General features: G+C 40.1%; 2 protein-coding genes and 1 pseudogene across 13 annotated transcripts; 1 reads left to right on the plus strand and 2 right to left on the minus strand.

Annotated features, from left to right (window-relative positions):
* Positions 1–11,427: 11,427 nt before the first annotated feature.
* Positions 11,428–85,640, plus strand: FAM13B (family with sequence similarity 13 member B). Of its 8 annotated transcripts, XM_080675974.1 has the most exons (24): positions 11,458–11,757; positions 28,125–28,291; positions 30,013–30,204; positions 30,837–31,049; positions 37,020–37,197; positions 37,498–37,639; positions 45,416–45,576; positions 46,474–46,515; positions 47,284–47,436; positions 50,967–51,099; positions 57,597–57,661; positions 60,438–60,486; positions 60,894–61,038; positions 64,679–64,744; positions 66,177–66,387; positions 66,977–67,106; positions 67,890–67,971; positions 69,737–69,966; positions 71,448–71,531; positions 71,767–71,862; positions 79,421–79,504; positions 79,600–79,763; positions 81,332–81,433; positions 83,297–85,640. In XM_080675974.1, exons 3-24 carry the CDS (start codon positions 30,048–30,050, stop codon positions 83,418–83,420), a joined length of 2,811 nt encoding a protein of 936 aa, XP_080532100.1. In that variant the 5' UTR covers positions 11,458–11,757; positions 28,125–28,291; positions 30,013–30,047; the 3' UTR covers positions 83,421–85,640. The 8 variants fall into 8 exon arrangements, with proteins under 8 accessions (XP_080532107.1, XP_080532102.1, XP_080532100.1 ...); XM_080675976.1 differs by lacking the exon at positions 64,679–64,744 and having other exon boundaries at positions 11,451–11,757; XM_080675978.1 differs by lacking the exon at positions 47,284–47,436.
* Positions 80,169–81,091, minus strand: LOC308250788 (elongation factor 1-beta-like; annotated as a pseudogene). The gene is made up of 2 exons: positions 80,719–81,091; positions 80,169–80,471 (listed from the first exon to the last, which is right to left on the minus strand). The product of its transcript is annotated as an elongation factor 1-beta-like (transcript).
* Positions 81,991–121,490, minus strand: PKD2L2 (polycystin 2 like 2, transient receptor potential cation channel; the record flags this gene model as incomplete). 4 transcript variants are annotated; one of them, XM_080675982.1, is made up of 15 exons in its annotated part: positions 81,991–82,076; positions 86,941–87,028; positions 87,488–87,600; positions 96,771–96,825; positions 97,403–97,467; positions 100,205–100,306; positions 100,673–100,793; positions 109,512–109,693; positions 109,979–110,149; positions 111,421–111,649; positions 114,684–114,905; positions 116,515–116,771; positions 118,299–118,432; positions 120,736–120,837; positions 121,460–121,490. In XM_080675982.1, 15 exons carry the CDS (start codon positions 121,488–121,490, stop codon positions 82,023–82,025), a joined length of 1,926 nt encoding a protein of 641 aa, XP_080532108.1. In that variant the 3' UTR covers positions 81,991–82,022. The 4 variants fall into 4 exon arrangements, with proteins under 4 accessions (XP_080532108.1, XP_080532110.1, XP_080532109.1 ...); XM_080675984.1 differs by lacking the exon at positions 81,991–82,076 and having other exon boundaries at positions 86,707–87,048; positions 109,979–110,083; XM_080675983.1 differs by lacking the exon at positions 81,991–82,076 and having other exon boundaries at positions 86,707–87,048.
* Positions 121,491–121,896: the final 406 nt, after the last annotated feature.

Below are 121,896 nucleotides of genomic sequence, written 5' to 3' on the forward strand. Positions count from 1 at the left end.
AGGGAGCAGGCCTAAGCCATCAGTCAGACATCCCTTGAAGGCTCCCAGACTGTGAGAAGGCGAAGGCCGGGCTAAGGGGACACCCCCCCCACTGAGTGCACGAATTTCGTGCACCAGGACTCTAGTAGCTCATAAAGTTTAGCTTTAGTAAAGGGAGTAAGATTACAGGGTAAAGAGAGAGTTTTGCTTTTTATTTTTTAGTCTTCTACATTTCTTGAATTTTCCTGATGACTATATATTATTTTTGTACAGCAGGTCCTCAAATAATATCATTTTGTTCAATGTCATTTTATAACGTTGATGAGAAAAAAATGGATTCCCACCGGGGCCAGTGTGTGTGTAGAGCATGCAGGTCTCTCCATGTCTGCATGTTTTTTTTCTCGGTACTCCAATTTCCTTCCACATCCCAAAGATGTGCACATGAAGTGAACTGGCATGTCCACATTGTCCCCATCTGATTGAGTGGGGTCTGTGTGTGAGTTGGCCTGCAATGCAAGGTATCCTGTCCAGGGTGGTTCCCACCTTGCACCCTGATCTGCCGGGACAGGCTCTGACCACTCGTGACCTTAAACTGCAATAGCAGGTTGGAAAATAATGATCCTACTTGTTTTTATTAATCTTTCTTAAATGTATGTATAGCTCACATTTATTTCAGTATTTAATATTAGAAGGGTTTTGGGTCTTTATTTAGAAGTTTGGTGATGTTTTTTGTGACCAGAAATAGCCATAGGAACTTAACTCTTGTTAACGTCAACTAGTCTATGGTAAAATTGGTTTCATTATACATAATTTTTCTTAAAGAACCTATTGATGATGTTATGTGAGGACTTTATATATGTGAAAAAAATTATAAAGGGTGGTGGTATAAATTAGACATCTCTCAACCCCTCTCTGAGTACTTATTTATGGTAGATCCAACATAATAGCTGGGTAGAGCCAAGCACATCTTAGGTCTGAAAGGGCAGGAAAAGCTCCTATGTAAGAAGCAAAACTTCCTCTTCATGGTTTGGGGCTTGGATTGTTGGACCAGTAAACTGGAGTGACCCTTCTGAAGATGGCAGGACTGCCTGAGAACAAGAAAAAGGTATTTCAGTAGCCTTCTGTCTACTCAAAGTGCTCTGTTAAAAAAAAACAAAATGTAAGAAAGGTCCTGAACTTCTTTGGAAGGGTCAAGGTGAACTCAGAGTTGCAGTATCTCAGAATCTTAAGACTCCTGATATCTCTCTGTTTCCTCTGAGGCAGCATGTCTGATTTTATCAGACAGGCCAGATTCCTAATAATGAAATTCCGCTTTAGGTCTCAGGGAACTTTCTTGGATTACAGGTGCCCACCAACTTCTCTGGAGTTTGCACATTCATCTCCTACCACTGTGAATAATATCTGGGTGAGAAAACAGACACAACCTCTTTTTAAGATAGGGATGGACTGAAAAGGGAAATCCTGTTTTCCTGCTCAAGGGTAACTTGCTCCAACTCTAAAAAGAGATTACATGGAGTTAAGAAAAACATTACTCAGAACTTGCTGATTTTTGATTGTATACAGAGGGGAATGGCGCCAACATACTGGCAAAGTCTGCGTGGGGTGCAATGGGTACTACATTTCATCACATTGCTGATATTTTAACATTTAAAATTGGGAACAATATTTATATAAGAATATGTAATGTATATACATAGCTTGAAGGATAATTCTGAAAAACGAATCCATGTATCCTCCACCCAGTTTGAGAAGCAGAATATTATAAAACCTCTGAAGGTCTTTGGTGGGGCTGCCAGCACTGTGGTGGTGCAAGTTGTGCACTGCACAGAGGTCCTTGCCAAGGGGAGGGAGGTCTCCTTGGGTACAAAGACTCTGCCTGCTGCTAGGCTGTGGGCTGTCATTTTCTAATTCATCTGCCCAGAGAATGATCCTTTTTCTAGCTCCCATAGAAGCAACTTAGAAGCTGGTGCAGCCCTGTCTTGCGGTGTCCCATACTTCCACTAGAACTAAAAATTATACTCAATTTTGGATTAATTATTCTCTCATTTTTCTTTAGCACTTTAAGTAATCTACTTCTCTCTTTTTTTCTCCTAGAAATGCATTTCTCATTGTATTAGTTTTTTTTTTTTTAATTGTTCTAACACACTGCTACAAACGTAATGGTTTAAAACAACACAAATTCATATTGGGTGGGGGGAGGTGAAGCTATATGGTAAGTCTCTGTAGCTTCTGCTCATTTTTGCTGTGAACCTAAAACTGTTCTAAATCTAGTTTTTTCTTTTATTTATTGACTAAAGGCCCGGTGCACGAAATTCGTGCACGGGGGCGGGCAGGTGTGTGTTCCTCAGCCCAGCCTGCACCCTCTCCAATCTAGGACCCCTTGAGGGATGTCCAACTGTCCGTTTAGGCCCGATATCGGTGAGATTGGGATTAAACCGGCAGTCGGACATCCCTCTCACAATCCAGGACTGCTGGCTCCCAACTGTTCGCCTGCCTGCCTGCCTGATTGCCCCTAACCGCTTCTGCCTGCCAGCCTGATCACCCCCTAACCACTCCCCTGACAGCCCAAATTGCCCCCAACTGCCCTCCCTTGCCAAGCCCGATTGCCCCTAACTGGCTTCCCCTGCAGGCCTGGTTGCCCCTAACTGCCCTCCCCTGCCAGCCCAGTCACCCCTAACTGCCCTCCCCTGCCAGCCCGGTCACCCCTAACTGCCCTCCCTTGCCAGCCTGGTTGCCCCTAACTGCCCTCCCTTGATGGCCTGGTTGCCCCCAACTTCCCTCCCCTGCAGGCCTGGTCCCCCCCAACTGCCTTCCCCTGCAGGCCTGGTCCCCCCCTCCCAACTTCCCTCCCCTGCAGACCTGGGTCTCCCCCAACTTCCCTCCCCTGTAGGCCTGGGTCCCCCCCAACTGTCCTCCCCTGCAGGCCTGGTCTCCCCCCAACAGTCCTCCCCTGCAGGCCCGGTTGCCCCCAACTGCCCTCCCCTCCCAGCCTGATGGTCCACAACTGCCCTCCCCTGTAGGCCTGGTCCCCCCCAACAGCCCTCCCCTGCAGGCCTGATTGCCCCCAACTGCCCTCCCTTGCAGGCCTGGTCCCTCCCAACTGCTCTCCCCTGCTGGCCTGATCATCCACAACTGCCCTCCCCTGCTGGCCATCTTGTGTCCACATGGGGGTGGCCATCTTTGACCACATGGGGGCGGCCATATTGTGTGTTGGAGTGATGGCCAATTTGCATATTATCTCTTTATTATATAGGATTTGAGAGAGAGTGGAAGGGAGAGAGATTTCAATCTGTTGTTCCACTTATTTATGCATTCATTGGTTGCCTCTTGTATGTGCCCTTATCAAACCTGCAACCTGGTGTATCAGGACAATATTCTAACTGACTGAATTCCCTAACTGGCCTGTCTATTTTTTAAAAAAAGGCTTAAGTACTAGTATTAAGGGAATCTGGGAACTCTGAACACTCTTTGCAACTTTTCTGTAAATCTATAATTACCCCAAAACAACAACAACAACACAAATTTATGATCTCACAGTATAATTTGGGTCTCACTGGGCTAAAATCTGGACTCTAGGGGAAAATCTAGGGGCTTCCAGGGGAGACTCCATTTCCTTGCCCTTTTAGCTTCTGAAGGTTGTTTTTACAGAACTCTCCTCCTTTCACTGGAGTCAAGGGTGGGGCTGAAAGTTACAACCCTCTAATCTTTTGGTCTTTCTGGCATCAGCCCCATCCTGAGGCTATCTAGGGGCCACACCTTAAGTAACTTCAGGTGTGATGGAAAGGGACTTGTTATGAATAACAATATTCTGTGCTAGGATCTGGGACAAAGACAAAATACATATACCTTTAAAAAATATATTTTTAAAAATATATATTTTTATTGATTTTAGAGAGGAAGGGAGAGGGAGAGAGACATAGAAACATCAATGATGAGACAGAATCATTGATCAGTTGCCTCCTGCACGCCCCCTACTGGGGATTGAGCCTGCAACCCCGGCACATGCCCTTGAATGGAATATAACACAGGACCCTTCAGTCCACAGACCAATGCTCTATCCACTGAGCCAAACCAGCTAGGGCCATATTTCTTATTATATCATAATATCACACATACTTGATATTCTGAATCTGAACTAGAATACTTGCAGTCATTGCAGGTATTCTGAAGTTCATTATATCCTTGTGTTTTTGATGATAATTTATTATAAGGTCATATTTCTTGGGACCTTACCTATAGGATTTCCAGAGAGGATTTACTTTGCTTATATAGGGTGCCTGGGGGCACTAAAGTGATCACCTTTATGGTTATGAGCTCAGGGTTTTCTGGGTCACATAGGTAGTGTGAAATTCTGGCTCCCCATAGTATGCTGTGAACTTGTTTAGGAATTTTCAGAAGAGACTTGTTTTCTTCTGTTCCATCCACAGTTAAAGTGAAGATAGTCAGATATCCTTACCCTTTCTTTCTGTAGGTCAGGTTTTTTTCTTGTTCTCCCACTGAGGATATAGCCCTTTGGAGATCTTAGTTTTGGGGGAAGGTGCCAATGTGATATACGGGCAAGATGCCAGAGGCCTGGAGAATAGGGAGGCCTTATTTAACCTAGATAAGGTCATGGGGGCTGCCCAGATAAAGTGACACTTAGGACACTTAAGCTGAATTTAGGCTTGTTGAACAATAAGCAGGAGTTAGCCATGCAACAGGAATAATAACTTGTGTTCATCAGAAGGCAGAAATCATGTCTAGTGTGTTCACTACTGTGTTTCCAGCACTTAACACAGTACGTGGCACATACTAGGTGCTCAATAAAATCTTGTCTGAATAACTAAGAAGTATCAAAGTTTTCCAGGTGGAGAAAAAAATGTTAAGCCAACAAGAAGATACAAATAGCAAAATCTTATTAAATAAGAACAAATTTGGCTAAACCAAGGACCACTTCTTTTTCAACAAGTGTTTTTACAGTACTTGTTTTTGGCAAAACACTTATTTAGGATACAGACAGTGCCACAAGCTAAGAGGGATAATAAGACACATGCATAATAACTATAACACTTCTCACAGTTTGGTTTCTCTTTCAGTATAAAAGCCTAAAATAAGGGTGTGAGCCTTCATGCTTCAGAGCTTCTCTGCTTCAGAACTTGGGACTTGGAAAACACTAAATGCTTCTGCAAATCATCACACCCTTGTCTTTAGTGAAAAAGAGCAGTCAAGTGTAAATGTTTAGCAAAAATATGGTTGTACATAGTTAGATTGCAATCTGCAAATATATGGGCTGTTGGTTTGCCACAGAAGGCATGGGCCCAATGACAGGAGTTTGAGAAGGAGCTTGGCTGGTCCAAAGGTAGGAAGGCCAACCTGGCCAGTGTGGCTCTGTTGGTTGAGCCTTGTCCCCGTGCACCAAAAGGTTGCTGATTGGATTCCCAGTCGGGGCTCATGCCTGGGTTGTGGGCTCAACCCCCATTGAGGGGGTGGAGAGATGAGGGTGTGCAGGAGGCAGCAGATGGGTGTTTTTTCACATTGATGTTTCTCTCTCTTCCTTTCCCTTCCTTGCTCTCTAAAAATCAATAAAAACCTATTTTTTAAAAAAGCCCAAAGCCTCTAAAGAAGAGGTAGGGTATGCAGAATGGCAAGAACAAGACCCTCCTATCTGGATTTCTGGCTAAAGGGGCAGTGGAAGGCCCATGGTTTTGAGAATGTTTCATTGAATCTCTGGGCACTTTTTCTTTCCTTAACATGGATATAGGTTGAGGGAAGAGAAGAAATGGACATCTATTCTTTTTTTTAAACAATAAAAGTTCTGATTGTAGAAAAATTATCTAGTTGACTATAGGATTTAATAAAGAAGTCCAAACAACTTAGTCTTATAGCTGACAATCTCATTGGTTTATATTATTGTCATACACTGAATTTTGAGTTATCAGGCCAAAAATGTAGACTTGGCAAAGATGACAGTTACTGTCAATTGTTCCAGTTCCCCAAACTGGATGGCACCAATGGCTGTGTGAATGAGTACAGAAGCTGAAATCAACATTATGCTAACTATGATTCTATTCCAGAAACATTTCTCTTCCAGAGATATGTATGATGAAGCTTTTTCAGGGCAAATATGATTATGTCTCCTAACACAGTGCCTGGCCCTTAATAGTTGCTCAAGAAATCTGTGTTGAATAAATAAATTGTATAAAGGTTACTTCGGGTTGCTAAGATCAGAACAGTATTTGCCATTATTTTGATGTTGGCATGGGATTTGTACACCCTGGAACAGTTTCTTCTCTTTGCAGCTAGTTTATATATATATAGTTTTTGTTTGTTTATGAAAAACATGCATTCTTGCACACTGGCACAGTGATTCTGGGGAAAGTGACACAGATTTCCATTGCATTCCTCAGAAGAGCCAGCAATACTATTCTCTAATGGTGAGTTACTTCTCTCTGAGAAGACTTAAATTTTGTTAGGATTTTAGTCCTTTTTTTTTTTTTCTCAGAAGAAATTAGTACCTCCAGGAAGTGAGAAGTAATTACTGAGTTTTATTGAATTTGATAGCATTTTACTGCTCAGTGGAAGTCCTTACAACCTCTTTTCCCTGTGGAGGAGTTCCCACACCCATCCCCACAAAAATTGCATATATTTTCCCATCCCTATCTACACTTATGAGTGGGCAGTGTAAATATGCTTCTAATTAAGGAGGAGGTGTGCTTGTATTTGTTGTAATTCATGAGGTTCAGAAGATTTTAAAAGCAGCACCAAGAGTTGAGGGGGGGGGGGGGTTGGGTCTTAGTTTTCATTTAAAAATAAATGGAGCCTTAGCCGGTTTGTCTCAGTGGATGGAATGTTGGCTTGCGGCCGAAACCGGTTTGGCTCAGTGGATAGAGCGTCGGCCTGCGGACTGAAGGGTCTCAGGTTCGATTCCGGTCAAGGGCATGTATCTTGGTTGCGGGCACATCCCCAGTGGGAGGTGTGCAGGAGGCAGCTGATCGATGTTTCTCTCTCATTGATGTTTCTAACTCTCTATCCCTCTCCCTTCCTCTCTGTAAAATATCAATAAAATATATTTAAAAAAAAAAAAAAAAAAAAAAAGAATGTTGGCTTGCGGACCAAAGGATCCCGGGTTCAATTTCCAGTCAAGGGCACGTACCTGGGTTTAGGGTCCATCCCCAGCCCCCGTTGGGGTGCGCGTTCGGGAAGCAACCAATTGATGTGTCTCTCTCACATTAATGTTTCTCTGTCTCTCTCTCTCCCCTCCCTCCCTCTCTCCCTTCCACTCTCTCTAAAAATCAATGGAAAAAAATATTCTCGGGTGAGAATTAAAAAAAAAAAGGAAGGAAAAAAAAAAGATAATAGCAGCCTCCTGAACAAATAGCCTTGGGCAGAGATGAGACCAGTAAGTGAGAGGAAGACACATGAATAATGAAAGTTTCCTTATTGATGGCACAAGAGATTGGCTCAACATCTTACTATATCTCCAATAGCTGAATTCAGTCAAACTAATCTATGGTGAGGAGCTGGGGGAAAGAAGTCCATTTGCATTCTCTGTGTGTGTTTTTTTAAAATATGTATAGTTATTGATTTAGAGAGGAAGAGAGAGGGAGAGAGAGATAGAAACATCAATGATGAGAGAGAATAATTGATCAGCTGCCTCCTGCATGCCCCACAATCTGGGCATGTGCCCAGACCGGGAATTGAACCATGGCCTCCTGGTTCATAGGTTGATGCTCAACCATTGAGCCATGCTGGCCAGGCCATTTGCATTCTCTTTGAATAATAAGGGTATTAGTTGTAAAGTGACTGCAAAGACAGAGCTACTCCCTGACTTCAAGTCTCAATTCCAGACACTGGTGACTCTGGGGAGGCAGGCATACTGAAGTCCTTTCTGGTATCTAGGACATGGTCTGGGGTTGCACCAAATATATATTCCTTCCATGGTGATTTGACTCATGACTTGACTTCTGAGAGGCATTACCCTCTCCTCAGATAAGTTGGGTTAAATGTTGGTTTCCCTGGGCTATAAAAATATCACCTCAAGTAATAATTTTCTTGGCAGTGAGAAATTTACTTTTCTTCATTCTGATATCACCAGTATTTATAATAAATGAGTGGTCTCATTATAAAAAACAAAATAATAATTATCCTGGCAGGCCTCCCCTTCAGAGGAAGTCTTAGAATCATACCAGTCACTTCTCATCCTGGCCAAACACATATCTGAAATGCTCTTTTTTACATTAGTTATATATTAAAATGTAACTTCTACATCTACAGGTAAAGAATTTATAGGAAAAAAGAAGAAGAAGTGATGTACTTTTGAGGTATTCTCATAGTGACTGTCAAGTGTAGAAATTCCATAGTGTGGAAATTGAAGTTACATTTTCAGCAAGATAATTCTTTGTAGGGAAGACTGTCCTGTGCATTATAGAATGTTTAGCAGCTTATTTGACCTCTACCCACAAGATGCTAATAGCCCCTTCTGAGTTTTGATAACCAAAAAGTCTCCAGACATGACAAAAAAAAAAAAAAAAATCATCCCAGTTGAGAACCGGACCAAAATACCCAACAATTTTTCCCCACCTCCCAAAAAATTTCATTAAAGTTAGTTATGAAGTGGACTTCCCCTAGAAATGAGAGGTTTTAGACAAAATCAGGTAGGTAAGTCTAAATTCTTATAGTAAGTTATAAAAGGTCAAGTGAGATTATTGAGTTTTCCTTTTGAGACTTGCCAGTATACTTTGAGAAGAGCCTAAAATGGAATTGTTCAGGTACTTGAGATGTGTCTCTTGCAGTTCGAGGGGCAGAGTGGGCCTGAGTCTACGCCTGCCAGGAAAATATAGAGGACAAGAGAAGGACTGGCAGGTATTTTAGTAGCAGAGGAATACTGTAGCTGAACTGTGATTAGCCTATACTCCCAAATCAGTTTGGATAAGAAGCGCGTGAGTGCTTCATGTGGGCCAGCTGTGGATCAACCATACAGTGCTGCCCTAAACAGCACCATCAGAAATATGTTCTCTGTCCAGAAACTTCATTTCCATCTATTGGAAAATAGTCACACTAATTTAGTTTGGACAAAACACTTTACTGACACTTCCTATAAAAGTTAAGAACTTTCCTGTTTCCCTTTCTTTTCCTCTCTCTCCCTCCCTTTGGGTTTGGTTGCTAAGCTTGAAGAGAGCAAGACAGACCAGGCATGATGCCTCTCCATGCCTGTCCCTAGCTGGATAAGAGGGAAAAGTTTCACTCTTTGTTACTCAATGACCGAAGGACTTTCTATTACTGAATTGGGTGTATGACAGATCTACTTCCCCTGCACAGGTTTAAAGGGATGGCAAAAGATAAAAACATATTCTGTCTTATTTTTAAAAGTTAAAAACAGTATGTTGAACATACTGGTTATCTATTATAAAGTAAGATCTGGAAAAAATGTCTTCCAAAAACATGTTCTTGAGTTTTATAGAGGAAAATGATCATTAAATCAATTCATTTGTTTTTTGAGATCCCATATGTTGAGAGTAGGGCACATAAATGCAAGGGAGTCTTGTTCTCTGGGAAATTACAGTCTTGGGTTTCATACTCAGAATAAAGTACCTATTACAGTCAGTTATGTCAGCAGGAGCCTATGTTGCATAGGCGGGGCAGATTCAGGAGGATTTTTACTCTAACAATTTACTCTCTTATGATTTTTACTAGATTATGATTAAGCTTTAGAAGTAATTATTTTGCTCCTGTTCTTCAAGCATGAAATCACAGGTAAAGCTTCCATTTAAGATGCTTAAAGAGAGATGCAAAGCTGATTGCATAGGCTGCATCCTGATTGGGCTTCTGTGAAACCAGGATCTGTCTGGTCCTCAGTTTGGCAGATTCAGTAACTTACATTTCACTTCACTCAAACTTAATCAGGCTCTGGGAAATTAATTGGGATAAAACAACTCTATAATTCAACCCAGTGAACAGAGCCTGATTATAAACTACGATGTGAATTTATTAATTGAGAAAGACTGTATAGCTAGTATAACTAGAACCAGTCATGTGCCTTGGACAATTGTTTCTCACTGGGTGTGCTGATTTACTCTGAGACCCCTTGAGGGATGGGAAGACTACTTGATGAATGTGAAATCACAGTAGGGGCCTTTATACATTCTTAAAGAATATTCGGAATTTAAGTTTGCTAGAGATAAACCCCAAATAGGCATGAATCTTATTTGCTAAAGTATCCCAAGGGACTAAAACATAGTAAACACTCAGTAAATATTTGTTGATTGTGTGACTGAATCCGAATTAAGTTTTTTAACTGTCCTGATCATGGGTATTGGTCCTGGTTATTAGAATCAGTAACCTTTCTCCTGGACAGAGTGGGAGCTCACAATACATTCTTATTCAGATTCTGCGGTTCTAGACTCTTCATGGACCCCACCCTTCTTTTATGACAGCATCATCTGGGCATGTGACACTTAGGTTACAGTTGGGAGCCACCCTGGCCTCTGTAACACATTTACAGATCATCTCATAGGGTGACTTTTTTTTTTTTTTTTTTTAATCTTGTCTCAAGTTCTATGAGGGTTCTTTTGTTTTACATTTTCCAGGTCACTGACTTCCAGCTGAGGCAGGTAGGGGACAATCGAATCGTGGTGGTTTATATTTTTACAGACACCCAGAATTCTTTGTGTAGGTGTGGATCTACCCACTGCCAGGGAGTCCAAAGGCAGAACACTGCGTTCTACTCAATGGAACATCTAAAGCCCTTAACAGACTAAAGCAAAGCAGATTGGCTGAATATGCAAACCTTTGTGAGCGTGTGGGCGCTGCAATGAGTACAGACTCCCCAGGCTCAGAGAGCTCCCCATTCTTTTTTTCTCATTTCAGGTCTGCCTCTCAAATTCTGGTTTGGTATAGAAAGCTCCCTGCGAACACGTTGCCTATCGACTTTCATATTCTCAGACTCTTGGCATCAGAGGCATCTATGCTCTCTTGTCCTTAGGTGAAGAGGCACGGTGGGAGGCGGGCATGGTCCCCGATCTAACCCCCGTTCTTGGAATAGGAACGTGAGTCACCGCCTCGGTCTGCCCGGCGGTTTTCGGTGAAGGTCTCGGTGCTCCTAACTTGGACAAGGGCACCCAGGTCATTCTGGCCTTTGCAGGGGGGCACGACCCCCCGCCGCAGAAACCAGGCGCGACCTCGGTCTTCCGGACGACCGGTCCTTTATCCTTCCTACAGCCCTCCCCAGACTGAGGGGCCCCAGACACCTCCCTCAGGCCTGCGCCCAGCTTCGCGCACCCTAATCCAGGGCCGAAATTCGGGAGAAGCAACGCGTTTCCAAAGCCCGCAAACCGCAAGCCTGCGGCTGGAGGCTGGGGGTATCCCCGCCCTCGCGGCGCGCTCGCCACCCACCTTCCGCCCCTCCCGCCTCTTCCGCCCCTCCCGCGGGCCGCCCAGCCCCTCCCCGCCCCTCCCACGCACGTCACGTCCGGCCCGGCCCCTGCCAGCCCTCCGCCCTCCGCCCTCCGCTCTCCTCCCGCTTGCCGTTAGGGCGGCTCTGCGCCTCAGCTGCCGCCTCCGTCGCCGCTCCCGCCCCTTCTCCCGCGTCTCCGCCGCCGCCACCGCCGGGGACATCCGGGGGTCGCTTATCGGGCTGGCCCGGTGCCTCAGCCGCCGCTTTAGCCCCTCGACAGCGGCCGTCTTCGGAAGAGGCTCGCCGGCCGCGGACTCGCTCGAGGCCTCAGTTCTCGTCCTCCTCCCGTCCCCGCGGGTCCTGGAGAAGCGGCCGCGGCCGGGGAACGGGGCGTCGCGGTTCCAACGGTAAGCGAACGGGCGGGTACCCTGTCTGCGCATGCGCTGGTCGCCGGTCGCCGCGGCTCTCCCCCCTCTGCCGCCCACCAGCGCTAGTCCCACCCGCGCGGGCTCAAGGGCGGTGCACGTCGGGGTGCTGGAGCTCCCTGGGCAGTACCTGCAGGTGGGGCATTTCGTAGAGAGGGCCCCCTTTCTCCTCGAGGGAAAGCGAAGGAAGCCGTGCCCCTGGCTGTGGGTGTGTATGGGGCAGCCTTCGGTTTTCAGCCGCTGCAGTGCGCGTGAGCGGTGTGCCTTATCTCCTAGCTCCTCCAAAATAGAAGAGGGCACAGCAACCCACATTGTTTGCTGGCTTCCCCTGCGCACCGGCCCTGCGCCGTCTCCCTGCCCACTTCCTTTATGCTGGGCAGTGAAGTTGATGCAGAAAAGAGAGTGTGGTTCATTACAGGCTCAACTGCGCCCCTTTTAAAGATCACGTGAGATGAGTGATTGCTGACTTCCTTAAATCGCTCAGAGAATATAGCCGAAATTAGGCTGTTGGTGCTCTGGGGACTTGTCTAGAATGCACTGTGCACAGGTCAGGCCAGAGGGTACTGCGTTAAGTTTCAGAGGGGACCTGGTTTCCGAGATAAGGTTATAGAAAATTGAATCGGTTGGCACACTTGCCCAATGGGGATTTGTGAACTTTTTTGTTTGTAATCAATTAAAAATAAAAGTTGACTTTTAGAAAGTTGCAGAATTGCATTCGGTTCCCCATTATGCCGTCTAATATTTGAAAAAAGTCTCTATTAAAGTATTGGGCATTTATTTTACTTTCAAGTTCTGATAATGTAAAAATGGCAACCGGAGCCACAGTATTGCTGACTGTGAACCTTAAATAACTGGGATGCACTTAGTTTTAAAAAGGCAGACATTAAAGGATAGTTTTGAATTAAGTGACTTTTTGGGTTAATGTGAGGCTACTTTTGTCGTCAACTTTCCTTTTTGTTATCTTGCTGTACTTGTTGGCCCGGTTTCTCACAGGTCTATGCATTTAGTAAGTACTTGTTGAATGGAATTGAATGAACTGGTCATCATTTGTATATCCATTGGAGCCCCTTCTTACTTCCTTAATCTGTGCTGCTTTTAAAACTGGGACAGAGCCCTGGCTGGGTAGTTGAGTTGGTTAGAGCCAGGTCCTGATACTCCCAAGGTTGCAGTTGGATCTCCTTGCAGGTTGAATCCTGGTCTGGGCACATACAAGAATCGATTAGTGAATGTGTAAGTGGAACAGCAAATTGATGTCTCTCCCTCTGTCTCTCAAATCAACAAATAAAATGAATACCCCCACACCCCCAAAACTGGGTATTTTCTCCAATTTAATTGTGTCACCAATTAGGGATCTGTGACAGTTTCATTCCTTGGAAAGACGTAGGAAGGCATATCACAGTGTCATAAAATTCTTCATTGGGTGAAGTAAATTTTTTTTTATTAGAATGCCATTGTTTTAGGACAGAGAAAATGGCGGAAATGTTTTTCTCCAATAAAATGACTACTTTGATCATTTATGAATAATCTTAGTCTGTATGGCTTCCCTCTTTATTGTACACTAACTTTAATATTGGGGAAATAGTATAAATTGCTATAGCTATACATTTTTGCACTCAAAGTTCACAGTCTAGTGGAGAAGACAGATATACAAATAAGTATAATTAGTATTTTTTTTGTTCAAAGCTTCCTTCCTTTTCCCCAGAGCAGGTTTTATACATCTGTGCAAAAAGAGAAATGTTCTGATTTCAAGGGATTCATTTGGCTAGAACAAGTTGTTCAATTACCCTTAATACCCATTATACAAAAAATGAAGTTCGTTGTCGTTTTGTATTAGTGAGCTATAAGAAATGATAAACTGGTCTTCTTAAGACATTACTCATTGGGCTAAGTGGGCCCTTGGTGTGCATGCTTTCAATGGAGAAGAGGTGAAAGGTTACTAGAATAGAGGAGTCTTGAAGAGTACATTTTTTTTTTTTTAAACATATTTTATTGATATTTTACAGAGAGGAAGGGAGAGGGATAGAGAGCTAGAAACATCGATGAGAGAGAAACATCGATCAGCTGCCTCCTGCACACCCCCCACTGGGGATGTGCCCGCAACCCAGGCACATGCCCTTGACCGGAATCGAACCCGGGACCCCTCGAGTCCGCAGGCCGACGCTCTATCCACTGAGCCAAACCGGTTTTGGCTGAAGAGTACATTTTTAAAAAGTAAGATTATGCACACACATAACTGACAAGAATGTGTTCTCTATTATGCATATAAAATCATGTACTTAAAAAAAAAAAAAAGGGGGATCCATTGCCCTGGCCGGTTTGGCTCAGTGGATAGAGCGTTGGCCTGCGGACTCGAGGGTCCCAGGTTCCATTCCGGTCAAGGGCATGTACCTTGGTTGCGGGCACATCCCCAGTGGGAGGTGTGCAGGAGGCAGCTGATCGATGTCTCTCTCTCATCGATGTTTCTAGCTCTCTATCCCTCTCCCTTCCTCTCTGTAAAATATCAATAAAATATATTTAAAAAAAAAAAAAAAAAGAAAATAATGCTAAATTAGCAGACCAGTGACATTAAGTGGAGAAAGGGAATTTTTTGGGGGCCATCTAGCCATAGAACGTTATAGGTTTGCCCCTTAATCAGGAGACAAGCATTTAAAGTGTCACCTTTCTTTATACTTGCATAAGTAAGATTAAACTTTTTCCTGTTTATTTTATTTTATTTTTTAATGTACTGATATGTGAACCATGTAGAACTCTAGATCTGACAGATATCTCAGGAGGTCATCCTTTGGGGAAATTTCTTTTATCTATTTTTGGAGGCAACTCCAGGTACCACATGGTCTCTTTGGCTTTTTGAATCAGAATTGTGGCTGGCTTCTAAGTAAATGTGAGTAAATACTTTGCCCTGTAATGGTGCTTATATTAATGTTCTGGTTTTATAAGACTTTCATTAGAAAGATTTGCAGTTAGATCCAGTGGCACATTCCAGCATAACCATTTCAAATTTTGAAGTTTAGCCAAGTGATTTGAGGCTCACAATACATGTAAAAGGGGACTAGTGCCTGCTTTGCAGCATTTTTTTTTTTTTACCTGTTTACTTGTCCTTTTAATCTTCATTGTTGAAAGTATTACATAGGCACTCCTTTTTCCCCCATTAAGCTCTTCACACAGCATTATTCTTGGTATGAGAAATAACTTGTAAAATGCTTACAGATATTCTATAAATGATGGTTGCTTTCCCTTCTTGATTTGATTTATCTTTGGTTATTGCTGGAAGTAGGTATGGCAGCTTTTAACGTTGAATAGCCAACATTATTTGCTTCTCACTTATGTCTTTATTCAGCATATATTAAAAAAAATTAAATTATGTGTCAGGCATTGTGTGAGGCCTTCGGTGATACAAATGTGAAATGACATGGTTCCTGTCTTCTATTGTGTGAGGTAATTGCTAAAAAGGTGAGAGGTACATTAGGAGCAAAGAACTGTCTGTCCTAGGAAGTAAGGGAAGGTTTGACAGGAAGTTGGAGTTGAGACTTTTTAAAAAAATTAATTTAGTTTTTAAAATATATTATTGATTTCAGAGAGGAAGGGAGAGGGAGGAGCAATAGGAACATCAGTGTTGTGAGAGAATCAACGATTGGCTGCCTCCTGCACGCCCCACACTGGGGGTGGAACCCACATGTGCCCTTGATCAGAATCGAACCTGGGACCCTTCAGTCCTCAGGCTAAGGCTCTATCCACTGAGCCAAATTGGTGAGGCCTGGAGTTGAGACTTTTGAAGATCAGTGTAAGTTTGTTGAACAAAATGGGGTTGGTCATGGTGTTGAGTTAGGGCTCCAAGCACAGAAAACGGTATGTGCAAAACCTGTGTGAGCTTCAACAAGTTAACTATTTATTGCTGAAAAGTCCAGTCAGGTGGAGGAATAGCAGGAAAGGAGATTTTACTGGTAGATGACATACTTATAGACCATGCAGTGGAGTTTAGAGTTTATCCTGTATGCCAGAGGTTCTTAAAATTTTGTATGTATTACAGTCACCTGAATGCTGCATTAGCTTGTGGCTTTGCATTCTATACAGGGTGGGACAAAAGTAGGTTTATAGTTGCTTGTATAGAGAATAATACAACAGTTAATAAATAATAATCCAAGAATAAACTCTGTTTACTGTATTCACAACTGTAAACTTACTTTGAATAAACCCCTCCCCACTCCCAGATAAAGTTGGAGAACTAGTGCTCTGGGTCACTGGTATCAAAAGTGAGGTACTGGCACTTTGGATAGGCAGATGACCTATTGAGTGTATGTGTGTGTGTGTGTGGGGGGGGGAAGAATTGAAATTTATGTTTCCGTTTATTTTTAATGTAAAATATTTTTGTGTATAATTATGATCTGCGTAATATGCTAGTACAGTGTTCACTATTCTACTTTAGAAATATACATACATATATGAGGACTGTGCTCATAATTTTTTTCCTGATAAAAATATATATTGTCTTGGCCTCTAGGCAGTAGGAAAAGAATTAGGAATTTTGTGCAGGGGAATTCAGATTAGGTTTTAGTATTGAGGAGATTGGTGAGAATAGATTAGGGGACTTGTCACAGGGAATTTTATTTCCCTCTGGCTTTATTACTTTTGTCTTAATTTCAATAACTAGAAATCATGGTTATAGATTATAAAATATTTGTGCCCATGAAACCCTTTTTGAGTTTGTAAAAATTAGGCAATCTATTTACCAATAGATTATCTCTAGGGGCAACCAATTTTTGCCTGAATACTTTGAATAAGAAAGGAATAATAGTAAGCTGTCTCTAAGTGAAATTTTACATTTAGTGAGTTGAAAAATATGTGCTGAATCTAGTACCACAATTTGGCAAGTATAGTCCTACAAAATATGCTTGATTCCATTGTTCATTGTAGTTTCATGGAATCACCATGGGGTATTGTTCCCTCACATAGTATGTTGAGCCCCAGCTGGTTTGGCTCAGTGGATAGAGTGTCCTAGGTTCGATTTCGGTTGGGGGCACATGCCCTGGTTGGGGCTCGATCCCCAGTTGGGGGTGTGCAGGAGGCAGTCAGTCAGTGATTATCTCTCATCATTGATGTTTCCATCTCTCTCACCCTCTTCCTTCCTCTCTGAAATCAATAAAAATATATTAAAAAAAATAGTATGTTGAAGTGAACAAATCCTCAGGCATAGGATTTGCAAGAAATCCTTTATACTTTCTTTTTTTCTTTTTAGGCAAAGGCATTCCTAAACTTTTGAGTGTTAGAGCTCTCTTTAATTTAAAAACTTTTTACTAAGGAATTCTTACTTATACTTTGATAAATTACTTAAGAGCAAAGTCAATATGAGTCTAATAATAATTTAAATGACTTGTGTTTTCCTGATCAAATAGCATCTATGAACACTTGACAGATCAGTTTATGTGCTGTTGAGACATGTGTTCAACTTTTCTGTTTGCTTGGTGTACTGTTAAGGATCTCAGACAAATTAATGCCTTGACAGTTTCTCAGGCCAGGAAGGAACCACCGATTGAGCATATTGGCAACTTTTGAAGTACCATCCTTGTTCAGTTAGAATGAAAGAGGTGCCTTTTCATTTGCTTTGGTGAATTGTTCAGAGGGTACCAATGAAAAGCTGAATGTATGGAGCAGGGATAAATTTATTTTCCTTAAGCTTTGGTTCACTGATTTATAGTTAGACACAGCACTTGTCTACAACCTTAAATCTCTGTTCCCACAGCTTACCATCTTGGAGACCTAGCTCCCTCTTGGCTCTTCTCTCTTTGTATATTAGTGATGAGTTGTGTGTGTTTTTTTTTTTTTGTTTTGTTTTTTGGGGGGGGGTCATCTTTAGCAATTTTGAGGTAGCTCTTTCAAACTTCTCTATGTAAATTGTATTCTATTTTGTCAAAAGCATTTTGGGCAAAAGCGACTTGTTTATTTCTATTGAGTTTGAAGGTAGAACTTTTTCACATGAAAATGATCATCTATCTTGGCAGATACTGTTCTTTTTTTAAAAAAATTTAATGGACATTTAAGTGAATAAATGGCTACATTGAACGAGACCAAACTATCCCATCTTTTTTTAAATATATATTTTATTGATTTTTTTACAGAGAGGAAGGGAGAGGGATAGAGAGTTAGAAACATCCATGAGAGAGAAATATTGATCAGCTGCCTCCTGCACATCCCCTACTGGTGATGTGCCTGCAACCAAGGTACATGCCCTTGACTGGAATCAAATCTGGGACCCTTTAGTCCGCAGGCCGACGACGCTCTATCCACTGAGCCAAATCGGTTAGGGTGGCAGATACTGCTCTTACTATAGGTTGCTTTATGTGTAAAATGATAAACTTTTATTATTATGTTACAGACCTAATCTTATTACTGTTATAGTGTTTTGTTAAATTATTTACTTTGAAAAGACTTTAAACTGATGTCTGTAATTAATGTTTTCAGTTTAATTTTATTCTGTATTTCTTAGGTATGCTGTATAGAAAATTATATTGTAATTTCTGGATATGCTAGATAGCACAGAAAGGGCAAATGGGATTGGTTCTTTTTTTAAAAAAAATATATTTTCGTTGATTTCAGAGAGGAAGAGAGAGATGGAAACATCAATGATGAAAGAGAATTACTGATTGGCTGCCTTCTGCACAAGCCTGCAACCCGGCCATGTGCTTTTGACCGGAATCGAACCTGGGACCCTTCGGGCTGCAGGTCAACACTCTATCCACTGAGCCAAACCAGCTAGGGCCAGGATTGGTTCTTGAAATATGGTTAAAAGAAATCATTTATTTTTCTTTTGAGGTGGAAAAATATTAATTTTTTTTTTAATTTCAGAGAGGAAGGGAAAGGGAGAGAGAGATAGAAACATCAGTGATGAGAGAGAATCATTGATTGGCTGCCTCCTGCACGCCCCACACTGGTGATTGCGCCTGCAACCCAGGCATGTGCCCTGACCAGGAATTGAATTATGACCTCCTGGTTCATAGCGACGTTCAACCACTGAGCCATCTATGCCTGCTGGGCTGTGTGATATTTTTCTCTTTATTTTTTCACCTTTTTGAAGTATAATTTAAATACAATAGCATTGAGCAATTTAAAGTGTTCAGTTCAATAAGCTTTGACAAGTATATTAAGCATTGTAACCACCACTACCATAATCGTGACATAGAACATTTCCATCAGCCCATAAAGTTCTCAATGCTTTTTAGCTTTCTCATTAGTGAAATGGATATAATGGGAGTATCTATTTCCATAGGATTGTTGTAAGGATTAAATGAGTTGATATATATTTAAAACCCTTAAAATAGTTCCTGGAATATTGTAAGAGCTTAATGCTATCTGCTCTTATTTTTAGTATTGATGTTGGTGTTCTACCCTTTTTAAAAAGCCCCTCACTAGTTTTATTAGTTATTTAAAACTTAGATTCTATGCTAATAAGAATGGTGTGTTGCTGTCATACATATAATAAAGAGTTAATATGCAAATTGACCATCACACTCTCACAAAGATGGCTGCCTACAGCCAGGCCAGCACGGGGGTTAGTGAGGGACGACCAACGACTGAACAATCAGGCTGCATGGGGCGACCAGGTCAGCGGGGGGGCTGTGAGGGGTGGCCAAACGACTGAATAGCAGCTGCATGGGGCGACCAGGCCAGTGGGGGGCCGTGAGGGGTGACCAGGCTGGCAGGGGGGTGCAGTTGGGGGTGACCAGGCTGGTGGGGGAGGCAGTAAGAGGTGATCAGGCCAGTGGGGGGGAGCAGTTAGGGGCAACAGGCCAGTGGGGGGTACAATTGGGGTGACCAGGTTGGCAGGGGGGGCAGTTGGGGGCGATTAGGCTGGCAGGGGCGCAGTGAGGGGTGACTAGGCCCACAGGGCGGGGCAGTTGGGGGTGACCAGGCCCGCAGGGGGAGCGGTTAGGGGCAACCAGGCCAGCAGCAGGGGGCAGTTGGGGGCAACCAGGCCAGCAGGGGGCAGGTAATAAGGGGTGACCAGGCCGGCGGGTGGGGGGGCAGTTGGGGGTGACCAGGCAGGCGGGCAGGTGAGCGATTAGGAGCCAGTAGTCCAAGATTGTGAGAGGGATGTCCTACTGCCGGTTTAGGCCCGATCACAGGGATCGGGCCTAAACCGGCAGTTGGACATCCCCTGAGGGGTCCCAGATTGGAGAGGGTACAGGTTGGGCTGAGGGGACCCCCCCCCCACCATGCACAAATTTTGTGCACCGGGCCTCTAGTGTCTATATATAAATGGATCTGAATGGAGTGCAAAACTACCTTGAGCCTTAGCAGAATTCAGGTTGGTATATGAAGGTAGACTTTTCTGAATGTACCCATAATTGGTATTTAATTGTATTACTTTTATCACTCTTGCCTCATGGTAAAGTATGTAATCTAAAATTCAAGATTTTTAAATTCATTGTCAATACCATCATGCCAGACAACTGTCACTTGTATTTAAAATGACTTTGCTGTTTTGATTTATCATAAAATCATCCTTTTGGAAGCCTTTGGTTATTTTATATCTTAAAAATTTTTAAGCCGAAACCGGTTTGGCTCAGTGGATAGAGCGTCGGCCTGCGGACTGAAAGGTCCCGGGTTCGATTCCGGTCAAGGGCATGTACCTTGGTTGCGAGCACATCCCCAGTAGGGGGTGTGCAGGAGGCAGCTGATCGATGCTTCTCTCTCATCGATGTTTCTAGCTATCTATCCCTCTCCCTTCCTCTCTGTGAAATACCAATAAAATATATTAAAAAAAAAAAATTTTAAAAATTGGCCTGGCCAGCCTGGCTCAGTGGTTGGGTGTCAGCCTATGAACCGGGAGGTAATGGTTCCATTCCTGGTCAGGCACATGCCTGGGTTGTGGGCTCGATCCCCAATAGGGGGCGTGCAGGAGGCAGCCAATCAGTGATTCTTTCTTATTATTGATGCTTCTATTGCTCCCTCTCCCTTCCTCTTTGAAATCAATAAAAATGTATTAAAATTAAAAAAATTTTATTAGGGAGAGACAGAGACAATGATTTGTTATTCCACCTATTTATGCATATGTTGTTTGCTGATTGTCCCCTGATCAAGTATGGAACCACAATCCTGGTGTATCAGGACCACTGTATTCTTTGAAAGTTTACACATTGTATCCTCTATGTTAAGCCTTTTATTTAACTGCCTTTTTCATTTTACTGATCCTATCTGTTAAGATATTTCATCAGATTTCTTTGGGACATTTTTCTGTGGTATCTGCAATTTTTTTTTTTTTTTTTTATTCTTTGAGAATTGGAAATTGTAGTTTAGATGTTCCATTAGTTTTCTAGGACTACAATGACAAGTGACTACAAATGTGGTGACTCTAAAATAGAAATTTTTCTCTCATAGATCAGGAGACCAGCCAGAAGTCTAAAGTTAAGGTGTGGGCAGGGCCATTCTCCTTCTGAAGCTCTGGTGCAGACTTCCTTGCCTCTTCCAGCTTCTGGTGGCTCATGACGTTGTTTCTTGTCTTGTGACAGCATAACTTAATTTTCTTTTTTTTAAAAAATAAATCTTTATTGTTCCTATTATTACAGTTGTTCCTTCCCCCCTCCCCCCCATAGCTCCTCTCCACCCGGTTCCCACCCCACCCTCTGCCCTTACACCCCTCTCACCCCCGTCCTCATCCATAGGTTTAGGATTTTTGTCCAGTCTCTTCCCGCACCCCCCACACCCCTGTCCCCCCGAGGATTGTCAGTCCACTCCCTTTCTATGCCCCTGATTCTATTATATTCACCAGTTTATTCTGTTCATCAGATTTTTTATTCACTGGATTTTTAGATTCACTTGTTGATAGATATGCATTTGTTGTTCATAAATTTTTTACCTTTTTCTTCTTCTTCCTCTTCTTAAAGAATACCTTTCAGCATTTCATATAATACTGGTTTGGCCATGTTGAACTCCTTTAGCTTTTTCTTATCTGTGAAGCTCTTTATCTGCCCTTCAATTCTGAATGATAGCTTTGCTGGTTAGAGTAATCTTGGTTGTAGGTTCTTGTTGTTCATCACTTTGAATATTTCTTGCCACTCCCTTCTGGCCTGCATAGTTTCTGTTGAGAAATCAGCTGACAGTTGTATGGGTGCTCCCTTGTAGGTAATTAACTGTTTTTCTCTTGCTGCTTTTAATATTCTCTCTTTGTCTTTTGCCCTTGGCATTTTAATTATGATGTGTCTTGGTGTGGTCCTCTTTGGATTCCTTTTGTTTGGGGTTCTGTGCGCTTCCTGGACTTGTAAGTCTATTTCTTTCACCAGGTGGGGGAAGTTTTCGGTCATTATTTCTTCAAATAGGTTTTCAGTATCTTGCTCTCTCTTCTTCTGGCACTCCCATAATTCTGATGTTGGTCCTCTTGAAGTTGTCACAGAGGCTCCTTACACTATCTTCATATTTTTGGATTCTTTTTTCTTTTTGCTTTTCTGTTTGGGTGTTTTTTGCTTCTTCGTATTTCAAATATTTGACTTGATTCTTGCGATCCTCTAGTCCAGTGGCCGGCAAACTGCGGCTCATGAGCCACATGCGGCTCTTTGGCCCCTTGAGTGTGGCTCTTCCACAAAACACTACGTGCGGGCACACATGTACAGTGCGATTGAAACTTCGTGGCCCACGCACAGAAGTGGGTTTTCGGCTCTCAAAAGAAATTTCAATCGTTGTACTGTTGATATTTGGCTCTGTTGACTAAAGAGTTTGCTGAACACTGCTCTAGTCTGCTGTTGGATCTCTGTATATTTTTCATTATTTCAGTCAGTGTACGCTTAATTTCTAGTTGGTCCTTTTTCATACCCTTGAGGGTCTCACTAAATTTATCGGCGGTTTCTAGAAAATTCTTGAAAAACCTTATAACCGTGGTTTTGAACTCTATATCCAGTCGTTTGCTTTTCTTCATTTCTGTCATTTGTGACCTGTTTCTTTGTCCCTGCATTTTGGCTGCTCTCCTGTGTTGAAAGAGTGGCTTTGTGTGCTAGGTGTCCTATGGGGCCCAGTGGCTCAGCCTCCCCAAGTTACCTGAGGTGGACACTCTTGGTCAGCCGTGGGCAAACTACGGCCCACGGGCCGGATCCGGCTGTTCTATCCGGTTCTCTTGCTCTCCCCTCCGCTCCTTTACTTTGAATTTATATTAGTTCACACAAACACTCCATCCATGCTTTTGTTCCGGCCCTCCGGTCCAGTTTAAGAACCCATTGTGGCCCTCGAGTCAAAAAATTTGCCCACCCCTGCTCTTGGTGCACCCCTTTGTGGGCTGTGTGCACAGTCTTGTTGTAGTTAAGCCTTGATTGTTGTTGGTATCACTGGGGGGAATTGACCTCCAGGCCAATTGGCCGTGAGGATCAGCTGTGTCTACAATGGGAGAACTTCTGTGCTGGAGACACCCTTATGGAGCAAGACTTGCTTCAGTGGGGCTTTGGTGCTCACTGACTCTGCACCTGAGTGTGTCCCTTATGGATATGAGGAGTTGTAATCTGGATGGTCCCACTCTGACCATTGGGTACACTGGCTCTTGGATCTTTAAGGAGGTTCTAATTTAGCTTCTGCCTGAGGCCAGCCAGCAGGAGCTATAGAGAGATCTGCAGGTTCCTCTTCTTTATTTGGGGTTTGGAGGTGCCCAGATGAGGCCCAGCTGTGAAGCAGTGCAGGCTGCTGTGGGGCCTTGGGCCTTCTTTTGGATGTTCTGGGTCTCTCTGACCCAGCTGCAGTTTGTTAGGTAATTTTAGATTGCAAAGGGCCAAGCCATTTGTATGCAAAAGCCTCTGCATACAGCTTGGGTGGGGCGGAGTCTCAGGGAATCCACCGGGTGGAGCAGACATCAATGGCTGATCCTCAGCCCTGCCCTAAGAGGCCCCGGGTCTCAGTGTCCCTCGATAATCGCAGCAAGCACCTCTGAGAGAAAGCTGCCCTCGAGTTCCGCCCGATGCCAGACAGTCCAGTTTCTCCCTGTATAAGTTTGTGTCCCCAGAGTCTCGCCCGGAACTGGAGTTCAGAGTAGTCGGGAGCTTGTGTCTCCCTCCCAATTAAGAAAGACAACCGTGTACTCAGTTGCTAGCCCTTTCCGCGCACGCGCCTCCATACCTCTGCACTTTACTTCTGTACCTCCTCTGAGTCTCAGTGTGCTTTTCTCTTTCCTTCTAGTTGTAGAATTTCCACTCAGCCAGCCTTCCTGTAGTTCTGGATGATGTCCGTTTTGTCTTTTAGTTGTAGTTTTGAAGTGGTTGTGTGAGGCAGCAAGTTCAGGTGTTTACCTATGCCGCCATCTTGGTTTCTCCATAACTTAATTTTCTTCCTCCATCTTCATGTGGCCTTCTTACCCACTCTGTGTGTCTTGTCATTTTATAAGGACACCAGTCATTGGATATAGGATTCACCCCAAAACTAGATGATTTCATTTTTGAGATAATTAATTGTGTATATAAAGTTCCTATTTCCAAATAGTCACATTTGGGGTTCTAGGTAGACATGAGATTTTTGGGGGCACTATTCAACTCACTACAGATGTGGAAGGAATATTTACATGATTTATGTTCTGTAAAGGGGAGTGGAGCAGGACTAAGTAATGTCAAAAACTATTTTGCAGTCTGAAGAAATATTTTGGGCCACTGCAGTCTGAATGCCCTCAATAATGTGCTCTACATAAAAGTCTCAAGTGAATAATCGTTGACTAGTAGGGCTTGCCACTAATGGCACTCATTAAATAACCTTTCAGCAAGCTAGGAATAAGTGACCTTCTAAAATGTATGTAAGATTTTGTGGCCAGTTTGAGTGATAAAAAGTGAGATTCTATGCTACTTTAAATTGTATAGTGATTAAGAACAAGGACTTTAAGAGCCAGAATTTGAATCCAGTTCAAACTGTCTGGGTTCAAATTCTGCCTCTGACCCTTAACATTTGGGATTACTGTGGGTAAATTGGTAAATCTCTCTGCAATGTCTCATTAAGGGTTAAAAGAATAATACCTGATTAATACATGTAAAGTGCATGAACTGTGTGGCACACAGAAACTGCTCATTTAATATTAGCTGCTGCTGTTTTCATCTTCATTGTCAGTGCTCTTCAGGAGAAAAACTCAATAGCTGAAAAATTTCTGCCTTTGTTTTTCTAGTAGTAAGGATCTTTGTACTGATGAATTCATAGATTCCTACCCAGTGTCACCTTAGGAAAGATGCTTTTCAGATTGTTTAGTTAGAGTCTGGGAGTAGTAGAGAACACAGGATGAGATAACTGGTTCCTGATTTCACTAAGGACACTAAATGAGTAGCCATTTTAGTGGTTATATATAATTTGCTTCTGACAGTCTCTTCCAATGAGTCTTCATTTATTGTACATCAAGCAAATCCCCTTTTTCTTTGTGTCATGAGGGTATCAACCTGAATTGTAAGTTCATTAAACATCTTGTCCCTGAAGTTAACTGCTTTAAAGGATTTTAAATATAATTGACCCTCTCTATCTGTGGGTCCCTCATTCACGCATTCAACCCAGATGTGGATGGAAAGTATTTAGGAGAAAAAAAGCTTTTTTGTTGAAGCCATGTACTACTCTATATAGTTAGACCTATCATGGTTGGTACTGAATATGTACAGGCTTTTTTCCTTGTCATTATTCCTTAAACAATCCTATATAATAAAAGGCCAGTGACCACAAGCGTAACGACCAGAACGACCATGCTGCGATCGGGGAACCACGGCGAACTGGGGGGTGGCAGCGAGGTGGGACTGGGGACTGGCAAGTGGGCAGAAGATGGCCCTGATCACAGGCTAGGCCTAGGGACCCTACGTGTGCACGATTTCGTGCGCTGGGCTTCTAGTGTAGTATACTATATACATAGCATTTACATTATATTAGGTATTATATGCTAGAGATGATTTAAAGTATAGGGACGATGTGCATAGGTTTCATGCAAATACTTTATTATTAGCCTATATATTAAAAGCCTAATGTGAAAATTGTTCAACTGGGAGTTTGACTGCTTGCTATGACATGCGCTGACCACCAGGGGGTGGCGTGGAACATGGTGGGCGTCGGCGATGCGGTGCTGGCAGTGGGTGGCAGTGGAGGCGCCGCCGGCCCCGATGGGCCCCGATGAGAGCAGGAGCGCAGCAGGATATGGTGGAGCAGGTGAGTGGGTGGTGCCAGGACAAGGCGGGTGTGAGTGGGGGCCCTATCGCCTCACTGATTGCTCTGCAGACAGTGACCAGTGGCAGGGGTGGGGGGCGGGGCCGCCGCCTGGCTCCCAGGTGCTGAGGGAGCCCGGCAGGGGGCCCAGCCCTGACGGATTGCCCTGCAGAAGGTGACCAGTGGCCGGCAGGCCCTGATTGCTGATTGGAACCGGGTCCCGGGCTGGGACGGGGAACTGTGGTGGGTGGCGGTGACCAACCTCCTGCAGAACTTGGGCGGGGGGGAGGGGTGTCAGAAGGGGCCTGCGACCCCTTGCCGGCTACCTGGGGGCGGGGGTGACAGGGACGGAGGTGCAGTGAAAATGCGGGGTGTTGACTGAGCTCACTCTCACTTCCCCTGCTACCCTCCCCAGAAATGCCAGGGCTCATGCTTCGGGAAGCCCCGCGCTCAGGTGCTGGGTACCCGTGAGGAGCCTGCCCCGCACCTGTGTGGCCTCTTCCAGTTGACCCAGGCCGCAGTCACTGGGACCGCAGGGGCCGGTCGGGCTCCCCATGGGTTCGCGCAGGAACCAGAGTCCGAGGCCAGCTGGGAGAGTGTGCTGCCTGCCGGCTTCCGTGCAGCACCACTGGGAGGCCCAGAGGCCCACGTTGCACCTTGGCCCACGGCATCTGGTAGCGCTCACTGCATCTCTGCATGGGGACTCAGGCGCTATGACTCAGGCAGAGGGGGGCGTGCGGGGTTCAGTGGCCCAGGTGCTGCCTAGGCCCAGAGGTCAGCTGGGACCTGCCCTTGCACGCCAGACACTCACGCTTTGATCGCCAGCCAGGCCTAGGGTCCGCACCTGTGCATGAATTTCGTGTACCGGGCCTCTCGTTTTATATATGGGACTTGAGCATCTTCAGATTTCATATCTGAGGAGGAATAACAAATTCCCTGTAGATATCGAGGGAGAGATGATTATTAACTTTGAAGTTGTTTTCTCAGATGAATAGACTACTTGTTTTAGCAGGCATTTCAGGGTGTTTTGGAAGTAATCATCTACTAAAGATTAGTTGTGAGCCTGGCTGGTGTTGCTCAGTGGTTGAGCGTCGACCTATGAACCATGAAGTCACGGTTTGATCCCCAGTTGGGGCATATGCCCGGGTTTCAGGCTTGATCCCCATTGTGGGGTGTGTAGGAGGAGTCAGCCAGTTTATGATTCTCCTCCATCGATGTTTCTATCTTTCCTTCTCCTTTCCACTCTGAAATAAAAAATATATATATGTATAAAAGATTTGTTGTGGGAATGTGGTTTTCTTTCCCCTCAAAACTGCACTGAATGATAATACTCTTCTGCTTTTCTGCTTACCTGAACCCTGAACGTTTCTTAAGCAGAATGCTTCAATGTAGTTTACTGAGCTTATTAAAAGATTTTATAATAGATTACAAGGATTCACAGGTGATTAAACATTGCCAAACAGGTTTTTCCCTTCTTCCTCTCTCTCTCCAGCCTGTTTTATAGTCTTTTAATATTATTCAAAGAAGAGAATGGAAACTGATTCTCTATGTATTACATGCATGCATTATCTCAGTTAAACTTAACAAGTGTGTAGGTATTATTTTATATAAGGAAACCTAAGCTTAGGGACATGGAAGTTGTTCAGGGTCACATCTACAGAATGGTGGAGTTGATATTTGAGTGCATGCCCTTCTGGTTCTGTTAACAGCTCTTGTCCAACATGTGCTATTACCTCTCCAAATCAGAAAGCTCAGATAACTAGTTCTTGCTAACAAAATGTTTGTTGTATACAAAGAAAATAATAAAGTACGAAAGTGAAGTTCCAAGCTTAAAATTACCTTTCATTCTTTGATCTGAAAATGTTTCCATGTTTTGTTCTGAGTATATATGGATGGAATGGAACTGGGTGGGGTGTCTATGCAAATGTGGGTCCATTGAGGAAAATGAATTATTTGAACAGCATAATCTCTGAAAATGTGTGCTGCCAAAGATTCTCCTGTGCAGTTCCTTTATTTATTTTTAGCAGAAAGGTTCTTACCCTGGTTAGCTATCATACTTTTAAACTTTGTGCAAGATTTTGCCTCTAAATAGGTCACAGATAGATTTTTTTAGGCAGAAGAATGCCTTTCAGTATAGGAACCTTCCTAAACGAACCTCACTGCTTATTAGTCTCTTCTCACAGTTAAAGATGTTGTAGGAAATTAAAAGAATTGTTTTTTTCTTCTAGATTAATTGCTGAAGTACTGATCGAGTTCTGCGTTTCTTCAATGAGGAACTACAGGCTGATCTTCTGCCATAATCTCAAACAGCCATAAATGACAAAAGAATGCTTGCTCAGTGAGGGTAGCTGGTGCAGAATTCGTTTTTTAAACTTAGGTGTTTAAGTACTCAAAGGTAAGTTTTTCAAAATGGTAATTATCCACAGAGATTTTGGAGTTTACCTATTATTACTGCTATTTGATTATTAATTTGAGGTTTTTGTAGTCATTAGCTGGTACCAGATATGTTGAAGAATGGATCTAAAGTGTCTAAAACTATTTAAATTTATGGCATTTTGCTGTCTCTAAGTTAATGTCTACTGTTCTTATATGTTGGATGGATTCATTTCCTAGTCATGTTGTGACACTTTCTTGATTCAGTGGGTACATCTATAGGGTGTCCCTAAAAAAATGTATGTACACACTTCAAATAATTATAAAGGCAGTGTCTATTAAATTACATTTTATTTTCAAAATTAAACTATCACCTGTTAAAGTGTGTATACATTTTGGAGGGACACACTATATAAGGACTTGATTTTGGTAAAAACTTGAGAATATCACTTGGCCGGTATGGCTCAGTGGTTGGGCATCGACCTATGAACCAGGAGGTCAAGGTTCCTGCCCAGATTGCAGGCTCAATCCCCAGTAGGGGGTGTGTAGGAGCAGCCGATCAATGATTCTCTGTCATCACTGATGTTTCTACCTCTCTCTTCTTTCCTCTCTGAAATAAATAAAAATATACATATATTAAAAAAAAATCAGAGTATTGAACAGATTAAATTTTTTGCTTTGTTATCATTCTCTTGTAGTGCAGAAGGAGTTGTTTCTTTGGGGTGATGAAAAAAGCCCAGTTTGTATCATTTTGTTCATTATTAACTTTTGAAAAAGTTTTCTCTTTTTTTTTTCCTTTTTGTTTAACTTATTGGGGTGACACTGGTTAACCAAATTGTACAGGTGTCAGAGGCACAATTCACAACACATCATCTGTACACTGTATTGTGTGTTCACTACCCCAAGTCAAGTCTCCATCCATCACCATTTATCCCCCTTCTTTCTTTTAAAAATACTCCTTTCCCACATATAGTAATATGTTTCTTTTAGAAAATGAACTTTTCTTGGGATTGGTTTTTGATGCTTTAGATATTAGAAACATTTTTTCCCCACTGCCTCTTTACTGATCACAATTACAAAGTTAAAACTAATAACTTAGTTCTTCTGTGCTGTGCAGATTTTTTGAGTAATTATAAAACAGGATTTATAATATTCTCATTGAAGGTTGATGTCTAGAACTGAAAAATTTCCTCTGTTTATAAAGACATTATGGCTGCTCTGTCATGTAGAAATAAGAACTGGTTAATCTTGTTTTTATTAGCCCATTATTTATAAAAGTGATTTTTGTAAAAGAATCACTTGTAAAAGTGATTCTCTTATATTTGGGTGCTAAGAATGGAGGAATTACATGAATTTCATATAACAGAGTCCCGACATGATTGGGTTTGGCTTCTTACCTGTGTCATTAATAAGCTTGGTCAGTAAAGGTCGTCTTTGAGCCAGATTTGCCCTTTAATTATTCTTTAGGACATTAACGTCCTTTGCTAAGTTTAATGATCAACTTTGCCATTGTTTGATAAATATGCAAGTGCTAGTATTTAGACCTAACCCTGCATAGTAGAGAAAATGCTTAGGTGATTATATTGAACTTTATTTGTAGAACATACTAGCGTGGGCCTGATAACTGAAACATATTTAATAGATGAGAACACACTGAGGTGTAAAGCCTTTTTCTTCAATGTATTTAGTCATATTGCCACCTGTTAATCATTATAGTCTTTTTTGTTGTTTTTCATTTGGCAGAAAAGACAGCTTTGATTTCTGGCTGCAAAAAAGATATGAGGAAGAGCTCCTCCCCTTCCTTGAGTAACTGCAACTCCGTTCTTGCTAACAAAATATTTGGAATTCCACTTGATGAGCTGCAGCAGGGAGGACATCCAGACAATGAGGTTCCATTCATAGTCCGCCACGTTGTGGACTATATTGAGGAACATGGTATACATTTCCTTACTTTGAGGGCTAGCCTTTGTTTTAATAAACACAACTTATTCCTTTTTGATCTTGGATTTTTTTTTTTTTTTTAGCATGGAAAGTCCAAAATATGATGAGGAAAAACAATAGAAATTCTTTTTTATATTTTAGTGTTTTATACTCAGAAAAGCCCAATGTAGAGCGTTTTAGTGTGTGGGAAATATTAGGAATATTTTTAATGGATAACAGGGTGGGGGATAGCCCAACTGGTGTGGCTCAGTGGTTGAGCTTTGACCTATGAATCAGGAGATTAGGGCACATGCCTGGGTTGGGAGCTTGATCCCCACTAGGGAGCGTGTAGGATGCAGTCGATCAATGATTCTCTTTCATCATTGATGTTTCTATCTCTCCCTCTCCCTTCCTCTCTGAAGTCAATAAAAATATATTAAGAAAATAGGGGGTGGGATAAAGTAGAATATCCCTCAGGACAGACAGAGTTAGTATGTTTCTAGGTGTATAATTTGAAGGTGTTTAGCTCAGTCAGGGGAGCTAAGAGAATGGCTTTTTAAAAGACTGAATATTTTCAGTTGATTGGAGAATATATGATCAAGTAATTAAAGTTGAAGCTTATTTAATTTTGCCTTGAACTAATGTAGGAGGTCTGGAGCAACAAGGACTTTTTCAAGTCAATGGAAATGCTGAGACAGTGGAGTGGCTTCGGCAGAGATACGACAGTGGAGAAGAAGTGGATTTGGTTAAGGAAGCAGATGTTCCCTCAGCTATTAGTCTTCTTAGGTTTTTCCTTCAAGAACTTCCTGAACCTGTTATCCCTGGCAGTTTGCATATTCACTTGATGCAGCTTTCTCAAGGTAACAAAATTTGATTCTTATCAATCAGTCATTTAACATTAATTTCAAAGTCCTTACCTTTAGAAATCTTGATGTGTAAGCAGTAATTATAGTAGTTCTGAGATTCATTTCTTATGTGCCCATTTGGGGACATAGGCTTTTTGGTCTAGTTAAGAATGGCAACTTATCAGATTCCTGTGGTACATTTACTTTTTATAATTGGTCTAAGATATTGGTTTAAGAGGAGGAAAGGCAGGAGATAAGAACAAGGAGTAAGAGGATAGGGAAAGAAGAAAGAAAAAATATATTTAAGGTGATATGTGTAGCAGAGTGTCCAATAATAGCCAGTGGTGTTGCTTAGTGGTGATGTTATTAAAGGATATTTATTCCTGGTTTGATAGAACTTCCTAGCAAAAATCAGAAGACAACTTTGATTCTAGGTTTAAAATATGCCTGAAAGAAAGAAAATATCAAATTGTACATCAGGCTCCAAGCTAAATAAATAAATTAAAAAAAATTGTGCTTTTTGGGTGAGTTTTTTCGTGGTGACTAAAAGTAGGCCCCAGCTGGAATGGAATAGGGACAAGAAAAGTAAAGGTAGTGATAGGCAGAAAGGTAAAAGAACCAAGAAGTGAGGAAATGCTTGTGTTCCTATAGCCAAGTGGTATTCATGTGTACATAATGAGTGATATGTTTGATTATACAGGAAACTTTATAAAGATGGCCTATAGTATTATATATTTCTTGAATATTTAAATTATTTTTTTTTCTGGCTTTTCTCTTTGTGTAATGGAATCTCTTTATTTCTTTGAATTGGAGCTTCTACAGAAATTCTGTGATGTTAAGAAATTATAGCCCTAGCTGGTTTGGCTCAGTGGATAGAGCGTTGGCCTGTGGACTAAAGGGTCCCGGGTTTGATTCTAGTCAAGGGCATGTACCTTGGTTGCAGGTTTCTCCCTGGCCCGGGCCTTGGTTGGGGTGCGTACAGGAGGCAACCAATTGATGTGTTTCTCTCACATCGATGTTTCTGTCTTTCCCTCTCTTCCACTTGCCCTAAAAATCAATGGAAAAACGTCCTCGGGTGAGGATTAACAAAACAAAAAAAAACAATACAAAAGAAATTATAAATACTAGATGAGTGGATAAAAAAAGCTGTGGTACATTTACACAATGGAATACTATTCTGCTGTAAAAAGGAAGAAAATATTACCCTTTGTGACAGCATGGATGGACCTGGAGAACATTATGCTAAGTGAAATAAGCTAGTCAGAGAAAGACAAATACCATATGATTTCACTCATGTGGAATTCAATGAACAAACTGAATTACCAAGCAAAATAGAGACAGACTCATAGATAGCAGGCAGGTAGCTTGTGTGTGTGGGAGGGATGGGCGGATAGAGGGATTGAGCAAAAAAGAAAAAAAGAGAACTCATGGACACAGACAATAATGTGGTGATTGCAGGGGATGGATAGAGGTGGTAGAGGGCATAGAGGCAATAAAAGGTGATGGAAAAATAAAATTAAAAAAAAAATTACAAATACTTTCTCAATGCAGGACATTTTATAATAAGCTTGTGTGCATCTTAAGCAGTATGTAGTCAGAAAAGGAGGATTTCCTTTTGGGATAGCTCTCCATTTTATTCCTTAAATTTTTAGCACTTAATGAGACTAAATTACTAGATGCCTCTGATTTATGTATAAAGTTCATTACAATTATATTTTATGACCCTCTTACATATGTTTTCTTCTTTACAACTAGATTCTGGGGCTTACTTTGAACTTGCTATATTCAGAAATGGTTAGCTGATTAAATTTTGTTCTTTTATTGTGCCACCTGGATCAAGAAACATGTTTCAAAATGAAGTGTCATTGATAATGTCACCTTTTTTTCAAAGTGCAACTTAATTTTCCCCCCAGCAAATATTTACCTTTAAAATTTTTTTAGTTTCGGAATTGATTTCCTCACGTTTTTGTATGTTTCCCCCCCCATGTTTACATTAAGTTACCTAATGATCATTTTGCATCCATTAAATATGGTGAAACTGATGTGTTAAGAATTTTCTGAGCTCTTCTTATGACCTCAGAGCCATTTTTGCTTTATAGTGATAGGGTTTTATGTTCCCTGTTTTAGCTGAATTGTAGACAAGTCTTCAAAGTTTCAAGAATCAGATAATATTCAGACTTGAGTGAAAATTTATAAAATAATGATTGGAATGAAATTTAATGGCAATACAGTCATTGACTCATTGAGACTATCAGACAGAAGCTGTTTGTCACTAGGATTGTCATTTTTTTTTTTTTAATGTATTGATTTTTTACAGAGAGGATGGAAGAGGGATAGAGAAAAACATCGATCAGCTGCCTCTTGCACACCTCCTACTGGGGATGTGCCCGCAACCAAGTTACGTGCCCTTGACCGGAATCGAACCTGGGACCTTTCAGTCCGCAGGCTGACGCTCTATCCACTGAGCCAAACCAGTCAGGGCGCCAGGGCATTCTTTAAAAAAAAAAATGTGTATATACTTATATATATATATATGTGTGTGTGTGTGTGTGTGTGTGTGTGTGTGTGTGTGTGTGTGTGTGTGGTGTGTGTATATATATATATATGCACACATATATATATAAATTCGTGCATTGGGTGGGGAGGTGTCCCTCAGCTCAGCCTGCACCCTCTCCAATCTGGGACCCCATGAGGGATGTCCGACTGCCCATTTAGGCCCGATCCCAGTAGGATCAGGCCTAAACGGGCAGTCGGACATCCCTCTCACAATCCAGGACTGCTGGCTCCCAACTGCTCACCTGCCTGCCTTCCTGATTGCCCCTAAACACTTCTGCCTGCCAGCCTGATCACCCCCTAACCACTCCCCTGCCAGCCTGATTGATGCCTAACTGCTCCCCTGCCAGCCCGTTTGCCCCTAACTGCCCTCCTCTGCAGGCTTGGTCCCCCTCAACTGCTCTCCGCTGCTGGCCTGGTCACCCCTAACTGCCCTCCCCTGCAGACCTGGTACCCCCCAACTGCTCTCCACTGCCGGCCTGGGTCCCCCCCAGCTGCCTTTCCCTGCAGGCCCAGTCGCTCCCAACTTCCCTCCTCTGCCGGCCTGATCACCCCTAACTGCCCTCCCCTGCAGGTTTGATCACCCCCAACTGCCCTCCCTTGCAGGCCTGGTCCCTCCCAACTGCCCTCCCCTGCTGGCCATCTTGTGGTGGCCATCTTGTGTCCACATGGGGGCAGTCATGTTTGACCATATGGGGGCAGCCATCTTTGACCACATGGGGGCAGCCATCTTGTGTGTTGGAGTGATGGTCAATCTGCATATTACTCTTTTATTAGATAGGATGGGTGTATGTGTGTGTGTGTGTGTGTGTGTGTGTGTGTGTGTGTGTGTATGTATATATGTGTGTGTGTGTGTGTATATATATATATGGCAGCCTCTACTCTAGCGCCCCTTTCTCCCAAGTTATGACAACCATTCTATTGATTTTTGATTTTCACATTTTATCAGCCAAAGGTTTAGACTGTGACGGTTTGTCCAACTACTTATACATTATGTTTTGATAGAAGACACAGTTCCCAGTTTTGTAAATGATGCCTGATAGAATTGCTAATCGAGGGATACTTCTTTGATATATACCAGGGATGGGGAATGTTCAGCTCGTGAAATCATTTGGTCTGGCTCTGCCAAGGCACTAGGAGTGAGTTAATTAAATGTTTGACCAAATATAGCAGGCTAATTTTTCAATTGATAATTTTGTATAGCCCGAGAATGATATTATAAATATTCAAATGGCCCTTGGCCTAAAAAAGGTTCCCCACCCTGATATATGTGTAGGAAGTAGACTCAAAAGGAAATAAATTTAAGCAGGTGTGTAATTAGTGTGTGTGTGTAGGTATAGATATAGATAAAAAAAATGGCCCTAACTGGTTTGGCTCAGTGGATAGAGCGTTGGCCTGCGGACTCAAGGGTCCCAGGTTCGATTCCAGTCAAGGGCATGTACCTTGGTTGCGGGCACATCCCCAGTAGGAGGTGTGCAGGAGGCAGCTGATCGATGTTTCTCTCTCATCGATGTTTCTGACTCTCTATCCCTCTCCCTTCCTCTCTGTAAAAATTCAATAAAAATATATTTAAAAAAATGCTTCTCTGCCTTATTTGAAAACTTTAGAAGAAGCCTGACAGGTATAAATATTGGTGTGTAGTAAAAATATACACAGACAAAGAAGAGCAACATGATTGTTATTTCAGTACTGTGTAAAAACAGTATTGCCTACATTCTTGCCACCCAATCAAATGTTTTAGTAGTTGAGCATCTTTATTCTGTGATTGTGTAATTATTCAGTTTATTTAACTAATATTTATTGAACACCTGCTATATGCTAGGCACTCTGGGAATGCAGCAGTGAACAAAACAGAATAAAAATGTCTGTTATCAGTGATCTAAAATTCTAAAGGTCATGAAGGGAGAGAGAGGAAAATAGATGGTAAACCAAATAAATATATGGGTATGTTAGATGATAAGTGCTACAAAAGTAGAGAGGATATTAGGTAGAATTTGTCAGTGTTGCTATAGCCATCATATTGATAATATTACTTGCATGTATTTTTTGAATTGATAAAGGTGATTTTCTAAATAATCCTTTTCTGCTAAATGCTTAGGTTAAAATTTTCCACCAGGAAGGCATGGTTGTTTAAAAAACATTAATCCAGGGACTGTTCCATCCAATTATAAAATCAAAGTACCTGTGTGTTTGAATGGGGACAGTGATAATATTACAAAATATAGAATTGTTATTGGTTGCATTTTAAATTTTAAGTAAAACTTAGGTGACTATAGCCCTTTCTGATAAACTTCTTAGACATGTGTTATTTTTCACAGATGGTCAATATCATGATCATAACCTATTAAGAGTTTTTCAACCAAGAATTTGAAAATTAATTTTAAGAACCTGAAGAAAAATATTTTTAAAAATTGGGTTTATTTTTACTTACTTTAAAAAATACGTATTTTTATTGATTTCATAGAGTAAGGGAGAGGGAGAGAGAGACAGAAATATTAATGGTGAGAGAGAACCATTGATCAGCTGCTTCTTGCATGCCCCACATCGGGCAACAAGCCCGCAACCCTGGCATGTTTGACATGATAAAAACAGGGCCTATTTCTGTTAGTTCAAAATTCACTTGCATAACGGAAACCAACACCAGCTTAGAGGAGAAAAACACATGGGAAATGGAATTCCTTTTTATTTAGTTCTATTAGTGTTGCCAAAGTTGTTAATTGTTCATTTTGGGATGTCAAGGGAGAAGAAAGTCACTCCTTTGTTTTCCCATTCGTTCAAGTCGAAAAGTATGACATTATTATCAGGTTAGATTGCTTCTCTCTTTTTATAAAATAAAAATATTTTTATTGATTTCAGAAAGAAAAGGAGAGGAAGAGAGAGAGAGATAGATAATCATTGATTGACTGCCTCCTGTGTGCATCGCGCCTGCAATCTGGGCGTGTGCCCTTGACCAAAATTGAACCCGGAACCCTTCATTCCGCAGGCTGACACTCTATCCACTGAGCCAAACCAGCTAGGGTTAAATTGCTTCTCTTTGCTCACTAGTACTTGACTAGTACTCACTAGTACTTGACTGGTATTGGCCAGTGTATTTTGACTTATAGTTGACACTAGTTTGGAAATACAGGTACAGTCATGCAAGAGACAATATGATGAGAATTAAAAAAAAAAAAATTAGAGAATTGGGGCCAGTGAGTAATAGATGAGGAAAACATCCTCCAGCAAATGAGGAGTTGAGTTCCTTCTTCACTCCTCTTTTCCACTTAATTAGTGAAATGCCAACCCTGAGGGCATTTGGCCTCTAGTAGAGGAAGTGAAGAGGTTTTGAATTGTTAAAGAAAAAAGGTGATGTGGGTGGCGCAATGTGAACCTGGCACAATGTTTGAGCTTTGCTTTTGCTTCATTAAAAACACCTGTCATTATGTTTTATAGATTATAATAACGAAGATGAATTTGGAAGAAAGTTGAGGTTCCTCTTGCAACAGCTTCCATCTGTTAATTACAGTTTGTTAAAGTTTCTGTGTAGATTTTTAGCCAACGTAGCATCACATCATGAAGAAATTTGGTCTGCAAACTCTTTGGCTGCTGTCTTTGGTCCAGATGTCTTCCAGTAAGTTTTTTCATCATTTTTGTTTAATTAAAAAAACGCTGAGTTTGTGGAATAGAATCATTGTGCTGTCTCCCAAGGATCCTAGGTTGCTTGATGAACCATTATTTTTTATACTAGATCTGGTTAATCTTCCTAGCATTTTTTGAACAGGGTACAAATTAGGTAGGCTTTACAGATGGGAAAACTGAGGCACAGACTGATGACATTGCTCAAGATTATAAAATGACTCATTGGTTGTCTTCTGACTTTACTTGTGATTGATTTAAGAACTCTCAATTCAATTTGGACTTTTATTCTTAGCATTTACACAGATGTGGAAGATCTGAAAGAGCAAGAAATAATGAGCAGGATAATGGCTGGACTTCTGGAAAATTACTATGAGTTTTTTGAAAATGAAGAGGAAGACTTTTCATCTAATGATTTGAGTTCAATTACAGAACAGGTAAGAATATTTTAAATATTCTACTTGGAGGAAGAATTAAAAGAAAATAATTGCTCTCAAAGGCTTGGTACAAACTTTGGAATTTTTAAATTTTTTTTATTTCATTGATTTTTTTACAGAGAGGAAGGGAGAGGGATAGTGAGTTAGAAATATCGATGAGCTGCATCGATGACCTGCCTCCTACACACTCCTCCCTACTGGGTATGTGCCCGCAACCAAGGTACATGCCCTTGACTGGGACCCTTGAGTCTGCAGGCCGACACTCTATCCACTGAGCCAAACCGGTTAGGGCTGGTGGAATTTTTAAGGACTAAATTGAAAGACATGCTCTTGGTTAGTATATGGAATCATCTACATCCAAGTAATAGCTGAGTGCGTTATTTTTTCTGATCAACTTGTTTTCAATTTGGGTAATATGGGAAAGGCATTGAAACCAGAATATATATGGTAGAGATTTTGTTATGTTTATTTTTTCTTTGTGTTTTTTCTTCTGTTAACTTAAGCTTTGTCTATTTTGTAAGAATAGTGGTTGTGTGTGTGTTTGCAAAGAAACTGCTAGCATAGAGGAATGTAGGCAGAGGGTGAGAAAGATGCAATACAAAGTTCATGCAAATTCTTAAGCAAATAAAGTTTTTCTTGGTTAAAGTAGCAACTCAGTATAGCAGTGCAATCATTGTTATTAATGAGAAACATTAGAGTAAGTTTAGGTTGCAGGTAATTTTTTTACTCTTGTTTGTAGCTTGAACATTAAAATCTGTTTCTCAGGCTACCTTATATTTTGTTGCTACTGCTATGCCTTGGTTGAGATTGTACAAATATCTTTTTCCTTTATGAAATGAGAATATTGATGCTGAGTAATTGTAATTTATTTTATTTTATTTTATTTAAAAAAAAATATATATTTTATTGACTTTTTACAGAGAAGAAGGGAGAGGGATAGAGAGTTAGAAACTTCGATGAGAGAGAAGCATCCGTCAGCTGCCTCCTGCACACCCCCTACTGGGGATGTGCCCACAACCAAGGTACATGCCCTTGACCAGAATGGAACCTGGGACCCTTGAGTCTGCAGGCCGATGCTCTATCCACTGAGCCAAACCGGTTAGGGCTGTAATTTATTTTAAAGTCACATTAATCCAGACTTAGATTTAGGATTTATTATTTAATTCTATGTGGAAATTTTTATTTTTCTCAGAATAGTCCTGGTTTATATCTGCTTCCTGATGTAATTATTAATAGCTTCTCTTTTCACTTTCAAATGTATTCAAGTTTATTTCATTTTATTATTTTTATTTTTATTAATGTATCCAGGATTAGATGATAAATTATATGGTCACACTATTTTTATTTATTAGTAGAGGCCCCGTGCACGAAAATTGTGCACTGAGTGGGGGAGGAGGGTCCAGCGCCCCCCGGGAGCCCTCGGACATGCTTAGCGCTGCTGCAGAGGTGGGAGAGGCTCCTGCCACCACCGCTGCGCTCACCAGCCATGAGCCCAACTTCTGGCTGAGCAGTGCTCCCCCCGCCCCCCTCCCCCTCCCCCCCCCCCCCCCCCCCCCGTGGGAGCGCACTGACCACCAGGGGGCAGCTTCTGCATTGAACGTCTGCCCCCTGATGGTCAGTGCATGTCATAGCGACCAGTCATTCTGCCCTTCAGTTGATTTGCATGTTAGCTTTTTATTATATAGGATCATTCTTTTTTTAAAAAATAATTCCTTATTGTTGAAAGTATTACATATGTCCCCCTGTTTCCCCCATTGACCCCCTCCAGCCAGCCCCTGGCCCCCACCCCAGTTCTTCACCACCCTATTGTCTGTGTCCATGGGTTATGTATCTATGCATACAAGGTCTTTGGTTGATAACCTCCCACCCATGATGGACATTTGGGTTGTTTTATTTGCTCTTAGATTATAAAGCAGCATCTATTTAAAAAAAAAACAAAAAAACACCACAACATTTTTATTGATTTCAGAGAGGAAGGGAGAGGGAGAGAGAAATAGAAATATCAATGATGAGAGAGAATCATTGATCAGCTGCCTCCTGTATATCCCTTACTGGGGATCAAGGCCACAACTCTGGCATTGCCCTTGATTGTAATCGAACCTGGGACCCTTCAATCTGCAGGCTAACACTCTATCCACTGAGCCAAACAAGCTAGGGCAAGCAGCATCTCTTGAAAGGTAGTTTATCATACAGATTTTCATTAAATTTATAGGTCTTGGCTCTGATTATATGAATTAAGAGGTTTGTTTTGTTTTGTTTTTATTTAACTTAAAAAATTTAAAAAAAATTTTTTAAATATATTTTATTGGTTTTTTACAGAGAGGAAGGGAGAGGGATAGAAAGTTAGAAACATCGATGAGAAACATCGATCAGCTGCCTCCTGCACACCCCCTACTTGGGATGTGCCCGCAACCAAGGTACATGCCCTTGACTGGAATCGAACCTGGGACCCTTCAGTCTACAGGCTGACGCTCTATCCACTGAGCCAAACCGGTCAGGGCTAACTTTAAAAAATTTTTATTTTATTGTTAACAGTATTACAGATGTCTCCCATTTTCTTGTGAATTAGGAATTTTATTTTCTGGGTAGCCCAGCTTTTGTTTAAAAGAGTTCCTATACTTTCGTGAACTTTTATGGATAAATTCTTTTAATATTTGGGATTCATATTTTCCTTAGTTTTTCATGTTTTGTTCATATAAGCATTTTTTTTTTTTTAATATATTTTATTGATATTTTACAGAGAGGAAGGGAGAGGGATAGAGAGTTAGAAACATCGATGAGAGAGAAACATCGATCAGCTGCCTCCTGCACACCTCCCACTGGGGATGTGCCCACAACCCAGGTACATGCCCTTGACCGGAATCGAACCCGGGACCCTTCAATCCGCAGGCCGACGCTCTATCCACTGAGCCAAACCGGTTTCGGCAAGCATTTTTTTTTTAAAGAACCAAGACTCTTTAAAAATTTTTTTAAAGAAAATTATTATTTTTTGTTAAAACTCACCCAAGAATGTTTTTTTACATTGATTTTCAGAGAGAGTAAAAGGGAGGTAAGGACGGGGAGAGAGACAGACAGACAGACAGACATATCATTTGGTTGCCCTGACCAAGACAGGGATCAAATCTGCAACCCAGGTAGTGGAACCTGTGACCCTTCAGTGCATGGCCTATGCTCTAACTGTTGAGCAACACCAGCCAAGGTGAATATTTTTATTGAATATTAAAGAGAGAGGAATGGAGAGAGAAACATCGATGTGATGTGATGGCTGGATAGTTCAGTTAATTAGAATATGGTCCCCATATGCCAAGGTTGCAGGTTTGATCCCCAGTTAGGGATATATGAGAATGAACGAATGAATGCATAAATATGTGGAACAAATTGATGTTTCTCCCTCTCCCTCTCCCTTCTCTCTCTCTCTCTCAAATCAATCAATCAGTCAATAAAAAACAGATGATGCCAATTTGACCTAATGTTTATGTTGACTATGAAGTCTTCAGGGTATCCTTGATTATGCTTTATATTATGGTACTAGAGGCCTGGTGCATGAATTGGTGCACAGGTGGGGTCCCTTGGCCTGGCCGGCAATTGAGGCCTATCAGGGGGCCACCCGGGGTGGGGGGTCACGGGAAGTTGGCTGTGGGAGTGCACTGACCACCAGAGAGCAGCTCCTGCGTTGAGCATCTGCCCCCTGGTGGTCAGTGCACGTCATAGCGACTGGTTGATTGGTCATTCTGGTTGTTCAGTCGTAATGGTTGCTTAGGCTTTTATATATATAGACTAGAGGCCCATTGAACGAAATTCGTGCACTCGGAGTCGGGAGGTCCCTCAGCCCAGATTGTGAGACGGCGTAGGCCAGGCCAAGGGACCCCACCGGTGCATGATTGGGGTCGGGGAGGGATGTGGGAGGTTGGCCAGGCAGGGAGGGACCGCGTGAGGGCTCTAAGGCGTGTCTGGCCTGTCTCGCTCAGTCCTGATCTGCTTGACCCCAGCAGCAAGCTAACCTTCCGGTCAGAGTGTCTGCCCCCTGGTGGTCAGTGCACGTCATAACGACTGGTTGACCGGTTGACTGCCCCCTGGTGGTCAGTGCATGTCATAGCGATCAGTTGACTGTTGGTCCCCTGGTGGTCAGTGCACCTCATAGCGAGTGGTTGAGCAGCCTTAGCATATCATTAGCATATTACACTTTGATTGGTTGAATGGCTGACTGGTCGACTGGACACTTAGCATATTAGGCTTTTATTATATAGGGTAGTTCTCTGATATTTCTTTTCTGCAGTTTCCTAATGTATACTCTATCTCACATGTATTGTATTAGTATTTTTGTATTTTTAAAACATTGATTTTAAAAGTTTTAAAATATATTTTTGTTGATTTCAGAGAGGAAGGGAGAGAGGAAAGAGATAGAAACATCAGTGGTGAGAGAGAATAATTAATTGGCTGCCTCCTGTATGCCCCCTACTGGGGATTGAGCCTGCAACCTGGGCATGTGCCCTTGGTCGATATCGAACCCAGGCCCTTTCAGTCCCCAGGCCAACTCTCTATCCACTGAGCCAAACCAGCTAGGGCGATGTTTTTCTTTTTCTTTTTCTTTTTCTTTTTTTTTAGAGAGAGGTGGGTGTGGGGGAGAGAGAGAGAAAGAAGAAAGAAAGAAAGAAAGAAAGAAAGAAAGAAAGAAAGAAAGAGAAAGAGAAACTTTGATATGAGAGCGAAACATGGATCAGCTGCTTCCTGCATGCCCCCTACTGGGATTGAGTTTGTAACCCTGGGCATGTGCCCTTGGTCGATATCGAACCCAGGCCCTTTCAGTCCCCAGGCCAACTCTCTATCCACTGAGCCAAACCAGCTAGGGCGATGTTTTTCTTTTTCTTCTTTTTTTTTTTTTAGAGAGAGGTGGGTGTGGGGGAGAGAGAGAGAGAAAGAGAGAAAGAAGAAAGAAAGAAAGAAAGAAAGAAAGAAAGAAAGAAAGAAAGAGAGAAAGAGAGAAAGAGAGAAAGAGAGAAAGAGAGAAAGAGAGAGAAAGAGAAACTTGGATATGAGAGCGAAACATGGATCAGCTGCCTCCTGCATGCCCCCTACTGGGATTGAGTCTGTAACCCTGGGCATGTGCCCTGACAGGGAATCGAACCAGCTATCTTTGGTGCATGGGATGATGCCCAACCTACTGGGCAACACTGACCAGGGCAGTATTTTTATAAGCTCTAGAAAAAGGTTCATAAAATATCTTGTGCCTTATATTATTTAAAATTGTGGTTAATTAACATCAGGAGATAATGTTGAATTCTGCAGATTTGCCTGTGGCTAGAAAAGAGGATGTTAGCCCCTGGCCAGGTGCCTCAGTTGGTTGGAGCATTGTTCCATACACCAAAATGTTGTGGGTTCGACTCCCAGTCAGGCCACATTCCTAGGTTGCAGGTTCGAATCGCAGTCAGGCCACATTCCTAGGTTGCAGGTTCGATCCCTAGTTGAGGTGTGTATAAGAGGCAACTGATCGATGTTTCTCTCTCACATAGATGTTTCTCTTTCTCTTTAAAATCAATAAACATATCCTTGGGTGAGGATAAAAAAAGAGGTTTTTGGTGTATTGAACAGATTGCTCAATAAACAGAATAGTGATGTAAGTCCTGAGAGACAGTACTATGTGTATATTTAATTATCTGGGTTTATATTGCTAATTACCAGAAAATATTTTCTTACCTATTTTTATTATATTTCTGACTTATATATGGATTGCAAGTAATAGAAGAACTGATTTTTGAAAGTTTGTTTCTTTAAAGCAGATTTGATAATTTCAGTTTGACTTGTGAGGTTGCATTGATAAGGTATTGAGTGGAAGTAAAATCTACCAAAACTCAGAACAATTTGGTTGTATTTTTAAGTTGGTCTAACTTAAATGCTGCTAATTTCTTATCCACATATTTAAAAACTAGAGGCCCGGTGCACAAAATTCGTGATGGGGGGTTGTGTCCCTCAGCCCAGCCTGCACCCTCTCCAATCTGGGACCCCTTGAGGGATGTCCAACTTCCCGTTTAGGCCTGATCCCAGTAGGATCAGGCCTAAACGGGAAGTCTGACATCCCTCTCACAATTCAGGACTGCTGGCTCCCAACTGCTTACCTGCCTGCCTTCCTGATTGCCCCTAACCGCTTCTGCCTGCCAGCCTGATCATCCTCTAACCACTCCCCTGCCAGCCTGATTGATGCCTAACTGCTCCCCTGCCAGCCCGATTGCCGCTAACTGCCCTCCCCTGCCAGTCTGGTCCCCCCCCCAACTGCCCTCCCCTGCCGACCTGGTCACCCCTAACTGCCCTCCCCTGCCAGCCTCATCGCCCCTAACTGCTCTCCCCTGCTGGTCTGGTTCCTTCCCCCCCTCCCCCACAACTGCCCTCCCCTGCAGGCCTGGTTCCCCCTAACTACTCTCCCCTGCAGGCCTGGTCACCCCTAACTGCCCTCCCCTGCAGGCCTGGTCCCCTCCCAACTGCTCTCCCCTGCAGGCCTGGGTCCCCCCCAACTGCCCTTCCCCGCAGGCCCAGGTGCCCCCAACTTCCCTCCTCTGCCGGCCTGGTCACCCCTGATTGCCCTCTCCTGCAGGCCATTTTGTGTCCACATGGGGGCAGCCATCTTGTGTGTTGGAGTGACAGTCAATTTGCATATTACTCTTTTATTAGATAGGATGTGGGCAGACCTGATCCATCCTGGCAGTGCTTCTGTTTTCCTCCAGGTTTTGATATTTGGAAGAAGCAAGTTTGTCTAGTGCTCTCTTCTTTTGGAGTTTCATCCTATTAATGCAACTATTTGGCTGTTAGAATCTTTTTAACGTAGTAGATACTTTTAGTAATAGTATGAGAGAGAGCACTGGATATGATGAATAGGGTGTGTTTCAAAAATGGCCCAGAGTCAGTAGACATGGGGTCCTTAAATGAATGCGAATCCAGTAGAATGGTTTGAAGATATAGGTGATAATTATGTTTCTGTATACATTTGAGAAGGCAGGTAGCATTCTCCACAAGCTGGAGTGTGGAGAGCAGGCATTTCATAAGACCCTAGAGAGGGGAATTACAGCAGTCAAAGAAAGAAGAGATGGGAGTATGGACGAGGGTTTTCCTTAAGTGGAGTTGAAGTAGCTGCATATATATAGGGCAGGTTCAGAATAACTTATGAACAGAATAGACCAGGGGTGGGCAAACTTTTTGACTCGAGGGCCACAATGGGTTCTTGAACTGGACCGGAGGGCCGGAACAAAAGTATGGATGGAGTGTTTGTGTGAACTAATATAAATTCAAAGTAAAGGAGCGGAGGGGAGAGCAAGAGAACCCTCCGCTCTTTCGGCTCCGCGGGGCCGGATAGAACAGCCGAGGGGGCTGGATCCGGCCCGCGGGCCGTAGTTTGCCCACGGCTGGAATAGACTGTTGATAAGCGGAAGGTCAAATTGACAAGGAGAGAATCAGAAGAACTTTTGAAGATAAGTGTGGGGTGAGAGAAAGCATTTTTATTTAAGTTTTTAATGTTTACTCTTACCCAAACTAATATAATCAATCCCTTTTTTAAGTCTCTTTTTATTTATTTCTTTCAGCTCTTTTTTTTTTGTGAACCCCTACCCAAGGATATTTTCCCATTGATTTTTGGCCCTAGGAAATGAAGTAAAAAATGAGTTGTGTTTAAAATTTTCTTAGAATAGTACATCTTAAGTAATGTTAATTAACAGTTTCATGAATTTTTATTTTCTTTTTTATTCTTTTCTAGTTTCATGAAATTTTAATTCTCTGTTTCCTTTTATATAGGTTAATGAACTTTCTGAGGAAGAAGAGGAAGATGAAAAGCTGGAACATATAGAAGAACTTCCAGAAGAGGGAGCAGAAAAATCAAATGACATGCCAGAGGTGGTACAATTAAGGATGACTGAAAACATCCTAGAAGCAAATAGTGTTACAGCATCAACAAGGTAGTATTTCAGTTGAAAGAACTTTAGCTTTTGAGCATTTTATTCTAGATGTAGATTCACTCAACCACTAAATCAAACAAGTAAAACTTAAAGTAATCTTGCTAAGAAAATTTCTGTTACAACATAGATACCTTTCTTTTAAAATGCAACCTCTTATATATATTTCTTTTTAAAAACACAGATTTATTTATTTTTGTTAATCCTCACCTGAGGGTTTTTTTTCCCATTGATTTTTTTTTTTTTTTTTAGAGCGATTGGAAGGGAGAGGGAGAGACAGACCGAGAGAGAGAGAAACATCGATATGAGAAAGACATCCATCGGTTGCCTCCTGCACATGGCCCAACTGGGGCCGGGGATCGAGCCTGCAACCAAGGTATATGCCCTTGACCGGAATCAAACGTAGAACCCTTCAGTCCGAGAGCTGACACTCTAACCACTTATCGAAAAAAGGCTAGGTTTTGCCTTTCCTGATGGTTGCTTGAGAACATCCTCTGAGTAATAGCAAATACTATTACTTCTGGCAAGGTGTATAGGGCCAGTATTGAGACCATCACACTATCCTACATGGGTACTTTTATTGGGCCCGTAGTCAAGTTTTCCTCAAGATTTGGAGTAAGTCAGTGTTTCTCCAAGTGAGTATCAGATGAAGTAGCTGGCACCCCCTCCCCACCCTCATCCCCCCCCACACACAGGAGGGAGGATGTTTTTAAGGGTCTTTTTGTGTGAAAAGGTAATTTCTTTAGAAAATTAGTATCATACTCTGTTAGAGATGAACATAAAACTAACTGCATGCTCTTCTGGTTGTGTCAATGTAGTACAAATGTGGCAGTTTTCAGCATATTTTGAAGTCATTTAGTACTTTAAAGTTTTATAGCTAATTTCTTTCTTTGATTACAGTGCCCATATATCTCCCACCAGCATCTTACCAGCCTCTGCAGAGTAAGTAGTTATACTTATAGAAGACAATTCAAAAGTTAAAAAAAAATTGCTGAATAGTAGAAATGAAAATCATGTATTTATTGTGCTTCCTTTAGAGGAAGGATTGTACATAACACAGTGAAACTAGTTAGTGGTTTATTACTGTAGTAGAAACAAATGAAGAAGGCACTAAGATTGAAAACTGTTAGAGTTTTTTTATTATTTTCTTGAGGAAGTAGACTTTGACCCTAGCCAGGTAAGCTCAGTTGGTTAGAGCATCGTCCGATACGCCAAGGTTGCAGGTTCAATCCCCATTCAGGAAACATATAAGAATCAGCCAATGAGTGCATAAATACGTGGAACAACAAATCAGTGTTTAAAATAAAAAGAAAAGAAAAAAAAAAAGAAATAGACTTCATGTAAAAAATAGGAACAATACCCTTACATTTTCTTTCTTTTATTTAACTGAGCATGGTAAATTATTTTGCTTTATAAACATAGCTTTGAAAAGTCTATTTAAGTGAGGATGAATTATTGGCACTGGTCCTTCCCACCTCAGTAGTAATAGTGACATTATGATTGATTTGTATAATATCTATTTGGGCAAATTTCATTTTAAAATTTGAGCCTATGTTGTGTATTCCTTCTATGTATTTCTTTTTACACTCTTGCTTACTCATTTAAAATTCATAATAATTTGTTTTACTGGTCACATTAACATTTATGTTTATGTGGTGAAATATGTAGTTAGGATGACTGCGTCTCACTAAAATGTGTTCTGTTTTGTAGCATTTTAGACAGAACAATTAGAACAGCTGTGGAACAGCACCTTTTTGATCTGCAGAGCAGCATAGATCATGATCTTAATTTACAACAGCAAAGTCTGGTGTGTAATAATGAAGCAGGAAGTATTAATTGTGATGGGGAAGGATCTAATAACCAGTAAGAAATTTTTAAAAACATTTTACTGCTATTATGAGTTATAAAATTGTTTTGTTATCTTTAAAAAACTTTATTTAAATAATGGGGTCTCATCTTAGAGATTTCTGGAAGTTTGTGTGAAAAGTGACTTTGTATGTACTTGCATGTAAATTATCTATACTAGTCTATACTAGTACATATAAAAGCCTAAGTGACTGTTACAACGGGATGACCGGTTGCTATGACATGCACTGACCACTAGGGAGCAGACGCTTAAAGCAGGAGCTTCCCCTGGCCCGCAGGCCCTGATTGCCAGATGGGGCCTGCTGGGCAACTTCCCAGTCCCTCCCCCAGGCCGGCAGGCCCTGATTGCCCGATCGGGGCTGGGCCCCAGGCTGGGACAGGGAACTGGGGGTGGGTGGCAGTGACCAACCTCCTGCAGTGCCTGTGCAGGGGGCTGCGACCTCTCACCAGCTACCTGGGGGTGGGGTGACGGGGACGGAGGTATGGTGAGAATGCGGGGTATCTGTCGAGCTTGCTCTCACTCCACCTGCTACCCTCCCCTGGATGCCATGCCTTGCGCACTGGGGAAGCCTCTGTGCTCAGGTGCCGGGCGCCCGTGAGGAGCCCGCCCTGCACCCGTGTGGCCTCTTCTGGGTGAGCCAGGCCGCAGCTGCCTCCCCGTGGGTTCGCACAGTAGCCGGTCTGCGAGGCCAGGTGGGAGAGAGCGCACTGCCCTCCCAGTTTCTGTGCAGTGCCACTGGGCGGCCCAGAGGCCCACACTGCACTTTGGCCCGTGGCATCCGGCCACGCTCACCGCATCTCCATGTGGGGACTTGGGCGCTGTGACTCAGGAGGAGGGAGTTGCGTGGGTGCCCAGGTGCTGCCCAGGGCCCAGAGGTCAGCTGGGACCTGCCCCTCCACGCCAGATGCTCGCGCTTTGATCGCCAGCCAGGCCTGGGGACTGCACCTGTGCACAAATTTTGTGCACCGGCCCTCTAGTATTATATATACATATGTACATAGAAAATCTCTGAAATTGTTTATTAAGTCCAACACAGCCAGGTTTTCCTCCCAGAACATCAGATAAAGTAGTTAGCTTACCTTTACAGACTATGTTACATGAAAAATACTTTTAAAAAGTTAGACCTCTGTGCAATAGGTTCACACCAGGAGAAACAAGCAGAGATCTAGACAGATAGGTCAGAGACAGGAGATTGATATCACTCCTGGTGCATGTGATCATGGAATGGCATGGTGAGCAGCATCATCTCTTCCTGTTTAAATTGTTATCCCCTGCCACTAGCCTCCTTTCTCCCTACATGGTTGTGTGTTTTTTTCCTTGTTTTTTTTTTTTAAATTATATTTTATTGATTTTTACAGAGAGGAAGGGGGAGGGATAGAGAGTTAGAAACATTGATGAGAAACATCGATCAGCTGCCTCCTGCACACCCCCTACTGGGGATGTGCCCGCAACCAAGGTACATGCCCTTGACCGGAATCGAACCCGGGACCCTTCAGTCCACAGGCCGACGCTCTATCCACTGAGCCAAACCGGTTAGGGTTCTTTTTTTTTTCTTAAGAGTAGCCATTAATAGTTGAATTTATGTAAGTTTAAAGTACCTCTATGTACTGTGTTATGTGATGTAACTCTATTCTTTAATATGACTTGTTACCTTTAAATGAATGAAAGCCTCATTTCCTTTTACCTCAGTCTTGCACTTCAGGATATATAGGTGCCTTTCTCTGAGACCATGTGCAATGATTTCATAGTTTTTATTTATCATTTTTATTTTATTTTGGGGACAGATGAGAAAGATGTACCCAAAATTGGAGGATTCATAGAAAGGCAAAGAAAAACAGATTATTGGGTAAAGATTTTTTTTTTAAGGAATATATTTTTAAAAGGCCAAATATGTCTAGAACAGCTATTAAATATGATATAAAACTGGAATAGCTATTAAATATGAAATGAAACAAAAAATTGATGGACATGAAAACCAGTGGTTGGAATATGCTTATTTTAGGAATACCATATTGTATAACTGCAGGTGTGTCATGTAGCTTGCATGGACGGCATCACCAGCCTGTGCAGCTCTAAGCAATGGCCCTGGTTTGTCTCCTTTCAGGGCATGATTAGAACTGATAGAACTGCCCTAGCCATTTGGGTTCAGTGGATAGAGCGTTGGCCTGCAGACTGAAGGGTCCTGGGTTTGATTTTGGTCAAGGGTACATACCTTGGTTGCAGGGTCTTCTCTAGCCTGGGCCCTGGTCGGGGCTTGTGTAGGAGGCAACTAATCGAGGTGTTTCTCTCTGTCTTACCTTCTCTCTCCTACAATCCCTAAAAATCAATGGGAAAATATTCTCTGGTGAGGATTAAGGGGGGGAAAAAAAAAGAACTGATAGAACTGGATCTGTAGGGAGTATTTGGGCTGAATGTGAAGGGAAAAAAGCAGGAAAAAGTGGGAAAATGTTTCAAAGGATATAATATAAGCAGGTTCCTTAGAGTTTGCTCTTAGCTTGGCTAGAGATGTTGAAAACCTATGCTCATGCTTAGACAATATTCTTATTTCTACAACTGGGGACAATATTCTTATTTTTACCACTCATGTTCTCTCAGTAGTGGTATTGTCTTTGTAAACAAAAACCTGCAGAGTTTTGTAGATTCTAAATTATGTAAGATGGGAACTCTGCAGTAGGAAGCTATTCCTATTGTACGTGATAAAGTGTTGGACACTACGGTGTCTAGTGCTAGATTTGTATTTTTTTAAAAATATATTTTATTGATATTTTACAGAGAGGAAGGGAGAGGGATAGAGAGCTAGAAACATCGATGAGAGAGAAACATGGATCAGCTGCCTCCTGCACACCTCCCACTGAGGATGTGCCCGCAACCAAGGTACATGCCCTTGACCGGAATCGAACCCGGGACCCTTCAGTCCACAGGCCGACGCTCTATCCACTGAGCCAAACCGGTTTCGGCTAGATTTGTATTTTAATTAAACAAATAGGTCATTATTATGATTGTGAGTGGACATTTTTAAGGAAAATTGTTATTTTGGTACATAAATTATTTTTAAAGCCATTCATCTGCTTGTTTTGTTTTTTTAAATCCTCATCCGAGGACATTTTCGTTGATTTATAGAGAGAGGGGAAGGGAGATAGAGAGAAAGGGAGAGAGAGAAACATTGATTCATTGCCTCTGGGGCTGGGGATAGGACCTGCAACCTAGGTATATGCCCTGACCAGGAATTGAATCTGTGACCTTTTGGTGCATGAAACAACGTTCCTACCAAATGAGCCACACCGGCAAGGGCACCATTCATTTTTCAAAAGGGATAACAATCAAGGTAGATTCCTTACAACATCCCATGGAGAGACAAAAATAAACTTAGTGCATTTAATGAAACTTGGCAGGATAGAGAGAGAGTGGATTTTTATGGAAAGGGCGTATTTTCTTTAATAAGTAAAAGTTTCAGATCATTGTTTATTTTAAAGGCATTACATACTCAACATTTGACCTGATCTGATTTTTTAATCTTCATTTCTAGGGTTGATATTGCTGATGATATTATTAATGCCAGTGAAAGAAGCAGAGACTGCTCAGAACCTGTGGCCAGCACTAATTTAGACAATGAAGTTATGCAGCAAGATTTTGTATTTGATGATGAAGAAAATAACCAGGTAAGAAATGCAAAAACTTAAAAAAAAAATCTGTTAGGTGTGGTAAACATACAATTCTGATTGTTTCATGTATTCCTTTGATAGCAGAAGCCATCTAGAGCAGGGGTAGGGAATCTTTTTTCTGCCAAGGGCCATTTGGATATTTATAACATCATTTGAGGGCCATACAAAATTATCAACTTAAAAATTAGCCTGCTATATTTGGTCAAAAATTTAATTAACTCACCCTTAATGTCTTGTCAGGAACCGATCAAATGATTTCATGTTTCAGAAAACGAAGGTTGCTGAAGTCTATTTCTAGATCAGTGCTTCTCACACTTTGGATCTCAGGACCTCTTTATATTCTTTTTTTTTTTTTTTTTAAATCTTTATTGTTCGGATTATTACAGGTGTTTCTCTTTTTTTCCCCCCATAGCTCCCCTCCACCTGATTCCCCACCCCACCCCATGCCCTTACCCCCCACCACTGTCTTCATCCATAGGTGTAAGATTTTTGTCCAATCTCTTCCCACACCCCTCACACACCCTTACCCCTGAGAATTGTCAGTCCACTCCCTTTCTATGTCCCTGATTCTATTATATTCCGCAGTCCATTCTGTTGTTCAGATTTTTTATTCACTTGATTTTTAGATTCACTTGTTGGTGGGTATGTATTTGATGTCATTTTGTTGTTCATAATTTTTATCTTTACCTTTTTCTTCTTCTTCCTCTTCTTAAAGAATACCCTTCAGCATTTCATATAATCCTGGTTTGGTGGTGATGAACTCCTTTAGCTTTTTCTTGTCTGTGAAGCTCTTTATCTGACCTTCAACTCTGAATGATAGCTTTGCTGGGTAGAGTAATCTTGGTTGTAGGTTCTTGCTATTCATCACTTTGAATATTTCTTGCCACCCCCTTCTGGCCTGCATAGTTTCTGCCGATAAATCAGCTGACAGTATTATGGGTACTTACTTGTAGGTAACTAACCGTTTTTTCTCTTGCTGCTTTCAAGATTCTCTCTTTGTCTTTTGCCCTTGGCATTTTAATTATGATGTGTCTTGGTGTGGTACTCTTTGGATTCCTCTTGTATGGGGTTCTGTGCGCTTCCTGAACTTGTAAGTCTATTTCTTTGACCAGGTAGGGAAAGTTTTCTGTCATTATTTCTTCTAATAGGTTTTCAATGTTTTGCTCTCTCTCTCTTTCTGGCACCCCAAAAATTCGGATGTTGGTACCCTTAAAGTTGTCCCAGAGGCTCCTTACCCTATCTTCATATTTTTGGATTCTTTTTCCTTTTTGTTTTTCTGGTTGGGTGTTTTTTGTTTCCTCATATTTCAGATCTTTGGTTTGATTCTTGGGGTACGTTGATCTACAGTTGAGTTTCTGTATATTCTTTATTTTAGACAGTGTATGCTTAATTTCTGACTGGTCCTTTTCCATTTTTTTTGGCATTCTCATTAAGATCCTTAAAGGTCTCACTAAGTTCCTCAGCGGTTTTTAGAAGATTCTTGAGTAACCTTTTAAATGTGGTTCTGAACTCTGTCGTCCAGTAGTTTGCTTTCCTCCATTTCTTTCTTTCTTTTTTTTTTTTTAATATATTTTATTGATTTTTTACAGAGAGGAAGGGAGAGGGATAGAGAGTTAGAAACATCGATCAGCTGCCTCCTGCACACTCCCTACAGGGGATGTGCCCGCAACCAAGGTACATGCCCTTGACTGGAATTGAACCTGGGACCTTTGAGTCTGCAGGCCAATGTTCTATCCACTGAGCCAAACTGGTCAGGGCTGCTTTCCTCCATTTCTTTCATTCGTGACATGTTTCTTTGTCTCCACATTTTGTTGCTTCCCTGTGTTGATGGAGTGGCTTTGTGTGGTAGGTGACCTATAGGGGCCTGTAGCTCAGCCTCCCCAATCACCTGAGGTGGACGCTCTTGGTGCACCCCTTTGTGGGCTGAGTGTAAAGTCTTGGTGTAGTTAAGCCTTGATTGCTGTTGGTACACTGGGAGGAATTGACCTCCAGGCCAATTGGCTGTGAGGACCTGCTGTGTCTATAATGGAAGAACTGCTGCGCTGGAGACTCCCTTATGGTGCAGGACTTGTTTCAGTGGGGCTTTGGTGCTCACTGAGTCTGCCTCTTGATGTGTCACTTATGGATGTGAGGAGTTGAAATCTGGTGTCTCACACTGACCACTAGGTACACTGGCTTCTGGATCTCCAATGGGGTGCAGGTCAGCTACTGTCTGAGGCCACCCAGCAGGAGCTACAGTGAGAACTACAGTTTTCTCCTCTTTGCTTGGGGTTTGGAGGTTTTGGAGCTGTCTGACGCGGGCTGCAAGTTTGCTAGGTTAAGCTGCGATAGGGCAGGCCATTCATATGCTAAAGCCGCTGCTTGGAGCTTGGGTGGGTTTGTAGGTTGTGCGGGGCGGGGTCTCAGGGCGTGACTAGGCTAGGGCGTGGCAAACAGCGATGGCTGCCAGTAAGTCAGCTCTGAGTCCCCGCACCCCAGCGCAGTAAACAATTATTCCTGCACTCAGCCCTGCAAGCAAGCCACCCTCGCTTTCCGACCCGATGGCAGACAGTCCAGTTTCTCCCCGTAGGAGTTTGGGTCCCCCGTGTCTCCCCAGAAACTGGAGTTCAGAGTAATTGGGAGCTTGTCTCCCTCCGGTTTGAAAAAAGCAGTGCTCCCAGTCGCCGCCGCCAGCCCAATTTGCGCGCCTCCGTATCTCAGCTTTTCAGCGCTTGTGCACGTCTCAATGCTCTTTTCTCTTTCCTTCTAGTTGTAGAACTCCCACTCAGCCAGCTTTCCCGTGGTTCTGGGTGATAGACGTTTTGACTTTTAGTTGTAGTTTTGAAATTGTTGGGCGAGGCAACAGTTTAGGTGTTTACCTACGCCGCCATTTTGGATCCTCTCCCCCCTCTTTATATTCTTAAACTAGAGGCCCGGTGCATGGATTAGTGTACTGGTGGGACAAAAACCAGCTCTCCGACATTCCCTGAGGGGTCCCGGATTGCGAGAGGGCTCAGGCCAGGCCAAGGGACTCCACTGGCCTAGTATGCATTTAAGATCTTTGGTTAATCTCTTCCTACCCTCCCCCCTCCTCCCTTCCCTCTAAGATTCATCAGTTCTGTTCCATGTTCCCATGCCTGTGGTTTCTGCTCCTGTGTTGTATGCCCCCTGGTGGTCAGTGCGTGTCATAGCTACCAGCTGGCTGGTTGCTTAGGCTTTAATATATAGACTAGGGGCCCAGTGCATGCATTCGTGCACCTTGAAAGAAACTGTGGGCCACAAGGCTGCAGTGGGCACAGGGGCGGGTCTCGGCCCATACTCCATGTCTCTGCCCGGCCCCTCACGGTGGCCCCCGATTGCCCCTCAGGAGCAAGGGGAGGTGGAGAAGCCCTCAAAGGCGATTGGGGCCGACAGCCGCTGCTTGCATCCGCTGATGGTGCTGAACGATCAGGACCGGCACTGGGTGCCGGCAGTGGGTGTGAGCAGCGGCTCCGGCACCAGCTGTGGGTGTGAGTGGGGCTGGTGCCGGCAGTGGGTGCGAGCAGTGGCTCTGGCACTGGCAGCAGGTGTGAGAGGCGGCTGCTGGCCCTGATTGCCCCTCAGGAGTAGGGGGAGGTAGAGAAGCCCTGAGGGGCGATCAGGACCAGCGCCGGCAGCAGGTGTGAGCACCGGGCGGGACCGTGGTGCACGGGAGCAAAGAATTTTCAGTAGGTTTGCCCCACCAGAGGCTTGCCCTGATGACAGCGACTGGCGCGGTGCCCTGCCTTGGTCTGGCGCCCCTGTTCACCTGCTCCACCATCCCGCCATGGCTGACGCCCACCATGTTCTGTGCTCTGCCTCCTGTTGCTGATGCCCGCCTTGTTCCTCACACACCCCCTGGTGGTCAGTGCATGTCATACTAACTGGTTGTTCCGCCATTCGGTCTATTTGCATATTAGAGGCCCGGTGCACGAAATTCATGCATTGGGGGGTATCCCTCAGCCTAGCCTGCACCTTCTCTAATCCGGGACCCCTCAAGGGATGTCTGACTGCCCAGGCATCCCTCTCACAATCCAGGACTGCTGGCTTCCAACCGCTTGCCTGCCTGCCTGATTGCCCCTAACCGCTTCTGCCTGCCAGCCTGATCACCCCCTAACCACTCCCCTGCTAGCCTGATTGATGCCTAACAGCTCCCCTGCTGGCCCGATTGTCCCTAACTGCCCTCCTCTGCCAGCCTGGTCACCCCTAACTGCCCTCCCCTGATGGCCTTGTCCCCCCCAACTGCCCTCCCCCGCAGGCCTGGGTCTCCCCTCACCCCCAACTGTCCTCCCCTGCGGGCCTGGTCCCTCCCAACTGCCCTCCCCTGCCGGCCATCTTGTGGCAACCATCTTGTGTCCACATGGGGGTGGCCATCTTGTGTGTTGGAGTGATGGTCAATTTGAGTATTACTCTTTTATTAGATAGGATTAGGGTTTTATATATATAGACTAGAGGCCCGGTGCACAAAATTCGTGCACAGGGGTTCCCCTCAGCCTAGCCTGCACCCTCTCCAATCCAGGACACCTTGGGAGATATCTGACTGCCAGTTTAGGCCCGATCCTAGGGATCGGTCTAAACCGGCAGTCAGACATCCCTCTCACAATCCGGGACCACTGGCTCCTAACTGCTTACCTGCCTGCCTTCCTGATCACCCCTAACTGCCCCGCCTGCTCGCCTGGTCACCCCCAACTGCCCCCCTTGCTGGCCTAGTCGCCCCCAACTGCCCCTCCACCCCCCCGCCGGCCTGGTTGCTCCTAACTGCCACCACCCCCCCCCCACCGGCCTGGTCACCCCCAGCTGTCCCTCTCTGCCCCCACCAGCCTGGTCGCCCCTCACTGTCCCCCTCTGCTGGCCTGCTCACCCCTCACTGCCCCCACCTCGCCGGCCTGGTCGCCCCCAACTGGCCCCCACCCCCCTGCGGGTCTGGTCACCCCACACAGCCTGCTGTTCGGTCGTTTGGTCACCCCTCACTAACCCGACTGCCGGCCTGGTTGCCCCATGCAGCCTGCTGCTCAGTTGTTTGGTCGCCTCTCACTAACCCCCCTGCCGGCCTGGTCGCCCCACCCAGCCTGCTGTTTGGTCGTTTGGTCACCCCTCATCCCCCTGCTGGCCTAGTTGCCCACGCAGCCTGTTCTGTCATCTGTTCTGTTGCAATGGTTGCTTAGGCTTCTATTATTATAGATGTTATTTTGGATCCTTGCCCTGGAATATTTTGTTCAGTGATTAGAGTGTTGACCTGAGGACCGAAAGGTGGAGGGCTTGATTCCTGGTCAAGGGCACGTACCTAGGTTGCAGGTTCGATCCCCACCCCAGGTTGGGGTGTGTGTGGGAGGCAACCAATTGATGTGTCTCTCTCACATTGATGTCCCCCCCTCTTCCATTCTCTATCAATGGAAAAAAAATCGCCTGGTAAGGATTAACAACAACAACAAAAAGTTATTGAGGATCCCATAAAGCTATTATTTACATGGGTATATTTATCAGTATTTACTATATTAGAAATTAAAACAGAAATATAAAAATGTTTCTTAACTCGAATAAAACAATAATACACTCATTCAAGGTAACATAAATAAGAAAATTGCTTTTTCTTCTTTTTTTTAAATATATTTTTATTGATTTCAGAGAGGAAGGAAGAGGGAGAGAGAGATAGAAACATCAATGATGAGAGAGAATCATTGATTGGCTGCCTCCTGCATGCCCCCCACTGGGGATCGAGCCCGCAACCCAGGCACGTGCCCTTGACCAGAATCGAAACCAGGACCCTTCAGTCCGCAGGCTGACGCTCTATCCACTGGGCCAAACTGGCTAGGGCTGCTTTTTTTTCTTAATAAAAAGCGGCTATTTAAATTTTTTTTTATCTTGAGGAGTGTCATGGTTGTTGCTATAAATTCTTTTGTATAACGTGTATAAAGACAATTAATTTAGCCTTACAGAGATAAGTAGTTGGAAAGGGAGAAGTATTTTAATAGCTCTTTCAGATAATTATGGACTGTCTTTCATATTAAACAAAATTGGGTCAGTTTCTTAAGAAACTTGAATTGAACCTTTTATTGATTTCAGAGGTGGTGATAAAAATCACTAGGAAGTTTACATAATTTGTAGGAATGCACAGGACATTTGTGTTAGACTTGGTAGGTATTTATTATGGGGAGTAATAGGAATGGGATGGTGTCAGTAAGCCCATTAGGAAATGGAGGAGTGTTCTTATGTGTTTTTGAGATTCACAGTTTTATTTCAAATACCAACTTCTATGTTTGAGACTCAGGAGAAGCAGAGTTGGCAAGTGGGATCACCAAACCATCTTTTTTGGAGGAGAGAATTATAAGGAAGGAAAAGGAATGTGATTGTGGTAGTATTACCTATTACATAATAAGGTAGTGAGCTAAAGAGGGGCATTTGACTAACTTGTGACCTACTACTCTTAAGATTGGAAACTTCCTCTCATATGAGTATCGGGAGCTCCATTAATACATTGGTGGTGTTCTTTTTATCAGTCTGTAGGTATACTGTTAGAGCCATGTGGTGACCATGGTGATAGTGAAGATGGCTGTCTTGAGAGGTAAGCATTTTCTCTTATTGTTGCTAATTAATCATTTTGAGATTTGGAGTTCTTAAATTTGTGGGTGGAATTTTTAGATGACTCTTGTAGCATATATTTTAGATAATCTGAAGAACCAAGCTTCTTATTTTAATGGTAAGGGGTGTAGGTTCAGACAGTTATAACTTGAAAAACATTCAGAGGAATGAACACAGCCACCTTAGAGAAACTTAAAACTCAGTTGATTTGTAGAAAAATTAGGAATTTATTGATTCTCTGAATATACCTTTCAGTGTATCATAGTCTTGGAACTATGCATGACTAACTGAAAGGTTGTAGTATATTTGCTTCAACAAATATGTTTAGGATGTTTTTGTTCCTCTTCTCCTTGGTGTGTCCCAGGACTCTTTATTTTTTTATATATTTTTATTGATTTCAGAGAGGAATGGAGAGGGAGAGAGAGAGAGAGAAACATTAATGATGACAGGGAATCATTGATTGGCTGCCTCTTGCACATCCCCCACTGGGGATCGAGCCCGCAACCTGGGCATGTGCCCTTGACCAGAACCGAACCCAGGACTCTTCAGTCCCGACACTCTATTCACTGAGCCAAACCAGCCAGGGCCCAGGACTCTCTCTTTTTTTTTAAAATAAATTTATTGAGATATCATTAATATATAAGATTCAGGTGTACAATATTATATAATTCGACATCTGTATACCGATATTTGACCCCCTTTACCTAATTTGCTCTCCCCCACGCTCCTTCCCCTCTGGTAGCCACCATTCTGTTGTATCTATTTATGAGTTTGTTTTAGCTTGTTTTGTTAGTTATTTGAATTATATTTTTTGGGGGGTCTTTTTCATCTGACTTACTTCACTTAGCATAACCATCTCATGCAGTTGGTGCTTGTTTCCCTCCTTGTTTACCAACAGTAATGGGAAGGGGATTCCTTGAGGCAGTGAATATTTCAGCCATATGTAGTCTTCATAATAGATAGTCTCTGAACAGAAAGAAGATTTCTGGAATGCTTTAAGTCACCACGTAGGTTTTGGATTTTGTTACCCTTTTTGTGATTCTTTAAGATGTTGCTAAGAAGTGTATTGTAACTTTCTTAGGAAAGATAATTGATATTCTGAAAACAAATCAGTAATAAAGTTGCAGACTAGACTGTAAATACTGAGAAATTCCAAATAGCATTATTAATTTGGTGATAGCCTGTTGGCAAGGATAAACTTGTGTTAATGCCATTGTCTCTCTTAATTGTGAGTAGGAAACCTGTTCTCTGAGGGTAAGTAAATTCTTTGGAGCCATGTCTCTGGAGTGTCCCCATACTCTGAAGGTCCACAGATTTCCTGCTTACAGCAGTTCCTTGTGCTTCCTTTCAGGAGGCAGGAATGATCCTCTTCCAGCCCAGGGAGTATTGGAGCTATGGGCTGAAGATATAAGATTAACAGCATTGACAGGCATCCCCAGAATGATGACATCTGGATTTGGTAGAACAATAAGGATCCATTTAGTGAGGACTCAATCTTTTTGGAAAAAGCTCTTTCCTCTTCAACTTGTGTATAGGTTAGCAAACTTGTTTTTAGATCCAAAGAGTTTCTTGGTTAGGTGGATTTTACATTTTGTATGTTTAACACACATGTTTTTCGAATTTAGTCTGTTAGGGTAGAATTTAGCTTATCCTACCACTTGTTCCCACTCTAAGCAAAGGAAGGCCTTTGAGCTTGCCAGGGAATTTAGTTGTTTACATGTTCAGCAAGTATAAGGTAATTAATTAGGTATATGAGGAGATGACTTGCCATATTTAGATCAAGACCTGTTTTCTGAGTGCGTACCCTGTTAAGGCAGGGTAGAAGTAGCACCTGTGCATATCATTGTAAATTGCCACAGTGTCTGTGGGGAGAGGAACTTTCCCTCAGTAATTATATTTTTAACCTAGTACGATACTAGATGCTGTGTTGTCTGGTTATATAGGCAGAGATCATTTGTGATAGTTTGCTGTTACACTTGTTCTAAATAGGGGTGGTTTTTGTGGGGAAATAAGAAGTGAATTGAAATAAAATTTCCTATTTACATGTTAACATGATATTTTTAGGAAGGAGAGGTTTAGAAGTTTTCATTGTGATAGAACACAATCAGACTTAAGATATAGGACATAGCTATACCTTTCAAAAATCATCTTTAAAAGAAAAATACATCTCAGAGTGAGGGAATATAGAGCTGTTTGGTTAAAACTAATATTTATTTTACAAAATCTTTTGTATTATACATTTAGTTCTTTTGGTTTCTATTTATTTTGGATTTTCTTTTTTTTTTTTTTTTTAAATCCTCACCAGAGGACATGCTGAGAGAGAAGAAGGCAGAGAGAGAAACATTGATTGGTTGGTTGCCTTCCACATGTGCTCTAGCTGGGATCAAACCCACAGTCCAGGCATGTGCCCTGAATGGCAGCCCTTTGGTGCACAAAATGACGCTCAACCAACTAAGCCACTCTGGCCAGGCTTATTTTTCTTTAAGTTAAAAAAATTTTTTTGGGGGGTGTGTGTGGTTGTATGGGAAGGTGGTGAGTGTTACTTAATTTTTCTAACCTGAAGTGATTCTGTGGATCTTTTCAGTAGTGTGTGATTTTCAGATATAGGGCTCCAAAGAATGGGAATGTGTGTAGTTGCCATTCTTCTGTCACGTTGTAAATGCTAACTCTATGGGGAAGAGATGAATCTAGGTAAGAAATATGCAATGATAGTAACTTATTTATTCTTAAAAGACTAATAACTTTATTTGTATTTTTAGGAAAGAATATTTGTCATTTGACAGTGATAAATTGTCGCACTTAATTCTGGTAAGAATTCTTTTTCTTTTATGATTCTTAGAAATTTGACTAGGCTTAAGCTACCAATTACTATATCTGGCTTTTCACTTTTGAGTTGTATAGATTTCAAGGGGATTTAAAATATACTCTGACCAAATGTTTTACAGTTAAAGTAGCACTTAATATACCACTTTTGGTTACAAGAAACTTAGTTATGAAAATACTTTCCTGAATTTGGGGTCCAAACATTGTTTCCTAGTAAGACATATAAAACTGCAAATTTGTATTTGAAAATACTGAGGATGGTGGGAGTGGGGCTGCTTATTGTATAGGCACAGTAAACTAACGAATACTTCACAGGACGTATGCTGGTTGTCTGTAAGCTGGGTATGAAAAGCTTCCTAGATGTGAAATGTATTCTTTATTTTAAAATATAGGACTCTTGTAGCAAGATATGTGATTTGAATGCCAACACTGAGTCAGAAGTGCCAGGAGATCAAAGTGGTGTTCAAGGAGAAGCAGCATGTGTCCAAATTCCACATTTAGATCTGAAGAATATTTCTGATGGTGATAAATGGGAAGGTAATTTTACCCACACAAATTATTTTTCTCATAATGTTCTTTTGTAAATGAAGTTTTCCAAGCAGTTATGAGATTACTGGCCTTTTTCTGGACAATCTTATTGATTTTTATTTTCTGTTCTCTTTTTCATATAAGAAGAGTGAATGTTTTTACTCAAATGCATTAATGAGATTATGGGGCAACTATCTCTTATGAGCTAGACGATCTTACCTGATCCATTAGCTTTGAAGATAAATGTTTTATAGTAAAAAATATAAAATCACTCAGGATAGGCTTTTGTTAATTGTTAAACTAGATAATATTGACCAGTCTTTAAAAGTCCAGTATCTTGAGGTCTTGGGGATCTCTCCATATTAAAGAGGGGGGTTATATATAGCTGCCTGTTCTTTATGATCATTAAAAAAATAAATCTTCAGGGGCATTTCTGTGCAAATACTGTACCATATCCCTGTTAAGTTTGGTTATAAAGTTTGGGAGCCAGGTCCTAGCAATTTTTAAAAATATATATTTTATTGATTTTCTACAGAGAGGAAGGGAGAGGGATAGAGAGTTAGAAACATCAATGAGAGAGAAACTTTGATCATCTGCCTCCTGCACACCCCCTAACTGGGGATGTGCCTGCAACCAAGGTACATGCCCTTGACTGGGATCGAACCTGGGACCTTTCAGTCCACAGGCCGATGCTCTATCCACTGAACCAAACCAGTTAGGGCCCTAGCAATTTTTATAAAGGAGAAAAGTTTGAATTTAAATTTAAAAAACAAGACACCTGGGTACTTGGATTTCATTATATATGAGTTTGTGTGTTTTTTTTTATCAAAAAAAAAAGCAAAAACTAATAAATATCGAATTCCAGTGATTAATTTGCATGTTTATGGGGATATATGCTAATATTTGCATTTTACTTTGACATTCATGAAAAAATAAGATGGTTAATGGGGTAGATAAATGTTATAAGGCATGTATAGTCAAATGTTAATGGTGGAATCTAGGTAATTGATATGGGTGTTCATTGTAAAATTCTTCAAACTTGACTGTATATTTGTAAACATTCAAATAAAATGTTGGGGTGGGGAGTGCTAGCAAGCAACAAATTTGGATCCAGGAGTCCTTTTGGATCATACACCTTCCTTGATAAAGAGACAGTGAGACAACTCAGGAATCTTAAAGTTACATATTTGCTTACTTGGATGAAGATCCCTTGGTTATCTCACCTTTGGCAAGTTAGCTAATAACATACAGTGGCAATAACAAGAGGAATTGCAATGCCAATACCAATCCTTTTGCCGCCTCAAGTCAACTCACCTGATCACATTTGGAGTATTTTTATGTATTTATTTTTAAGATATAGCCAATTTTTAAAGTCCCAGCCACGTCATTGACTGTGCCAACTTTTACTGCTGTCTCCCATTCCCCCTCTATTTTTTGTTTAGATGTTTTGTATGCCCCCCAGTGGCATATTATGTTTCTTAACTTAGACTAATACACAAATAGGGAAATTGTCTTTCATTTGCTATATTCTGGGTTATTCAGGATGTTTAGAATTTATTAAGATGTTCCCCAGAGTTAGGGGATATGTTTGCATCCTGGTGGCAGTGAAAATCAAATATCCCTCTTAGTTATTTATCCTGGCATAGTCACTGAAAAGGAATGATGGTCAATAGAGCATCCCACAAGCCACAGTAGGAAAGGAGTCTCTGAAAGATGAGGCTGGGATTCTGACACGGGACTTAGGCTTCTTCCTCATGGAGAATGCAGCCCTTTACAATCCAATGCTGAAGGTCCTCATCTTAAGTATTAAGCATAAAAGAGCAATTATTTTTCATCATCTGAAGAAATAGGACATTGTCTAGCTTCAGCTACCTGGGAATTTCCCAAAGAAAACCTAATGGTGGGCTCTTTTTTGTTTCTTTGTCAGAATCTGCCCCTTAACAGCTGGTGTTATGGAAGGGAGGTAACATATGGACTACCGATCCCTGATTTTCAGTGCCCAAGGTGCCCTGTATCCACCTGGCTTAATAGCCTTGACAAGTCCATGTAGTTCTCCTTCTGGCACTTCCAGGAATAGGAGTCAGTGATTTTTCAGATATCTGAGTGAACGTCTCATTTATGAACCCTGTATGTACTTGGAAGAGTGGCCATTAGCACACCATGTTGTTCCTTCCAACTTTGCCACCAACACCAAGATTGATTTTCTGTGTAAAGTTAGGATATCCTATACAGTAGGTCCTTGGGTTATGTTGGAGTTCCTATGGCGCGACGTAACGCGATTTTCGCTGTAAGTCGGAACCCACCTACATAAGCACCTACGTCACTCACATGGAGCACATACACAGCAGTAATGAAGTGAAACAGTAAAAAAAAAATTAAAAGAAAGATAACAATTCCTGACCTTTACTTGTGGTAAATAAATAATAAAAACATAAAGCACATATGTACATAAGTCAAAATGATGGAACTTTTTTTTTTAATAAATAAATGGGAGATGGTGACGTAACCACGAAACAACATATGTAGAGTCTGACATAACCCGAGGACTGCCTGTATAATAAAAGCCTAATATGCTAAGTGTCCGGTTGGCTATGCTAAGTGTCTGGTTGGCCGGTCGGCCATTCAACCAATCAAAGCGTAATATGCTAATGATATGCTAAGGCCACTCACCTGCTCGCTATGATGTGCATTGGCCACCAGGGGGCAGATGCTCCGACCAGTAGGTTAGCTTGCAGCTGGGGTCCGGCCGAGTGAGACAGGCCAGACATGCTCTGGAGCCCTCCCGCGGTCCCTCCCCTGCTGGCCAACATCCTGCGTCCCTCCCCATCCCCAATCATGCACCAGTGAGGTCCCTCAGCCTGGCCTGCACCCTCTCGCAATCCAGGACCCCTTGGGGGATGTCAGAGAGCTGGTTTCGGCCTGATCCTGCAGGCCAGGCAGAGGGACCCCACTGGTGCACAAATTCATGCACCGGGCCTCTAGTTCTAAATGTCTTTGTGAAGAGGCGGAATTACTTTAGACCCTAGATATCTTAGAATCAGAGACAAACCTTGTTGAGTGTAACTCTTAATAGAGAAGTGGGGTGACTCCAGATAGAGGTCCACCTCTTCCTGTGTGTGTCTTTCTTTTTTGTATTGCTCCAAGTATAGTCAACGGAATGCAGTTAGCAAGCAGGTAGCACATATCTACCACTGGTATGAATTTGTAGCAGCTGTTCAAAAGGTCTTGGCTTTTAATGGAAGTGGATAACATTTTTCCTTCAGATTCTCTCCTGCTAACTCTTGAATGGAAAACAGCAATCAAAGAACAATCAAAGGGAGATTTTTTTGTGTGTCAAATCAATTATACTAAAAAAGCTTCAAATAGTACCTGGTTAAGAGTTTCCGTTTCTTTAGTTTTATGTTTGAGTTTTAATAAACAATACTCTTTGATTTTTTTTGCCTTGCTTGTTGAAATGGAAATGTATTTTTGTGTTTGTTTTTAAAGTTTGGTTAGTAATTTCTTTGGATAAAGTTTTTGAGTGGAATGCCTAACTGGTTTTAGGGAAATATTTTTGGTATCTTTGGCTTGTGTTAGTTATGTGTATGGTTTGTTCTGATTGTGCTGTGTTCACTTGAGTATTTTTTGCCATTTTTTTCCATTTTATTAGCGTCATGCCCTATCACTTTCCCCCTCATTGATTTCAAAACAATGCATCTGCAGAGAGATGGGGAGGGTAAGTATGGTTCACCATAGTTTAGTTTTTATGCCTTTTTATGGTTCACTTTGTTTGCCTTTTTTATTAGCCCTTCTCCTGCTGTCCCCATATGGTTGGAAAACTGATCTGGGTTAAAAATGGTACCCAGAAAAATTGTTTCTGTTATTTCTATCTTTTCTTAAAATAGGAGATTTCCTGTAAAATGTTTGCCAGTTTCTTATATGCTGGGAAGCAGGTACAAGGGTTGCTTTGAAAATCACTTAATTGCTGGGTTTCTTGTGGAAAGGCACGCTTTGTATCTTTTTAGTGATCAGGTTGATCTTGGCTTTAAAAACTAACAAAATTATGTTTTTATTACCCTGAAAAAACTGTAATGCTTTAAATTGCTAATACATAAAATTAGAAACTAAATTACTAAAGTAGCAATCCTTAGCGATAGAGTGAAGAAAAAGAAGACGTCATTCTTGATTTTTGACACTGTCAAGCCATCTTTGCATCCCAAAATACTTTAAAACTCATGGTTATTGTTAATAACCATGGCGTAAAAGTTTTAAATTGTAGTTTTAAATAAAGTTAATGTGTAGATAGAAAAGTGAACAGTGTCTCCCCTTCCCCACAGACTCCAGTAATACTTGAAAGTTAATTTTATATTTGGAGTATATTTTTGGACCATATATTTATCTCTATTTATATGTTATTAAGCCTTATATATGCAAAGATACTAAACGTCATTGTGGTTTTATTTGAAAACATACAGGGGTAACCAATAAAATAAATGTGCTTAAGAAAGACTAGTGCTATTAAATTATGTCTTGATAATACTGTTGGGTGTTTAATTATTAAAATATATATTATGCATCGAAATCCTGTAACAGAAAATAACCACCACAGTTTAATGTTAGAGGCTAGGTGCTATTAGGTGAGTTAGCTACTTGTTTGGAAATGTTAGAATTCATTTGGAGTCAGAGAACTCCATTTGGTGAATGTTCTATATAGCTTCCACTTCTTAACATAGCCACTTGACAGTGAGGGACAATTTATTCACCTGGCAGCATTTGGCTAAGTTAAATTCCTACCTGAGGACTTTTGAGTGTTTCTAAATGAAGATTTTACCATACTTGAAAAATAACATTTCTGTAATTTTAAAGAGCTTGACAGTGTCCTTTATTACTTTGTGACTGGGTTCAAAAATTTAAAGTATAACTCCTTATATGAAAATAGAACTCTGGTCTTAAAAATGAAACTCAGGCAATTTTAAACCATAGTAGGCTTTATGAAGATCCTAGTATTCCTTGTTTTTTTTTTTTTTTTTTTTTTTTTAATATCATAAATATTATATGAATCACCACATAATGATCTGATTTAAAAGACATATAGCTGATGTTGTGTGACTTCTTTTCCATGTGGAACCAAGAGACCCCTGGTACTATTCTTTGTGTTTGTTTTACAGAGCCATTTCCTGCTTTTAAGTCTTGGCAGGAAGACTCTGAGTCCGGGGAAGCTCAACTCTCTCCACAAGCTGGAAGAATGAATCATCACCCCCTGGAAGAGGACTGTCCTCCAGTATTATCACACCGTAGTTTAGATTTTGGGCAAAGCCAGCGTTTCTTACATGATCCAGAAACATTGACTTCCTCATCTAAAGCACTGTCTTTTGCTAGGTATATGATTTTTATGTACTTATGGGAGATGACTCCTATTATTTACCCTGGTCCTTTGAAACGCAGGCAGTGAAGTTCAAAGCTTTCTCCCATATATCATGAAGCACATTTTTGTAACTTAATTTTTTGGATCCCTAAATTCTGGGTTCATTGGGGAATACTGTTTGGGATTTGTTCTCTAATAGAAATTTTCTCACAGTGTATTTAATTCATTTAATCACTTATGGTTGAAATACAGATATCTGGAAGGGAAGCAGCAAGCAGAGCTTGTCAGAATTTTGAATTAAATTGATTCTTAATGTCAAAATCTTTCCTTTGCAGTTTGAACATAAAGAGAGCCCTGAGCTGCCTAGGTATCTTTGTTTTTGCCTTTGCCCAAACAACTTTTGAATGATTTCAAATTGTTTTAATCAGTGCTTGCGTTAGCTAATTTTATGGCCTGGAACACTACAGCATAAGTTTCTTTTTCTGTTTTTTAGTATTAGGGATATACTTCTCGGTTATAGTATCATGTTTTGTAAGGGCAATAAGAGATATGGTGTTAACTTAAAATTTTAACACATAGTGTTTGCCTCTTGTTTTAATTCAGGATTCGAAGATCATCCTTTAGTTCAAAAGATGAAAAAAGAGAAGACAGAACACCATATCAGTTGGTCAGGAAACTTCAGAAAAAAATCAGACAATTTGAAGAACAGTTTGAAAGGGAAAGAAATAGCAAGGTAAGTTTGTAACATTTCCAGTGTGAGGTAGATCTATTGGAACTGGGAGAATGTATTTGGAGAGCATTAGTCCATCTCTTCCTGGGAAAGAGAATCTGAGATGCCCAGACATCATACAGATCTGAAATTATGTAGATCCTTGGTGTCCTGGTTTTCATGCCAGCTATTTCCATTGGCAAAACAGCTTGTGGAGTTTTTAAAAAATACATAATTTTTATTGATTTCAGAGAAGAAGGGACAGGGAGAGAGAGATAGACACATCACTGGTGAGAGAGAATCATTGATCGGCTGCCTCTTGCATGTCCCACACTGGGTATCGAGCCCGCAACCCAGGCATGTGCCCTGCTCAGGAATCGAACTATGACCTCCGGGTACATAGGTCGACACTCAACCACTGAGCCATGCCAGCTAGGCTATAGAATTTTTAAAGTAAATACTTTACATTGACAAATCACGTTAATATTACTTCTTTTCCCCCTCCAAAACCACAAGTACCAAGGGTAGGAGGTGGATAAAGAGAGAGTTTAATAATTATAAATATAATAAATTTAATAATTTAATAATCAGAATGTGAAGTGGAAAGAAGACCCATATTTAAATCTGGCTCCTGCCAGTTGCTAAATACTATTGTGAGAGCTTTCATATCCTCTTAAAATAAGGTAAGGTGGAAATGAGGATTGAGTGAAATCTCTGCTGTGGAAACTAAAATATTACTTTGGCATAAATTAATGTAACTATTGTTTACCACAATAGTGTCAGTGATTCTGTTTCTTAATTTTCCAGCCTTCTTACAGTGATATTGCAGCTAACCCAAAGGTATTAAAATGGATGACAGAGCTTACCAAACTGCGGAAGCAAATTAAAGGTATTAAATGTGTCACTTTTGTAATATATTTTCATTTTTAAAATATTCTTCATAATGTCTATGAGAGTTATAGTTATAATTTCGATAATTTTAAATCTTGGACACTATTCACCAAAGTAAAAGTTTTCTTATTAGTCATGGTCAGTTGCGGCACTATATAGTTCTTCCAAATGTCTTTCCTGTGTTTTAATGAGTAGTGTTCTTTGGAAAGGTGCCCTTGATTGTAAATTCATAGGTGATACTATAAAGTTTATCTGAAATATATTTCAAATATTAAGGAGTTTTGGTGTTTGGTATTTCATCTTAGACTAAGAATATCTAATCATAGTAAACTGTTTTTACTACAAAAACTAAATAGTAAGCCTTGAATCCAAAACTAGGTGTTGTGTTACTGTTAACCCAGAACAGCAGTTGCTAAGATGTAATTACTTTGTATGTTTAGTGATCATGTTTTTAAAAATTTTTTTTCATTTATTGATTTTAGAGAGGGGAGAAGAAGCGGGGAGAGAGAGAGACAGAGACATTGATTTGTTGTTCCACTTGTTTATGCATTCATTGGTTGTTTCTTATATGTGCCTGATCTGGGATCGGACCCACAACCTTGACTTATTGGGACGACGCTTTAACCAACTGAACTACCTGGTCAGGATAGTTGGCATGTTTTAAAATAATTGTTAATACTTAAAAATTTATCTTTACCAAGTAGGGGTTTATAATCTGGACTATCATGTTTTGGTTAATTCATTTGAATTCAACCAAATTTTTAGTATCTTTAGGTATAAAGTACTTGTACTTGTAGACATGAGGTTATAGCAGTGAACAAGGTAGTGTCCCCATTGTCATTGAGTTTACATTTTTGTCGTTAAGTTCTCATATCTCTTCATTAGAATTGTTTCCTACAACTCTATTAAGCATTTCCTTGTTTAATGCCAATTTCCAACCATATTGACATTAAACAAGGAAAATTGGTTTCCAAGTAATTTTTAATTTTTTCCCCACTCTTGTTGTCCTATATAGTCCATTCTCTTCATAGCAGCCAGAATTATCTTTTCAAAAACTGTTACTAATCTTGTTCAAAGCCCTTCATTAGGCTTTCTTTCCCACTTAGAGTAAAGTCCAGATTTTTTGCCATGGGTTTCAAAGCCTTGCATACTCTATCCTTAGCTCATTTTGTCACTTTCTTTTCTCATTTTCTGTTCCTTACACATGGCACACTTTAGGGCCTATGCACTGTTGGCTATTGCCTCAATTGGGGAGGAATGTTCTTCCCCTAAATCTTTTATACTAGGTTATCTTCTTATTCCATGTTCAACAAGGATGTCACTATCTCAGAAAGGCCTTCATTGTCAATCCCATCCAATGTAGCTGCTCTTCCACAATCACTGCTCTGTTCCTTTCAGCACTGTGAAACCATCCTATCTTGTCTTCTTTATAGCACTTAGCACTCTGAAATTATTTGGTTTATGAATTTGATTACTAGGTTTTTGTTTTTCCTTCCAAAATTATATGCTACATGAAAATAGGGACATGTCTGTTTTTCCAATGCTTATCAGAGTATCTTACATTATAGTAAGAGCATCTTACAATGTCTATAAATATTGGTTGCTATATATAATTTAAATATTTCATGTAATCTTGAAATATCTGAGCCTGGGTGCTGTTAATGTATATTTTCCTCCTTTATATCTTGTTTATCGCTTACTCTTTTGACTTAGTTGCATTTTAGTTAAAATCTCTGATCTATCTTCTTGGTTCTGAAATGTAGATGCAAAACACAGAAGCTCTGATGGAGAATTGGTACCTCAGACACGTCCACGTAGTAACACTCTTCCAAAAAGCTTTGGCTCTTCTCTAGACCATGAGGATGAAGAGAATGAAGATGAATCCAGGGTCATTCATAAGGAGAAGAAGCCATCTAAGGAAGCAACACTGGAACTTATTCTGAAAAGACTGAAGGAAAAACGTGTTGAGAGGTGTCTTCCAGAAGATATCAAAGTAATCTTGATCTATGGTGTTTGCCTAGACTAGCCTTTAGAGTCCCTAAAACAAAGTAATTACCACAGTGGCATAGAGATGTCTAGGTAGTCTGACTGCCCAGAGTCTGCTCCCCAAGTTTGCAGATATAGATACCTGTTTTTATCAGCACACCAAAAGTGCCCAATCATTTAGGGATGTGTTCATTTATATTGGAGGCAGTTGGTAAGATGAATAAAGAGCATGAAACAATCTCAGTTTGAATTCTGGCTTTGTATCTTAACACTTATATGTATTGAATTTTTATGCTTGGCCCTGACTGATTATAGTATGTGCATAGGTCTTAGATAGCCCTATGACTTACATGGATATGATGATGCCCATTAAAATACTAATGGTTATTATAAGGATTAAATGAATGAATTTTTTGAAGCAAACCATTACTCACTAAGCCTATGCCTCAGGCTGTCCTGGTCAAAGCACTTGGCAACCCAAATCATTTATTATGAGAATTGCTGGGAGAATACAGAGATAGATAGATGGTCCCAAGTGAACTTTTGGTCCACGCTGTCTTGACAAAAGAGTTATTTCTCTCTCATCATCTAAGTATTGGAGTCGCTCTCCTTTGAACAGAGCTGGATTAGAAATTCTAATTGCTCCTTTTCTCCAACTTTAGTTTTTTTGATCTTGTGTTAGACCAACCAATGCTCTTTAAGTTATTTTGATTGGATTAGCTTTTCACATTCAGGTTTAAGAATCAGGCTTGAGGTTGACATTACATTGTTCATATTATTATAGCGTCTATACCCAGCTGTCCTCTACTAAATGTATATAATCTAAAATGATATTTGTTAGAGGAAGATATCCAGTGATTTTTTTTTTTTTTTTTTACCTCTAATTTCACTCTGGTGAGAAACAGGATAGATAGTATTAACTATTTCTGGGATTAAGTAGTTTATTTGGTGTGGTGTTAAAGGGTAGTCTGTGGAACAGTGGTTTGCTGATATGTTAAAAGATCCTATGGAACAAAGCTGCAAGGCTCTATAGGCAAATAAATTTGGGGTGTCTTGCCTACTCTAGTATAATTTAGAGTACTAAAAGTTATGACAAGAGGATTATAGTGAAAAGAAAGTTCCAGATGAAGAGATACTGATATTATAAAGTCTAAAGTCACAAATTGACATTGTTTTTATTCATATTCTTTCCACTGAACTGCTTCCAGATTTTGTTTTTAGGAGAAATAATAGATTATAAGGTCTGTATATAATTAAATGTCAATAAAACTATGTAAATTTAAAAGACTGGTACCTAAATATCAGGAGATCAGATTCTGCAGGTGATTGAGAAATGTTGCTATAAATTCACAAGCAAAGATGTATTCTTATTAGCCTCGGTTAGAGTGGGGATGGGCTGCCCTTTCACCCTAATTATTTACATTGGGAGTGAGGACAGTAATGATGGTGCCAATGGGAGTGTTTTGTTTTGTGTTTTTTTTTTCCTAGAAAATGACAAAAGATCATTTGGTAGAAGAGAAAACTTCTCTCCAGAAAAGTCTTCTTTACTATGAAAGTCAACATGGAAGGCCGGTAATGCCTCTCTTGCTTAAAAAAATAAAGTTGATGTCTATCTTAAAAAAGAGGATGAATCACATTTGTGGCCCACATCTTCAGAGCTATATTATAGCGCATTGTTTCCTCCATTTGGGAAATTGACTACTTATTTAAAATAACTTTTAAATATTGGGGGGAAAGTCAGATCGCTTAATATTTTGGACATTTTAGATTTCTTATGACCAGATAATTTCCATTGTTTTTGCTTCAGGTGACCAGGGAAGAAAGGCACATTGTTAAACCTCTCTATGATAGATACAGACTTGTAAAACAGATGTTGACAAGAGCTAGCATCACTCCTATCCTTGTAAGTAAAATATGCAAAAATTTATCTAGTTAATTTTGCCAAGACCTACTCTTAAAAAAGTTATGGTAATATGTGGGAGAAAGACACAGACTTGGTAGCATGAATTGTATATTGTAAGGTGGTTACTGCTTTAAAAAAGAATAGGAAATTAATAAGTGCCTACTATTATCTCCTACTACTAGTCATTTTTGTAAAGCATTTTTATGTATGATCATGTCATTACATCCTGATAAGTTTCAAGGTAACAGAAGATAGCCTTATAGCCTCATTTCACAGATGATGAAACTGAGGCTCAGGAGCGATATGCCCAGGGTCACCTACTTTGTGAAATTAACCTATATTTCAAACTCTTACCTATTTTTTTTCCATTTAAATTCATGTCTTTGAAATTACATTAGTTTTGTGATGTCCATCATGATTGTTTTTTTATTTGCACAATAATAACTGATTTTTTTCAAGTTTATCTTTTTAAATGAAAAAGTTTGTTAAAATAATGCTTATTTATATTCGTGTACAATTTTAGAGAATTGTAACTCTAATACTAATGTGTAAATTAAGTGTTATCCCCAAATTAACCATTAGATAGTATGGCTTTAGATTCCTCTCAGGCTCAAGTAGAAAACAGCACATAGCCCATTTTGCATCATCTCCTAGGAATTAACTTACTAGAGCTTATGATTTGCTTAGGCTTGCAGGCCATTTTTATGGTGGTAGCCACTTTCATGGGGGTTTCCTTCAGGCTCTCACCACCTGAATACTCATTAGAAGGTTCACATTGGTCTTCTGAGCACTTTTTACTTAGCCTTCATAGAAACTGATTCTTTTGTAATTAAAATTTTTTTTATACTTAGAGGGAAGTAATAATAATTTAATTATTACTGATTTTTTTGATCAATTTGTTGTTTCATTTACTTACACATTCATTGATTACTTCTTGTTTGTGCCCTGACCAGAGATTGAACCCTTACCCTTGGCATATCGGGATGACTCTAACCACTGGCCAGGCGGCCCTGATTCTTTTTGAATTGGCTGTTTTTTTTCAAGTTGGTCATCTCAACATGTTTATTTAGATACTATTATTTAGATACTAGAGGCCCGATGCATGAAGATTCGTGCAAGAATGGGCCTTCCTTCCCCTGGCTGCCGGCACCACCTTCACTCCGGCCCAGAGCCGCCTTTCTGCCTTCCCATGCTGCCCAGAGGCCCGGGGCTGCTGGGGTAGTGCAGAATGCCTGCGTCCCGCCCCACCCCTGGCAGCTCGGCGCATGTGTATGCAAATTAACCTTCCATCTTTGTTGGGTTAATTTGCACACACACTCCTGATTGGCTGGTGGGCGTTCCGAAGGTACGGTCAATTTGCATCTTTCTCTTTTATCAGTGTAGATCAGGGGTCCTCAGACTTTTTAAACAGGGGCCAGTTCACTGTCCCTCAGACCGTTGGAGGGCCGGACTATAGTTTAAAAAAAAAAACTATGAACAAATTCCTATGCGCACTGCGGGCCCGGGACGATAGTTTGAGGACGCCTGGTATAGAAAGTCAGCTTTCTTTCTTTGAACAAGGGGGAAAAAGCCTGTACAGTTTATATTCTTTGTATATAAAAGTTAATTTAATTATTACTGATTTTTTTTTTTTTTTTTAAAGAGATAGGGATTAAGAAACATTGATCGGTTGCCTCTTGTACGAGCCCCAACTGGGAACTGAGCCTGAAACCTGGGTATGTGTCTTGACTGGGAATCGAACTTGCCACCTTTTTGTCTATGGAATGATATTCCAACCAACTGAGCCACACCAACTAGGGCCATATAAGTTTATTTAATACAATTCAAATTGTCCAGTGACTGATGAATAAACAGAAGTATTGTATCGCCCTGACTGGTTGCTTAGTTGGCTGGAGTGTAGGCCTGTGACATCAAAAGGTTGTCAGTTAGATTTTTGGTCAGGGTACATACCCAAATTGTGTGTTCTATCCCTAGTTTGGGCGTGGATGGGAGGCAACCAATTGAGTTTCTCTGTTTCTCTCTTCCCCTTCGTCTCTAAAGTTAATAACATATCCTTGGGTGAGGATTTTAAAAATAAGTGTATCCAGCTAATGGAATATTATTCAGCCATAAAAAGGAATGGAGTACTTGTACATAATACAACATGGATGAGCCTTGAAAATATTTATGCAAAATGAAAGAAGCCAAAACACAAAAGGCCACATATTGTATGATTCCATTTATATGAAATATCTAGAATAGGCCAGCTCATAGGTACAGAAAGTAGATTAGTGTTTGCCAAGGGTTGCAGGTACAGGGCACCTGAATAACAGCTGATGAGCATACGATTTTGGGGGCTGAAGGTTGTGATGAAATGTTCTAGTGGTGATGGTTGTACAACTTGTAAATTCAGTATACTAAAACTCACTAAAAAAAAAGGGTGAATATTATGGTATGTGACATAATGAAGCTGTTACTTTTTTACAAAAATACATATTTTTTCTTTTTTTTTCAAAATAAATCTTTATTGTTCAGATTATTACAGATGTTCCTATTTTTTCCCCCTATAGCTCCCCTCCACCTGGTTCCCCCCCTCCACCCCATGCCCTTACCCCCTGCCACTGTCCTCATCCATAGGAGTAAGATTTTTGTCCAGTCTCTTCCGCACCCCTCACGCCCCTTTTCCCCCGAGAATTGTCAGTCCACTCCCTTTCTATGTCCCTGATTCTATTATATTCACCAGTTTATTCTGTTCATCAGATTTTTTTATTGACTTGATTTTTATTTATTTTTATTTTTTTTATTTTTTAAAATAGATCTTTATTCAGATTATTACAATTATTTCTCCTTTTTCCCCCCATAGCTCCCCTCCACCCATTTCCCACCCCACCTTCTGCCCTTACCTCCCCCCCACTGTCCTCATCCATAGGTGTATGATTTTTGTCCATTCTCTTCATGAACCCCCCATACCCCTTTCCCCCTGAGAATTATCAGTCCACTCCCTTTCTATGCCCCTGATTCTATTATATTCACCAGATTATTCTGTTCCTCAGGTTTTTAATTCACTTGATTTTTAGGTTCGCTTGTTGATAGATATGTATTTGTTGTTCATAATTTTTCTCTTTACTTTTTTCTTCTTCCTCTTCTTTAAGAATACCTTTCAGCATTTCATATAATACTGGTTTGGTGGTGATGAACTCCTTCAGCTTTTTCTTATCTGTGAAGCTCTTTATCTGCCCTTCAATTCTGAATGATAGCTTTGCTGGGTAGAGTAATCTTGGTTGTAGGTTCTTGCTATTCATCACATTGAAAATTTCTTGCCACTCCCGTCTGGCCTGCATAGTTTCTGTTGAGAAGTCCGCTGACAGTCGTATGGGTGCTCCCTTGTAGGTAATTAACTGTTTTTCTCTTGCTGCTTTTAATATTCTCTTTGTCTTTTGCTCTTGGCATTTTAATTATGATGTGTCTTGGTGTGGTCCTCTTTGGATTCCTTTTGTTTGGGGTTCTGTGGGCTTCCTGGACTTGTAAGTCTATTTCTTTCACCAGGTGGGGGAAGTTTTCGGTCATTATTTCTTCAAATAGGTTTTCAGTATCTTGCTCTCTCTCTTCTTCTGGCACCCCCATAATTCTGATGTTGGTACGCTTGAAGTTGTCCCAGAGTCTTCTTACATTATCTTCAACTTTTTGGATTTTTTTTTTTGCTTTTTGCTTTTTCGGTTGAGTGTTTTTTGCTTCTTTGTATTTCAATTCTTTGACTTGATTCTTGTGTTCCTCTATTCTGTTTCTGGGTCTCTGTATAATATTTTTTATTTCAGTCAGTGTATGTTTAATTTCTAGTTGGTCCTTTTTCATCTCTTCGAGGGTCTCGTTATATTTATCGGCCTTTTCTAGGATATTCTTAAAAAGTCTTATAACCGTGGTTTTGAATTCTATATCCAGTTGTTTGTTTTCCTCCATTTCTTTCATTTGTGATCTGATTCTTTGACCCCGCATTTTCATTGATTCCCTGAGTTGGTAAGGTAGATATTTGTGCTAGGTTTCCAATATGGCCCAGTGGGTCTGCTTCCCCAGTTAACCTGAGGTGGACACTCTTGGTGCACACCTTTGTGGACTGTGCGTACAGCCTTGTTGTAATTAAGTCTTTATTGTTGTTGGTATCACTGGGAAGAATTGACCTCCGGGCCAGTTGGCTGTAAGGATCAGCTGTGTCTATGCTGGGAGAAGTTCGGTGCTGGAGACAGCCTTATAGGATTAGACTTGCCAAATTGCAATAGCCTCTGTGCTCAGCTTGGATGGGGTGGAGTCTCAGTCTTGGCTTCCTGTCAGCCTTGCCCTTGCGCGCATGTGCGCTTTCAGTCCTCCGCCTTCCCCATATTGACTTGATTTTTAGATTCACTTGTTGATAGATATGTATTTGTTGTTCATAATTTTTATCTTTACCTTTTTCTTCTTCTTCCTCTTCTTAAAGAATACCCTTCAGCATTTCATATAATCGAGGTTTGGTGGTGCTGAACTCCTTTAGCTTTTTCTTGTCTGTGAAGCTCTTTATCTGACCTTCAATTCTAAATGATAGCTTTGCTGGGTAGAGTAATCGTGGTTGTAGGTTCTTGCTATTCATCACTTTGAATATTTCTTGCCACCCCCTTCTGGCCTGCATAGTTTCTGTTGAGAAATCAGCTGACAGTCGTATGGGTACTCCCTTGTATGTAACTAACTGTTTTTCTCTTGCTGCTTTTAAGATTCTCTCTTTGTCTTTTGCCCTTGGCATTTTAATTATGATGTGTCTTGGTGTGGTCCTCTTTGGATTCCTCTTGTTTGGGGTTCTCTGCACTTCCTGGACTTGTAAGTCTATTTCTTTCACCAGGTAGGGGAAGTTTTCTGTCATTATTTCTTCAAAGAGGTTTTCAGTATCTTGCTCTCTCTCTCTCCTTCTGGCACCCCTATAATTCGGATGTTGGTATGCTTGAAGTTGTCCCAGAGGCTCCTTACACTATCTTCATATTTTTGGATTCTTTTTTAATTTGCTTTTCCAGTTGGGTGTTTTTTGCTTCTTCGTATTTCAAATCTTTGACTTGATTCTTGGGATCCTCTGGTCTACTGTTGAATTTCTGTATATTATTCTTTATTTCAGACAGTGTATGCTTAATTTCTGACTGGTCCTTTTCCATTTTTTTGGCATTTTCATTAAGATCCTTGAAGTTCTCACTAAGTTCCTCGGAGGTTTCTGGAACATTCTTGAGTAACCTTATAACTGTGGTTTTGAACTCTGTATCCAGTAGTTTGCTTTCTGTATTTCTTTCATTCATGACATGTTTCTTTGTCTCCGCATTTTGCTGCTTCCCTGTGTTGATGGAGTGGCTTTGTGTGCTAGGTGTCCTGTAGGGCCCATTGGCTCAGCCTCCCCAATCACCTGAGATGGACACTCTTGGTGCACCCCTTTGTGGGCTGTGTGCACAGCCTTGTTGTAGTTAAGCCTTGATTGCTGTTGGTATCACTGGGAGGAATTGACCTCCAGGCCAATTGGCTATGAGGACCCGCTGTATCTGTAATGGAAGAACTGCTGTGCTAGAGACACCCTTATAGGGCAGGACTTGCTTCATTGGGGCTTTGGTGCTCACTGAGTCTGCCTCTTGACTGTTTCACTTACGGATGTGAGGAGTTGCAATCTGGTGTCATCTCACACTGACCACTAGGAACACTGGCTCCTGGATCTCCAAGGAGGTGCAAAGTCAACCACTGCCTGAGGCCATCCAGCAGGAGCTACAGCAAGATCTGCAGATTTCTCCTCTTTGTTTGGGGTTTGGAAGTTTGGAGCTCTCTGACCCAGCTGCAGTTTGTTAGGTTAGGCTGTGAAAGGACAGGCCATTCATATGCAAAGCCGCTGTGCACAGCTTGGGTGGGGTTGAAAATTGGGTGGGGCGGGGTCTTAGGGAGTCACCAGGGCGGAGCAAACAGGGATGGCTGCCAGTCAGCCATCTCCATATCTCAGTGTCTCCGCATCTCAGTGTCCCCGCGTCTCTGCATCCCGGCGTCCCGCATCCCCACGCAGTGACAATGATCCCTGCGAGCACCTCTGCATGAAAGCCACCCTTGCTTTCCGACCTGATGCTAGGAGTCTGGGTCCCCAGAGTCTCACTGGAAACTGGAGTTCAGAGCAGTCGGGAGCTTGTATCTCCCTTCCAATTGAAAAAAACAGTGCACCCAGTTGCCAGCCCAGTTCGCGCGCCTCTGTACCTTTACTTTTCTGTGCCTCTGCACCTATTACCCAGTCTCAGTGCACTTTTTTCTTGCCTTCTAGTTATAGAACTTCTACTCAGCCAGCTTTCCCATGGTTCTGGATGATAGCCATTTTGTCTTTTAGTTGTAGTTTTGGTGTGGTTGTGAGAGGCAGCACGTACAGGTATATACCTTATGCTGCCATCTTGGTTTCTCCTCACAAAAATATATTTTTATTGATTTGAGAGAAATAGGGAGGAGAGATTGAACCATCAATGATGAGAGAGAATCATTGATTGGCTGCTCCCTGCACACACCCCTCTGGGGATCGAGCCTGTAACTTGGAACCATGACCTCCTAGTTTATGCTGCCTGGGCTGAAGCTGTTACTTTTTAATGTTTTTGTTGTTGTTAATCCTTACCTGAGGATATATTTTTTCCATTAATTTAGAGAGAGTGGAAGAGGGGCGTGGGGGGGCGGGGAGAGAGAAACATGGATATAAGAGATACGCACCCATTGGTTGCCTTTTGCATGCTCTGGGGATCAAGCCTGTGACTGAGGTACATGCCCTTGACCAGAATCAAACCTGAGCCCCTTCAGTCCGCAGGCTGATGCTCTAGGCTAGTGGTTGGCAAACAGCGGCTCGCGAGCCACATGCGGCTCGGGAGCCGCGGTTTGCCGCTCCGTTGACTAATGAGTTTGCCAATCACTGCTCTAGGCAGTGAGACATACGGGCTAGGACTAAAGCTGTTACTATTTATTTATTTATTTATTTATTTTTTATTTTTTAAAGCTGTTACTTTTTATAAGAAGTATGAAGTGTTCCTCAGACCAAAATGCTTAACAGCTATTCTTAAAAAGAAAAATTTTTCCAATTAAATTGTCATTCTTTCTTTTATTTAGAATTTTTAAAGTATTTACTTAATGAGCCCTTTTAGAATTATGTATTTGTTTGTTTTAATCCTCACCCACGGATATTTTTTTCCCATTGATTTTTAGAGAGAGTGGAAGAGAGAGGGAAAAACAGAAATATCGATGTGAAAGAAATACATTGACTGGTTGCCTCCCACAGACGCCCTGACCAGGGCCCAAGCTGGGGAGGAAACTGCAACCGAGGTGTGTGCCCTTGACTGGAGCTAACCGGCTAGGGCTAGAATTATTTGTACATAAAATATAATTTATCAGTGTTGTGTACACACAACTAGAAAATACATATAAGCAAGAACATTTTTCTTACTAAGGAATTCCTAAATAATTAATAGCATAAATGATTAGGATTTTGAAAATAAAGTTTAATATTATTAAGTGAAGCCTCATTGAATAAATATTTAAAATTTAATCATTTGTATGTTAATTATTGCAGGGATCTCCATCCACCAAGCGAAGGGGTCAGATGTTACAGCCAATCATAGAAGGAGAAACTGCACATTTTTTTGAAGAAATCAAGGTAATCCTTAAAAAAAATTATTCTCTGATCTCTTTTCTAAAAGAAAAGTTGAAAGGCATGCCTGTTTGATTCTTTGTTTTTGAATATCTTTTTAGGAAGAAGAAGAAGATGGTGTTAGTCTGTCCTCTGAGTTAACTGATATATTGCAAACTGCTGTACAGGCACAGTCTTCATTAGAAAACTCAGAATCTGATGTGGAGGAAAATCAAGAAAAACTGGCTCTGGATCTCCGATTGTCAAGTACTCGAGCAGCATCTATGTATGTCGGCTAGTTTGTTATTTTAGCCTATTGGTATAATAAAACTTATATGACAAGAAATGTAATGTTAAATAATTGAGCACTCGGCAGGAATATAGTACTTAAGAGATACATCCTTTTAAAAAAAATGTGATTTACAAATACATGTTGTCCAGTTCACAATTTTTAAATGAAATATTAGTGTGTTGAAAAATTTAAAAACTAAAATTCTATATTTGCTTCCTAACAAAAGTGCCAGAAACAGCTGATAGTTATTTGTTAAGTTCTCTGTCAGCTTCTTACCTGATATGGTGTCTGACTTTGGTTCTTAGCCCTGGCTTCACTTTAGGATCACCTGGGAGGATTTCTTTTTTTTTTTTAAATCTTTCAAGCTTTTATTTAAAGGGCACTGATTCAGGATGGATTTTAGATCTTGTTGAAAGCAGCCATGTCCATGGACTGCACATAGTCCTCAAAAGCAGTGAACTGCTCCTCCAGCATGTCTGTCCCAATTTTATCATCTTCCACTACACACTGTATTTAAGTTTTTTAATTCCATACCCCACTGGAACCAGTTTATAAGAGCCCCAGATCAAGTTGTCTACTTGAATGCTCCTGACACATTCCTCTAGTTTTGCCATATTTGTCTCATCATCCCAAGGTTTCACATCTAAGAAGGTGGAAGACTTGTCAACAAGTGCAGGTTTTTTGCCTTTTTCTTTAAAAAAAAAATATATATTTTATTGATTTTTTACAGAGAGGAAGGGAGAGGGATAGAGAGTTAGAAACATCGATGAGAGAGAAACATCGATGAGAGAGAAACATCGATCAGCTGCCTCCTGCACACCCCCTACTGGGGATGTGCCCGCAACCAAGGTACATGCCCTTGACTGGAATCGAACCTGGAACCCTTGAGTCCGCAGGCCAAGGCTCTATCCATTGAGCCAAACCGGTTAGGGCTGCCTTTCTTTAATACTGTGTAAGGCGTTCTTCTCTTAGCCTCTTTGCTTCTTTGCTTTCCTCCTCATCAGATCCAAAGAGATCAATGTCATCATCATTGTCTTTACTATTAGTAGCTCCACTCCTGTGGTGTCTTCCACATTAGCAGGGCCTTCCTTGTCCAAAGCTTTCTTCACTACGGGCAGGCTGGCCTACTCCTTTTTGTAAGACTTGATGTGATTGTACCAATGAAGGGCATGGTACAGGTTGGCAGGTGGTGGGCCGGAGACTGCTTCAAATATAGCCACGTCTGCTTGTGATGGCACATACCCCTCGATTTAGCTCTTGTCCTCCAGGTAGTTGTTGAGCACCTGGAGGCTGAAAGGGCTTTTCAGGTCTCCAAAGCCCATGGTGGTGGCTGACCCGGGAGCTGGGCCTCGGGCTATCGCTAGCGAGCACTAGGAAGAAAGGGCAGGATTTTTTTTTTTTTTTTTTTTTTTTTTTTTTTTTTTTAAGTATTCCTACAGAGCCCTACTGGCAACTATTCTGATTTAGTTGGTCTGGGATGAAGCCAGGGTTCAAACCACTGTTGAGAACATAAGAATCAACAGTGCCCTTTTAGTAATGTTTTCTTCCTATTTCAATTTTAGGCCTGAATTACTGGAACAACTTTGGAAAGCCAGAGCTGAAAAAAAGAAACTACGTAAAACATTACGGGAATTTGAAGAAGCATTTTATCAACAAAACGGAAGGTTTGTTGAGCATCACAAAATTGAGCCTTTTTAAACTCACAAGTGCTCACATGTTAAATATAGAGGATCAGAAATAAATTGTGCATATAAGGATATTAGCATTGACAATAAAAGTAAGAAACCTTTTTTTTTATACATTGAAGCCCTAAAAACATTTTTTTATACATTAATGGCAAGAAAATGTCAGAGGGCCCTAGCTGGTTTGGCTCAGTGGATAGAGCGTCAGCCTGTGGAGGGTCCTGGGTTCAATTCCAGTCAAGAGCACAGGCCCGGGTTGCGGGCTTGATCCCCAGTGGGGGTTATGCAGGAGGCAGCTGATCAATGATTCTCCTTCTCCCTTTCTCTCTGAAACCAGTAAAAATATATATTTAAAAAAAAGTCCGAGCTGGAGTAAACAACATCTGATAAAATATCCTAATGTCCTAGAGAGGCTTGGTTGAGTGTCAATTTTTTGTTCTTTTATACTACACTCTCACCCTTCGGAAGTGTTTGTGAAACAAGATGTATTAGAAAGGATCTCATAACATGAGTGGCGTCTTCAGTGGGTTTGGATTCTTACACTGAGACCATTGCTGCTTAGGTTGCATGTTCATTCCAGGCTGCCCATTTCCAAGGTTGTCACAGGGTGGCAGTCATGTGGCTCCTGTAATACAATATGACCGTTAGCTTTATCTAACTGTATAATGTGCAGTTGACTCAGTGAGACTCTTTTTCGAGTAAGAAAAATACATCCTAATTCAAATGGTAGCCAGATATGAGGGCTATCTCAGGTCTCAGAAAAGTTTTACCATGTAACGGTGGTCTTACCAGCTAATGGGTATATTACAAATTCTAAAATGTGTTTACTTTAAATAATTTGAGAGTTCTCTGTATAGGTTAGCAAAAATAGTTTTAAAAAAATCTCAAGTACAAGAATGAATTTTCCAAGTACCTTTTCATTCTTCGTCTTATTGGAAGTAAACTTTGCTTATAATTATTATACCTAGTGCTTTACCTAGTGATTAAACTGGATTGTATTGGGTCATTAATAACTAGAGACAGGGTCCCTCGGCCTGGCCTGCGAGATCGGGCCAAAACCGGCTCTCTGATATCTCCCGAGGGGTCCCGGATTGTGAGAGGGTCAGGCCAGGCCAGGCCGAGGGACCCCACCGGTGCACAATCGAAGCTGGGGAGGGCGTGGGAGGTTGGCCAGCTGGGGAGGGACCGCGGGAGGGCTCCAGGGTGTGTCCAGCCCATCTTGCTCGGCCAGACCCCAGCAGCAAGCTAACCTATTGGTTGGAGCATCTGCCCCTTGGTGGTCAGTGCACGTCATAGCAAACAGTTGAGTGGCCTTAGCATATCATTAGCATATTACGCTTTGATTGGTTGAACGGATGACCAGACACTTAGCATATTAGGTTTTTATTATATAGGATATAAAGTTAGGAAACTGCTTATTTGCTACTGTAAGTAAGATGTTTTGCTTTTACATCTCAATTCACTGAAGCCAGAGCTATGTCTGAAATGATTCATTGTAGCCCTTTGACACTTAATATGTACACTCACAGACCTGACAGAGATTAGCAGTGTATGTCTTATTAAAATATTACCTATAAAAAATAAAAAGATTACCTCTAGTTATTTACAGTGATCACTGATAAGTATAGTATCACTTAATCTATCAATAGAAAAATCCATAAAAAATAGAAGTATTTCAGGAATGTTCCTTGGGGACAGGGGAATTAATACAATAATATATTTTCCTTACAGAGCAATTTTTTGTTTGAATTTATATTTGGTAACATTGTTTCACATTAGGATAACTCTGGAACTTTATTTTCCAGATGATCTCTAGAATATTACACGTTTTATTTTCTCCCCTAGGAATGCCCAGAAAGAGGATCGTGTTCCAGTACTTGAGGAGTACAGGGAGTACAAGAAAATTAAAGCCAAGCTTAGGCTTCTTGAAGTTCTTATCAGCAAGCAAGATTCTTCAAAATCCATATAAAAATGCTTGAAACATCATAAAATCAGTTGTATTCCCTAAAACTATCATCGTGTGTACTTGGCTGGTACTTGAGTTCTTTTTGTCAGGCACTCAGAGTCTCATTTTGTAATTTGGTTGTGGTGTCACTAGAGAAATGATGGGGGTAGGGTAAGTAGACCCTCTCTAGGGAGCACAATGTTCCATATTAACCACAGACTGTCCGCTCCACCTTTACCAAACATCCCGTTTCTTCATTGTTTTGTACTACAGATACATCCTATTAGTAAAAGATTGGTATTTTATCCTTTCAACCTCAAGGACTTTGGAAGTACAGGCATTTTGTTACTACCAACTTTATTGTTTTTTTCATTACTGAAGAAAAGAGGAAAATCTTCACATTGAATTCTTTTGGTTGCCTTTTACTTACAGAATGACAGAAAATTTGAAAGAAAAGCATATAAGCATATAAATGTGCACATATGCTCTATGTTCTATGTTTTCTTCGAAAACTAAAATCAACTGAAATTTCAAGTCCTACTGTGGAACATATTGCTGTTTAATTCCCAAAGTAACACTTTTTCACAGGTAGTATGTTAACAAAATTTTGCAATTCAGTGGTCACACAGCTCCTGGATCAAGATAAGAGAGGTTAGACCAAAAAGTGACCTTGCTTATTCATATAGTGAAAACACACACAACTGAATCATACCACATGAGACTTAAATTACTGTTTGTTTTCTCAGCTACTGTTCATCAACTGGTGATGATGTGATTTGTCTGGATCAGATCCTCCATTTTTTCTCCCCACCGACCTCCAGATAATATGAGTAAAGAGCCATGTCAGTATGTAGGAACTCTGATGGTACTCAGATTTGTGTGTCCAATTAAATGAGCCTAAATTGGCAAAAGAATCATCATGCCTGAAGTAAATCTATTCTTAACAAGGGCTATACCACTACATTTTTACATGTACCTTTAGGAGGTTGCATCCTTTTTTTTTCTCTTAATCAGCAAAATCCATAAAGAAAACATCTTTTTAAAGGGACCACTTTTTGCTCAGGTTGTTGAAAGCGCTGGTCACAAGATGTGTAGTGGTATGCCCCTTGTAACATACTCTAAGCATATCTTGTTTTCCTTGTCTTTGCATGGCTTTTTCTTTGGGTACTCACGAGGTATCATTCTGCTAATCATTTTCAAAGAATGGTGACTTTATTTGTGCTAACAATGTAACAGTCATTAATAGCATCTTCCGGTCAGGCTCAATCTAAGTGTTCTTTTTTTTCTGGTGCTTTTTTGGAATGATGAGTGTCTCACTTTGATTGTGCCCATGTTTTGCATGTAATGACTTATGCTTGGTTTTCTTAACTAGTTAATATTAACAATTTGTTCCATACAAAAATGGACTTTTGCAACACCCTTTAATAAGATGAGGGAAGCATGGACCTCAGTCTTCTGGCACTATTGCATAGTAAGCCCATGAAGTAGCTTGATAATAAGTAGCATTTCTAGTGCTTCATATTTCACCTGTGTGTGCAATGCCTTTTTTGCAGGGAGGGAATATTCATTGGTAGTGAACATGTAGTTAAAGGAGTACAGCACTAAATCCTGCCCTTTGCATGTCCTTTCCTTTTGATACAGCTAGGTTATTCATTCATAATGTATACCTAGAAAAGTGAAATTGAGAATGCCAAAAGATCCCTTTGATTTGAATCCATCATGCAGTGTGCATTTAGTTAATTTCTATCACTCCCCAGACAGGAGTATATCCAAACATCTAATTTAATGTGCACTGTATATTTTATATGAATGTTTTATTTTATATACCACATGCAAAAATGTCCATATACACTATTTAAATGTTTTAAATAATATATTCCTTCTTTGTAATGCTAAATCTATATGAGTACCATATTTTTATAAGTCAGTGGCCTGACTGGTTTCATTTTAAAATTAACAGCTGCTTCATGATATTGGTTATTCACTGTTATTGTTTGGCTGTGAATAGAGTAGATAAAAGTGGCATGGCAGCACTTATGCTGTGTGACAATATTGTGTGTCATAGTTGAGCTGTAGGTGGTAGAATAAGGCAGTTTGTGATAGTTTTACTTTGGCATAAGTTAAAACTGTATATCTATATATAAACAGTATATAGATATATACATGACTACCCGTATAATTGCATTGCTGTGTCTGGCACTTCATTGTATAGACTTTTGTAATAAAAGAACTTTGATGTTCTAAGTCATTGTAAATGTTGTTTGCTTCCCCCACCCCACCCCCACCAGATGTTGAAAAGTGAAAAAGAGAGACCTCAAGTGTTCCCTTGTCTTAATGTTCTGAGGCTTTGAATTACCCTAACCTGGGATCATATGGGGGGACAACAGGGTTAGTAAACTATCTGGTTGGCTACAGCTCTGGGAAGTGGTAAAACAGGGAAAGGCCATGTTGTTGATTCCCTTGTGGGAATGTAGGGAGAAGATGCAGAGAGAATAGTCAGCATTTCTTGTTGCAGTGAATTATCCTATTAAGAAAACGTGGTGAGCTTGGCCCGAAGAATGTGGGTAGATTTAAAATGTCCTTTATTCAGATTTTAAAGTCCAGGGACTATCGAGCAGCGATGTGGAAGTTGAGTACTATGGTCAAATGCTGTTGCTTGGGCTAAGAGAACAAAAGGTTTTTCTAGGAGGGTTTATGTAACCTAAAAAAATTAGAAGAGTTTCCTTCTAATTTCCAAAATGCCAGCCACACATAACTTTCCAACCATCCAAACAGGGATTTGGGAGTACCCTCATTTACACTTTTCAAAAATGACTTTTTATAAGCCTATACTCCTACTTTGCTCTTTATTTTTTAAAGTGTATTTTTCTTTTTAAAGTAGTTGAGGAAGCACTTTTGGGAAACTTTAGATGTCACTATAGAAACTGTTTAGATGAGTTTTTAGTTTGAAGGTATTAGTGAAATTTCTGTAGGTGGTTAGAAAGTTTATTCTTTAACACTTTAGCTTTTTATAGGAGACTTCAAATTGGGAAGAATGGAGATGAGAGATTATTTTACTTGAGCCATTGTGTGATAGCTTTGCAGAGAGTACTATGTGTTTATTATCTGGTTAGAGGAAATTGGAACATGGTACATGATGAGAGCACCAGCAGTTCTTACTAGTTGTGGAACATTGAGAAACCATCTTTACCTACTTACTGAGCTATTAATTAGAGACCTGCACCATAAACTGTAAGCAGCATTATTTGTACTTCTCCCTTCACATTCATAGAATGTAATAACATTATAAAATCCTCTGTGTGAACCAGTGTATATATACTTTGGAGGCATGTTGTAATATACATGATTATACAGTGGGTCCCACCCAGGGGCACTTAAGTCCCTGAAATCATTTGATGATTATCATTGACTCTGGCAATCTTTTGATGATAGGTGGTTTAGTGCTTTTAAAGTATATCGGAAATGGGGACAAGTTTAGGAAATAATTCAATACAGAAACGAATCTTTGTTAGAAATGTACAATGATTGCATCACAGATTCTCACCTCCACTTGTCTCAGTAGGATAGAGCTGAAACCTTTCTCATCACTCGGTTTAGTTTTAAACTGATGTAGTGTAATTCTTTCTCCAGCTCCACGGCATATAAAAAGAGGCTATGAGATAATTTAGAAGGAAGTAGAGAATGAATCAGTAACACACTTTTGTGCATAAAGAGATAGGTTATTAGTGCCTATTGTAAAGTGCTTTGAGTGGAAAGGGATTATTTAAACTAAAACATGCTTGGTATGGTCAGTTATGCATCTAATCTAAAGCTGTGTGGAGAATGAACAGTATCTGCTACACATATCAAGTATAAATGGCAGTTCCTTTTTAGAGATGCAAGGATAAAAGCAGTTGGTCTCACTCTTACATTTAAACAAGTGAAGCCTTGTGCTTTCTGTTTAACTTTAAAATTCGGTAAAAGAAATTGGGGGAAAAAGTGACATCTTAGCAGAATAGCTTTTGGGTTTGGGAAAGTAATGTGTGTAACTTATGTCCCCAACCCCCATGTCATGATAATCCCATCGTACCCTGGTGAGAACAAATACTTACTCTCTAAATTCTTGTTGAGTGACAGGCTGGTAGTCATCTTGAATTTCTGTAGAATAATACTTTTTCTCAAGCCTCTCTTTCCATTTTTTCATCTGCTCTGCACTTTGAATCTCCTGTCAAGTTAGAGGAAAAGCCTAGTTTGCAATCTTTTAAGTTTTTCTCTATTTCAAGTCTTTGTCTTACAATCATCACAGGGTTGAGGTTTGAGCCCCACTGCCTTTTTTTTTTTTTTTTTTTAATGTATTTTATTGATTTTTTACAGAGAGGAAGGGAGAGGGATAGAGAGTTAGAAACATCGATGAGAGAGAAACATTGATCAGCTGCCTCCTGCACACCTCCTACTGGGGATGTGCCCGCAACCAAGGTACATGCCCTTGACCGGAATCAAACCTGGGACCCTTCAGTCCGCAGGCTGACGCTCTGTCCACTGAGCCAAACCGGTTTCGGCCCCACTGCCTTTTAACCTTGGCAGTTTTTAGTACTGTGCATTAGCAGAGTCACTTCAGAGGACCTGGTGTTAGAACTGTTGATAGAGTTGGGGAATTTTTAAATTAAAATTAACAGCTTATTCTCATTTCATTGCCTCTTCCTCACTGCATCTCCAGCTCATTTTTTTCATGATTTTCTTCATTCTTCACTTGGCCAAAGCTGAGATATTTTTGTACCTCTGTTCTTGCAACTATACTTCAAAGTATATCTGTGTGTATTTGCCTGCACAGCTGCTTCTCAGCCACATCCCTGCAGTCTTACATAACCATCCCAATCCCCTCTTCATAATTATTGCATCAATTTGTGCACTCCAATCTGTCTAATAGTTCCTCGTACCAGCAAATTCTTATTGCTACATCCTCTGATTCTAAGGAGTTCCTCCTGTGCTTTGTCCTCACTACCACCCACTTTCCTTTAGTGTGCAAATACCTTTTCCCAAACTTTGGAAAAACTGCCTTGTACATTGTGGAAAATAAGGACAGCTCTAGAAAAAGAGGGAAAGAGGAAAATGCATTTAGATGTGACTCAAATACTTGTCAGTAAATGAGTATGATATTGCCCCGATCCAGCAATACCACTAAGTAGCAAAGTGGATTCCTGTTACAAGGGTTCTTGATTACCTTCCTCAGGATGATGACGCCAATGTACGTTTATGCACTGTTCACCTGATAAATGTGTGCTGTTCTGGTTAGAGAAACTTATCAGATAGTATTTGAAGTAGGAAAGAATTGCTTTTAATCTTTCTAGTTTTATTTTGGCCACATTACAGCACCCACATTTTGACATATTTACTAAATGCTTTTGATGTGTTGTTTAAAAAGTGGTAGGCCCCATAACTATTTCTAAATGACCAGGCCTATAATAATGTGGAAACATTAGTAATATGGGTTGAATAGACTATGCCTGATAAACTTGACTCATCTTTCAAAAAACCCATCTCAACCATCCCTTTTTTCCATGAAGCCTTCCTTGACAGTCATAGGAAAATCAAAGGCAGAGCAGCAACTCATTGGGGACATTTCCTCCAAGTTCCTAGGTTTTGGTCATCCCACCTCTTCCCTGTAAGTGGTAGCTGCCCTTTATAGTTGTTTCTGGATTAATTTGGTACTCCACATTAGTTCTTATAGTCATCCTAAAAGCTCAGAAATGAATTCTCTGTAGTAAACCTTCTTTTGAACTACCTAGTGTGTTTCTATTTTTCTGATTGGATCCTAACTGATGAGTACTCGGTGGCAGGGGAGGGCCAAAGGAACAAACTGATAAACAGCATGTTTCCATCAAGGGACACAACAATTAAGAATTTGAGCCTTCCACCTGGCCATTTGGAATCCTTTAGGCCAGTGGTTCTCAACCTTTCTAATGCCGCGACCCTTTAATACAGTTCCTCATGTTGTGGTGACCCCCAACCATAAAATTATTTTCGTTGCTACTTCTTAACTGTAATTTTGCTACTGTTATGAATCGTAATGTAAATATCTGTGTTTTCCGATGGTCTTAGGCGACCCTGCTAGCGGTTCTCAACTGCGACCCACAGGTTGAGAACCACTGCTGTAGAGCCTAAGACCATCGGAAAACTCAGATATTTACATTACGATTCATTAACAGTAGCAAAATTACAGTTAAGAAGTAGCAATGAAAATAATTTTACGGTTGGGGGGTCACCACAACATGAGGAACTGTATTAAAGGGTCGCGGCATTAGAAAGGTTGAGAACCACTGCTTTAGGCAAAGATTCAACTGACTTTGGTGATTGATCCTAATTATCAAGAGGAAATTTGTTGCAATTACAAAATGAGTGCAGAGAGGGCTATACTTGGAGCCTAGGAATTCTTGAGTGGACAGGTGCTTTCAATACTTACATGTCCCAAAATAAGCTTTGTAGTTTAAACATATTTTTAAGGGATTTTGATTTGAATAAAAAAGGCCTTAAAGTCACTCACAGGATGGATATAATTACAATTGGGACTTTGCTTCTCCCTTTTGGGGGAGAGGATAAGAGTACCTTTATTTGTATAAAGGATAGTTTCATCTTATTAGATGGAAGCTTGAAGTATTTACTGTTGTTTTATGGAAATTCAAATGTGTGTACTAAACAGCCATTAGGATGAACTGCGCCCCACTATTTAGGTAAAGTTGCCCAACTAAAAATTTAATCCTCATACTATTCTCTGTGATGCTGTGTCTCAGGCTTTGAAACTCATTCCCAGACTTGCTACTAGCACTTTTTGGCATACCCAGAACAAGACTCCCACACTCCCTCGGAGTGGGCTGGGGGTGTGGTTAGAGGTCTGAGCAACACCTATGCAGGGCCCTTCTCTATGATAGCAGGTTCTGATAACCCCACCTTTGTATCTTCACCCTGGAGTGGCAGCATCATCCTACAGTGATTATTTATGTTTTGCCTCAGTGTTTTTACCTTTTCTGTCTTCCAATACATCCTTAACCAAATTCCCTGTGGTAAATTTTCTGTATTTGAAATATATAATGTGATTTCCATTTTCCTGACTAGGTTCTGACTGATACATTAGTAAGTATATATTTTCATTTTTTTCAAATGAATTTTTGTGTCTTTAAGGACTGTTTAAAATTTTGCCTTCTTTTGGTTTTAAACACTTTTTAGTAATTCCTTGTCATTTTCTACATTGTTGCTTTTATAAATGAAGTGTTCTATTAAATTTTTTAACAAACTACTTGATATTTACATATATAACATGGTTGTATGTATGTGAATCATTTTTCCTACTACTTTATGGAATTTGTTATAAATTTTCAGTTCATTTGTATACCTAGAAAATCACAGAGGTAATTTTTATACTTCTAATTTATTTCTTAATTGTTTTGGCTGATCCCTCCAATACCTCTTTGTCTTGTTTCTGATAGGTCCAGTGTTTCTCCCAGTTAAGCAAAGTGCTAGATTAGGGGTGAATAAATACGTTTTTATTATATCAAGGAAGTATCCATCGCTTCCTATTTTGCTTTATTTTCCCCCTCAAGATTGAATGTTGAAACTTTATCAAATATCCAACATCTATGGAAAATGATCATGTAATTTTCCTTTTAGAGTCTATTAATAGAATGAATTATTACCCAATTTTGAAACATCATTCCATCTTAGAATAAATTCTATCGAAATCATCTGTATATATAAAAGCCTAAGCAACTGTTCGACCGTTGGACCGATAGCTATGATGCACACTGACCACCAGGGGGCGGACGCTCAATGCACAGGCATGGAAACATGGAATAGACTGATGAATCTCAGAGAGAATGGGGGAGGGGGAGGGCAGGAAGAGATTAACCAAAGATCTTATATGCATACTAGAGGCCTGGTGCACGTATTTGTGCACCAGTGGAGTCCCTGTGGGGATCGGGCCGAAACTGGCAGTCTGACATCCCCTGACGGGTCCTGGATTGCGAGAGGGTGCAGGCCAGACCAAGGGACCCCCACTGGTGCACGAATGCGCTAGTGATACATAATTTTGTTCTGTTAGATTGTTTGCTAATATGTTATTTAGGATTTTTGCTTCCAGATTTATGTGATAAATCTTACTATTTATTTATTTTTGGTATGATCTTTGCCAGATTTTAGAATCACTATATAATCACTTTGTAAAAATAATTTGGATGTTTTCCATTTGCTCTGGAGCAACTTAAATAGTTTTGAAATTACTTGTTCCATATAAAACCTGGTAAAATACACCCTGGTTGGTTCAGCGTTGTCCCATGCCTCAAGAGTTTGCCAGTTCAATTCTTGGTCAGGGCACATACCCAGGTTTCAGGCTTGATTCTCATTGGGGGTCAGGCAGAGGCAGCCAATTGATGTTCTGCTCTTTTTAAAAATATACATTTTTATTGATTTCAGATAGGAAAGGAGAGGGAGAGAGAACCGTCAATGATGAGAGAGAATCATCGATTGGTTGGCTACTGCACGCCTTCTACTGGGAATGAGCCTGCAACCCAGGCATGTACCCTGACCGAGAATCCACCTGTGACCTAGCTCATGGGTTGATGCTCAACTACTGAGCCACATCAGCTGGGCAACGATGTTCTGTTCTTCGATGTTTCTCTCCCTTCTTTCTCTAAAAATCAGTTTTTAAAAATCTGGTAAATTTTCCTTGTGAAACCAACTGGGCCTGATTTCTTTTGAAGGTAGCTCTTTGATGACTTGATTTCTTCTACAGTACAGATTTGTTTAGGCTTTAAAAAATCTCTTCTAGCCGAAACCGGTTTGGCTCAGTGGATAGAGCGTCGGCCTGCGGACTGAAGGGTCCTGGGTTCGATTCCGGTCAAGGGCATGTACCTTGGTTGCGGGCACATCCCCAGTGGGGGGTGTGCAGGAGGCAGCTGATCGATGTTTCTCTCTCATCGATGTTTCTGGCTCTCTATCCCTCTCCCTTCCTCTCTGTAAAATATCAATAAAATACATTTAAAAAAAAATCTCTTCTATGCTCAGTTTTGATCAATTTGATATTTATAGAAAAAATCCATTACATTCAGTTTTTCAAATGTTAGTTGCATGAAATTATAATAAAAGTCTCTTAGTGACTTATTTCAGGTGTACAACATAATGATTTAATATATCAGGGTGAGGCAAAAATAGGTTTACAGTTGTTTGTATGAAAAAAAATAAAATACAAGAGTAAACTCTGTAGCCTTGGCAGGTGTTGGGTCGATTCCTGGTCAGGGCATATACCCAGGTTTCGGGTTCCATCCCGGGTCAGGGCATATGTGGGAGGCAACTGATCAATGTCTCACTCTCACATCAATGTTTCTCTTTCCCTCTCCTTTCCTCTCTCTCTAAAATCAATAAAAGCATGTCCTTTGGTGAGGATTAAAAAAAGACAGAGAATAAACTGTTTTGTGTACTCACAATGGTAAACCTATTTTGCTTCACTCTTCACATATTGTGCAATGATCACAATAAGTTTAGTTAATATCCCTCAAACATACGGTTTCAGATTTTTTTATTGTGATAAGAACTTTTAAGCTCTCTTAGCAGCTTTCAAATATACAATACAGTTATTATTAACTATAGTCACCCCGCTGAACATTATATCCCCATGTCTTATTTTAAAACTGGAAGTTTGTACCTTTCGACCACATTCACCCATTTAGCTGATCCCCCATCCCCACTCTGGCAAACACCAATCTATTCTCTGTATCTGTGAATTTTTAAAAACATATTCCACATACAAGTGAAACCATGTAGTACTTCTCTTTAACTTATTTCACTTAACATAATGCTATTCATGTTGTCACAAATGGCAGGATTTTCTTTTTTTTTATGGATGAATAATATTCCATTGTGTATATAGACCACATTTCTTTACCCATTTTTCCATTGATGTACACTTCCATGTAGTACACTTCCATGTATTGGCTATTGTAAATAATGCTGCAATGGATTTGTGGGTGCAGGTATCTTTTTGAGTTAGTGCTTTTATTTCCTTCAGATAAATTCCCAGAAGTAGAATTGCCAAATCATATGATAGTTCTATTTTTAATTTTTTGAGGAAGTTCCATATTGTTTTCCATAGTGACTGCAGCAGTTTACATTGCCCCCCTGGAGTGCACAAGGGTTCCCTTTTCTCCAAATCCTTGCCAACACTTGTTATTTCTTGTCTTTTTTATGATAGCCATTCTCACAGGTGTGAGGTGCAATCTCACTGTGGTTTTGATTTGCAATTTTCTGATGATTATGTGAGCATCTTTATTATTACCTGTTGATGACCATCTGTATGTCTTACATGGAAAAATGTTTATGCAGGTCTTCTGCCCATTTATTTGTTGTTGTTGTTGTTATTGAGTTATATGAGTTCTGTATATATTTTGGAGATTAACCCCTTACCAGATATATGACTTGCAAATATTTTCTGTTTTGAAAACTATAGCTTTGTAATATAGTTTGAAATCAGGGAGCATGATTTTGTTCTTCCTCAAAATTGTTTTGGCTATTCAGGGTCTTTTGTGCTTTCATACAAATTTAAGAGTTTGTTCTGTTTCTATGATAAGTGCCATTGGAATTTTGATATGGATTGCATTGAATCTGTATATGGGTTCATGTGGTAGGGACATTTTAACAATATTAATTTTTCCACTCCATGAGCACAGAATGTCTTTCCATTTGTTTGTGTTGTCTTCTATTTCTTTTGGTGATATTTAAAATTTTCTTTTGTTTCTTGATTATTTCCCCCATTGTAGTTTTTTACTTTGTATGTTTATGCTTTCTCCCTCTTATTCCATTTGTTGTCCAGTGATTTCTTTTCACTGATCTTTTCAAAGAACCAGCCTTTTTTTTATTAGTATACTAATTTTTGTTTGTAACTCAATTGTTTTTATCTTTATTTCTTATTTGTTGTCTATTTTCTAACTTTTTGAGTCACATACTAAAATTAATATGTTTTCTGTCTTTGATTTTTATTTATAAATTTAAGGCTATTACTTTTCCCTCTGGGTATTTGACTTTATCTTATAGATTCTGTTATATAGTGTTTTTATCGTTTTGTTTCCTGGGAAGTCTGCAATTTCATTTTGTATTTTCTCTTTGATTAAAAATTATTTAATAATTAAAATTTTTCTTGGTTAAATAATTTTTATTTTATAATTTCATTAACGTATTTTTTATGTCATTTTCAGATATTTTTTCTTTTTAAAATATATTCTTACTGATTTTAGAGAGAGAGGAAAGGAAAGGGAAAGAGAGAAACATCGATGTGAGAGTGAAACATTGATTGGTTGATTTCTGGGCCCTCAATTCTGATCATTAGTCTATTTGTCTTTATGCCAATACCATACTGTTTTGAAAACTATAGCTTTCAACAAACTGAGCCACACAGGCCAGGGCAAGAATTTTTTTCTGTATTAACTACTTTTTGGAATTTATTGAGCTTTTCTTTGTGGCCCAATATATGATCAGTTTTAATGAATGGGTTTTTGAAAAGTATGTGTATCTTCTGAGAGTACAGAATTTAATACATAACTGTAAGATTGCCTGTTTATTATATTGTCTTTTTTAAATCTTTTTATTTTTCTTGATCTGTTGTCTATTTTTTGTGTGTTCCTATTACTCCTTTTATAAGTCCAGTAGTTTTATGGAAGTTGATGACATGTTATTTGGTGCATCGATAATCATAACTATTAGAGCTGATCTTAGCCTTATAAAGTGCCCTTCATCTCATTCAGAGCTTTTTGTCTTAAATTCTATCTTTAGTTAAATTGTGTCCCCTAATATCTTTTCCTTGCCTATTCTACTTTAGCTCATGCTTTTATGTTTAACTTTTCTGAATTACTTTATTTTAGGTGTATATTTTAGGATATAGCATAGAATTGGGTATTGCTTTGTGATTCAATCTGAAAATACTTTCTTTTTCTTTTTAATTAGATTATACTTTTTGCCATTACTGATAATGTGTGTTATATTTGGTCACAATTATATTGTCTTACGGTTATATTTTAAATCTTTTACCATGTGTTATTTTTTCTGTTCTCTTTTTCGGTTTTGTGCTTTTGCCCTTTAGGTATTTTTGTTTCAGTGTATGTTTTTAAAATATTTTTGTTGATTTCAGAGAGGAAGGGAGAAGGAGAGAGAGATCAGCTGCCTCCTGCATGCCCCATACTGGGGAGCCCCACACTGGGCATTGAGCCCGCAACCCGGGCATGTGCTCTGACCAGGAATCAAACCGTAACCTCCTGGTTCAAAGATTGACACTCAACCACTGAGCCACTCTGGCTGGGCTCAGTGGTTTGTTTTTAGTCATGTAACTTTTTATACATCCAGAGACCTCCCTTTCTTGCTTTGGTTCCCTCTATAAGGAATTAAACAAGTTTAACAAGAAAATTAGCTTGTAATTTCTTCCTCCTCATCTCCTTCCTCTCTACTATCCAGTTACATTTTAAATTATGTTTCTATATTTTCTTGTATCTTAGAAGTGGAGTCTACTCACACTTTTTTTTTAATGTACCACTTATGAAAAATGCTGCCAATTAAAGTATGACAGAATGTCAACCATAAGGCACATCTTGATTTCAGAGATGTTGAAATGTGATAAAGGAGTTTTAAAATAATTAAAACAATTTTTCTTATTTACTATTGCACTCTTAAATATGCTAACGTTTTTTCTTCTTGGTTAATTTTAAAAGATAATTTCAACTATTATACTAGTATATGAACCAGTCAGCTTTTTCTGCTTATTCCTCTCTGTCCCTCCTTCCTTTTTCCAAAATTTCTCCAATCATCTCTTGGTTGGTAGAAGCTGATCCTTGTAGAATCCTCAGGAATACAACAGTATTACCTGAATTCCTCCATGTTCAAAACTCTTTGTGAGCATTTTGGTAGATATAAAAATCCTTGGCTTACATTTTCTTTCCTTGCATATATTGTGTGCTTTATAATTATTTCTTAAGCATACATGTATATATAGTGAATCATTTATTGAATATGCTGTTATAGTTCTGAAATAAAAAAAATCATTAAAGTGATTTCTCATATTAATGATTACTAGAGAAAATTTACATAATCATCTCAATTGAGTATACTCACTAAACCCTGTGTGATTATCCCACAGTGAGAGCACAGCTGTGGGACGAGGGTATCTGGCCGAGAGCACCAGTAAGAAAGAGGGAGCATCTGGAATCCAAATGATTTGTCCTAAACAAGCGTATAGATTCTGGGAGAAATATTTGGAGGCGGCAACTACTGCTCTGAAAAAAATCATTTCAGTTCTAAATCGGAACATTTTTGTAAGCGTATTTCTAATAAAGCTATAACTTCTTTATGAGAAAATTAAAATCTTACATTTTCGTCAAAGCCTTTTCTTCTGGCTTGTTCAGCCAAATCTTTGTTTTTCTTACTGAAAATAGAAAAATTAGAGGCACATGTCAGTAAATAGGGAAATGTCATCATAAAATACAAGCAGATTTATATAAAGGTTCTGAATTGCATTTCTATTCTTTCTGATATCTGACTTTTTGGAAAATGTGGTCATTAAGAAGTTACCCAGAGAATTACATTTCTAACTATAAAAAAGTGTTTATGTCCCATTGTCAAGAGGTGTGGGTTTGGAAAGCATTTTAATGACAGTGACTCAATAAATGTAAGTGTATTCTTAATGTTTTGTGTAAATGTTTTTATTTTAATAGCTAAATAAATGCTTTAAATGTAGACTAAAATTGTTTCCTACCTTTATAGAGGAATTTCACCCTCTTGTCCAGCTTTTGTTTTATTAGTGGTATGGCATACCTTATATTACATTTAGGTTAGCTTAGAGTTTCAAGACCCTCTCAGAAGTTAAGCACTACTGGATTTATTAACATATTTAGAGTCAGCACTTTGGATGGTGGTGGTTTTGCTATCAAAACCTTACTCATAAGTTTCTCATACAATATAGAGATTTAAAATGGTAAATTAAAATTTTAAAATCATCTTACCTTTTATTGTCTTCATCCTCTTGAGGTTTCTTTAGCTTGAGTTTTTTGAGAACATTGTTGTAACTCTGGACATAATTAAAAATTAAAAATATATCCTGTATTGTTAATTTTTGGTCCAGGTAAAGGAAATATGGAATGCTTGTCTCTAGGGATTGCTACACTAAAGAAAGGTAGAGGCAAATGCTATGATTATCCTTCTTTCAGTTTGTCAGCCCTATGGTTTCTGCCTGCTGATGCAAAGAAAAAGGTTCTCCTTTAGGCATCAGACCTGCACTTGAAAAAAAAACCCTTTGAAAAGTACTATTAACAAAGAACATATATGCATAGCCCATGGTCACAGGTAACAGTGGGACTGCGAGATAGGTGGGCAAAGAGGGGAGGAAAGGGGAACATCTGTAATAGTGTCAACAATAAAAATAAAGTACTATTAAAGTAGTTATTGCATTAAAGATGTTAACATACCCTGGTCAGTATGGCTCAGTTAGTTGGGCATCGTCCTGTGCACAGAAAGGTGCCTGTTTGGTTCCTGGTTAGGGCACATGCCTGGGTTTCAGGCTCGATCCCCAGTAGGGGGCATGCAGGAGGCAGCCGGTCAATATTTCTCTCCCTCACTCTTCCTCTCTCAAATCAATTAAAAAAAAAAAAAAAGTTAACACTTGCCCTAGCTTGTTTGGCTCAGTGGATAGAGCGTCGGCCTGGGGACTGAAGGTCCTGGGTTCAATTCCGGTCGAGGGCACATGCCCGGGTTGCGAGCTCTGTCCCCAGTGGGGGGCGTGCAAGAGGCAGCCGGTCAATGATTCTCTCTCATCATGGATGTTTCTATCTCCCTCTCCCTCTCCCTTCCTCTCTGAAATCAATAAAATATATTAAAAAAAAAAAAGTTAACACTTCAATGCATGTAACCAACATCATAATCAAGATAAATGATGAAACCACAGGAAGTTCATTGGTGGATATATTAATAGTTTTCTTTTACATATAAAAGTTCTTGGACACAGTTCTTTTTTTTTTTTAAATATATTTTATTGATATTTTACAGAGAGGAAGGGAGAGGGATAGAGAGCTAGAAACATCGATGAGAGAGAAACATCGATCAGCTGCCTCCTGCACACCCCCCACTGGGGATGTGCCCGCAACCAAGGTACATGCCCTTGACCGGAATCGAACCCGGGACCCTTCAGTCCGCAGGCCGACGCTCTATCCACTGAGCCAAACCGGTTCCGGCTTGGACACAGTTCTTAAATCCCACTAACCCTACAGCTATTAGGACCTTTTCTATGTTAAGTGATTTATTTAGTTAAAGGTGTGGCTAAGCAGAGGTAGGCAAGATGGTCTGTACACACATGACTTTGCTACCATCCAAAGTGAGGAGTGTCAAGAGGACAGAGAAGGCCCCGCCTGTGTGGCTTAGTGGTTGAGCATTGACCCAGGAACTAAGTGGTCATGGTTCAATTCCCGGTCAGAGTACATGCCCAGGTTGTGGGCTTGATCCCCAGTTGGGGGGCATGCAGGAAGGCAGCTGATCAGTGATGCTTCTCATTGATGTTTCCCTTTCCCTCTCTAAAAATCATTAAAAAACATTTAAAAAAAAATAGAGGACAGAGAGGATTCCTTTGTTGGAGAGAATAGAATGTCAGAGAGCACAGGGAATATACTTGGGGTCAGAGAATGACATGAGCAGAGGAGAGAGTGAGAAGAAGCATGGTAAATAGCACTGTGCTTAAAACATTGGCTGGGACCTACCATGCTGGAAATGGAGGCATAGGAGGTAGAAATTCTATAGTTAGATGATAGTAAAGAAAGATAATTTGGGGCTGTGAGACTTTAGAAGGGCCCTGGATGTTTGAGTAAAGAATTTGAACTTAGCCCTGGCCCCGTTGGTTCAGTGGCTAGAGCATCAGCCTGCGGACTGAAGCAGTCGCAGATTTGATTCTGGTCAGGGGCAGATACCTGGGTTGCAGGCTTGATCCCTGCCAGGTCAGGGCGCATGTGGGAAGCAACCAGTCGATGTCTCTCTCACACTGATGTTTCTCTGTGTCTCCATTTCTTTCACTCTAAAATTCAATGGGAAAATATTCTTGGGTGAAGGTTAATAACAAGAATAATAATAACTTGAACTTATTTTGATAGGCCCAGGGGAACTAAAGAATTTTGAGCAGAGAAGTGATATGCTCAGAGCTGGCCTGGTACAGGAAAGAGGCTAGAACAGGTAAGATGTTACTATACAAAAGGCTGGGTGAAAAGTACTGAGGGCCCTGTTAAAGTGGTGACAGAATTAAGAGTGTCCTTGAGTTCCACACACATGAGCAAAAACTTCAGACAAGCCTTGGCAGCAGATTGTGTAAGGGACAAGGAAATAAGTCCAAGGTATTTGAGCCTGGATAACTGAGAAGAGTGTTGTCATTAATGGAAATAGGAAAGTGAGGAAGATAAGGCACATGGGATTCTGAATTTAGATTGTTTATAGAAATTAGCCGGCATCTAAATGGAAAACTTTTGGAGAGAAAAGTTTATTCAGTGCTTTGCATTTAGTAAATAGCCCAATTACTATTTGATACATTAAACTCTGAAATAATTTTGGTCACGCTTTTTTAAAAAGCCACGGAGTTTATTTCACTGCCCTGGTAGTGAAATAATACAAAATGATTAGCACTGGGCCAAAACAAAAAAACACACTCCCCTCTAAAACACACACACCAGAACCAGAACCCACTTTTGGGTTTAAGTGTTATTCAAACTACGAGTGTATAAACTGAACAACATTTGTCTTAGAATTCTAATTAGGAAAATAATTTGACATACCTTCTTAATCATTTCACCAAGTTTAAAAGATGGTCTTCTGCCTATTGAATAATCATCTTGCACTTCTGAATAGGTATAATTAATTATTGCCAAGAACATGTTCTGGAGAGAAATATTCAAATAAGAAATTATTTCAATAAAAATTTAGTTTAAATGATAGTGATTTTGGCAAGTGCTGGGATTTGTAAAATTAGATTTAAGTTTTAAAAGTAACTCATGGTCAGTAATAGAGAAATTGCTCTGAAGACTAAAATATAGCAGACTGGGTAACGTGTAGTTTGTGGACCTAGGCAGACATGTTTATGGAAAATAAAATTTAAAATAGTGCATATGAGTGGTTACTTATATATGCATTAGTCTATGTGAAGTGTTCTGACAGCTAAGCAGTGATACTATAATTTCTTCTAAGTTGTTCATTTTTCACTCTAAAATATGTATGCAAAAAAGGAAACATATGGTCATTCTTACCAACAGGACAAAGAATATGAAAAAGATGAAGGTGATGAAGTAAATGGGTCCCAAGATACGATTGTCTTGCTGAATAGCAGCAAAATTAAAATCCCCAAGAATAATTCGAAACTGTGCAAATCTTTGATGAGAAGAAAGAAAAAGATTAGACAATATTATATCCTGTCATACATGCATGACAACTGATGCGGGTTACCAATGTGTCTAGCAAAGTATTTAGCTGTGTATGGCATATGCTGTATGGCTTTAGTTATGTTACAGCACAGAGTTCTATAAAACTGAATATAGAAAATTCCCCTGAAGGCAAGACTTGAGGTACCTCAATAGCTGAACAGGTAGTCCAGGAAATGTTGGGCTTCAATTTATTTAACTAATGTCAACCCAATGTTTACCTGCAAAATTTGAACCTTGGGCTACCTTTTCACCAACTATCTTCACAGTGGTCTCTTTAGCTATTCCTGTGCCTTTCTAAAGCTTAGAATACTTTCACTTTGTTCAAGTGATTTTCAACTTACTAGACCCAAGAGCCCTAAAATGTCTTCTAATATCAATGATATGTTTAATTTTTGCTCTTCTTTTAAAATAAAGAGCCAATAATTAGTCACGTGCTAAGTCTCAAACATGATCCTGAGGTTTATTTTATTCTCTTCAATAACAATAAAAACTTGGTTTTGCTGTGAAATAGCATTTGAAATATTTTTAAAATCTTCATTTTCTTAGTTATATATTTATTTTTTAAGTTTCTTTATTAAGGTATTACATATGTGTCCTCATCCCCCCATTATTCCCCCCAACTCTCCCCACTCATGCCCTCACCCCCCTGTTGTCTGTGTCCATTGGTTAGGCTTATATGCATGCATACAAGTCCTTTGGTTGATCTCTCCCCCTTACCCCCACCCTCCCCTACCTTCCCTCTGAGATTTGACAGTCTGATAATCTCTGTATCATTCCAATTTTAGTATATGTGCTGCCGAAGCGAGCACTTAATTTTAAAGATGGAAAATTAAGAAATTAAGGCTTGGAATGAGCATAGCTGTAGATGTAGAATTATAATTTCTTGGTGAGAGAAACCAAGATGGCGGCATAGGTAAGCACCTAAACTGCTGCCCCGCACAACAATTTCAAAACTACAACTAAAAGACAGAACGGACACCATCCAGAACCACAGGAAAGCTGGCTGAGTGGAAATTCTACAACTAGAAGGAAAGAGGAAAGCTCACGGAGAAGGAGCGGCAAAGAGCTGAGGTACGGAGACACACGCACGCAGAGAGGAAGGGCAGCGGAGTGCCTGGCTGGCTTTCTCTGGCGGGAGGGGGAAAGAAGCCCCCGACTGCACTGAACCCCAGTTCCGACTGCACTGAACCTCAGTTCCGGGCAAAACCCTGTGGACCCAGGCTCATACAGGGGGAGTTTGGACTGTCAGGTAAAGAGAAAGGCACACGGAGACTCGGAGACTCAGGGGAGCCGCGGCGGCAGGGGTCTGGAGGCGCGAGTGTGCACAAAGACTGACTGAGGAGGTTACCACAGGCTTTCCCTAGCAGAAGGGAGTCAGAAGCTCCTGACTGCACTGAGCCCCAGTTCCGACTGCACTGAACCGCAGTTCCGGGTGAGCCCCTGGGGACCCACGCTCTTACGGGGGAAATCTGGACTGTAAGGCGGAAACTCAGGAACTGCGGAAGGCAGAGGTCTGGAGACTCGCACGCGCAAGGGCAGGGCTGACAGGAAGCCAAGACTGTCTGCTCCGCCCTGAGGCTCCACCCCATCCAAGCTGAGCACAGAGGCTTTTGCAATCTGGCAAGGCTAATCCTATAAGGCTGTCTCCAGCACCGAAAATCTCCCAGTGTAGACACAGCTGATCCTCACAGCCAACTGGCCTGCAGGTCAATTCCTCCCAGTGATACCAACAACAATCAAGACTTAAGTACAACAAGGCTGTACACACAGTCCACAAAGGGGTGCACCAAGAGTGTCCACCTCAGGTTAACTGGGGAGGCCGACCCACTGGGCCATATAGGAAACCTAGCACACAAATCCACCCTACCAACTCAGGGAAGCAGTGAAAGATGGGGAGACAAAGAAACAGATCACAAACGAAAGAAATGGAGGAAAACAAACGACTGGATATAAAATTCAAAACCATGGTTGTAAGGCTTTTCAAGAATATCCTAGAAAAGGCCGATAAATATAATGAGACCCTCGAAGATATGAAAAAGGACCAACTAGAAATTAAACATACACTGACTGAAATAAAAAATATTATACAGAGACCCAACAGCAGACTAGAGCAGGGGTGGGCAAACTTTTTGACTCGAGGGCCACAATGGGTTCTTAAACTGGACTGGAGGGCCGGAACAAAAGCATGGATGGAGTGTTTGTGTGAACTAATATAAATTCAAAGTAAAGGAGCGGAGGGGAGAGCAAGAGAACCGGATAGAACAGCCGGATCTGGCCCGCGGGCCGTAGTTTGCCCATGGCTGGACTAGAGGAACGCAAGAATCAAGTCAAAGATTTGAAATACAAAGAAGCAAAAAACACTCAACCGGAAAAGCAAAAAAAAAGAAAAAAGAATTCAAAAAGTTGAAGATAGTGTAAGAAGACTCTGGGACAACTTCAAGCGTACCAACATCAGAATTATGGGGGTGCCAGAACAAGAGAGTGAGCAAGATACTGAAAACCTATTGGAAGAAATAATGACAGAAAACTTCCCCCATGTGCTCGCTTCAGCAGCACATATACTAAAATTGGAACGATACAGAGAAGATTAGCATGGCCCCTGCGCAAGGATGACACGCAAATTCGTGAAGCGTTCCATATTTTTTTTTAAAAGAAAAAAAAAAAAAAGAAAACTTCCCCCACCTGGTGAAAGAAATAGACTTACAAGTCCAGGAAGCGCACAGAATCCCAAACAAAAGGAATCCAAAGAGGACCACACCAAGATACATCATAATTAAAATGCCAAGAGCAAAAGACAAAGAGAGAATATTAAAAGCAGCAAGAGAAAAACAGTTAATTACCTACAAGGGAGCACCCATACGATTGTCAGCTGATTTCTCAACAGAAACTATGCAGGCCAGACAGGAGTGGCAAGAAATATTCAAAGTGATGAATAGCAAGAACCTACAACCAAGAGTACTCTACCCAGCAAAGCTATTATTCAGAATGGAAGGTCAGATAAAGAGCTTCACAGATAAGAAAAAGCTAAAGGAGTTCATCACCACCAAACCAGTACTATATGAAATGCTGAAAGGTATTCTTTAAGAAGAGGAAGAAGAAAAAAGTAAAGAGAAAAATTATGGACAACAAATACATATCTATCAACAAGTGAACCTAAAAATCAAGTGAATTAAAAATCTGAGGAAGAGAATAAACAGGTGAATATAATAGAATCAGGGACAGAGAAAGGGAGTGGACTGATAATTCTCAGGGGGAAAGGGGTATGGGGGGTGCAGGAAGAGACTGGACAAAAATCGTACACCTATGGATGAGGACAGTGTGGGGGGAGGTAAGGGCAAAGGGTGGGGTGGGAACTGGGTGGAGGGGAGCTATGGGGGAAAAGGAGAAACAATTGTAATAATCTGAACAATAAAGATTTATTAAATTAAAAAAAAAGAATTATAATTTCTTAATCTGAGGTCTTATTATTCTCATCATTAATTTGCAGTAGCATTGCCAGACACATCAGGGGTATGTTATAAATTATGTGAGTTCCTTATTTTAAGGGGGAATCTGGGAAGGAATTTTTGAAAGTATGTAGACACTTTGCATGATTGGCCAGTCAGTCAAAAGGGAGAGTGCTTCTTATTCCGTGTTGCTTTAGCCAATCACATAAAGGCGCATAGGGCTATCTACCAAGAAGGAAGAAAATGCTTTCAAAGAAATCGGCTATTTGGAGTCCTAGGACTCAGAGTTATCTGGAATTTCATTCGTAGTACCCAAAACCTTATTAAGTCATGCTCAAAGTATTTATCCAGCTTTTAATACTGGTTTGTAATGCTCTTCTACACAAGGTAAAAAGAGAAATGCTGAATTGCAAAGAGACCAAAATTTCGCAACAAATCAAATGTTTTTTTTTCCTTTTTGGGACAGGAGAATAAAAGGTTCTGTTTTAATATTTCTAACTTGATCTTTTAAAAAACAACAACATGTTTTTTTTATTGATTTCAGAGAGAAGAAGGGAGAGAGACATAGAAACATCAATGATGAGAGAGAATCATCGATTGGCTGCCTCCTGCTGGGATCAAGTCTACTACCTGGGCATGTGTTCTTGACCAGAATCGAACCCTTGAGTCCGCAGATGGACACTCTATTCACTGAGCCAAACTGCCTAGGGCTAGCCCAGGACATCTTAATTCAAATTTAATATATGAGATTCCTTGGACACCTAGGTGATTAAACTCAGGCTTCAAGTCACTACAAGGGGTTTACTTTTAACTTGAGGCTGTAGCACTTTAGGCTTCCTGTTTGATTTGTAAAGAGGTTATCTGAAAATCCACCTTTGGCCCCCAGAACCCCTCAACACAAGCACACATGCAGGTCCTGGGCATTGTCTTTTGTCTTCTTCCTAAGAGGTGGTCAGAAACAGTTTCTCAACTTTTTTTTTTTCTGGATCAGCAAAAATACCTTCAGGGTGGAGATTTTTGGAAGATGGTAAGAGAAACTCGGAATCTGTCTCCTCACCTAGACAACAATCACATTGGCAGCTGGCTGATATAATTATTTTGGAATGCTGGAGTCTGTTGAAGGCTCGCAACTTCCAAGGAAAGGCTCAGACAATTTTGGTCAATTCCAATTTTTAGTTTGGCAGTAGCTACCCATCTCCACCCTCCATCCCATGGCATACAGCTGTGCATGTATTCCTGGAATAGTTTACACGCAGCTTGTGTGAGTCAGGATGGGCAACAAGGACCCTGTTCTCCAAACATCAGGGGTTTGTGTTCTGATTGCTGATCACAGAGGTGCAGACACACAGGCAGGTGTTCTCCACATCTTTGTTGTAAGCTCCCTCTCTCCGCGGCTGAAGCAATGTCCTTGGAATTTAAAGGGCTAGTGCCCTTCCTCCCCCTTCATTTTTCTCTTTTTCCCCTTTTGGGAGATACTGTAGACTAGGATGGTATTCAAAACCAACTGCATATATGGAGGAAATTAGAAATTCACGAAAGCAGGCTCAGAAAAGACCTACGAAAACATTAAGTTTACATCTTAGGCTGTTACTTAGTATGGAGACAGCCTGCAATAACAACAAACCAGCAAACCCTGTGGAAGGGAAAGAATCTAATTTACAGAGTTACCATTATTACATTCAAATGTCTAGTTTTCAACAGCAACAAAATGACAAGACATACAAAGATACAGTAAGCCCATTAAAAGGAAAGAAATAAACCAACAGAAATGATTTTAGACAAAGATCAGATGGCAGGCCTGCTAGACAAAGGCTTTAAAACAACCATCTTAAAGATGTTCAAAGAACTAAGAAGACATGGATAAAGTAAAGAAAATGACATATGAATAAAGTGGAAATATCAATAAAAAGAAAAACTAAAACATTATAGAGCTAAATAAAAATTCACCAAAAAAATTTTTTTTTCCACTGGAGGAATTCAAAAGCAGATTTGAACAACCAGAAGGAAAAAAATCAGTGAATTTGAAGATAATTATCGAGTCTGAGGAACAGAAAAAAAAAAAGATTGAAGAAAAGTAAGCAGAGCTAAGAGACCTTGGGACCATCAAGTGAGCCAACATATGCATAAGCATATAAAAAGATGCTCACTATCACTAATTAGGGAAATGCAAATCATAACCACAATGAAATATACCCATTAGGATAGCTACTAAAAAAAAAACAAAACTAGAAAATAAAAAGTGTTGACAAGGGTGTGGAGAAGTTGAAACCCTTGTGCACTGCTAGTGGGGATGCCAAATCATATAGCCACTGTGGAAAAGTTTGGCAGTTCCTAAAAAAATTCAAAATATACCCTAGCTGGTTTTGCTCAGTGGATAGAATGTAGGCCTGTGGACCAAAGGGTCCTGGGTTCGATTCTGGTCAAGGGCATGTACCTTGGTTTCGGCTCCTCTCCAGCCTGGGCCTTGGTTGGGGCTTGTGCAGGAGGCAACCAATCAATGTATTTCTCTCACATCGGTATTTCTGTCTTTCCCTCTCTTCCACTCTCCCTAAAAATCAATGGAAAAATATTCTTGGTTGAGGATTAACAAACGAACGAATAAAAAATTCAAAATAGAATTACTATATGATCTAGCACTTTCATCTATGGGTATATATCTGAAAGAATTAAAAGAGCCTCAGGGAGATATTTGTACACCCATGTGCTCAATAATTAAAATATGGAGGCAACCCACTGACAGATAAATGGATGAGCAAAATATGGTATAGACATATATGGACTATTACTTAGCCTAAAAAAGGAAGGAAATTCTGACATAGTCTACAACACTGTTAAATCTTGAAGACATTATGCTAAAGTGGCATAAATCAGTCACAAAAGGACAAATGCTGTATGATTCTCTAGGTGCCTAGAGTAATCAAAATCACAGGGACAAAAAGTAGAATGGTGGTTGCCCAGGGTCTGGGATAAGCAGGGAGATGAAGAGTTCCTTTTACTGGGTATAGAGTTTCAGTTTTGCAAAATTAACAAGAGTTTCGGAGATGAATGGTGGTGATGGTTGCACAATATAAGTATGCTTAATATCACTGAACTGTATCCTAGGAAATGGTTAAGATGATAAATTTATGTGTATTTTACCACAATAAAAAAAAATTCTTACTGACTTAAAAAAAGCCCTTCACAGTAAAAGTAACGTTGGCTGCTGGGCTTCTCTGGATTCTTGCCTTCAGATTGTGGCCCAGTTATTACTCACTTTTTTTGTTAGTTCTATAGAATTTCAATGTTTTCCAGCTTTTTCAATTGGCCTGCAGAGGAGGTTGATCTGAATAATCTAGGACATCATTACCAAGCACAAAAATACCCTCAATCCATTCCAGAGTTCTCTACTTATTTATCCTGTGGCTTATACTTCCAATTTTCCCACTAACCAAGGTAAGACAAATTTCTTAGGTTCTGTAAAGAACTATATTTATATTCAGTATTTAATACAACTATGTTTTAAGTAACACTTGAATTAATATATTAGGAAATGAACAAAAAGTTGTTGAAACTGCAAATATTCTTTACTCAGGATAAGCTAATTAGACATTTTAAAAAAGATTTTTTTTGTAATGTTTTATTATTTTCAGAGAAATGAAGGGAGAGGGAGAGAGAGATAGAAACATCAGTGATGAGAGAGAATCATCAATCAGCTGCCTCCTGCATGCCCCCCTACTGGTGATCAAGCCCAAAACCCAGGCGTGTGCCCTGACAGGGAATAAAACCTTGATCTCCTGGTTCATGGATTGACGCTCAACCACTGACCCACACTGGTCGGGCTAATTAGACTTTTTAAATTATAGGTTGTTTGAAGTTGAGGACCTTTGGAAGTGATTTAGTTCATTCCCTTCATTTATAAATAAAGAAATTAGGGTCTAGAAATGTTAAATAGCAAATGGCAGAATTGGAAAAGTACAGTTAAATCCTCTTGGTTCCTAGTCTACTCTTCCCACTATTTATTTAGTAAAGGTTTATTTCAGAAAAATGTCATTACATTTTATAACATTGGTACTTCAATTCTTTTTTTTAAAAAATATATTTTATTGATTATTTTTTTTACGGAGAGGAAGGGAGAGGGCTAGAGTGTTAGAAACATTGATGAGAGAGAAACATTGATCAGCTGCCTCCTGCACACCCCCTACTGGGGATGTGCCCGCAACCAAGGTACATGCCCTTGGCCGGAATCGAACCTGGGACCCTTCAGTCCACAGGCCAACGCTCTATCCACTGAACCAAACCGGCTAGGGCTGGTACTTCAATTCTTTATATGTGGATGGTGAAAAGAGGGCAACCTAAGACATTTCTTTAGACCAGATGTCCCCCAAATCAACAAAAAGGGTCAAGGACAAATATGTTCTTAATTAAAGTTAAGAAAGTTATTGGTGTTTTTTTTTTTTTCTCACAACCATATATTACTATGCACTGCAAAATTTCCCAATCTTACTTAAATCTGAGGCCATTTCCCCCCCGACAATCTTGGTCTAGAGTCCACAGGGTGTGTTTTGAGAATTGGTATTTTAGAATATCATAGTTTACTTATACAGACAGAGCTTGCTTTACCTACTTACCAGTTATTACTCACTTCCACTTGCTTATAAAAGGGGAGTAAATTAATTAAAATTATTCACTTTTAAAGGAAAGCCTGAATACTTTTTTAGGGATTCTAATTAGTTTTATAAGTTTGTTGCCTGCTGATTGCTTTATGCGTATAAAGCTTTATTTATTTATTTATTTATTTATTTATTTATTTATTTATTTATTTATTTATTTATTTATTTATTTATTTAAAACACAGCTTTACCAGAGCAGCAAAGGGCAGTCGTGTTTTCTTTAGAGGTCTCCATCTTTAGAATCAATAAAAGGGTTCTAAAGACGGAAACCTCTAAAGAAAACACGATTTCCTTTGCTCAGAGACATGGAGCCAATTTCTTTTATTCTAGTGAGAAATTAAAATTATTTTTCCAACTTTACCTAGTAACTCTTAAAAAACTGATATCACCATCCATTTGGATCTTTCAATGCCTAACCATACTTTGAGTATGACATACTTAGCTATTAGTGAAAATATAAAACCAAGTTTAAAGTTATTAAAGCTTATGTTACTACTTAACATAGATCTTTCTGTGATTTTTTTTTGTTATAAACCGGAAAATATAATTACATTTATACTAAGAGCTTACATGGAATTTTGAAAAGTAGAAAAGTCGTCAACCTGTGATCCAAAAATAAGAAATCCTAACTGGGCATAAGCAAAGAGTATTATAAAAAACATGATGGCAAATCCTACTATGTCTTTGATACAGCAGGATAAGGTTGATGACAGCTGAGACATTGTGTTATTAAAGCTTATGAATTTGAATATCTGAAAAAGAACAAAATTAATTGAAATATAATATTAAAGATTATAATTACTTAAAATAAGTTCAGAAGAAATCTGCTTTAATTTCAAAGAGGTGCTTAATGATAGTCAGGGGTATTTAAGGATGTGTCAGCAATCATTACATGGCCAAACTACTTTTAAAATTATTTTATAGTTAAGAATATCCTTTTGTTTTTTCATGCTTTGTAGTTTAAGTTCCCATTTTGATATCTAATATAAAAATATTATATCTATTCTGTTGTATCTAATATAATAAAATATAAATACCTTTATCCATGCAAAAAAGATGGTAATAGCAAGTATATTGTTGTAAAAAATGCGCCAGTGTGCGAGCAAATAGAAGTCTGAATATTGTTCAGTACGTTTTAACAGCTGTTCAAGTAAGAGAAAAATTTGTATTTTACAGTATAAGTTGAAGAAAATTGTAAAAAAACACAACTATATGGGGGAAAAAAAAGAAGGGTTAAATTAGAGGCTATTTCTACCTCTAAATCTCCTGCAGTCTATGAAGAAGCACATGAAAAAGTTAATCAAAGGTTCAACAAAAGGGAGGGATAAAACGTAGGGTTTTAGTAGGTGGAAGTAAGACTCAATTTATAGAAGTTTAATCATCATAAATGTAGAAAAATATTGGTCAACCTGACCATCCTAATCTGTCTGCCTGCTTGTTTCTTTGAGTCCCAAAACACAAATATATCCAATGCCCATATAATGCTGACTAGGCTGTAAGGATTTCTGCTCCATGTAACCACGATACCTAAAAGTTTTATATTTCCACCATATAACACTACAAGGACAAAATTTTACAGTTTCAAAAAAAGAAGCCCCATTGGAACCCTTCAGCAACTTCTTTAGAAGAAGATTTCAGGACTAGATGTCAGAGCTTTGTAACTGTCATGAAAATTTCCTTTTGATTACCCTTGCCTGAAATAGTCAAATCATTAAACATTTAACACTATGCCTGCCATATGTTAAACATTATTGGGCATATAGAAAGGTAGATGGCACACTTTCTGACTCTCATAAACTTTCAATCTGGTTTTGGGAAACAAGGCTTATCTATTAACTTGGCCAATAGGGGTGAAAGATCAGCTTGTATACACCAGAAGTGTTTGTTCATTGTTCCTAAACCACACTCTTTACCATTTGTCACACCTGCCTACATCTGTTTATTTTATTATGTTCTAGTGACCAGGACTGGCAGTCTTTGGAGTTTCTTTCAGGGACTATTTCCGCATACTGGTGTCTTCTGTGCCCACAAGCTACTCTCTGGCTGTTCAAACCTCCTCCCCCTTCAGTATTTTGTGTAGGCTTGTCTTCTAGCTATTTTTTCAAAATTCAGTGCGAGGAGGAAAGCAGATTTAGGCAACAGAGAAAAGATCCATGATTTTCAACATTATTGTAAAGAATAGATTTTTGAGTGGGGGTAGGTGAGACCTATTGTGCACATTAAATCATAATACCTATGGAATTACCTATTCCTCTCGGTTTACCCTGGTCCTCCCAAAAATCAAACCAGGAAAAAAAAAAAAAAGGCTTTTCCCTTTTGGAAGCACACCATTAGTATGTACTATAACAGTTCATTTTATGATTTGATATTTGAAGCTTTTAAAATAAGTCCCGATGAATAAAAATTTCTGCTTTTTGCATCTCTTATTGATGGGTTCATATGTGAGTTCCTTCAACCATACATGTGTATATATACTTACCACCAAAAGTAGTAATTCTAGCCAGTTCCAAATACTTTTGAAATAGGCAAACTTAAATTCTTTCATTTTTTTGCCTTCTTGTATTATGAAGACAGTAAACAAAATTAAAAATGTGATTTCACAGAAAGCAATAAAATAATCATAGTAGCTAACATATATGAGGAATTTCACTGAGTAAAACTGCCATGAAGTAAGTATTCCTCCAGTTGCAGGGAATTCTGCCACCAACCTGTAAAATTAGATTTGTGCATTTCAGGCATTTATATTTCAGTATGTAATTCAATATGAAACTTCTAATCGGTGCTGATGTGTAATTTAATGATAACCAATTATTTTATACAAAATATGTTTTCTTGAGGTCATGGGTTCAATTTGAAAAATTTCTAGTGGATTTACTTATTTTTTTAATGACTGTACTCTTTATGTACTTTGCATAGTTCCAATGGTCAAAGACCAAGATAAATAAGAAAATGAGATGTGCTTTTAGCCAGACATTCATTCTGTGCTACGTTTAGATTGTTTGTTCATAACTGGGAATACTAATTTATCTTCACAGGAGAATGAGATGATGTTCAAGAAAATGCTATACTGTTAGTTACTATTATTAGTCAGGACTCACCCCAAAATACATAATTCTTGAATACTTCAGAGAAGGGAAATACACTCTCTTTCTTTACCTTATCAGAGATAGTTCTTGTTTCTAAATGTCAAGATCACATATTCTACTAAAGCAAGTGTATGTTTACTTTCGGCACTAATGTTGGATATGAAGATCTATATGTAAATATAAGTATTAAAATGAATTCCATCACTAAATATAATAAGATTTTGAGGTTGTTCACAGTACTTCTAATGTTCTCCACAACTTCAGATAATTAAGAGTTGGCAGTACTTTAAGGAACAAGCATCTCTATCACCATGTCACAAAGTAATTATTTCTACTTAAAGATATTAACATATCTTATTGGTACTGGAATAAGATGCTGCCAAAACAAGAACAAAAACAAAATAGCCAGTTAACAAGTGGAAAGAACTATTGGTTTCATTTTGCATATAATAGGTGTGCAATGTTGGATAAGTGAGTGCAGTGAAAGAAACTCAATATTTTGATCTGAAGTGTAAACAGAGAAGCAGAAAGAGAGAAAAAGGACCGCATTTACTGTCCCAGATACAGTGTACAAAAAGGAAAACAAGTAGATGAGGTCTCAGTGAAAGCAACATACTCACAACTACTGATTAGATATACTACCAGATAAAAGTTTCCAAATCCGCTGGTTTTTAAAAAATAACATTTTAAAAGGTAACAAGGAATAAGCATAAAACATAGAGAAAGGAAATCTGGATTTAATCTAGTATTACAGAGTTCTTCATATGCCTTTAAGGCAATTACCCCAATGTTTCTACTCTTATTTAGGACATAGAAGTGATTTGTATTCTTCACTTTATCCTGATAAGGACTAGTAGGAAGGGTGAACAGTGTTGATAAAAAGCTTTTGATTCCTTGATCAGCTCGTGTGGCTTGGTTGGTTGAGTGTCATCCGGTTATATTCTGGTCAGGGCACATGCCCAGGTGGTGGGCTCGATGCCCAGGAGTGGTCCTGCTGGAGGCAGCCTATTGATGTTACTCTCTCATTGATGTTTTTATTTCTCTCTTCCTCTTCCTTTTCACTCTCTAAAAACACACACACACATATTTTTTTTAAAAAAAAACCAACAACTCTGATTCCTTAAAGAGAAGAACTATAAAATAATAGGTATACTATCCATTGGCTGCTTAAGGTAATTCACTTGTTTTATTCATTTTTACAAGTTTTAAAGGCCATGATTATGTTTCACTGTAACTATTGCACAAGGGCAAAATCCCCTAATCAGAGTTAACACTAATTCCTATTCCATTTGGAGTAAAATTGTAAGGCTGATGAGGGGGAAGTGGTTTACACATTCCCAGATCACTTAGAGGAAACTGATTCAATCCTCAGACAGATCCAGTCATGGTAATCCTATTTATTTGCCAATGTTTGATTCTAGAACCCAGGCCTAAACCAATGAGCAGGTCCAGGTTAGGCAGATGACCTAAGGTAATTGGACTAATGGAAAGAATTTTTCCTCTTTGGTTGGCTCTCTTCCTTCTCCCCCTCCCCCTCTTATTTCTCGTCCTCTTTTTCTGCATGAGAGGATGTCTCTCTTCCTCTTTGTGGGTAACAAGTTAGCACAGGCATGTCCTCATGCAATGGCAGAGATGCAAAAGAGCAAGTTTTATGTTTTTTAAAATTACTTTTTGTTTGGAGAGGGAGAGAGAGAGAGAGAGAGAGAGAGAGAGAAAGAGAGAGAGAGAGAGAGAGAGAGAGAGAGAGAGGAGATTTGTTGTTCCACTTATTTATGCATTGATTGGTTGATTCTTGTATGTGCCCTGATTAGGAACCCATCCCACAACCTTGGCATATCAGAAGGACACTCTAACCAACTGACCTATCCAGCCAGGCAAGAGAGCAAGTTTTAATGTACAAACTCATTTCAAGCTTCTGCTTGTATCATATCTGCTAATATTCCATTGATCAAAACAAATCACATGATTGAATCTAAGCATCAAGGGCTGGGACAGTGCACCCTGCTCTGGGTGGGAAGGCACTTGCAAAGTTACATAGCAAAGATGTGAAGATTTGGGGCAATTTTTGCAAATCACCACAAACTCTAATCATTTTTAGGATGCAGAGTACTGTTATATATTGTTTAAAATAAAAATGCCTCATTCTTGAGACAAAAATTTATAACTTAATAAAGAGGCTCATTCTGAAAGGAAATCAACAGATTTGAATGACTGGAATAGAAGAAGAAATCGTCAAGACTAAATGTTAGACCTCTGCAATTGCAGGATGACAATGAAGTTATATATCCTTTAGTAATATAAAACCAACATATTGTATGTAAGTCTCCAAGTTCTTGAATATATTCTCAAATAATAATATGATGTTGCTTTACCATTTTTCATTATTAGCAGAATGACGTTATATTTTTAAGCTTGTAATTTTAATCTCAGTACAGACATGCAAAAACTGGAAGCCCTAGTAAGAGTTCTGGATGTTTTTCGTTTATTTTATTTTTTTTAGAGAGAAACATTGACTGCTTGCCTCCTGTACATGCCAACTGGGAATCAAACCTGCAACCTTTCGGTATATGGGACCACGCTCCAAACAACTGAGCCACCTGGCTAGGGCTCTGGATGCTTTTTAAATTTCTTAACAAATAGGTTTTGAATCACTCACCTGATGATGCAAAACAGGTTTACATTAGCATTGTATAACGTAAAGTCAATAAAAATAACTCTAGTCCCTCTTGTGATCCAGTTGTTCAGTTGAAGGTTAATGAACTTGTTTTTGGTTTCAGATTTTGATTTTGATAAAGTGAAAATATATCCCCCATTTCTGTAAACACCAACAAATCCCCAGTGCCAAGGGGAGTTGATACTAGGAGCAGAATACTTCCATCTGTTAGATATAAAAAGAATAGTGGAGAGATGAGAAGGACCTGAATGAGAAGCATTGTAAGAATTTCAGCTAAACTTTGGTTCAAAAGTAGTTGTTAAAAGGATAGTACTAAGTTCATAAGTATTATAGTAATTTTGAAGCAAAACAATGAGTTAAGGATGAAGTTAAAAGAATATTGAATATGTTTTCATTTTTTAATGCTAATTGTGGACAAGACACTGGACTACCTATAAGAAAAAAATTTTTAAATCTATTTTTGCCTCAGGGAGCTTAAAAACTAGAAAATAATGACTGACTTTGTTCTTTAACATATTGTCTCTTGTTTTATTAGATCTTAAGTCTGACTAGAACAAGAATACCAAAGGTTTTGATTCAGAAATGTCTGTCTCAGCATGGGAAAAAAATGTGCTTCATAGTCTGTCTTCTAAAGGTCATATACCATTTATAAAATACCCAGTACATAGGACCTTTGTTATAATGTAAATATTGTTATATAGGTATGTTATTTTAATGAAACTACATAAATCAAAGTAAAATGTATGTAACTAAATTTCGCTTCCATTTTTTCTTTTAACTTAATTGTAAAATATAAAAAAAAAAAAAATAAAGCCTTGATTCCTCATTTCAGTCATTCTATCTACCCAAAATAGATTGGAACGATTAACCAAAAATGTACTGCTTAAATTGTATTTCTATTTATGATACTATGTTAGTTTATAGGGGGATAAAAAATGACACCACTAAGAAAAAAATGCTCATATTTAATGAAAATTCCATAGAAAAGATTATCTGCCCCCTAAAATTTTCATAGGACCCTAAAAGCAATGATGCCAGCAGCTTCTGTGCTAAAGGGAGGTAGTGTCAGTGTTTTTTTTTTTTTTTTTTTTTTATCCTCTCATGAGGATATTTGTCCATTGATTTTTAGAGAGAGTGGAAGAGAGCGACAGAGAAAACGGCCTGGGCAGGCAGGGGAGGAGCCTGCAACCAAGCTGCCTGCCCTTGACTGGAATTGAACTCGGGACCCTTTGGTCCACAGCCCGACGCTCTATTGACTGAGCCAAACCAGCTAGGGTACACATTTTTTATATATAGACAGGAGTCTACACCAGCAGTAGCCTCAGCCATTTTTAAGAACAATGGTCATAACATCTTTAGCAGGCATCAGCAGATGCAGTGCCTGTAGAGCATAACTACCCCTTTTTAATGTTAGCAACAACAGAGACATCATTGAAGTAAGCCGCAGTGAGAAAGAAGGAAAGTAGCCCAGGACACCTAGGATACTCCGTAGGGATCCCAAGAAGCATTTGGGATGTGTTTGAAGTGAGTCTGGCCAGAGCCAGAAGAGCTCATTGAGTCTTGTAAGAGCAAAAATGGACACTTTGCCTTGTGTCCAATGCGTTAGCACTTCATATACCATTTGGCAGACAAAAAAATAACAGGTTCAACTCTTTCTTTTTTTAGACACTGCATCGCTGAGTCGTCCTTTGATACTATTATTGGAACAATACTCCTGTTGGTATTATTTGGAAAATACACATATTTTCACAGTTGTTTAAAGATATAATGGTAAGCTGCTAGAAAATGTAACGAGTAATTTTATGCTACTTACTCAGTATCATCTTTAAGGCCAAAATCAGATATGTCTTCATTTTCAGAAGTGTATTTGGCATAACATTCCCTCGTCAGAAACTGAAGGGATGAATAGACCTTGCATGTGTTGTTTCGGACTTTTAGTTGACGGACTCTGGGGACTCCTAAGAGTATGTTCTCAGAGTAGATGCGACTGCTGTTCTTTGAATTATACCACTGGCTGTTATTGTACCATGAGTCCCAGTATAGACCTTCCAAAAGGGGTCCTTCCATAAACTTCACATGGAAAAATAAATGTTATGGGAAAAGTATTTTCATGTCAACTGTATAACAGACTCTACATTCATAATGTTATCCATAAGAATATAAAAATCAGTGATTTTGAGGATGAGTATGAAAATTATTGACCAAGCCAACATTAATATTAATGATAATGATGACCATGTCTCTTTGATAAGTTCCAAATTCCTACATGGCTTTCATGATTTGACCTAATTCATAGTTTGGCCTTTTCTACCTCATCTTCTATCCTATGTAATAAAAGGCTAATATGCAAATAGACCAAATGGCTGAATGACCGGTCCTTATGATGTGCACTGACCACCAGGGGGCAGATGCTCAGTGTAGGAGCTGCCCCTGGTGGTCAGTGCGCTCCCACAGGGGGAGCGCCGCTCAGCCAGAAGCCGGGCTCATGGCTGGTGAGCCAGCAGTCAGTCATCCCTCGAGGGCTCCCGGACTGGGACAGAGCACAGGCCGGTCTGAGGGGCCTCCCTGAGTACATGAATTTTGTGCACCAGGCCTCTAGTATGCCTATAATGTCAAATATAGCCCCATATGTAGAATTACTTATAGAACATATTGCTTATTCTTCCTAGAATGTCCTTCTGTTATCCTTAAAAACTCAACTGAATAGTCATCACCGCTTGAAAGCCTTTCCTACCTCTTCTGGCATGCTCCAATGGTGGTGACATGGGAACCTGAAACTACTGTTTTCTTAGTTGTTCTTTCCTCACAATGTAAGCATTTTGCTAAGTGTAATGAAAAAAACAAATCTGTTTCAGTGTTCAAGGAATGATTCTCTTATGCAATTAAAAACACTATAAAATTATATTTTGTATATATACTCTTTATTATATACTGTATATTACTGTAACACACAGTATAGGGTTGTATAGTATACCCACATGACATATGTTTCACTTTATGGGCAATTTAAGGATTTTTAAAAAGAGTAATTTTCACTATATACAATTATAGACTGACTTTGGATCCTACCACATAAGAAGCAAGTTTTTTATTTTCTAAATGCAATAAATAAGACATTTTAAAATTTAAATTTTTTTTTTTTTTGTTAATCCTCACTTGAGGATATTTTTCCATTGATTTTTAGAGAGAGTGGACGGAAGAGGGAGAGACAGAGAGAGAAACATCCGTGTGAGAGAGATACATCGATTGGTTGCCTCCTACAGGTGCCCCCACCAGGGCCGGAGATCAAGCCTGCAATCCAAGTATGTGCCCTTTACTGGGAATTGAACCCAGGACCCTTCAGTCTGTGGGTCGACACTCTATCCACTGAGCCAAACTGGCTAGGACAGTATTTATTTTTTTAAATTATAAGCACTCACACTGAGAACATAGCTCCTCAATAAACACTCACTGGTTGCTTGACTCTAATATAAAGAAATTATATTCATTTTTACTCATTCCTTCACCAAATATGCACTGTATCAAGTGCCTATTACATGTGCCAAAGGTTTATGCAATACCTAAAGCTACTTTTTCCACAGTCACATGCTACCTTACCTTCCAAAAATCAGGGATGCTGCAAATAGACTTAAAGTTGGTCCTTTCATCACCAGGCACAGAAGTGTCCAAAAACAGAGATGACATAACTTTGTTTAAGTAATACATATGTGGGTTTACCATCCCAAAAGTCACTAAGGAGAAGAATTTTTTTGTTTAAAAACTTATATTTAAAAACTGAGTTTATCTGGATTAAATATGTATTTATAATTTGTCCCCAATTTTGTTTTGAATTTTAATTTTTGTCTAATTATAAAAGTAATAATAATAATAAAACTAAAATAAAAACATATAAAGCAGGAAGAAGATTCCTGTACTTCCACTGCTAGAGTTAATTTGGCATATACTCTCCAGATTTTTCTATACACACACATTTATAAAGAAAATTATTTTTATAAAAATGAGATCCCATTATACATACTATTCTGCAAGTTGGCTTTTTTTCTACGTATATTGGGGGAGCAGGCAATATACTACGGTAAGTAGTTAAAACTATGGACTTTGCCCTGGCTGGTTTGGCTCAGTGAATACAGTTGTCGGCCTGTGGGCTGAAGGGTCCTGGGTTTGATGCCGGTCAAGGACACATGCTCGGGTTGTGGAGGGGTCGTGCAGGAGGTGGCTGATTAACGATTCTCTCTCATTGATGTTTCTCTCTCTCTCCCTCTCCCTTCCTCTCTGAAATCAATAAAAAAAAAATATAAAAAAAAAGACTATGGGCTTTGACTACGAATGGTTTGAGTCCTATCATAGAAATAGTATTTCTTACCTCATAGTTTTGTTATGAGAAGTGAGATAATGCATGTGGAACATTTAAAACTATGTTAGGGCACTTGGTAAGAATTTTAATAAGTATTAACTAGAATTCTTTCTCTTTATAGGGGTGGGTGGGTGTGTTTTAGAGTGGAGTGTAGAATAATTTTTTTTTTTTGCTAGAAGCCCTTTAGTTTTTACAGATCATGTATCTTCAACATCATTCCATGGCATACATGAGCCTATGCCTTTCTTTAATGTTGCGTTATTTCACTGTAATGTTAAATAAATCCTCCGTTGATTGAGATTTAAGTTGTTTTCAATTCTAATTATATAAAGGTTTTTGATCCCTGAATAATGGGATTATGATATTTTTGTATTTTTCTATTCCCTAAATGTTGTAGTTTTTAAAAACCAGTCTAAGACATCTTAATTTATAAGGTTGGCTGTGGTCGTCTTTTAAATCAAGATCCAAGTCAAGCTCACACCTACAAACCTATTAATTAATTGATATATGATTACCAGTGTTTAGTCCATACCAAAATGAAGTCATTCAGGCTGGTGAGCTTACATCTACTCTATGTTAGGCACTTTAAAGACAAAATGCTGGTATGGCTCAGTGGTTGAGTGTCAGCCCATGAACCAAGAGGTCAGTGGTTCAATTCCCAGTCAGTACACATCTGGGTTATGGGGGTAATGCAGGAGGCAGCAGATTAGATGTTTCTCCCTCTCTCTCAAATAAATAAAAATATTTTTAAAAATGTTCTTTATAACTGAAGTCAATGACATTGACCCACATAGGAGGAATGTAGATTGAGAAGTTTTCCCAGTCCTTAACAGATTTGTATTGATCCAAGTTTTGTGACTCAGCACAAGCATATTTTACTATTAATTGTGCAATAGAATAGGGAAAAGAACAAAGCAGAGACTAAAATGAACTCCTTTGGCCTCATTTGTAGTTTGACCTATGAAACTGAGCTAATCCTATATAATAAAAGGATAATATGCAAATTGATTGAATGACAGAACAACCGGTCACTATGATATGCACTAACCATCAGGGGGCAGATGCTCAACGCAGGAGCTGCCCCCTGGTGGTCAGTATGCTCCCTCTGGGAGCGCTGCTCAGTCAGAAGCCTGGCTCACGTCTGGCGAATGCAGTGGTGGTGGCTGTGGAAGCCTCTCCCACCTCCGCGGCAGCGCTAAGGATGTCCGACTGCCAGCTTAGGCCAACTCGGAGAAGGCCTAAGCTGTCAGTTGGACATCCCCCAAGGGCTCCTGGACTGCGAGAGGGCACAGGCCGGGCTGAGGGGACCCCTCCCACCTCCCACGGCACGATTTTCATGCACCAGGCCTCTAGTATATCTATATGGCTCTAAAAGAAATCAAGTTAGAATTGCCAACTCAAGGGAATAATTTACATTCAAGACAGAAATGCCAACTGAAAGGAATAATTAATTCAATCAATGCTGACTATGAAAGCTTTACATTACATCTGTGATCTAAAGTTTTGTCCCTTAAGAATTAGAAATAGTGCCAATGTAAATGAATTTAAGATAATGTCTGAAACGTGTCACTAGTGTGTTTTAGTATGCTGAAAGCCTATGGCTTATAAAGTCCACGTTTTATTTCTTATCTCCACATAACTTTAGTTCAAGTAGCATTTTATCTATATTTGTGTACTTACATATACATAGGATTGTTAAAAAAATAAAGTAGAGTAGTAACTCCTGAAGTGTGGTTCTACTTTCTACTTCATTTCTGAAATGCAGGTTGTGTTTTGGAGTCCCTGTGAAATATAAAACAAAAATTTCCTTACATTATTATGTAATTCATAATGTATATAAATAATAATGATATAAAACCAGCCACTTTTAATGCTATACTGTGTGGAGGACAGGGTCTGTGGCTTCTGATTATATTTTTCTTCTCACTTTTATAAGGGAGGAATAATTTGTAACATTTTCCCATGGGGGTAAGTGGGCAGTCATTTTGTGACTGTATACTAATGAATTTTATAACATAAAACGGATGTACAGGAAAAGACCAGTCCTGTTTTAAAATGAAAAAGCAAAATAGCAAATAAAACCCCACATCTGTCCTTAATTGTTTTCTCCACCAGTTTCTTGGGAAGCCTGGAAGGGAAAAGGACTCGGCCTAGGATTCAGTCAAGGTCACGACTCCCTGCTGTCTAGCGACGGTCCTTGTACAGCAAATGCCAGAGTCCAGCTCTAGGATCCGGCAAGGGGCGAGCGCCACGTTCCTGCAGTGTTTGTTTTCCAGCCTGTAAAATGGGACCACCGTCCCACTCCGCTTAAGGGGAGGTCTTGAGAGCTAAACGTGCTGGAGGTCATCTCTCTCACATGAACAAACACGGGGTTACAAAATTCCCCCCTAGAAGCATCCCTCACCGCCTCGGTGCCAACGGGATGCCACAGGCATGGCGGACCTGGGAGAGATGCCGGCTCAACTTCCCCAGGTCTGCGGCGCCTGCGCGAGCCTCCTCGCTCCTGCGCCTGCGCGAGCTTGCAGCTCCGCGAGGGGCGCCAGCCGCGCTACAGGTTGTAAGCGCGCGTGCGCACCGAGGACCGTCTAGAAGGGCTTCGCCCGAGGCGGGGTTGGAGATTGCGGCGTTTGCCTCCAGCGGAGGGTGACTTCTAGGGCAAACCTGGCTTTGGGCCTGCGGCTAATCATAAAAATAGTAGTACCTAATTATAACGGGCTATTCTTTGTTGAATACTTTTAATATTTATTGGCTTGTTTGGTCTTCACACACCCCTTCTTGAAAGGTAGGTGTTTCGTCCTCATTTTAGGTCTGAAGAAACCGAGGGTGCCGAGAGGCTAATTT

Source organism: Plecotus auritus, assembly GCF_963455305.1.
Source record: "Plecotus auritus genome assembly, chromosome: 6".
In the NCBI taxonomy this organism is placed as follows: Eukaryota; Metazoa; Chordata; class Mammalia; order Chiroptera; family Vespertilionidae; genus Plecotus; species Plecotus auritus.

Coding starts and splice junctions, on each gene's coding strand:
- FAM13B (XM_080675974.1), top strand. CDS start 30,048: ATGAGGAAGAGCTCCTCCCCTTCCTTGAGTAACTGCAACTCCGTTCTT. Junction 51,100..57,596: donor ATGATGAAGAAAATAACCAG/GTAAGAAATGCA, acceptor TCTTTTTATCAG/TCTGTAGGTATACTGTTAGA. Junction 67,107..67,889: donor AAAGGGAAAGAAATAGCAAG/GTAAGTTTGTAA, acceptor TTAATTTTCCAG/CCTTCTTACAGTGATATTGC.